The sequence below is a fragment of the Lutjanus erythropterus genome, chromosome 1 (assembly GCF_056507025.1).
Source record: "Lutjanus erythropterus isolate fLutEry1 chromosome 1, fLutEry1.hap2, whole genome shotgun sequence".
NCBI lineage: Eukaryota > Metazoa > Chordata > Actinopteri > Lutjaniformes > Lutjanidae > Lutjanus > Lutjanus erythropterus.
The window spans coordinates 12580642-12708547 of NC_139317.1; the positions used below are offsets into that span (position 1 = coordinate 12580642).

At 38.4% G+C, this 127906-nt stretch overlaps 8 protein-coding genes across 9 annotated transcripts; 5 read left to right on the top strand and 3 right to left on the bottom strand.

Annotated features, from left to right (window-relative positions):
* Positions 1 to 10199: 10199 nt before the first annotated feature.
* On the bottom strand, positions 10200 to 16286 carry tmem208 (transmembrane protein 208). The gene is made up of 6 exons (XM_084745360.1): positions 16086 to 16286; positions 14014 to 14109; positions 12846 to 12905; positions 12597 to 12733; positions 11053 to 11137; positions 10200 to 10929 (listed from the first exon to the last, which is right to left on the bottom strand). Exons 1-6 carry the CDS (start codon positions 16089 to 16091, stop codon positions 10792 to 10794), a joined length of 522 nt encoding a protein of 173 aa, XP_084601486.1. The 5' UTR covers positions 16092 to 16286; the 3' UTR covers positions 10200 to 10791.
* A 1385-nt stretch (positions 16287 to 17671) lies between these two features.
* Positions 17672 to 23466, top strand: slc39a1 (solute carrier family 39 member 1). Its single transcript, XM_084745491.1, has 4 exons — positions 17672 to 17963; positions 20054 to 20184; positions 20467 to 20781; positions 22980 to 23466. The coding sequence occupies exons 1-4, from the start codon at positions 17849 to 17851 to the stop codon at positions 23331 to 23333; spliced, it is 915 nt and encodes a 304-aa protein (XP_084601617.1). The 5' UTR covers positions 17672 to 17848; the 3' UTR covers positions 23334 to 23466.
* A 7458-nt stretch (positions 23467 to 30924) lies between these two features.
* LOC146332662 (retinaldehyde-binding protein 1-like) lies at positions 30925 to 38220 on the top strand. Its single transcript, XM_084745611.1, has 8 exons — positions 30925 to 31029; positions 32567 to 32607; positions 33573 to 33701; positions 34531 to 34735; positions 36542 to 36720; positions 36938 to 37096; positions 37194 to 37304; positions 37410 to 38220. Exons 2-8 carry the CDS (start codon positions 32599 to 32601, stop codon positions 37554 to 37556), a joined length of 939 nt encoding a protein of 312 aa, XP_084601737.1. The 5' UTR covers positions 30925 to 31029; positions 32567 to 32598; the 3' UTR covers positions 37557 to 38220.
* Positions 38221 to 43822: 5602 nt separating this feature from the next.
* On the bottom strand, positions 43823 to 69177 carry LOC146332663 (monoacylglycerol lipase ABHD2). The gene is made up of 12 exons (XM_084745734.1): positions 68971 to 69177; positions 66734 to 66812; positions 66157 to 66198; positions 63571 to 63786; positions 57634 to 57809; positions 55768 to 55935; positions 54987 to 55170; positions 52327 to 52419; positions 50964 to 51065; positions 50770 to 50839; positions 50581 to 50665; positions 43823 to 45010 (listed from the first exon to the last, which is right to left on the bottom strand). The coding sequence occupies exons 4-12, from the start codon at positions 63777 to 63779 to the stop codon at positions 44802 to 44804; spliced, it is 1296 nt and encodes a 431-aa protein (XP_084601860.1). The 5' UTR covers positions 63780 to 63786; positions 66157 to 66198; positions 66734 to 66812; positions 68971 to 69177; the 3' UTR covers positions 43823 to 44801.
* A 2470-nt stretch (positions 69178 to 71647) lies between these two features.
* Positions 71648 to 87893, top strand: LOC146332664 (lactadherin-like). Of its 2 annotated transcripts, none has more exons than XM_084745849.1 (10): positions 71648 to 71760; positions 78031 to 78156; positions 78253 to 78384; positions 82425 to 82538; positions 83273 to 83454; positions 83536 to 83691; positions 84734 to 84878; positions 85580 to 85782; positions 85866 to 86021; positions 87357 to 87893. In XM_084745849.1, the coding sequence occupies exons 1-10, from the start codon at positions 71691 to 71693 to the stop codon at positions 87498 to 87500; spliced, it is 1428 nt and encodes a 475-aa protein (XP_084601975.1). In that variant the 5' UTR covers positions 71648 to 71690; the 3' UTR covers positions 87501 to 87893. The 2 variants fall into 2 exon arrangements, with proteins under 2 accessions (XP_084601975.1, XP_084602055.1); XM_084745929.1 differs by having other exon boundaries at positions 85598 to 85782.
* A 4343-nt stretch (positions 87894 to 92236) lies between these two features.
* LOC146332665 (hyaluronan and proteoglycan link protein 3-like) lies at positions 92237 to 96703 on the top strand. The gene is made up of 6 exons (XM_084723753.1): positions 92237 to 92450; positions 93548 to 93740; positions 93853 to 94075; positions 94172 to 94317; positions 95054 to 95356; positions 96402 to 96703. Exons 2-6 carry the CDS (start codon positions 93605 to 93607, stop codon positions 96689 to 96691), a joined length of 1098 nt encoding a protein of 365 aa, XP_084579879.1. The 5' UTR covers positions 92237 to 92450; positions 93548 to 93604; the 3' UTR covers positions 96692 to 96703.
* A 2253-nt stretch (positions 96704 to 98956) lies between these two features.
* Positions 98957 to 102563, bottom strand: LOC146332666 (uncharacterized). The gene is made up of 4 exons (XM_084746047.1): positions 102429 to 102563; positions 101118 to 101292; positions 100795 to 101024; positions 98957 to 99273 (listed from the first exon to the last, which is right to left on the bottom strand). Exons 1-4 carry the CDS (start codon positions 102459 to 102461, stop codon positions 99001 to 99003), a joined length of 711 nt encoding a protein of 236 aa, XP_084602173.1. The 5' UTR covers positions 102462 to 102563; the 3' UTR covers positions 98957 to 99000.
* Positions 102564 to 109434: 6871 nt separating this feature from the next.
* Positions 109435 to 112434, top strand: mibp2 (muscle-specific beta 1 integrin binding protein 2). The gene is made up of 8 exons (XM_084746162.1): positions 109435 to 109710; positions 110762 to 110852; positions 111073 to 111121; positions 111320 to 111509; positions 111596 to 111667; positions 111764 to 111870; positions 111985 to 112079; positions 112165 to 112434. Exons 1-7 carry the CDS (start codon positions 109685 to 109687, stop codon positions 112068 to 112070), a joined length of 621 nt encoding a protein of 206 aa, XP_084602288.1. The 5' UTR covers positions 109435 to 109684; the 3' UTR covers positions 112071 to 112079; positions 112165 to 112434.
* The last annotated feature ends 15472 nt before the right edge of the window (positions 112435 to 127906 follow it).

Sequence of the window (127906 nt, forward strand, 5' to 3'; positions counted from 1 at the left end):
GATGGAGCCTGTCCCTCACTGATCCTGGTTCAGCCGGAGTCATGCGGACAGTGGCGCCACCGCTGCGACTAATGGCTGTGGTCATTCATGGAGGACCTTTTATTTATTTATTTTTTTTAAATGAAAGCACAAACAACCAAACAAAATAATGAATGGTGGGGGAGAGTTGACGTTGCTTGTTTTAGCTGTTATCACAACTGAGAATCAGTCACTGATACTGAGTGAGGTCAAGTGTCTCGGAAGAAGATGTGCTTCAAAGCTTAGTGGGTACATTACATCACTGCATCCTACGATTATTATAATCTGGTTGTGATGAATTGTTGTGTGCTTCTTTTTAAAGTATCTCAGAGGGAGAGAGTGTATATTAGCGAGATTACAGTAGAGAGAGGGCAGGAAATCCACAGCCAGATTCAAACAGGGATGTTGTGGTTCATGGTCGGCGCCTTAACTCAAGGCCACCAGGGTGCCACTGTTGTTTACTTCTTTTAAAGTAAACAAATACTCTGAAATACATTTGTAGGCACTGCAGCCAGAAATCATGGTTGTTACTGACCAAAATACTGTGTTTGTGGGGGAATTAAAAATGAGGAGGTTCTGACACAAAGTTGCAGCTCTCACTGAGGAATGTGTTATATGTTAAAGGGAGAGTTCAGACTTTTTAAAGTGGGGTTGTATGACGTACTTATTGATAGTTAGTGTCTTACCTATGGTAAATGGCAGGCAGCACATCCCCAATTTTACTGCTGTGGGCAGGTTCAGCAGTAAAACTTAATTTAGCCACTTAAAAAAAAGTCTGCCTAAGAAAAAAAAATAAAAAAACAACTTGATATTTAGGATATTTTCACTGCTTTACTTTACTGTCAGACAGCCTTTTCTGGTGGGAGAACGCTGTTAGATAAGCCAAATATCACTCTCTCCAAAACAACCAAACTCCATAGAAAAAATCAGTAATTTTACTTTGCAGAACATGGGAGTTGCTGGTCTACCGCCGCCTCGATCTGTTAGTTTGTTAATGCTATTGTGTGACTTCTGTGTCTTAAAAGTGGAGTTTGGATTTACTGAAGTCACACAATAACACAAACAAACTAACAGATGCAGTGCTAGACCAGCAAATTCTGCAGAGTAAAAATGCATTTTTTTTCAAAAAGAGTCTGGTCAAGCGAGAGAATGTTAATATATACATATATATATATACATATATATCATAACAGCAGTGTACCGTTGGAAAAGGCTTCCTGGCAGAAAGGCAAAGCGGTGAAAATATTTGGAATATACACTTAAACTGATACAGTTTTTTTTTAGGGGTGATTTGTTGCTGACCCTGTCCACAGCAGGACATTCCTTAACTTCCATGCTGGTACTCTGCTTTGCTTCTACCTATCAATAAGTATCTCATACAACCACACTTGAAATAATCCTTAAATATATCAAAAATGAGCTAAAATTAGGCTTTGTTTTAAATATAGAGAAACAACATGTTCAAAATAGAATGAAATAAACAAGACACTATGAAAGAACTAGTCATATTAATAAATGCAGACAGAATTTGTCTTAGCTTAAAAATATGAAATGTTTCTTCATCCAGCTTCTTTTCACAGTAAGGCAGAGTTTCTGGAATGTCACTTTTCTTTCAACACAGCATTTTTTTTGTTTTGAAATGTTTACAAATTTTGCTTATATTTCACAAAAACATTTTTCACTAATTGGCGTCTTATTTCATAATGCAGCCCACAGAGTCTTGGTCTGTCAAACAAAACAAACGGAGCCAGTTATGTGGTCGGCTCTGTCCTGTTTGTTTTAAGATTTGATTTGATTATACAACAATGTCTTAGTTAAATTATACATATTTTGTCTGTATTTAGTCACGTTATTATTTATTTCACAATGTCTTTATTATTTAATATCGAACACTTTGGGTCTCCATAGAAAACAAACTCTAAAACACCAAACTTTTGCTGATTACCATGCTGCAAAGTATCAGTCACCTTGTTTACACACAGTGTTCTCCAGGCCCTGAAGAACCGCTTCCCCAGTGGACACTCAGAGCCTTGAAGGTCTGAACTCTGTCTCCTCGAAGAGCGACGGCTCAGATTAAATGTGCTTCAGTTTAATGTACCACTTCTGACTGAGAGAGGAGATGATTAAAAATAAAATGTTGTTCTAAGAAATAAGTGAAAAGTAAATACACTCTTAGAAATGGGGGTTCCAAAAAGGGTTACTCCTGAAGGGCTGAGGTTCTACTTAGAACCCTTTTCATCCAAAGAACTCTTTTTGGAAGAAAGAATTCTTCAAGGATTGTTGTTCTAGATAAAACCATTGGAATATAAACAGGTTCTTGGTAGGACCTCAGGGATGGGTTCTAGAAAATAACCCTTATAATATCAAATGGTTCTCAGTAAACCCCCTAGGTGGGTTCTAGATAAAACCCATGGAAAACAAAAGGGTTCTTGTTAGCACCCCAGGAATGGAATATAGATAAAACCTATATCTAGATAAAACCCCTGGAATATAAAAGGGTTCTTAGCAGAACCCACTGGGTGGGAAAAGATTGTTGTTAAAACCTCGGGGATGGATTCTAGATAAAATCTTTAGAATATAAAGGGGTTCGTGTAGAGCCCTCTGGGTGGATTCTAGATAAAACACAGTGAGTATAAAAAGGTTCTTGGTAGAACCTCAGGGATGGGTTCTAGATAAAACCCTTGGAATATAACAGGGTTCTCAGTAGACTCCTCTAGCTGCGTTCTAGATAAAACTATTGGATTTTAAATTTACAATGGTTCTAGGTATAACCTTTAATGTTGTGTTCCAGGTATCACTCTCTGAAACGGTCCTAAGTGGAACCTTTATAAAATGAATAGAAGGATAGAAGGGTTCTCTGCAGATCCTCTCATTGTTGGTTTTGGGTGGAACCTTTTGCAGATGGCTCTAGCTAATACCACTTATGTTGGGTTCCAGCTGAACTCTGAGCGGGTTCCAGGTGAAACCTTTATAAAAATGTATTCAATGGGGACAAACTTAAGAACCCTTTATGGTTCTAGTTAGAACCTTTATTTGTAAGAGCGCAGCTAAAAGCAGGACTGAAGGTGAGACATACAGTTAGAACATGAGTGTACGGTTCATTGAAGACATTTGAGGTTCTGTAGTGTCACAAGACCACAGACTTAATGCTGGACACAGTGTGCGCAAGTTATTACAAACTCCGAGGGTGTAAGAATGTAACACATTCCTACGTGTACCGTGAATTATTTATGATCAATTTAGCTCCAGAGCAGAACATTCATCATGAAGTTGACATTTACGCCTGTCTTCTGATTTGTTAGTTTGTCCTCGAATCACCTCAGAAACATGTATCCACAAACGAGGCTCTTCACGATGATGTTTCTCCAAATCAAGAATAACGTGCAGCTAATTTTCACCGTCTCTGACAGTGGAGTGTTTCATCATGAGATGGCAGCTGCCTGGGGTTGCTTCAGCCAGCAGATTTAAATGTGCACAACGCAACTCTTATGCCTTCGAGTTCATGACCTTCCCAGTGAGGATTTGGCAGACAACAGTGAGTAACTCAATATAGACGAGCTAACAAGGCTGAACCAAGATTGATGACTTAAACAAACCTTGAGATCCTCAGGATGTTTCGGTCGTGATGTTCATGAGTCAAATCAAGAGGTTATCTTTGCTGCACTGATGCCTGGAGAAATGTCCATTTAATATCAGGTCAGCTGGCACTGCTTTTGTTTTAAAGGGACAGTTCAGCCAAAAATGAAAATTCAGTATATCTACTCACCCTCAGGCCACTGCTGGAGTTTTATGGGAAAACAGAGCTGCAGAATCTACCAAACAAAGTAAGTGAAGGGTGACCAGTTTTCAAATGTAAAAGCATAACTTTAGAAAAGAAATGCAAAGAAAAAAATAATCATAAAATGCCTCCATACTGCTTGTCTGACACAATCCGAGTCTCCTGAAGTGCCAACATGCTTTTGCATATCGTTACAACACACACACCCAGTTCAGACAGTGTGCATGTGAATGTGAATGTGACTCCAAGCTAAGGATCCACAGTGAAGAATCAGACTAAAAACATGGTATAAATAACTTTTTTTTTTGTCAGCTTGGCATGTTGGGGCTTTGGGAGACTTGGATTACACCAGACAAGCGATATGGAGGCATTTAATGTTTTTATTCATTTATTTTGTTGTTTTTTGACGTTCAAAAACTGGTCACCATTCACTTTAACTGTTTGGGAGATTCTGCAATACTGTTTTCCTGTGAAACTCCAGCAGTGTTTTGTGAACTAAAAAGACTAAACCCGACTTTCAGTCGGCATGACGGTGAGTAGATAATGACTGAATGTTCATTTTTGGATGAACTATCCCTTAAAGGTCTGCATCATTCTTTTTTTTTTTTTTAGATAACTGCCACACTGTAGACAGGAGACATGCAAACAAGGTATGACATGCAACAAAGGTAACTGATATTTAGCAATGCCAAAAAAAAAAAAGGTTGAGAAAACTCATAATTTCGAGGGAACTGCATTCACTACATTTTTGAATCAGCTCAGATTATTAAGTTTTAAAATAAACTAAAGTTTTGCTAACCTGTAACATCATATTAAGATCATTTTACCTTTTTAGATAAACTTGAATCTCTGACTTTTAGAAACCCAAGAAAATTTGAAATTTAAAAACTGTTCACACTAAGCTGTAAACCTGATTTATCATTATCTGAGTGCTCGACAAATTAAATGATTGCAATTGAAAATATCAAATTATTAGCCATTATTCACTTTTACTTCAATGACTTTACTAAAGAATTTTTTAAATTAATTTTTTGGGAGGTTTTCTAAAACGTCAGCGGTATCATAGATCCGTCTTCAGCCGGTGACAAACAGGAGCAGATGACAGGCTGGAAGGGAGTGAGACGTTCAGCAGAGGTGACAATCTCTGAGGAGGGTGGAGCGTTTATCACAACGTCTGATGCTTAAGATGCTTTAACACACACACACACACACACACACACACACACACACACACACACACACACGAGTCAAATGCAGCAGGAATTCTTGACAGCTTCCTTTTAAGGTGATGGTGGGAGCTGTGAACGCTGCCTGGCCGGTGTCGTCTTTAAACTAAAGGATGATGCTGCAAATAGTGATGCTTATTAACTATTAGCGGGAGAAAGATTATAGATGATAAATGAAAATTTGAAATAATTGCCCAAATGTCTTGTACTCACCACTCCTTCACTACAACCCAAACTGTGAGAAGTGTTTGGGTCAGTTGAGTTTGAGTCAAAACAAGGTGGAAACAGAGCAGAGATTATAAACTTGAAGCAGACTACACCCACAGCTCCACCAAACACTCTCAGAGAGCTCTGATTCTGTTTACACAGTGGAGGCTTAATGTTCAAGGGGACACACTCGGCATCGTATATAATTGCTTGTGATTCTCTCTCCTGACTTCAAAGACGGGGAGGGATGTAGTTCAAGGGTCAAAGGCTCGCCTGTTGCCAAAATGCCCAGCAATTTCCTGTTTTGTCTGGCTCTAGGAGTGTAAAGGGATCTAAAATGTGAAGGCCATGTTCTGCTGGAGCCAATGAGACAAAAGGCTTCACTCCAACTGATTCCTTCCACACTTTCGATCTCACTGTGAATCTTTTCTGTGCTTATAAGCTTTTATTTTTACTCTTACATAGTTAAACTGGGTTGCACCAACAAAGTTTCACTTAATATAAGTTCAATTCAGAGTTAGGCAAAAATAGGTTCAAAATGAGTAAATTAATCATTTAAAATTAATCTCAGTTTAGTAAATCCAAGTTTATTGATATAAACCAAAATTAAATGGAGTTTAATCAAAATGGAGAAGTATAAAAGAAAACTTTCCCCATATGTCTTAACAAATCATTTGCATTGTTTGCTAGCTAGCAAATAAAACCAGCATTGTAGTTTAAAAAAAAGAAGTTGTTACTCCTATATTGCTTGCAAACCAGCTAAAACATAAAAGGAGAAAATTATATTATTTGCTACTTGGCTAAAAAGTCAACAAAAGGTTGCATTATTTGCTAGCTGGTTAAAAAAAAAAGTTAATTTGTTTGCTAGCTAGCTGTAAGTTTAACTAAATGTTATATATTTACTAGCTAGCATAGAGTTAACAAAGGGTTACATTGTTTGCTGCTAGCTAAAAAGTTTTTTTTTTTTAATGTTTGACCTAAATTGTTTGCAAACCTGCTGAAAATTAAAAATAAAATAGTTATATTGTTTGCTACGTGGCTAAAAGGTTAACAAAAGGTTGCATTGTGTGTTAGCTAGCTTTAAAAAATAAGTTCGTTCATTTGCTAGCTAGCTAAAATGTTAACTAAATGTTGTATTATTTGTTAGTTAGCAGAAAAGTTAACAAGATGACATGTTTGCTACCTAGCTAAAAAAAAATTAAAAAGTTACATTATTTGCTTGTTAGCAAAAAAGTTAGTTAGCCTCATTAGCCTACTCATGATGGTTTGGAGTGAAAGAAAGAAGAGATGCACCATAAAACTCAATTGAGTTGAGTCTGTCAGAGTTTAAAGTTTTGGACCCAAACTGAGGTCTAAAGAGAGGTTAAATTGAATCTGTCTTAGTTTTAAGCTAGTTTTAAAGTTTGATGCAACATTTTAAAGTTTGAAAATGAGCCCTTGTTGGTACAGCCTTATAGGGTTTTTTTTTTTCAAGGTTATAGCATGTAAAGCTCCACACAAAGCCTGGAAAATGGAATGCAGCCTCAACCCCCTTATTTCATCTTGTCAGGATGAACCGTTTTTTACTGCCATGGTAAACAAGAACCTCTCTCTCTCCCACTCCTTTCTTTTCTCTCCATCTTAAATCAGCAGCCATGACAGGGACGTTCACATGCAGCACGGTATTTTAGGAGATACTTCTCTATTTTCTGTTGCACCGCAAAGTGAGAGCAGAGACAATTTAATGTTAGTGAGGAACAGGGAAAGTTTGAATTGTGAAAGAGCAAACGCGATCATGTGTCCCTTTTTCCTGTCAAAGTTGGGAATTTTCTGAGCAGACAATTGGTTCAGATAAACACACGTAAAATCCCCATTTCTGCACATCTTTTCTTCTGAAAACACACATGTGAGTTTTGAGGGGGTGGGGTAACGTGCAAGTGAGCGTTCCTAGTGCTAAATTACACTGCAGCATGGTCCCTCTCAAAGCCCACATCTGGGATTGGCCCTGACAACTGGATGCCGTGCTGCTCTAATTTTGGTTACTTTGTTTATAACCCTATAATAGAGACAGTATAGGACCACAGGGCTGGAATGAGGGAGGGCAGGACACAGGCAAAGTAAAAGCAGTCATTTTGAAAGAGCTTGCGGGGATTTTGACATTTTAGGAAAAGTATAAAATTAGGTTAAAAGAGAGCTGTTTGAATTCCTGTATGTATCACAGTAGATTAAAGCAAACGTTTGCCGTTTTGTTTCTTTTTAACAGGATTCACACCATCGTAGTGATTCCTCTTCAAACCTGCAGCCTGCAGGTTGTAGCCTGTTGGGTTGTGTAAGCATGGATGTAACAATAATGAGAAATCTGTAATTATATTGGGAGCAGATCTGGGCTTAGCCAGCCCACTCACTCTCTTTGGAGTCTGAGCATGAACATAATCACTGAGTACACTTTGTCAGCACTGGATAAGCAGTATAAAGTCACTTAGCAGTCTTGATAATAAACAACATTTCTCTCCCCTGAGGACAAGGCTCAACTCACCGGATGGAAACACAGATGTTGAATGTAGCTGTGGTTGACATTTCTTCAGTATTTGGGGATTAAACTGTCATCTAAACGCTGATTTGTCAGCTTTAGTCTTACATATCTAATCTCGAATATGTTTGCAGTTCGAGCCATTGAGGAGCAGGCAGGTGTTGATGTCTGAAGTTCTGCAGTCAGCAACTTAAATGTGACCTCCTACTTAATTAATTTGTCTACATATCATACTGTATTTACACCTGAAAAATATAAATTTGCCATCATTCAGGATGCTGCGCTGCTTTTACGTTCAGGGCAGATTTGAATAAATAAATTTAAATATTGAGCAGGAAATCCAAACAAATTCCCTTAAAGATATCACTTTTAAATTGATATTTTTTATTACTATTGTTTATTGTTGTTGCTATCAAATATTTTGCTGCTATTAGTTTGCCATCACTTGCCTTGTATATTATTTGTCATTTTTGCCTTTTTTGTGTTTAACTTTTTAATTGTGCAAACTAAAAAAAAACCTAACTACATCTCAGCATTTCATTAATTTCAATGGGAAAATTATATATTTATTTTTAGTTTAGATCAGTATTTTAGATAAAAACTTAAACAAAAAAGTCACAGTTTAAGTGCACAGCTGACATTCTCATCATGCGTTAGATAAGAGCACAGTTAAAACAGGCAAAGAGAGAATTGAACAATGGTGTCAGCAAGATAAAAAAAAAACACTTTATTTATCTACATAAGAAGCTTTTTGAGCATGTATGGTTGTTAAAAACAAACAGAAAACATAATGCAGAGAGACAGAGAGATGTATAAAAGTTACTGAACTATTAGGAAAACTCATCTCTGATGCAACATTCACAGGAAATAATCTGCTTAACATTCATTTAAATCGTTCGTTTTGCACAAACTTCCTGCAGTTTTTACGTTCACTATTTGGGTTAACTGTACAGTTTATCAGTTGCTCTGTATTATTGCTGTTATACATGTTAAATATCTATTCAACAAACCATATAGTCAGGTGTCATCAGTTAGATAGAAAACAGGACCCTTACATGAACAAAGTTTAAGTGGCTCTTTGAATCGAGTTTCATCATGAAAAGCTCTGAGCTTACAAACCTGTCATTACAATTAATCCTGCCTGCTCTTCATAAATTCATAATAAAGGCAACAACAGGAAAAACAGATGTCAGGAAGTTCTTTAATTCCCTTCAATCAATGCATCAACCAGCTCAAATCTCTGTTGAAAAATATATTCATTTCTATTCTGATAAGCGGGTAATATTTCCAAACCAAAGAGACGACCGACTGAACTTTTCATATGATTAGTTACACTTGAAGGTGGAAGAACAACAAAAGTTAGGTAAATTTTTGAAAGCAAAAACATAATTCAGACTAATTTACTGAGCAACAAAAAAAGAACTGGGTGTCTTTCCAAGAAATCATCTTAATGTTCCAACCAGTTCCAGTTGCTTTTAGAGGAAAATCCAGATACCTCATGGCCTTTTGAAGCACACTTAGCTTTGGCTGAACATTCCTGCTTTTCATTGAGAGCCTCTACGTGCACACCAGTATCCTGCCTACGATTGGGTTTTTGAAGTATCCGCGTTATGTTTTGTGTATGTAAACATCTTATTCCAGTTTCAGAATCGTGGTGTTGAGAAACCTGGACAGGACTCGGCTAAAAACAGGGTACTGTGGCATGTAAACACCTTTAAACACCTCGTGTCTGAACTGTCTCATAGCGGCTGAGATGGTTTGAACTCAAGACACACCTGAAGGAAGACGATCAGAGCCCTGGATACTGTTACCATCATGTACCAAGTTTTTCATGCTCCATGTAAACGCCACATCTTGAATATAATCAAAAACAGGATACTTTGGTTTGCAGTAGTGCAGAGGTGTGCTTTGTGTAACTGTACTGTCTAAAAGGCCGTCCACATTGTGAACTAGAACTATAAAAATATTCTAAAATTAATCCAAAATCAATGGAGAAGGATGGAGAAGTTGGGACCACAACTTTATAGATGAGCTGTGGATGGCACTTTTGTTAAAATAGCAGGGCTGCAGTGTGACTAAATTTATTAACTGAAGAGTAAAAAGGTTTTTATTTAATTGATTTTATTATTTTTCCTCTTTATCAAGTCCTTGGTACCCCTATAGGTTATGTTATTGACTGAGATGATTTGTTTATGTATGCCTGCAAACCTCTGGGAAAATAAAACAAAAATTTGGTCACAAAAAACAGAAAAAACAGGATACTAATGCACATCATCATCAGACACTCAAGGAGGAGGCAAAAAAATCCACATTCTTCTAATTACAATATAACCGCTTACAGTATGTTGGGAAATTACTTTTTTATGCTCAGCTGATTTGATTAGGGCACCAATGGCATGGAAAATAACTCAAAGGCACTTTTCTGTCATACTTTTTTAAAAATAATACTTCTTGAAACATGTGATGATCAACTCCACAAACTGGAAGAGGATTTTTATTGCAAAAAAGTTAACATTTGATTTATATCCGGTTTATTTTATAAGACTCGATAGCTTACAAACAACATATCTCGGCTCTGTAATGAAGGCTCACCGATAAAATATGTTACATTTCTGAAAAAAAAACAAAAAAGAAATTAAATAAAAGCAAAAGACATGCCGTGACAAAAGTGGCAATGACGGTATAAAGTCAGCCTGCTGTGGTTTTGACTCATTCTGTCATTTTGTCCCTGGGGAATTTTTGATGGAAATCTGCAGGGGGCAGTGTGATGGGTTTGTGCAATGGCAAAACTCTTAAATCTGCATGACGACAAATGAAATTTGGACTGTGACATTATCTAAATAGGGAAGATTTCATTTCATAATTTAGGAAGAAAATCTGATTACAGGAGAAAGCAGAAAGAAAACAAACATGGAAAACAAGATCCCACAGTATCAGACTTGGATCGAGTTTAACTTAATAACAAAATTTTCCCCCTAAATAACTTATGAGTTCCTCGCTATCTGTATATTAGATTCTGTGTATAAAAATACTGCTCCGTCTGCTCTGCAGCATCAGAATCTCTTCATCTGTCTGCGCTCTTGTCTTCTCTGCTTCTTCTCGTTCACTTCCTCTGGTGCCGACGGGCTCTCCGCCATAAACCAGGGACTCAGGAAGTTCACCCACAGCAGGTGGAGGGCGCGGGCCGGGGCCTGACACACACAGACACAGACACAGGAACAAGATCCAATTATGAGACAAGATGAAAACTAAAAAGAAAAAGAATCGGGTGGAAGAATAAGAGCTAACTCAGAGGATTTTTCAGGGAGACTCACCAGCAACCAGAGATACCAGAAGTACGAGGAGATGGTGCTGAGAACTTGTACTATGGCTGTGAGCAGGATGACGTCCTTCAGGTGCCTAAAACCACAACACAAGGAGAATAAATTATCACTGAAAAATCAAATTATGTGTCTCCGTGCACGCAGAGGAGGAGCTTTGTGCTCTTCAGTAAGGGTAGAGGTTTAATTTCATACTTTTATATAAATAAAAATAGAGCTCAAGAGTGACCGACCACTTTTTCAATGGCTCTGATTACGGAAGTGATTTTCCATTTCAGAAAATCTTTATATGCAGAGTTTTAAGCCCAGAACCAAACCAACCAAGAGATGATTCTTTAATTCAGAGGAGAAAAAAAATGGTGGAACAAAAGGCACCTACTCATCCTATCAACCATTGCAAATGATACAGCTTCTTCTTAAAATTAACTTTTGTCATTATTATAGTGTTTATACTGTTTTATTGTAATAGCACAATTCAGGTTAGCAAACTAGCCAGCCTGTTAACAGAATTACCCATTTGTGTGTGCAGTAATTGCTTCCATGGTAACAGCGAGCTCCACCAATCAGAGACTGTTACACTATAGGATTGTGGGTAGTGTAGTACTTCTCCATGACATCACATAAAAAATAAACAAATAAACAAATAAACATGTAAAACATGTTTTTCTGAAAACAAGTTTGATGTCGTACAGACGTGTGACTTCTACAGGAGCAACTACCATTGTTTCACAATCTTAGACCACGTGATGAGTCTATAATACAAAAAGACATTTACTCATTTGGTGAACATTTAACATAATTTGTTATTAATTTTAACTCCGTGCAAGTTTCCACCTGAATGGAAATTTCAAAGGAGAACATACAGGCTGTAGTGTTGTTGTTGGAGGAACCAGTATTTCAATTTAACATGTTTCCTCATTATCTGATGATATCATGGTCATTTAATGATTTTGTATATTTATGCACAGTAAATCTAGTGGATATTTCTCCCTTAAGTTGCATGTTTTTATTAGAATGTGAAGTCAGTCATCATCACCTCAAAACAAAGATATAAATTCATTATTATTAAATTATTTTCTCAGTGGAGGAGGCTGAGCAGTTTGGTCTGCAGAGCTTCCTGTTCCCAATATGCTCCATCAATTAGAGGGTTAGGACAGACAGAATGTAGCCTGATAGGTGAAACCCACAGTAACAAAAGTCCACCAAACACTCCCAGCACTCACAAGGAGAGCAAAGTCACACTTGAAGAGGATCATAATAAGACATCTACTGTATGCACAATGAAAATGCATTTCTCTTTCCCACTTTCCCAGCAGACCTTTTGCTTCTTGTGTTCAGCATCCAGAAATATCCTCACACTTATTTAGTTAAACCCCCTAAATAAAAGACAATGTATTTCCAAATTTATATGGTTTGTTGTTGCAGAACACATCAAAACTAATTCCAAATAGCTGTGGTTGATTTGGCAATAAATGACTGAATCTTGAAACTCTTCCCAGTATATGTGAATCCTATTTGATATTCTCGGGATTACTTACTCTGCCATTCCCTGCTCCATGTTTAAATCGATTCCTCCATCCAGGAGGCTTCCATCCTCAGCGAACACTGGCTTGGCCATGGCGGACATGGAGCGGTAACTCCCGACATACACTGCTTGTGCAAACAGCAGCAGCAGCTACAGGAGGAATACAAGGTTTAGGGCCGGGAAGGGAACAGCGGTGTTACAGGAAATTACATTAGATTTGTGGATATCAGGATTTTAAATAATCTTGAATAACTAGACTCACCCATGTCCAAATTGTGGACGAACTGTAGAAAATCATAAGATTTACAGCAGCATATATGGCCTGCGGAGGTAGAACAGTAATGATTAGACGATAAATTGATGACTATTTTGATAGTCAATCATTTCAGTCATTTTCAATAAAAAAAAAAAAAAAAGGTTAACATTGTCTGGTTCGCAGATGTGACAATTTGCTGATTCTTTGTCATATATGACAATAATACTGTGTTGCACCAACTAAGATTCATTTAATCTAAGAGTCTAAGTTCTAATCAGAGTTTAGCAAAACTAAATTTAAAATTTGTAACTCCAGATTTTAAATTAAGCAGAGCTCTGTTGCACAATTAAAAAATAATCTCAGTTTAGTAGATCCAAGTTTTGGTGATTTAAACTGAAATTAAATCAATTTGGACATGCTTGGTTACCCGAATTAAAATAAGAAATAAATTCAAATGATGTTGGTTTTGGTGCAACAGAATTAAATCTAATTTAGTAAGTTTAGAGTAAAAACTAAACTGAAGTTTAAAGAGATGTATAACATGATTATAAGACAGTTTAAAAGTTTGGTGCAACATAATTTAAAGGTAAACCATTTAATCAGGTTTAAAAATTAATACTTGTTGGTGCAACTCAGCCTAAATAGAAAATATTAAGGTTTTAGACTATAAGTCAGACAAAACAAGCAAATTAAACACCATGGCCTCTGCAAAATTACAAATGCCATTTTGTCACTGTTTTTTAACATTTCACTGACTAAACACTAAAATGATTAATTAAGAAAATATACAAAGGATTATCAATATTTCTGGTAATATTAGACATATTGAAGGTATCGCTGCAAACCAATAAGCAGGATTGCATGATGGATATTTTGGATTTCAGCATTAGTGTGATGAAGTATTTTAACTTTTCAGGAATATATTTCCCTGTAATTGACACACACAAATGAATTTCCAGATCATTAAGTTGTTAATAAATAAATTTATAAATCTGACAACTGAAAATAAATTATATTATGAAAGAGGATTTTATCTACAGTATATCAGCCTGAGGTTAGAAAAATTAATGAACAAGCCTTGAATGTAACAAGAATAAGTTTAATGAGCACAGACCACCTGTTCCATCTCACTGATGTTATTTCTTTTGACTGAAACAACACAAAATGTTCTTACATTCGCTCCTAGGATGACTCTTGTGTAGAACTTCAGAGTCGCCTCATTCTCCTCATAGATCTGCTTCTTTCCCTTTGTGCCGACTTTCCCTTTGGGCTGTTGGGAAAAACAAAGAGAGCTTAACTTTCCACACTGGAAATGTGCGGTGTGATGTTCATGACTAATGATTTCTGTTTGTCTCTTTCAGATGCTTTGCATTGGTATCTTGAGTTAGCAGAGAATGTACACTGTACATATTTTACAGCCCCCTGAGGACTGCGATTTGTGATTTTGGCCTGTATAAATAAAATCTGACTTAACTAGAACAGAGATAAAAGCAAATGTTTCTGTCATCTTATTTTAAAAATGGGAAATTACGCATACAGTACATGAAGTATGTGTTTGTAACTGTAGACCCTCCTTCTGTAAAAATCAGTTGAATACATATTTTTAGCACAATGAAGTTTACCAAAGATATATATAAACATATCTTTGGTATATAACTGTAAAAATAAAACTACTTTCAATTACTTTATTTCAACATCATTACCAAATTATCACTATTTGAGTACACATAGGTACTGAAAACACTGAGGTACAACAGAAATGACACTGAGTAAAGTGTAGGTGTATCTGATTTAGAGACAAGGGCAGGCTAATCCTAAATCAGGCAGCCCGAAGATGTAGTGTGTAGTGCTGTGGAATTGTGCGATGTTTTATGTCAAAAATGTCATGAGAGTACTATGAATACTACATTAAATATTTTCAGGTCTTCTCTCATGGCTCATGTTAGCTGCGTTAGCCTCACCCTCTGCACTTTCACTTTTCAGTGTCTTCCTCATGAGATGTCAAAACAATCCACATTGTAGATCACAAGAGTATCTGTACACTTGAGATAATAATACAGCTAAATAATTCACTATTACAAGGATTCATGGGTAGCCTTTTGTTCATGTTGTACAAGTTAAGTGTTTGGGGTTTTTTTAACAGAGCAATATGTAATAATTGTGTGTCCAAAAATACATACAACAGTCCAAATAGTGAGTTGGAGCCACAGGTAGTAAATAGGATGCAATCCTATTTAATATACACTTCAGGTTGAAGCAGTTTGTTTCCCCTCCTCCCTAGATGTCAAGACCAGCACCACTTTGTAATATGACAATAACAAGCTACGACAAGTCCTACACTGTAAGTTGATGAGCTGTTTATAACTGTCACTTGTCTGTCAATGTAAAACGAAGCCTGTTATCCTGAAAACAAAACCCCACTGCTCTGAAAATACACACTGTGGAGTTTGATTTCAGCGACTGTCTGCCCTACAGCCTGCCAGAGTCCACTGACATATTGGTCAATTTCATCATTACAGACATTACATCTACTCCTTTGACAAGATTATTAATTATTTCTTACAACTCATAAACAGACACGTAATCATTCAGCAAACATTCAACATTAATTTAAACTTATTTTACATGAAACGGGCAAAAATTAACACGTTATGGGCCAGAGTATTTCAATTTAGCATGTTTCATTAATCTCTGATGACATAAACTAGTCATTTTAGGATTTAGTACAGTAAATATATTATAGCTTTCTCCCTTAAAAGAATAGGTTGACTTGTTTTGTCCAGTAATTTGGTGGATTTATGCGAATGTATATTTTCATATGTTTTAATTGAAAGAAACCCTTATCACACAATAATTTGGATTGTAGTTAAACTAATAATTGGACTATGTGTATCTCAACACTGCATGTTTGCATTCCTTGCAAAGCTGTATTTACTTACTTACATTGTGTAAGATTTAATTAAGTTATTATGAAACCAGCTCATGAATAGAAATGTCAGTAAGATGACATGGGAGGCTGCATATATCTGAATAGATTCACACCTAAAGCCCTGGAGGTGAACACGCGTTTGATTACCATTTGATTACTTTTTCACTCAAATGGGATTCAGCTTAGTGAAATATTCTGTTTGGGGGAGAAACTGACTGAAATCAGATCTGTGTATTTATGCATGTAATGTAGATGTGAATGTAGAAGTGAATGAGTCAGTTGTTGCTGTCTCAGCTGCATGTGTGTGAGTCTCTCACCGCCATCAGCTCTCTTCTGAACCGGTGCAGTTGATCTCTTCCACTGCGTCTTCTTAGACATCGACCTGCGACCAGACACAGTCTAAAATACACACCATCAAAAAAGAAACGGTAAACAAGTCTCTCAGCGTTGTAATTTCTTGTAACACATCAGCATTTGGGATTTCTGGGGGTCAACATATCCGGCGCATGAAATTGTCGTCACCAACTCGGTCGTGTCTAGATGGGAACTCTAGATTCACGAAACTCTCGCGGGATTTGTGCGCGTTGTTTCTTCATTGTGCGCGCTGTACAAACGTATGATGTTTTATATTGTGACGAAGCTGTGAATAACATCTGGTTAGGTTTAGAAACAAAAACACTCACCCCTGTTAGGGCTAGAGAAAGATCAAGGTTTGGGCTAAGATATTAACTCTCGCGAGATTTTTGCGGGTCTGGGGTTCCCATCTAGACACATCCGTTATCCTCGTGTGGTGGCTAGAGCAGATCATGAAATTTGGTGCCGTGGTGCCATCTGTTGGGCATTTAAAAACAAAACAAAGTGACCCACTCAATTACTTTTTTAAAAGGGCCAGATTTGTAAAAAAAAAAAAAAAAAAAATGACAGAAAGAAAAAGTAAAGTAACAATGACCGAAACCAAAAGAAGTATAATTACTCAATAGATGATATGTATTCACTCATTTCCCCAAGAGCTATACTCCAATACAAGTACAAGGCTCTTTGAGTATTTCTATTCAGTGCCACTAAATTTAACAGCTGTAATTATTTTTCTGATTTTTTTGGATTTAACATAAAATCACATGATAAGCTTAAAAGTTCCGACACGGTGCTTTGAAAAACATTCATTTAAAATCTTCAAATAACAAACAGCCTGTTTTCATCCCTAACAGCCTGTTAATCAATGCTAATGCCTGTTTGAAACTGTTTGGCATTGATTAACTCACCTAAGATTTCAAGCAGCAAGAAAAATCTCTCAGAAAAATAGGGAAAAAGACAAAATGACAGTAATACAAGTAATAAATAAATCTAAAGAATAAAGAAGTAATGAAGAAATTTAAATTACATGACTTATAATGGTCTTTAATCAATAGGCTATATAGCACAGGTAACTCAGAGAGGGTGTTTCTTCTATTATTTTTATAAGGATTCAAAGATGAAGCTATTTTTCATTGCCACAAAGCTTAGAGCACAATTTTAAAGTTACTCTGCAAAAACTAAAAACTTGAGAAAACCCAACATGTCAAGGCTACTTCAATAGATTTTTGAGTTTTGAACCCAACTCAGACTTTTAAGTTTTGGAAACGAGATAAGATATTTTTCTTCTTTCAATAAAGTAGAATCTTTGAGCTTTTACAAACCCCAAAAATCTGTATTTAAGTGAAAGTGGATAATGGTTAATAATGTAATTATTTCGAGTGCAACCATTTAATTTTTTAAACACCCTAATGACAAATCAGGTTCAAAGCTCACGGTTAACTTTTTTGACAGTGCATTTGCATTTCCCTGTCAACAGCGCCTTAATCGCGTCTCTCCGCCCTGGTCAGTGTTGTCGAGCTACTATTTTTGACCCTCTCGGCCACCGTAGCCCGACCAGAGGCAGAATCACATTCCAAACAACAACATTAGGTGGCTGCTCACTGCAGTGAAACTCTTATCTTCGTAACGCTTAGCTTAGCAAGCTTCGGCTTGCTTTATAGCTAATCAGATGGTAGTACAGTAAAACAGTGAAGCTTATTCTTAAACTGACACTTAATGCAACAAAATGGACTATCTGCTCCAGGTGAAAATTGGCGCTCTGTTCGGTTTATTGTTCTTAACTCTTCTTTTTGGATTTATCCCTGCTCGAGTCAAATGGTTCAGAGACACAAACGGGACAGGTTGGTAAACATTAATATAACATAATCGGCTAATATATATAGCTGCTGTATGTATGTTCATTAATATTGTCTAGATCACAGTTAGAATAATCATGTTCCACAGAAGAGGGGGGTTATTAGCATTAAAGTTGCCTCCAGTCTCAGACAAATAATGACGGTTATGGCATTTTATTTGATTAAAGTACTTGTTGCTGTATTTTTTTGATGCCGAAATAAAAAAGGAAATTCGACGATTAATGCGCAGTTCACATTCATGTTCTACAATGCGTTACCATTTACATATAATTAAAACAAACTTAAATTGACAGAAATTTGAATGAAATTCGGCGTCACGTTCCCTCCTAACATTAGCGGAAGATGTCTTAACTCAATCACAGGTTTCAGCTGTAGATAGGGTCGCAAAATCAATGAACTGTTACTGTTTTTATCAGCTGTAACCTGGAAACCATTACCGAAGTAAAAACTGAGCAGTGGTGAAGAACAGGGTGGGTTTCAATCATTGATTATAAGTCAACAACCACCATTATGAGCAAAACTGATAATGCCTTAGGAAATGAATTAATGTTGAATTTTCCCAGAACATTTCCATGCGGTTTGTGGCGGTGTTACACTGATTCTTGCACCCCTGCATTGTTAGTGTGATTTATGGCATCCTTCATCTGTAATGTGTACGTTCATTACTTCCATCAGTAAACCCTCCTCTCACCCCTTGACTGGAGTCACCTGATAGGGATGAAGCCTGAGGCTCAGAGCCTTCTTAGCTCATGGTCACATTTGATTTTATGAGATATCAAGACAAACGAGACTATCTGGCTGGTGAACGTTGTCTTCTTTATATGGAAGTGAAAGTATCATGTCTCTCCATTAAACCCCTGTGTGTTTTTCCCCATCCTTGTTTGCTCTGCTGACTCATTTTAACTTCTGTGCTTTCATAATCACATGATGTGTCACATGATGTTCAACAATTAGTAGGGTAGGGTAGAATCGTAAATGCCCCAGAAGGGCAATTTGGCTCACTATAGCATAGCAAATAAATCATTCTAACGTTGGAAGGAGGCAGTGATTTCATTTGATGTGTCATGCGTGATATGTACCATCAATCCTTCACTTATAGACCAACTAAATAATGGTGTATTTATTTAACTAAGTCATAATAACAAGTAGGACTGCACAGTTAATCAAGATATAATTGAAACTGCAATTTGGCCAAATGCAAAATCCAAATTGCAAAGCTGCAATTTTTTCATGAAGGAAAAGTGTGTCATAAAACAGCTTTATAATGAAGGACTGCAGTGCTGCAGAGATGATCTGGACTGCAACCCTTGGTCTCCAGATTTGTTTGTTTTGCACAGACCCCAACAAATGTCACTTCATAGTGATTATAATTTTTTTTTCTGGGGAAAATAAAAATTGTGATGCAAAAATGATAATTCCCACATATCCAGAATCATATCATAATCCCAATATCTGTCAAAATAATTGCAATATGATTTTTTTTAACCAAATTCTGGCCTAATATGTAAAGTGTCACGATTTCAATTTGATTTGAAAATTAATCAAATGCAGTTCTCACAGAATTTATTTTTCTCTCAACTGCTCAACTGCTGCCTACTTGCAACATCCAGTGTGTGTCCAAAGAAAAAAACAGTACTTCAAAGATGACACAGTGTAGTTTACTGGTTGATATATCACACTTGATACAATATAGACCGTCTTTTGAAAGAAGAATTTGAAAATTTGAATGACAGTTGTCAGGACATAAAACCAGCCAATCCACCAAACCATCTCTTGATCTGTACAAACCAAGACTTGATATTTAATTGAATCAAATTGTGATATTGAATTATGGATTTGGAGAACTGTGACAGCCCTACTAATAAGTTCGAAAATCTACAAGTGCCCCGTTACATCACTTAGTGAATTATGATTGATAGATACTTTTTTCTGAGAAATGCACAAAATCAGAGTAACACATAACTTAAAATTGTGAAATATGCTTTGGTTTGTATAACTTTGTCTGCTGTAATTCTGCCACTGTGTGTGTAAGTTACTGTTGAGACATTAAAGATGTTTTATCTTTTCATTTGCAGAAACCCACCGCACAGTGCTGAGTCTGATCAGCTGTTTTGCTGGAGGGGTTTTCCTGGCAGCATGTCTGCTCGACATCATTCCAGATTACCTGTCAGACATCAGTGCCGAGCTGGATGCTCGGCAGGTGGAGGTACGACAAATATGGATGTGGTTAAACTCAGGGTCTGAATGAATCATCACATACACAGTGTTGTATACACACTTGGGCAGCAACTAATTGGTATTTTTATTGCAGCAGTCCAAACCCCCAAAATATTCTGTTTACAATGATATAAGGCACTATTTGATATAAAACGCACCAGATTCTCACATTTGATAGGCTGGAACTTTTCCTCTCTTTGATAACCCTGTTCCCTATTTCTCAACTGTGCCTGCCAACTCAATAATTTCTCTCTCTGTCTGTCTCAAACAGATCAGTTTCCCTCTTCCGGAGTTTATCATGGCTGCTGGCTTCTTCCTCGTCCTCATACTGGAGAGGATTGTCCTGAACTGTCGGGACACGGGAGGGGCTCATGAGGAGAGGACGCCCCTCATACCGGACAACAGGAATGGGCACGGACATGGGCACGGACATGGAACAAGTCCTGATCTGGAGAGCAGCGGCCACCACATTCATGTTGACTTTCAGGCTCACTCCCCCTTTCGTTCCTTCATGCTCTTCCTCTCCCTCTCGCTCCACTCGGTCTTTGAGGGTCTGGCTATCGGCCTGCAGACCACTGACTCAAAGGTAAGAAGACGGAAAATATTTCAGCTGATGCTAAAAGGTTTAAACCTGCTCAAAGTTCCGCAGTGTAAAGAAACAGATTCTATTTAAAGTCATCTCTCCGGTTCTTGTTCCTTTATTACAGGTCATGCACTTTGTAAACATGTGTCACATAAAGTGCTGCACAAATAAGGTTGGGATTGTATTCAAGGCACTCTGATATTCCCAGAAGAAAGCAGTTTCAGTTTATAGCTTCAGGACGCTTTGACAGGAAAGGAATCTCGCTGTCATGAGAGTGTGATCTGCGCCTGCTGGTCATAAGACAACCTAAACAGTCTCAGTATATAATCAGTGTCCCTCAGGCTTTTTCATGTATGTATCATTGTGTGTTGTTTGTGTGTTTTCAGCTGGAAATTTACTAAACTACTTAGAAAAATAGCCACTAGAGAGTTAATTAATAGATTGGAATTAGATAAATCCCTTTGCATTTTAAAGGGGACCTAAGTACATGAAAATATTTGTATCTACATAATTGAAACTTACAATTCAGCAAGCTGCCAAATAATTATAATATATGTTAGAACAAAAATAAAAACACATAAATAAGACATAAAATAATAGGCAAACATCATGCAGGTAAAATAAGTTCATTCTAAAACAGTGGAATTCATCAGAAATCATACTAATTATACAAAACCAAACCAAAATGTGTAGTACCATTCAACTATACTTCCTGGGAGCCTCCTTGCTGGTTGGAGATGTGTTACCGGTAACCGGTGCTAAAACAAGCTAATTTTAAAAAATATAAATATATAAACATAGAAAAGTGAAACCTTACTTACGTGTAAATTGAAGTGACGTGTGCCAGAGCTGCCTTACTTGCTCTCTTGTCTGTTGTTGTCACTACTGCATTGCATTGTGGGATATTTATGATGGTGTAGTGTCCAGTGCTTGCACACTGTAATATATTCGCAGAAATAATATTGCACTCTGTTGGTTTCATACGAAGGTTTCAGACATGCCAAAGAATCTCACACATTGTTTTAGTGTACTGAAGAGTGTGTTAGTGTAGAATTTTGGATGCAGCCTGAGATTTAAAAACAAGGTCCAAGTGTAAAATAGTGTGTGTGGATTAAATGCAGGACGAACATAAGTTTGGTTGACCTGAGTCTGCTGTTTGAGAGGTGAGTCAGCTTACTGAGCCGAGCTGCAGTGGTTGAGTTCGTGATGTTGAAGTGTTCTCAGAGTGTAGTTAGTGCGCACAGCGTCACTGCTGGATGTGGTTACAGGTGCAAAAGAGCACCGTGCGTTCAGACGAGTGACAAACTAGGAACTTCTGACCACAGCAGATCAGTGAAACACTACTTTTTAGTTTGGTGTCAATTCAAATACCCAGATATAAATCAACAACATCAGCCTGTGAAGTTCCACAGCACAAAGGGCTCCTTTTTGATGTTTTAATTAATTCTAAATTCAGTATTCACCCATATTAGTTAAGCAGGTACCCACTGGAAGTGGGCCATATGGAAATATCTAAGTCTAAGAATATGTTATTTTATATTTTGTCCTCATTACATGTTAGAATATTGTACATTTGTACGTTTGAAATTGAAAAAGCAAATTTAATGGCTGAAAAATCAATGCACTTTATTAATAAAGAACAGAGAAGTAGAGATCCACACACTAAAAGGCTCTTGTTTTAAGGATTCAGAGCAGTCTGAGGAAGAGCCTGGAGCTCGAAATGTCACACAAATACTCATTAATAAAGCTCATATAAAAACCTAAGTTTACTTTAAAGCAGACCTTTATGTTTTATGGTATTCTCCACAATGACCTGTTTAAGGGCAGAGCTAACATGGAGCAAACAGCAGGGGTGGAAGTAACAAATTACAACAACTCATGTTACTGTAATTAAGTCTTTTTTGGGGGGGGGGGGTACTTGTATTTTTCTGAATATTTTTCAAGACTATAAGTATGCATTACTAATCTACAATTTGAGTTAATATTCAGACCTTTCACCTACGTTTTTGTAGCTAATAAAGTTATCCAATCGCAAATGGGCCAGTGAGAAACCATTATTTTAGTGATGTAACAGTACTTCTACTAAACTAACTCTTCTCACCACAGTTTGGTAAAAATCTTCAATGGCTGACATTAAGTGAACATTATATAAAAGCTAATGAAAGAGCTAGAAATAACCATCAACTCTTTGTTTTCTCCAGGTATTAGAGATCTGCATCGCCATACTTGTCCACAAGAGCATCATCGTGTTCAGCCTGTCTGTGAAACTGGTCCAGAGCGCAGTGCATCCATTATGGGTGGCCGTTTACATCGGAGTGTTCGCCATAATGTCGCCAATAGGCATCGCCATCGGCATCAGCGTGATGGAGGCTCAGCTAGCAGCTGGAGCGCTAATCCAGGCCATCCTGGAGGGGCTCGCCGCGGGGACGTTTGTTTACATCACCTTCCTGGAAATCCTCCCACACGAACTCAACTCCCCCGGGAAGCAGCTCCTCAAGGTGCTCTTCATCGTGCTTGGCTTCAGCGTCATGGCAGCTCTCACGTTCCTGGGCTGAGACTGAGGCCAGGCGTCATTTCAGTTTGCAGGAGGTGACCTGGATGTTTTTTTTTTTTGTGCCAGCGACTTCAAATCTGAGAAAAAAAGAGGAAGTGGGTTCACTGCCGCACTGTTACATCTGACTGGAGATTTTAATGATTTTAATTTTAACGGAGCATGACAGCAGATGTTTTATTGCTTTCAATCTACTTTTAAAACATTTCATACAGGAGCAGACTGAATGATATGTGCACCTATCATTTCTTTTTAACAGGGTTTTAATGTAAAGAGGAAACACTGAGAGGATTACAGGGGAGAGAAGTGGCATATTATCACTGAGTCCCCTCATTTATCAATGCAAACAGCCACAGTCTCTAATCTTTGACACTATTGAGGAAATCACTGGAAACAAAGGGCTGCGTTATACCTGTGTGATAGCCTGTAATTTATTCCATCATGTCAGTATATCAGTACCTCCACATCTTTAATGTTTACATTTTATCTGAAATTAATTCAAATGGGAAGCTTCTTATCTCCAAAAAGCACAGTTTGTGCCTTCACTTTTCTTCACTACAGGTTCAGCTGGACGGTTGCTGGCCTTCACATGTTGTTTTTAACGTTTTTTCCACTGGCACGGGTTTATTTGGTAAATACTGCCATTTTATTTCAGTGCTTTTAGATGTAGTTTCCAGCATCAGGCTGCTTTCACTCCTCATTTCAATCAACGTTTCACACATTTGTCCGGTACACTAGTGTAAATGTAAACTGACTCCATGATGCCTTAAGAAGTTGTAAGCCAAAAAAAAAAAAAAAGAAAAAGAGAGAAAATGATGAGAAAATGTGTGGGATTTGTTTTTATTCTGTTTGCACTTTTTGTAATAAAGAATCAGTGATTATCTCTGCAATTTTCAACACACTATACAACAAATGAATTTTCTGTTTTATTCTCTTGCAGACATACTACATGGAGTTTTTAACCTGTTATGAAAGTCTTAAATTAAAACTGATGCCTCTAGATGACCTGCATGAGCAAATGAGGCCATCAAAGAGAAGACTGATTTAGATAATTTTATTTTTGATGTTATGTTTTGTGGTTATGGTGATTGCCCTCAGGGGCCTCTGAAATCAACACAGTATGAAAGTTCCCTTGTAGCCGCTTTGAACAAGCTGATCACTGTTACTTACATTATGTTGACCTTTGTCCTAGTTTAGTCCACTCTGTTTTGCCACTTTGTCCACTTTAACTAGACCAGACTGTTAGTCCAAATGATAGACAAAATGATCTTCTCTATGTAAAGTGCTTTATTTTTATTGTGAACAAATACAGACCAGCACAGAGAAAAGTGCAATATAAAGAGTTTAATTCTGCAAACTGATACCTGATAGCATTTTATGAGTGCATTGATTTATATTTGCATCAAGAAATCAGACTGAGTAGGACACTAGAGTACAGCAAACTGGGCCCATTAATTCTCTTTCAAAACTTTTTATTGTTAAACGTGTACAACAGAAATACGATACTTCTGTCGAGTGGATATCGTGCCTCATTTAACATGTTTTACAAGAAAAGACACAAGCAAAATAAGCAAACAAACAAAATAAAACACAGAAAAGAAATAAAGAAATACTTGCACAGTGTATCTTACTTTCTTCAGGCTGTCATTGAGGACATGTTGTTTCTCTGCAGGTGGAGGGCATCAGTGTTGTAACATGTTTGTTTGAACAAAGGAAACTGTGTGACAGGAGAGGCACTCTGTATGTTTTTAGAGTTTTCAGATGCACCCAGTGATAACAAAAGCAGATCCAGTCTTATATTAACCTTAAAAATCCTTGAAAAGAATGAAAACATTGCAACTCAGAATGCTTGTAATTTAGGATGTAATGCATAGCTATATTGTAAATCTGCGGCCAGATGGTAACATCTGTCACAAAATGGTGACATTTCTGGGAGGATGTCATGTTGTTTTACCTTTGAGTCATGCAACTGTTGCAAACTTTTAAACTGCATCAAACAGTGTTTGGCATTAAGGGAATAGATATTAACATATTTCACTCTTGTCCCAGAAGTCTTCTGCTATTTCTACACATAGTTCTTTTCTCCCAGTCCTTTTTTATACAGTCCATATTTACATGTTATATTGTATATGAATGCAATTGTTGGTACACTATTAAGTCTATCCTAAACTACAAAACGTAGGGCCAAAACTGTTTCATATTCTACAAATGTAAAGTTGCTTCAACAAAGAACTGAAAAGGAAGTGAAAAACAATAAATTTCTGTGCTGAAATCTGTGCTTTCAGTTAACTCACACTCTAAGTCTACTGACATGTTAAGTCCACGTGTGCCATTATAGTTATATACTGTTACTGTTCAGTCACAATTCCTGTTTTCAGTCAGTCATGTGATGGTCACATTGTTTCCTCAGCAGGAAGCTGAAAGCTGAGGGGTTGATCTTCTTTTACACAGTAAGCAGAAAAAAGTTTCGATAATGCCAAGTCAAATGTGGCATGTCTCATTTTTTGTGCAGATGTGTACATTATTGACCTTTTTTTTTCATTAAAGATCATATGATGAAGACGAATGAAAGTAGGATGATGAAACTGTTCCTCAAAAGGAAAGCAACAGCTTTCACTTCACTCAGTGTGCTTTTTGTCAGAATACCCACTGGTGCTCTGTAACATATAAAAAGTAATTTATGTGTAAGGTACTAAAACATCAACTGTCTTTTTGCAAGTTACATGTATTATTTTGTGCCTTATGATTATTCATCTTGCGAAAGATTTTGTTGTCTGTTGTGTAAACTTGATCAGAGTAAAGATTAAAATGAAATTTTCTGCCTGTTATTATTTGAAAAGGTTGAAGAACCAGTAGTACATGTAAGGTTAGTTTATAGAATAATAATAAATAAAGTACAGTCTAAATATTAAAGAATAGGGCCAGACATAAGGGGGGAAAAGAGAGGAAGAGGAAGGACTTTTTTTTTTATCTTGCATTTCGTGAGGAAAGTCAAAATGTCAAGAATAAAGTCAAACTTTCAAGTGCCAGGATTAAGAAAAAATAAATCAAAGGAGGAAGTTTTTTTTTTATTTTGCATTTTTAGAATGAAGACTTATAGTTGATGCATTTATACTGGTATGCCAGAAAAAGTACACTTTAGATTGATTCATCATGAATGGAAATATAGTTTTCTAAAACTCCAATAAAAGCTTAATTTAAAGACACTTTTCTGTCATGCAGTGCCTAATCTTAGGGCATAAAATGCAGTACGATGGTCCTTTGATTGCAGGTTGATGCTTTTGTGTTGGTTCCAGTGAGCCTGTTGTTAGCAGCACAACAGCACCATTAAGACCATATTTTACAGATTGAAGTTCTTGTTCCTCTTTTTAGAAATCCAAACAAAGTTTAAATTAGATGACAGTATTAACAGATACTGAGTGTTCTCTTATTCTTTTCCTTGTGGTCTGGTGCAGCAGATCACTGGTGCCACTAGGTGGGGTTGTTTATCATCTGATTGATAGCTTCTCCTACTGAGGACAGTATTTTAGGGACTGGAATAGTAGTTTTAGGAATATACTAAAGTGATGCATGTGTTAGATTACTTATAAGACCATTTCAGAAGGCACTTTAACTTTTAAAAGCCCCCTGGCCACCTCACTTCTTTTTTCTTTTTCACAGAGAAGATTTTGACACGTCACAGTAAGAGAAGCACAGGTGTAATTAATGAAAATGATGATGGTCAAACTGAATGCTGCCTCGCTGTCACACTGACGGCTAATTGGGTCACTTGAATCTAACAGAGCTTAATTAATGCTACAGGTAACAGCTGTGTTTTCCTCCACTGAGACGAGACAAAATATCTGCTGGGAGAAACTCCTGATTTTAAGTCTCTATCACTCCTTGTTGCCTTCAGTCTTGAAACAGTTTGTGAAAAACTCAGTAGCACTGGTGTAATAATTAAAGAATTTGTAGAACTTTTACTGTTTCAACCCCAAATGCTTTATGGATAAACCACATACTGCACTAATAAAGGGCTCTTCCCCCTCTAAAAACTTTAAAAACCAGTTTATCCACGTCTTTGACATGAGAGTTCACTCATATATTTTCAGTCCAGCTGCATCAATCAATGAGGAGAAACTCTCCCCTGTATTTATCACTACACCCCTGAATACCTTGCATGCAAACAGCAGAACAGTTTCATTCATGATGTGGAGGAAATTAAACTGTTTGCATCATTCATGCAGCCTTTTTTGCAGTGATGAAATGTAATGAAGTTGTACTCAGATTTGAGGTACTTATAGTTTGCTTTTTTTGGTGTGTTTCCATTTCATGCTACTTTTTTACTTCTCCTGCACTACATCTCAAAGGCAAATGTACCTTTTACTAGACTACATCAGTGTAACATGTTTAGTCAGTTACTTTTTGGATTGCAAGTTTAATACCCATCCTGTCGTTCAGAGATGCATAGTTCTCACAAAACAAGACTACAATACCAGTCTTATAGAATATGATGCATTGCTGTAGATGTAACCACCCAACAGTATATAATGTAGAGCCACCAGTCCCTGTTTGTTGGCTTGCAGGGTGACATAACTGTCAGGAATTCCTTTACATCAAAGAACCTTAAATACCAGAGAAGAAAACACTTGTATGGCCACGTCTGATGTGATACATGGAGACATTGTTAACCCCTGTTTGTCTCTGCGAGGGAATAGGAGGTTATTCATGAGCGTCCACTAATGAGAGGTGCTGATGGAGGAACAATAGCAGAGCACAGTTAAGTCTGCCAGTTCTGGATGACAGAGGCCTCAGTGTGTGGAGGAGGGAGAGCCAGCGGAGCATCGATGGACACTTCCTCCGTTCACCCACAGCTCATTAACCTCTTCTATCAGCTCAGTGATGGATGGCACTCTGCTGGATTCTCCGCTGTCAGGCGTGATGCAGAGTCTGTCCTAAACCTTCACAGGGTCTGCTTTTTCGTGCTGTGACGGCATGCTTTATTCTTGCACAGTGTCAACAAGGAAAAACATGCAAGCTGTGACTGATCATTTTAAAAGTTTGGTAACATTGTATTTGAGGTAGTGTGCATAAGGCTGTCATTACACTGATATAACCATGTCATGATACCTGTCGTGAGTTGACATTAAGTGTCATTCAGCCAATTAAGTCATCTGAACTGCTAAGTTCACCTCGTTTGAGATGTCTTTGTTATGACAACTTGACATGTTCAAACTTAAAGAAATTGTTTAGCTTTATGCCATTACATTACATGGGATTATGTAATCAGATTACATTCCTATGTGGTTGGTTTTGACACTGGCTGCCATGAGACCATTATAAGTGTGTTATGAACATTTTCCTTGACTTCAAGTAAAGTGGTACATCTTGGATTTGTCATAAAGATGCCATTAAATCTTATAAGGTCAGTTTGAGGACAGAGTACTGAGGTTGTTTATCTTACAGAGTTACCTGACAGATAGCAGTTAACTGGTTTGCTTGTTGCTAACATAGGTTAGCCACTGTTTGCTGTCATCTGTAGCTGGCATGGAGCTCGCCACCTAATTATCTGACTCAGGCCTTGAGGGCCAGCAGCCAAATCCAGCAAGAAAACCACCCTGGTATTTTCCTGTGATTCCCTGTCAAACTGTCCACAGCCTGTCTCAAAGTACTCAAAACTGCCTCTGTGGCAGTAGGTGTCTCCAAGACCACATTTTGCCACGATACACACACAGACTTTCATGATAAAATTTGACCTAATGTCTTAGAGTGGACGAGCGGATTATTGGCTCCATTTTAAATTATGACTGCCATCCTTTTCACTGTGTCCTTTCCAGCCTTCTTCCATCTGTATGAAGGTTCATAGTCCCAACGTGCAGAAATAGCATGCCTACACAGACAGATAAAATAACTTCAGCCTGAACCTGAATGACTGAAACTGGGACGCAGTGATTGACAATTTTCCAGGACCACATTTTGCCATGATGACACACAAAGACACACAAGGTGAAAACAATATTATCATTGTTGTAATATGGAGGCAAGATGGAAACAGATATATTATCAGCTGTTATGAATCTCCAAAAACTAAAAGCAAACATGATTTAATTTTCAATTTATATAATTCATTAGATGGTATTTGAGGAGGACATTGTCTGATGTTGTGCAATCATGGATAAGTAATCCATAATCTGGGTCCCAAAACAAGTGGTTCCCTCTGCTGAGGATTTCAAAGAATGTGTAATGTGAAGCTGGAAGTGTGAGTCCTTCACAGGTGGTCGAATCAAGCTCAAATCCCACCTTTCATGTCACATGTGCAGGGTTAACACCAGCCTCACACTGGAAACAACAGGAACACGAGAGACAGCAGTGAGAAAAATTCTCCAGTTCTGCAAAACATGATGTGATTTTTAAGAAGTAGATACCTGAAAAAACATAAAAAATCATCTTCTTATTGTTCTCTTTCTCTTTGAAACGTGGTAATGTTTGCTTTTGTTTCAAAATAAAATTAAGTGTGAAGAAAATGACCATCAGTCTAGAGTACGGTGGCCCAGAGGTCCAAAACACATGAACAAATCAGTTTCAGTTTTGTTCACATTTTCTAAAATGCTGATATGATTTCTATTTTATTAAATGGATAGTTAAGGGTTTCTGAAATGGGGTTATATGAGGTAGTGAGTGATAGTCAGTGTATTACCTACAGTAGATGGAGGATGCATGCTGGTAGTTTGGAAAAGCAGCAGGTGTAGGAAGCTCAGCGGTGTATTGCTATGGACAGGGTCAGCAGCAAACATCTTTTGACCACCAAAAAAAAATCTGTATGCTATATTTAGAATATTTTCACCTCTTTATCTTGCTGTCAGACCGTCTTTGTTGATGGGAAACCGTCCTCACATGAGCCACATATCATTCTTTCCAAACTGACCAGACTCCATTAAAAAAAAAACAGTGATTTAACCTCATAGAACATGGGAGCTGCTGATCTACCGCCGCCTCAATTTGTTAATTTGTTTGTGTTATTGTGTGACCTAAATGAATCCGAATTAACCCAAAGTGACACAATAACACAAACAAACTAGCAGATAGAGGCCGCGGCAGACCAGCAGCTCACGTGTTCTTTGAGGTAAAATTGCTGTTTTTGCCAATGGAGTCTGGTGCCTCTGGAGAGAGAGACATTTGACATTAAGTAACACGGGTTTCCTGTTGGAAAAAGCTGTCTGATGACAAGGTGAAGTAGTGAAAATATGTCGGAATCACTTAAACTGATACTGGTGGTTGAAATATGTTTTGCTGCTGACTCTGTCCACAGCAGCACAGTGCTTAGCTTTCTGAACAGGTACTCCTGCTGCTTCTGACCTCCATCTACTGTAGGTAACTGACACACTGACTATGCATAAGTACCTCATACAACCCCACTTCATATAATTTGAACTATCCCTTTAATGTGTTTCCTCCAGTGTTGTTGTGTTTTGCCCCTCAGGACCATCGTAGCACCAGGGTGACAGTCCTCCTCCTCTTCCTCCTCCTCCTCCTCCTCTTCCATCCCAGCTCCCTCTTCGCTCCACAGTTTGTATTGTGTAGATTAGCCCTCATTGTAATCCAGTGTGTCTTTTTAATCCTACTTTGAGTGACGTTTTCAGTAACTCCTCCCCTCCTGGTCCTCTCTCCTCCTGTTGTCTCCTCTGTCACTCTGTCTGCTCCTCTCATCCTGTCTGCTGAAGGTAAGTCTGCTCGACTCAGAATGACCCCTTGACATTTCATGATATAAATATGAATTGTGTGATGACTGAAAGTAGTAACCTGATGTGATAAGCAATGTGAATGACAGATAACCCTTGTTTACTGTAATGAATGAATGTGTCCATGCATTGGATATTCTGTTTATTGTACCGTTTGATGTTCTGAATTGACTTAACTTAAATTTACAGTAACAAGAGTACATTTCATATGCAATTAATCGTTCAGCCTAAATGCTAGAATAAGACACACTAATATATTTTTTACTGGACAGGAGCTGTAAAGCATGATTCTTGATTAAAGGACTTTGAATAATAATATCAACATCAGAATTTGGTTTTATACCAGGCTAAATTAACATTAATTGGCCAATTATACTTTAAATATGTCTTTTTAGAAGTTTTAGTCATATTTAAGAATGCTTAAAATACATTACTTGAGTAGCAAAACTGTACTTTCAGTGTACCCAGTCCAGTAAATGTCTATTTTTAAATAGCAGCTTGGTTTAGGTTTTGTCCCAGTTTGTGCCTGTCTTGTATTTTCGTGTCTGATTTGACAAAAAATAAATAGAAAATAATCCTGGAAAAAACAAAAATGGTTGTTCAAAAACACTTACCACTGTACTGAAGGTCTTTTCAAAATGCTCAAAGTCTCTTCGACCCACCTGGATGTAAAAACATTATATGTAATACTTTCTTTATGATCATCCAGATGATTCTGGAAACATCTTCAGAACAGTGTCGTTAAATGATCTTCTGGGTTTCTCAAAAAGACAAGACATTTATATGGGGCAAAATCTGATGCTTAAGTCTTTGGTTTAAATGTAATGGTAATGCATGTGCTGGGTTGGGTAGTAATGGATTACATGTAACTGGGATTACGTAATCAGATCACAAGGATTATTTGATTACATCTTTAAAATCTTGATTTTTTTTTTGTAGTAATCAATGCTTGGTTTCTTAGATAAGTGCTCCACTTTATGGTGGACCTGATGGTGGAAAAAAAATGAAACTGTTTTGAAATATTTAAAGAGGAAAAAAGAATATTTGGTGGAACTCAACAAATCAGATTAGGTTATTCTCTTGTAATCCCTTGGATTATGTTAGTGATTACAAAACTAGTCATGTAATTTGTATTCAGTAACTGATTACATTTCACCAACAACACACTCTAGTTTGATTAATTAATTCAATTTTATAGGAGGGTAGTGATCAGCAGATGCTGTTTAGTTACTGTATTGTGTGAAGCTCTTATGTGAGAGGGTGTCGGCTCCACTGATGAGTAAAGACACCACTCTTCATCTTTAATGTTTCACTGAGCCAAAATAAAACATTTTTCAAACAAGACAAGACGAGGCAACTTTAATTCTAAAGCACAGAGACAATTCAATGTGTTTTTGGTCATTTGAGTAGATTTTGCAGCAGAGCAGTAACTGGATTCATGCATGTCTGATCCTGAGTTCACACTGCAACAGTCTGACGTGCTCACGGTCTGTTTTTGCCAATTCTTCTTTCCTCACAGTGTTGGTGAAGCTGCTGTGAGACGCTGAAACCATGGCTGCTGTAAGTTTAAACCATTCAAGTGTCACCTTGTCTCTGTTTGTGGCGGGTTGTTGGCGTCTGGCCTCACTTCACTGGGTGGGACCTGGTCTGGAGGCTTGACTGTCGGCGCATGATGCTGTTATTGTGCCAGTAGATGCTGGCTCTGGGATGGACCCTTTTAAGCTGTTTTTAAGAAGTGGCTTTAGAGGTCCTCTCTGTAATCATGTGAAGCAGATTAACTGGCCGTTCACTGGCGTGCATCGTTTGGGGTCTGCTCCGGCTCAGATGGGTTGTGGTTTCTCAAAAGTCATTGTAATGAACTGCCATTGATGTATTCAAGCAGTAAAGCATTTATAATAGTAGCACTCTTGATTTGTTTCATAAACTAGCAGCTACTTTAATTAAATTAGTCTGTTAGTGTTTGGCAGTATACCCAAGAAAACAGAGGATAGATTGATGATTGAGTTCCTGCATGAGCCAGTATGATCTTTTCTGTTTTAAAAAGCTTTACCACATTCGTCTTCATTAGGGATCCACCTGAATCTGATGTGTGTATGTTAGTCAGGAAAGCACAATTAATACAATGAAAAGGTCCCATGTACCATGATTTAATGCAGCAAGATTATTACCTTCAACCAAAAGATGTTTTTATGTACTGGTATCTTCACTGAAGAGTTTCTATTTCCAATGCAAAACACAATATTTTTATGTATCAAACTTTTTTGGGGGGGGGGTTCTGATTTTTAATATCCCCCAGTTGAGGTGCAGGTCGTGGTGGGCTTCAGGTTTAGCTACAAAATAAATTGCAAATGAATATATGGCTATAAAATAAAACATTTTCCCAATTTAATGTGACTTCTGGTGTAAAACATGTCCACTTCTGGTCTTCTATCCAAATACAGTTACAGGGTCAGATGAGTTTGTTTGTTGAAAAGATACAGATACAGATAATGACATCTCTGTGTACCTCCTTCTTCTTTCTGCAGACTGGATCTTATCGTATGGTGTCAGAGGAGGAGCAGGCCATGAGGTCTAAGCTGGAGCATCTGACAGTGAAGGATCATGGGCCGGTGTTTGGACCGTGCCACAAACTGCCTGGTCACACTGTGCAGAAGGTAAAAAAAAAAAAACATAACAAATGAATGAGTTCAAATCAGCCTGTTGCATGAAACATCTTATGTTTCAAAAGGAAATCCTCACTATTGCGTCACTGTATGCAAGCAGTTTTATCAGCGCAACCCCCAGTGGATAAATCAAGAATATTTTATTGAAAAATTGGAATTAATGATTTTACACTAGTTAGTTAGTTAGCCTGTGTTAGCTAGCTTCTCCAACAACACAGAGAAAACAAAAAGAACAGGAGGATGAGAATTTTGTTTTCCTCAAAGAACATGGAAAGAACAAGCACATAATCCAAAGTAAATTTAACCCAGATATACCAAATATGTGGAAGATGTGGCAAGAAGTAAGCTAGTTAGCGAGCGAAGAAATCTGCTGTGAAACAAAGTGTAGATGAAGCCATGAAAAAATATTAAAATATTAGTGACAACAAGGAAGAAGATATACAAACATCAACAGGAGTCAACTAAAACTGCTGAGTTTCAATAAAACAGTACAGTTAACATAAATACACAAGATAAACTTACGTTACCATTTGGCTAGCTAGCTAGAAAGCTGGTGGTGCTAACATCAAATCTAACAAGTTGCTCATTAGTGTCCAGTGGGTTTTCTCTGCCCTGAAAAAATGTGTGTGTTTTAGTATCCCATCCTCCTCTTCTGAGCCATAAATTTAAGGGAAATTTCATGCCTACGTGGTTTAATGCAACTGGGCACAGAATGTTTCAGTCTAGTCCACATTGTTGCGTCCTGACATTTGTCTCATGTCAGTTCCACTGCTATAATTTTGCTTGCTTTCTGGTTTTCATGCTTTTCTTTTTCCTCCAGGCGAAGGATGAGCTGAACGAGACGGATGAGAGGCGGGCGTCGTCTCTGAAGGACCTGCGGACCATGATGAAGGAGAGGGCGGCGGAGGGAGACGACCTGGCCAAACTGGTGCTGGAGCGCTTCGGAGACAAACCGGACTCTCTGATGCTGCGCTTCCTCAGAGCTCGCAAGTTTGATGTTGTCAGAGCCCACGAGCTCATGAAGGGTCAGTAGCAGAAAAGACAATCTTTTATTTCATACATTATATCAATTTCATTTTTCTATTTCAAACTCAAATGTGATTTCCTTTTTGGCCTCCATATTCTCTGATTCAGTTTCTGCAGACATTTTGAAATAGTTTCAGTAATTGAGGGTGAGACCTCGTTTGTGCTCCTCGTTTGCATGAATCCTGCCCATCACAGAGACAGGGAGGCATGTGTTCATTAATTGGGGGCTTTTAGATGCTTCTGAACCTCCCCTGACAAAGACCTCCTTTGTGTCCAAATGGGGCAACAAGTTTACTTTACTTGTGAACCCACAGTGTTCTCCTGGGAACGCATTGTGTTGGTCTGAGAGAGGAGAGGAGATTAAAAAGCTGAGCAGTTTGACACTCCTGTGAGAAGATATAACATGCTTATGGCTTGCTTATTGTCTGTTTATGTGTGGTTAGAACTTGCCATGCTATTGCAACAACTGGATACGTATTTGTATTGTACAAATGCCATTTCTCTCACCACAAACCCCCCAGATTAATTAACAATTATCATATCATATCACTTATCTGACATTTAAGGCTGCCATCACCCCTAAACTTTTGTCTGATACTCTAAAGCTGCGTTTCACCAACATGGATTCACTTTAAATTATGTTGTGCCAAACTTTAACACCAGTTTAAGATAAAGAAAGATTACATTTAAATTTCTCATTAAAATGAAGTTTAGTTTTAACTCCATACGCAAATTTAATTTAATATTGTTGCACCAAAATGTTAAACTCCAATTTAAACTGTGATCCGGTATTAATTTTAAACTTGCATCTCAGAACATTAAACTTTTAAAATGCTTTTTTTTTTTTCAGATGGGTTGTATTAGTCCGCTGAGTATGCTAACTCAGCTAACAAACCTTTTAGCTAGCTAGCAAAGACACATTGTTTAACTTTTGAGTTAGTTGCAAACACTGCAGGGTTTTGTTAACTTTTTAGCTAGCTATCAAACAAAGTAATGTTTAATATTTGTTTATGAATACAGAGCAGTTGAAAGTTTATGTTTTTCCCACCTCTTTTGCACTTACCAGGTCCTGACAACATGCAACTTAATACATTTGATTTATTTATTTTAATTTGGGTAGCAAGCATCTTCATATTAATTAAATATATTAAAATATTTAATTTTGTCTCACATCAACTTGAATTTACTAAACAGGGATCAGTTTTTAATTGTGCATCAGAGCTCCGTCTAAATATTAGACATAAACTCGACCATATCTCAAACTGTAGCCTCAGTCTCTAACCATATCTCTTCCTCAAAAATAATCCAGAATTACACTGACAAAATGTACTTATTCAAGGCAAACAAATGTAGTTTTAGTTTCCTCTTCATCCTGCTCTTACTGTGAGAATATTGAGTCCTTACAAAGACTGAAGAAAACACACGTATTTATGAATGTGGAGGCAGACCTTGTTAGTGAGAGAGGGGGATGTGATGTGAACGTGAACTTGTTTTATGGGGTTAATTGCTGCTTTCGCGTAAAACACTGAACGCATGCAAAAGGGATTTCTCTCTCGCACACACTCTGGGTTAATTGGTGCCTCTGTATGAAGAGGCTTAGAGCAGCACTGTAGATACACTGAGACAGTGGTGTCATTGTGTTTGTCACATCAACAACCTGCACAGAACTCAAACTGTACACAAAGGCTCTGTGGACCATTAGAGAGTACAGCTGATCTTTCAGTTGTGCGTGTGTGTGTGTGTGTGTGTGTGTGTGTGTGTGTGTGTGTGTGTGTGTGTGTGTGTGCTCTGGGGGTCCTCTCTAGGTTATGTGCGCTTCAGGAAAGAATATCCTGAGCTGTTTGAGAACCTGACCCCTGAGGCCGTCCGCAGCACCATCGAGGCGGGTTACCCCGTGGTTCTGCCCAGCAGGGACAAGTACGGCCGGGTCGTTCTGCTCTTCAATATCGAGAACTGGGACCTGGAGGAGATCACTTTTGATGAGGTACAGATGTAAAGCAACAAAGTAAAAGCAACGTGCGTCAGCTTACACACAATGCATTCTTTTATATGTAGGCACTGTCAGCACTGTAGAAAACTCAGCTTTCTTGATCAATCTAACACACACTGAGGAATTACTTCAGCAGCTGAGTAAAGGTTCTTACTCTCTACTATAAATACTTCTGTGTGTGTGTGTGTGTGTGTGTGTGTGTGTGTGGCAGATTTTAAGAGCGTACTGTGTGATCCTGGAGAAGCTGCTCGAGAATGAAGAAACGCAGATTAATGGCTTTGTCCTGATCGAGAATTTTAAGGGCTTCACCATGCAGCACGCCTCAGGAATAAAGCCAGCTGAGCTCAAGAAGATGGTGGACATGCTGCAGGTCTGAACACTCAAAAAGACTAGATTGTCTTCATGTGAATCCTTAGAGCTGTTTTTTTTCTTTCTCCTAATCGTTTGCTGTTTGTGTTTTTGTGCAGGACTCTTTCCCTGCCCGTTTCAAGGCGGTCCACGTCACTCACCAGCCCTGGTACTTCACCACCACGTACAACGTGGTCAAACCCTTCATGAAGAGCAAGCTGCTGGAGAGGGTATGGACGTAGGACAACTGCCATCTACTCTTTAATCTAAATCTGACTGTTTTGTTCACTTTGCACCAGTCGTCTCCTCCTAATATCGCTCATAACTCTCCTCAGGTGTTTGTTCACGGTGATGAGTTGGACAACTACATCAAAGAATTCGACGCTGACATCCTGCCTGCAGATTTTGACGGGAAGGCGTCTGTCACTGACTGCCAGGCCATCGCCAACAAGCTTTTCGGCTCTGAAGACACTGCTCTCTGAGAGGACGGTCTTCTCATTTAAAACCCCAAGAGTTATAGTGTCCTTCACCCTAGATGCTTCTTTTGTGATCAGATCAGATATGTGGTCTGTTTTGAAGCTAGGTCGACATTTTTATTATTATTCAGGCAGTTCCTATATGAGCAAAAAAGAAGTATCTAGAGTTAGGAGCAGCCGGGGATGGTATGCAAATATATGGTGATATAAACAGGAAAGAAAAAGGATGTTTAGATATTACAGAGAGAATAATTGATGGTTAATGTTTATTATTTTGCAGCACTGACATTCCTTGATACTTTACGAGCAGAGGGAACATGAGGGGGTTGGTGATGACATGTAACTCACATCCAGAATGAGTCAGATTGAGCTTGGTTTGGAGTTTTTTTGCCTTTAAAATGAATCTCACAGCGCACACATCAGCCTTGTGCCTACAGTCCTGTCAGTTGAAAGAGAAGAAGAAGTATGACGAGGGAATGACGAGGGAAAACCGCCTGCATTCGATTCTTGTTTTAGGAGCCGGAGCCTCCTGATGCAGTGCCATGGAAACAGCTTCAGCCTTGTTTGAGCTGCGACACTCAGATGCCTGATGTACCACAAAGATCCAGTCTGCATTTTGCACTGGATTAAGACATTTTCAATTAAATAGATTGTTTTGTGTGTGTCTCAAGTTTTATATGGATTTTCATTTTTATTCATTCGTCTTCAAGATTACCAGTTAAACCTGACATTCTTCATAAAACCAAGTTTATTTTTAGCTAATTCTGTTTCATAAAGGATGTTTAAATGAGTCTGACCTAAGTTACCAGAACAGTGGTGGAAGAACAGAAAAAGATCCTTTACTTTAGTAAAAGCAGTAATAGACTGTAAAAAGTCTGTTTCATTAGTCTTTTTTTGTGGATTATATCAACTTGAAATTACATCACGTTCCCTTAACTTGCTATTTCTTTTCAAGTTAAAGTACGTCAGACATCCACGTCATTTCCAGATTTTTCCCCTGCAGCTGAGCTGCCATTTTCTCTTGGTGACTCACAAAGAGAGTAAATTCAGTGCAAGACAAAAAAATTTATTTTGAGATCAAACAATTTAAGATAGAAAATGGTTAAATTTTCTTAAGCTCACTGCCGGCTATCTGCAGCTAACTTTAGCAATTATATAGCTGATATCTAACAAACTGAAATGACACACTATGGTTGCTATTAAAAAAAAGAAAACTAGCTGGAAAACTGCAAGTTCGTTTAAGGCCTGCCTTAAATTTAGGTTGCATCAATGCAAACTGTTGATTTGAAAGCAATCAGATTATTAAGTACATCTGACTTAAATCAATTGTGTTCATATGACGACTTGATTTGAAAACACTTAATTAATTTGTGTTACCAATTGAATTATTTTATTGAAGTTGGTCCGACAGTTATCTATGATAGTGTACCACAGTGTAGAAATACTAGAAATATTAAATAGAAATACTTCTACAAGTAAAGGTCCTGCATTTAAACTTTTACCTCAGTACAAGTAAAAAAAAATTCTAGCATCAAAATGTACATAAAGATGTCCTCCAGACATGTTTTAACAAGCTCTTCTCTTGAAATTGTACCTCTGTACCACTGCTTCAAACTCCAGTGGTCCTGTCGCTGTAGTTGTTTGTGTCAACTCAGGCTTAACTGGAATTACAGTCAATCTGTCAGGCTGAAACAGTCTTTAATCCAAAGTTCCTCTTTCTATCTGCATCGTGAATGTGAGCCAGTTTACAGTTTATGTCAAATATATCACATAAAGCTAAGAAACAAGTTAAACCTATGAGTATAATGTCAAAGTGAGTAGCATTTTCAGCATTTCTTCCTCTTTAAATGTCACTGGCATGAATTAAAGACATAGACACTTAATTTAATAAAATGTTAGTGGGGAAAATGGCCATTTTGAAGGTATTTAAACCATACTGTCACTGTGTGGAGGCTTTTATGTCACTTGTCACCACCAGGGGGCTCAAGTGTATCATAAACTAAAGGGAACGTGGCCGACAATTTCCATCCTTGAAAATCACTGCCAGTGTTTGACATAATCTAAACATCATTCAGGCAACAGCTTTATCAGTCTGCAACTAATGATTATTTTCATTTTGAATTGGTCTGTTGATCGTTTTCTTGATTAATCAATCAGTTGTTTGGTTCATAAAGTATCAGAAACTGGTGAGAAATGTTGATCTTTGTTTCCCAAAATCCAAGATGATGTCCTCTCGTTTTGTCCAAAACCCAAAGCTACTCAGTTTACTATTATAGAGGACAAATGAAAGGAGAAAATATTCACATTTGTGAAGCTGAATCAGACATTTTGGACATTTTTTCTCAAAAAAATGTCTTGACAACTATTAATCTACCAATCACTGCAGCTCTGCACAGCTTCTTCTTCAACATTTGTGCTCAAGACTTTTTGTTTAAAAAATCTAACTGTCAAGTGAAGAGAAGAGGAAACCGTTTTTCATTTGAGAAAATAATTTATTTTGGAACACAATAACCATATTTCCTCACAGAATTAGATCACACACACCACTGGTTTTCTTCGCCACGTCCCTTAACCATCTCTCAGCATCAAAATGTTCGATAACACAAAATTAAAGCTGTATAATGATTACTGCAGGTTAACATACTGTGGGCTCTAGTGATCCACTTGTTTGGGCTGATAACATTTTAAATAAAAAAAAAGTCCTTTTTTAGAGGAACACAACACTAAGAAATGTTCATCCCAATCCAATTTACATTTAAATTCACTGGAGAGGTTTAGATTTAAATTCTTCAGTTTCCGAACACTTAAACAAGAGCCCACAACCTTGAGAAAATAAGATGGTTGAAGTACTGGGGTTAGGATAAATACAGCGGAGCACATTCTCATATCAACACAGTAAAACAACATTTCAGATCCCACACTCCATGAGAAAATCATCTTCATGTATATATGACATGTTTTGGTCTAATATACAGTACGTTGACACTATTTCCCTCCAGGTTGGTTATTGCCTTTATTTTTTTTTTCATACCTGTTCCCTCAAATATTTGAATATACACTATCTTATATATTTATTTATCTTTTTTTTATTGTTAAAGTGAATAAGTTTTGGTTTTTGTCAATCAGAGGTGGCGATATGACATCTCTCCGACACGCACGCTCTGATGCATTTGCACAAGTAAATAACAAGAATTCATATCAACAATACAAAATACAAAATAAAAATCAACAACAAAATAATCAACTAGAAAAAAATACATCCACATAATACATCCAAACCTGCATTTTTGTGCAAAGTTGGGGGAAGGAGGCAAAAATCTCAAAAAAGAACACAAATGGCTCTTTACTGCAGAAACTGGGTTTGTGCTGGTGTCGTCATTAATACTCATCTGATCTCCCTACGAGCCAGAATCAAACCAAACCACATCTGATTGTGTTGGAATGAGAGCTGTGGACAGAGTGAACCATGAACCATACTGGATTATCTCTCTGCAGGTGAATTAGAGCATGTTTACCATAAATGACTGGCAGTTGTAGTTTGGTCTTCCTGGCAACAGATGGCAGCAGTGATTTGTCGTTTGAACAATGCTGAATTAAAAAGTTAAAGAAAGAAGGTGGAGGCTCAAACAGACACGTCCACGCTATAATCAGGAATGCACCGATCCAAACATGACGCCACTGATTCACATTAAAATAAAGTTTCGTTTTCAGTGTCAGAAAATTTAGGGCAAAACTTCCTATGAATGCCATGTCTGTAACGCACTATAGGCACATTCAGAGGGCATTATAATGCATTAATAAGGCTTTATAAAGCTTTTAAAGAGTAATTACAATCATGCATGACAACTTATAACAAGGTTTACATACAAAAAAATGTTCAACTCTGATTGGTCAATTACAGCATTCTAAGGTCTGTTATTTCTTTATAACAGACCGTTGTAATGGATGCAGTTATTATCATAAAATGTAAAGGAGCAATAAAATCATTTTTAAACCAACAAGATAATTTTTAAGCAATAATGTACAGTGAGCAGGTCATTATTATGAAATAAACCCCTCCTGCTTTAACTTGTCGGGGTTCATTTCACGACAATGCTCACAGTGCATTATCCCTTACATTAACTTTGTTATAGGTTGTCATGCATGATTATAAACACTTGTAAAGACTTTATTAACCCTTTAACTGTAAATGCATTTTAATGTCACATGAATGCGCTTATTGTGCATCACAGATATGATCTTCAGAGAAAGTGTGACTGAATTTGGTGTTTCTGCTTTTCAGGGCTGCTGACCTGCTGCCACAGTCTCACTGAAAAAAATAGGGCACTGGTATGAGTACTGACTGAGTTGGACTGGTGAATCCCTATTTTTAATTTCAGCCCAGCCAGCATTGGTGAGATTAATACCTGGATATCATAGTATCTGCACAGAATAATCTCTGCAAAAGGAGGTTAAATTTAAGCCAATTACATCTCAAAATAAAAAAAAAACCATGGAACTCCCTGGACCGTGACTGTGACATTATCTTTGAGCCAAAGAACAACCGGTTTGAACTCAGTAGTGATCTGACTTACTATTACAGTATTACTCATTCAACAGAAAAACACTTTCCAGGGACAAGAATGAACATTCAGTTCCTCGTGTTTTGTATGCAGAGCCAAGAGGCATCTGAGTGAAATACTGTTTAGCATCAGAGGTTTCTCTCATAGTTTTAATATTCTGCACACGTCTCTGATTGACAGTATGCACTATTATACCTATTGTCCTGATATGACAAACTTCCTGCAACTCAAATGCTTATACATGCAAATACTATCAAACCAAAGACTGATAATACACAAACCTTGGCTTAAACAGCCTTGCAAGAAGCGCTGTTGTCAATCATCATCCATCTGTCTCATCACAGTGTTCAGTAGCAGGTTTCAGACTACAAATTACTTGGCTGGACTGGAGGAAGCTTCCTAAGCCCTTACAACAACAAGGTTAGCAACAAGTTCTCAATCAGATTCAGGTTTTAAAAAGTCCACAGGTCCCATTATTGCAGAATGATTTCATCAAGACACGTTTGACATGGATTCCAGCTGTTTTTAAGTCCACCCTGCTGTGCTGCAACAGCTTTAACGCTCAGCGCAGTCAAGAAAATAAGAAAAGCTTTTCAACGCAGTCTGTGAAACGAAAAAAATTCCCTTGCATTAAAGTCTGTCTCTTCTTTCTTGCATGCAGAGTTCTCCATCTAATTATACAACAGAACAATCACCAGTATTTTACAAACAGTCCACTGAAATAAACATTTGGTTTAGAGTTTGTATCCTCTGCCCTCCTACTCCTCACACCTCACAGCTCAGATTATAAAGACAAAATCTGAACTTTCCCTTTAAAAGCAGCACCAATCACTCTGCTGCATTTCCACAATCCGACACCACGGAATCATCTGCTGGGAAATGTCATGAGATGTTTGCACCAAATGAGGCGTTTTCGGGGTTTAGTGACAGGTCTGTGTCTGTGTGCAGTAAAAGAAGGACATCAGAGAGAGTCTTGGCTGGACCTGCAGCTGATCAAAGGCAGACGACAGAGTAAGAGGGCTCAAAGACACGGACAAAGGACAAACACCGGGAACACATGAGTCATCTAACTTTTCGTTATCATCCTCGCTCCCTCCAGTTCTTCCTCTCGGTGACAAGGAGAGCTAACTTTTGCTTCGACTAATGAGGAATAAATAAAAAGACTGTTTCATACAGGGTGTAAAGTGCATTGAATCAAAGTGATAGAATGCGACTGTGTGTGGGAATGTGCACGGATCCCGGCTGGGGTTGATGCCCGGTCATGTCTGGTAAGCACTATAATTTCAAGTGCCAAATGAAAGTGCCAGGATGACTTTATGAGCTGGAAATAAAGTGTAAAATCCCACCGTAATACTTAATTTTTTACTACTGTACATTTTTTACAAACAACAGAGCAATAGGTCACCCAAAAGAACGGACATTATAAGGGCCAGCAGATCATGAACGGAGGATCTGGATCACACCTACCAAACACAAAGATCTCATGCTCCGTCACAGGTCTTTAAAGGGACGGTTTGGATTATCTGAAGTGGGACTGTATGAGGTAATTGTCGACAGTCAGTGCAGATGGAGGTGAGCTCAGGTCCTGTTTGGAGAAGCACAGAGGAGCACCAGCACAGAAGCTTTTTACTGATTTTTTTAAATGGAGCACCCCAGTCAAAGTTTTTCACACAATTGACTGTTTTACAGCTACAACAACATTGTTTTTCTGTCAAGTTTGATTGAAGAGTGTTTTACGATGGCTTAACGGGGCAATTAAAGCTTGTCTTAGTTTAGTAAAAGGGAGAAACCTTTCTGTTTAATCTTTTGTTTATCGCCCAACCCTAGCTTACACTTTTTTTGGGGGGTGGTCCTGTTTTTTAGGTGGCTAAAACACATTTTGCTGCTGACCCTGTCCACAGCAGCTTATTGCTTAGCTTGCATGCTGGTACACTTCTCTGCTCGGGGCATGGTGACCTCCATCTACAGTAGCTAATACACCGACTACTGATTTGTGCCTCATACGATCCCACTTCAAATAATCCAATCTATCCGTTCAACTTTCGGTCGACACAGGCGCACTCAGGCATACACACTACATCAGTGAGTTACATACATACACACTACAAAGACGCTGTGTTGGTTAAGACAGCAGACTAGGCTATATGGCCTTGGCGGTGATAAGCAGTGAGCTTCTTATAGGTGCCTCAAACAGGCACCGACTGCAGCACAGTCATTGTTTACAGTAATAGGAGGCTTCTTGTGTGCTCTTGTTTTTCATTTTACTACTCTAAAGTGCTCACTTTCCTCTTAATGCCAGCTTGACTTTGTCTCTCGTCATATTTGGTCAACGCCTCCATTAAGCCAAGGATCATTGTTGTGTACACGTAGAGAAACAAATTGTTCCTGCTCTGATTTCAAAGTCCTCGCAAACGGAAAAGAGCACAAAGGCAGTTAGTTGTTTTTGTTCCTTCACATACTGTAAGGTGATGGTGATTACAAAGGAGAACTGTGGAGAAGGCGTGGAGTCGTGTGTGAGGACAGGGAGGTGTGGGTCAGGGAGCGGTGAGTAGCACCAGAGGAGAAGGCAGAGAAGAAGAGAGCAGTTTAAGGTTTAGTTCAGGTGTCTCCTCAGTGCTGGGACAAGGGGAGGGAGGTCGGGGAGGGGGAGAGGAGGTGAGAGGGGCAGAGGATGGAGTGAGAGGGAGGTTTAAGCTTTCTCCTCCGAGCAGGAGCTCTCACTCATGTGTGCGCTTTGGCAGGGCGGCTTCTGTTTCTCCCACTGGCACATGGCGTTGGCGTAGCCCACAATCACTTTGTCCATCCAGGTGAGGGGCTGGGGGAAGAGCACTGCGCCCTCGAAAAAGCCCAGGTGGCCTCCGTGTAGCGTCAGCGAGAAGATCACATTCGGCTTCTTTGCTGAAGGATGACAGAGCACACAGTGATAATTAATCTTCTGCACAGCGTGTACTCAGCAGTATCTGAAAACCAACAGTGGACACGTCCAAATATGGGCATGTCAGGGATTATTCTATGCGTCTCATAGATAGCGAGGGTGTGTTTGCATGGTCAGACAGATAACAGCATGACTCAACTTGTCATACTGTAATTATGTTTGAGTGGCAGCTACCACAGCTGAACAGGGGAGACGATCAATATGTTGCTAACCAGGAAAGGAGAACCCATCACTCAAGTTTTAATGGCCTAACACTGGTCATTTGTTTTAGGACTGATTTAAAAATTTCACTTTTTACATTTAAAGCCCTGCGTGGCCTGAATCCAGAATATATGTCTGAACTGCTGCCCCCCCCCATCCAAGACAGAAATCCACAGACTGTTCATTTTCTTCACTGTATTAAAGTTTCATTCCCTTTTCATTCCTTATACCTTCCTATATTTTGGCAAGTCCTATACAAAAAATGTTGTTGTTGTGGTGAAGATGCAGTTTCTCTAATGGTTAATTTAGGTTTTCCAATATGTGAACACGTAGAACAAGTTTGGCTTGACTGACAGGTCTCAGGGCTGTCACAGACCTGTTCATGTCTTTGTGTAGAAAACAAGTTCTATAAAGAAATGTTCTTCTTTATGTTTGCAGTGGAAGACCTTGACTGATATGGCCTGGCCTGAACCCCATCAAACTCTTGATAGGGTTCGCATCAGGTCAACTGAAACACCAGCTTATCAACCAACATCAGTGTTGCTCTTTTAGCTGAAGGGGAGGAGCCACCAAAACCCCAGCAACCAAAGACCAAAGTGTTGTGAAGTGTGAAGAGTGGAGGCCTGTTACAGCAGCACATTGAAGCTTTGCATTAAAATGTCTAATCCCTAGCAGCAGAATTTACATTTTGTGTGTTTAATGCTCATTGATTTGGGATGAGGTGTTCAAGGTTCAGGTGTCTACATACTGTTAGCCATGCAGTGTCATTATCAACAACTGACAAGACCGGACTGAGTCCTACACCTACACACCAGGTTTCAGAGCTCTCCTTAAGAGACCTGAGGGTGTTGACCGATCCTACATCTGTGTTTTTCTACGGTCTATAAATCAGGGTTTCTGCAGGTTTTAACAAGTTAAATTTAAGACCTTTTAAGACCTCTTTAAATACCATAATAAATGCAATTTCAGAACTACTTCATGTCCGCACTAGCAAAAATTACAAAGGATATGATTTTATATGTTTAATGTTCAACTACCACGTGTGAAGTCCAGAGCATGTCTGCTTTTAATGTTGGCATGAATTCAAAGGCTGTCAGGATCATTTATCAGAGTTACAGGAGTTAAAGTTGTTAGGGCAGAGCAAGTCGAGCCGGGGCAGGTTTTGTTTTGTAGGTGTTACAGTGCGATCATTAGTGCTGGGTTATCGTTTAAAAATTACAATACCAATACCAATATCAATACTCTTAAAGCGATACCAATACAAATAACAATAGAGTACTCTTTTCAATGCCTTTTTTACACAGTGCAGCTGTCCACCCTAAAGTTTTCTTCATTGGGTGCTTCATCATGGCCATACTTTTGAACTTTCGGAGACAAAACTGCACAAATAATCTTTTTTTGTAGATCTAGGTACAAAGAGGGTCAAATGCAGGTATTGTTTGACTGGAGAAGTTTCCACACTAATCAATTCTGGGTTATTTCAATTGATATAAACTATACTTAAAAGTGAGACTGAAAAATGCAAATCTATAAGGTGGTGTTAATTTCATAATCTAATCCATTTTTAAAACCTGTCAAAATCGTATTGAAGACGTTTTAATGCCTTAAAATCAGTGGATTGGATTTTGGACTTTTTAGGACCTCGCAGACACCCTGATCCATTCAGACTGAAATTACTGAAACGCTGAACTCAAAGTAGATAATCTCCACACTTCAGACAAATGATTAATCTCTTCTGATTGCTGTATGAATCTATACAGAGTGCCGCAGCTGTGGACACCCAGGCAGAGTGGTCTCTTGAAAAGGATTGGCCTGGATCTCTTCATTCTCCTGCTCTTATCTGGGTTAGTGGGTGAGCATGATGCGGTTGACTAGTGATTAAGATCCCACAGGGCTTTCACCACTGCGCTACTCATGACAGCTGCTGCGCTGCGTGGGGACAACTGAGTGCACAACCAAACCTGGAGCCACCGACTGACCGCACGCTGAGTGACAGGTGGAAACGGTCTGGAGAACGGCTCATACTTAAAGAAGATGTTCAGACACAGGGGAACAAATTATTGTTTCAAGATTTTCTTTGTTTCACTGTATAAGACCTGTAAGCACTATATAAGGGCAGGTGGTAATTTTCCAATTTTAGGTATCATACAAAGGCTTGGAGTCACTGAGAGGTCTCCACTAATTCTTAACAGATATACTGTCTTTCTTCTGGACAGTAGATGCAGCTGTCTTCTCCTTTCAGATAATCAAGGGAACAATTTGAACATAGTGTTGCTGTGACGGCTAAGGTCGGAGGAGTTTGTCTTGTCTCTGAACGGAGAAGACGTAACTGTTTTATCACTCACCCTTTGAGGAACGGGAAGAAAGGATGCTAAGCTGTGGACTCAAAACTTGCGTAGTCATAATTCCTGTGTTTGGATTTGCAGACCGATAAGCTAATTCTATGTGCCGTACATGTGTTGGGTCTGATCTTATCTGGGCATAGGTTCATCATGACCTTATCTGTGTATTCTCTCCTGGAGGACTGAAAGTCCAGAACTGAGGGGAACATCAGGACAAAACATGTACTGATTATTTCTTCATTCTCCTTAGCCAAGTATTATTAAACCAGTTTCAGCATGAGACATATTGGACTACTGTGTACTTTTGATGTGTGGGCAAAAGATAAAATCTACAACACCGTGCCGTGTGCAAATATTTTGGCATGTGTGTCCAAGAACTAGAGAGAAACCGCCCAGAAGAGGCTTCAGAACTTCACCAATAGTGAAATCGACATATTGTGATTGTGGAAATGTCGTGTCAGTAGAGTGACAAACAGCAACTGAAGGGAGTGAGTGAAGGAGTTAAAATAAGTCTTTTAAATAAAGTTACATGTGTTCAATTTTAATTTGTCTGATCAAATGGTTTGAGGCAAAAGAAAAGAATTTGAAAGCTTTTTGAGATTTTTTAACCAACTGATCAGAGCTTTAAAGGAAACACTTTGTTTCTTTTTACACTATTATTTTAAACATTTAACTAGGAGTTTTATTTATTAATGTATTTAGTTAAATTTTGTTTTTTCTTCCCTTTTTATTACATTATGTCAGTTTATGGGCTCCACAGATGTCTAAAAATTCCTTTTTCTGACTTCCAACAAAAACCAAAACAGTCTAAAACCCTTCAACTGTTGAATCCAAGATTAAATTTGTAAAGAAGGAAATAGATGTTAACAGACTTGTATAATATGATGCTTTTAACTATTTAATCAGGTCTAAATGATCTGTAAAAAAAAAAAAAAGCATTAATAAGCAATAAACTTTTATTTTTATGTAACTATAGACATTAAATAAAATATTAATTAATTCAATAATTATTAGAAAACCTGTTTGTAAACGGCTTCATAGAGACATTCAGCACATTAATGCAATAAAGAAACAATAACCTTTGAACAGAATAAATCAGTGTTAAATATTAAGTAAATGTAACACTATCACTTTCATATAACTGACTTAATAGTCTGCAGTAAACTCTTATCAAACATTTAATCTAGGTCAATTACAGCAGCAGCACAGCGAGTGTGTTTCTGTTCTCGTGGTAGTCGTTTGTCTGAGTCACTGTATCACACTGTAGGCCAAAGGTGCAGCTGATCCTCCTTTCAGTAAGTGTTTCTCTCAAGAGACTCATGTAGGATGGAGTCGCATGTACTTCCAGTCAGGACTCATCCACCCACACACTCTTGCATGAGGGATTTTCCTTTTCTAAAACAGTGGTCAGTAAGTTTAAATATAGCACAGGCTGAGGAGAAAGAAAGATAAACACAGAGCCGTGTGGAGACAAGACAAAGAGGAGATCTCCTCATCTTGTTTGTAAAATGAGGTCAAACACTCTGGATTCATTTCAGAATAAAATCTTTGATGTCGGGAATCTGTGAGGAAGTTAAACTCACTTCAAATAGACAGAGGGACACTCAGGTATCTGTGTGAGTGAGTGTTACAGCTTCTGTAAGACGTGGCTCAGACTGACTGACCTCTGTGCCACGCCCTGTCCTGTTCAGAGTGCAGAGCCAACTCATCAGGGGCCTTTTGAGACCGCAGACATGTTTTTCTGAAAACGAGATCTGGGGTGTCAACTGCAGTCTTTATTTAGACAGGACAAGCCTGTTCGTTGTATTAAAATGGATCAACTGTAAATATGTTCCACAATTTGTATGCAGGTATATCAACTGCTCGACAAACCCAAGTACACAGCTGCACTGTATTACAGACCATAATGTTTGAGTTACATTTGGAATTTATCTGCAGGATTAAATATTCAGAAATTGTTTATTTTCAGATTGTCAGTGCTTCTCAAAATCAGATTATTATTGTTTATTTTTTTATACATTATAATTATGAAACTATTCTTTGTTTAGAGTGTTTTTTTTAGTAATTCTCATCTGCAGCATTTTCTGCAGCTTTTGAGCATTTTGTCCATTTCTTTTGTACACTTTTTAGAAGTGGAAGTACATTCTGAGCTTCCCTTGACAAAAGTGGACTGAGTTTACTCTGAAAAAGAGCAGCATTTTCTTTTTGTGAAAATCAAACAAACGGTTAAACTGAAGCTCTGTTCACATGGAACTACTATTACCTCTGGATCTCTAAAAGGCTGTCTGTCTGTGATCTTAATTTCCACAGCAAATTACCTAAAATAAACTTAAACACAGAGGTCCTGTGACAATATTAGTCCTGTGCAAAGTAGTATCTCTGTGATTAATGTCTGTTTTCTGTTGTCAGACTGAGAAAAGTCTGAAATTTGATTGCAGCTCATAACATGTTATACAGCAGGCGTGCTGTGAGATAAACTATATTGATGTTTAAAATAAGTGATGACAGAGAAGGTTAGCTACATGTGTATTTATAGTTGTAACACACGCAGAAAGTAGACTAGCAACTTTAAACTATATTATTAATGTGGCTGCTGGAGAACAGACACTGCATCTGAAATGTTGATGTTACACACAGCCTTGACACCATATTCAAGAGATAATGGCAGTAAATTTGAGTAAAATGCAGATTTTTCTTCTCCTGTGTGAATGCACTACCAAACACAGGCTTATGGGGTTAATTTCTAAACTACAAGAGGTCCTCTGGTAATAATGGTCCTCTGCGAATAAAGCTTAAGATACATGTGTAGGTGTGTCCTTCAAGGTCATTAGTTTCACTCAGGATTTTTTTTTTATATCTGCAGCAGCTGCAGCATGACGACAACAAGCCCACTGCCTCACTCACTGTTTGTCTCTGTTGCTGAAATGAGGGTGGAGAGATGGTTTAGCACTGCTGCCGTTGCTGTTATGATGACGCATGCTGTTATTTACCTGCTAGTGTGCGAGGGATGGTGAGCAGTGAATCATGAACCAGAGGATCATCTGCAGAGTTCACTAGCAGCAGTGGCACCTTTACCTGCAAAATAAACAATAAAAATCCATACATTAAACAAATACACAAACCGACCAGAAGAGGAAACATAAAAGATGATGCAACGTGTATGCAAAAGCAGCTCTTACATTGTGAATATAATGCACACAACTCTCCTTCTCATAGTACTCTTTGAGAGAGCTGTGGCCGTGGAATTTCCTGTTGAAAAAGAGGAAGTATCAATAAATTATCACACTTAACAATCACATATATTTCATGTTATCATGACTGACAAATGAAAGAAAATTACTGCTGTGACTTTCACTTGTGTTCCTCCACATACCTCATGATGTTATCGTCGATCTGCATGAGGGACGTCGCTGTGTACAGCCGACTGAGATCTGCATCTATCGTTTTAACTGAGCTCCCCCCAAACAGACTTTGCCTGTAACATGTGGAAAAACACACGCATACAAACATTACTCATAAAACATGTTGAAATCAATGACTGTGTGCAGTGTGCAGTAAATAACTCAACAACTCGTGCAATGAAGTAAGGGACTGTATAAAATCATTGAGGTGGAGAGGAGGGCTGAACAGTATGTTTAAATTTTTCAAAAATCCAAGATCCTCCACAGTGTTTTTAATATTTTAGTTGGACCGTTGACTCAGAAAAAAATGCAATATCTTCCGACCAATACTTCCATATAATATAAACAGTATTGGTACAATGTGATTCACCCTGAATACCTAAAAAAAGAGGGAAAGCAAAAATAATGTAAGATGTTTAGATGAGTCTTGTACAGGTCTAGTTTTGCAAATCTGCACCTGTAATTATCTCCAAGTTAAATCTGGACATGCCTGAACCCGTATAAGTCATGTGATCCAACCCATGATTAAACACACATACACAGTCACTCACTTGTCACTTGTCGTTCGCTTTTATTCTCGGCAACGTATCTGCCAACTGAACCTGTGCTCCTGCAGCTGTCGATGTGGTTCCTCAGTGACAATGTTCCTAGCTTGTGGCTATAAAAAGCTAATATTTTTGGCACTTTTAACAATTAGCAAACCCACCGACCATGTTATTCTCACAGTCTCTGAACACATCAAATTTCTCCCAAACACTCGGATCAGTGGATCAGTGATGTCCCATTATTTGGCCACATGTGGGATCAGAGGTTGTATTACAAAACAATTATTTTAATTTCTGATTTCTCCAAGAAAGAAAACATGTTACTGCTCTCACCCACTGCCCAACCACACCTTTGAATTCCTATAAACACAACTTTTTTGTGAGTTACCTGGCAGGTCTTTTCATTATTCTGACATTTGATCCTTTAACAAAAATTGTATTTTTATGCAACAATTTTCATACAGTCCCTTACTTTTAAGCCCTTACTAAAACCTAAACCATCTTACTATTAATACTTACAGTGGAATAAAAGTAAGTTTTGCAAAGCGCTTTACCCCCACAGACTGTGATCTGCCTCTTCAGTCCAATTTAATCTCAAAATGACTGTGATGTTATGACTGTGAGGTTTAGGGAACATTTAGAGACAAACCATGTTGTCTGATATATTGATGTGAAGATGGAGTACTGTACTGGCAAACACCAGATAATAGCTATGTAAAAAAAAAAAAAAAAAAAACATGGACAGAAATGAAGAAAACTACACAGAAATGTGCAGAACCAGCAGTGATACCTGTGTGAGAGGATGATTTTCTTCATGTTGTCGGCCATGAGAAAGTTATAGAAGCGTCTGAACTGGTCCCACTGTAGGAATGTTTCCTGGGCCCTGAGAGATAAAGACAAACACACAGGAAGTGAGCTTTGTCCAGCCCGTCTACATTCCAAACAACACACTAAATGTCCTCCGTAATCCACTGGACAAAGAGTCACGCTGCTGGACAGAGTAGCAACGGTGTCAGGCATTAGTATGCAGCTCAGTGACAGAGACAGGCTAAAACAACACAACAACTAACAATATTTAACAAACGACCGACCACTGGATGTTTTTCACTTTCCTTCTGGCATTTCGTTACCAACTGAGGTCAAATACAACTATAAAATAATCCAATGTGGGATTTATTGATCGCACATTATTTGTGTAAAAGAGGGATCCACAGCTCTCAAGGAAGGCTGACAGAAGGGCCAGCTTAGGTCTGGACTCTGAATTGAAAGAAGAACCAATTAAGAGAGAGAGAAAACTGCAAATCCAATTTCACAGTCTCTTCCACACACCCATCCCTACTGACTGCTTCCAAACTTTAACAAACCCAGCTTGGCATGTCTGCCAAGAGATGCTGGCTGCATTTAAAACACAGAAGGTGTGGCTCAGTCAACATGAACACAGGGTGCAGACTCTGCTCCAACACCCACATGCTGCACTCGTGGTTTAGAAACACCAGCATAATACATTTGTTTGTCCTGCGTATTACACAAATGTGACTCTGTGTGCACAAAGTGTTTATTCTGGACATGTTGTCAGACAGACAGTTCAGTTCATTGCAATATACAGGCAAAGGGATTTAGGCAAATAAACATAATATAGACTGAACAGCCTGAACACACACACACACCATCCATCCACACTACAAAGTTGAAACAAACAGAGGGGAAAAAAATGACAGGATAAATCTATGCAGAGTGGTAAATAGGACCAATATTTACAACCTGCCTGTCTCGTAGGTTGAGGTTTACAAAAGCTCAAAAATCTTCAAAATAACAACTTAAGCCAAAAAAGCAATATCAATTAAGATTCTCTCCACTCAATATACAGGGATTCCCAACAACAAACAACACAATATGACAAAAAAAGGAGAAAAAATAAACTGGTGTGTGTCAGGATTTCATCACATGCAGCATTCAAGGCTGTCTCCCATATCACTTTTTTTCTGTTCTATTTTGCGCAGCTGCTTCGGAGGGAACATTAACTAGCTAACAGCGGCCTAAAATGTCTCACCTTGATAATACTGACTGTATCTGAGCAAGGTTTGTTACTACAGAGGTGTTTTCACATTCGTCTGCTGAAGGGGGCGATATCTATGCACTTCCCTAAAATCTGATATTCAAATGTGCCCCTGATAAGCTACATTTAGTATGTAGAAATACAGAAGTCAACTGCTGTAATTCAGGCAAAGAAATCTGAAACCACCAGCACAGGGCGGACTTGTTAGTACAAGAGCAGGAGTTAGCTTGTAACTGGCAGCCACTGACAGTAACAAGCCAACACAAACAAAATACAAATTATAGCAGAGTATTTTTACATACTTTAATATGTGTCTGGAAGGCAAACTTTAAGGGGGATAATTCGCATTATTTGATGTGATACCCATAGTCATCCATAGTCAGTGTAATGCCTACAACAGATCAGCGATCAGCATGCCCACAGTTTGGAGAAGCAGAGAGGAGTACCAGAAGGGAAGCTATGCACTGAGCATCAGTTTCAGTGTACACTTTATTTACAATATTTTCACCCCCATGCATTGCCGTCAGATCAAATATCGCTTTCTTGAAACCAACCAAACTCCATATGGGAAATTAGTCATTTTACAGAACAAGGGAGTTGCTGGTTTACTCCTGTCACAGTCTGTTAGTTAGTTTGTGTTATTGTGTGACTTCTGTGTTTTTAAAATACTGATTCAAGTCTCACAATAACACAAACAAACTAAAAAGTCAAGGCAGCGGTAGACCAGCAATTCCTGTATTCTGCTGGATAAAATTACTGATTTTGCCTATGGAGTTTGGTTGGTTTGAGAAAGCGATATTTGGCTTACATAACAGCTGTCTTCCATCAGAAAATGCTGTCTGATGGCAAAGTAAACCAATGGAAATCATGTACACTTAAACTGATATTGAATTTTCAGGTGAATCTTTTTTTAAAATGGCTAAAATACATTTTACTGTTAATCCTGTCTGCAGCAGTACATTGCTTTCTTTCCTACACTGGAACTCTTCTCTGCGTCTCCAAACTGGGGGTGTGCCAACTGCCATGTACTTTACCCAATACAATGACTATAGAAAAGTACATCATACAACCCCCCCCCCCTTCAACTAGCCCGAATTATCCCTTTAAGATTAAAATAGTAAACAGAATAGCTGGACGATTAAACAACTGACACAAGACGCTTGTTAGACCTGTGACAAAACGTGTGATTATGTTATGCAACCAGTAATTTTCTGGCATTATGCTGAGCTTCGTTTATATTTAGAAATGTGTGCAGAGTTATAAAGGGGCTTTGATGACACAACGCATTTTAATTAAGAGCAGAGAGGACAACAACCACGGTCATCACGACCCCGGCCTCGGATAAGTGGAAGAAAATGCACAAATGTATGTACGGGTGGAGGAAATCAACCCACCTGAGAGCGCTGTACCCCTGACAGACGCTGACACAGCACAGCACTCGCTCCTGGTTCAGCCTGTTCTCACCCAGGAACTTACACACGATGTTTCCGCCCAGACTGAAGCCCACCACGATGAGCTGGGTCTGAGGATACGTCCGCTTTATGTAGCTGACCATGGACGCAAACTCCCATGTGCATCCTGTATGGGAAACAGTATAGTTACAAATCAATACCTAACACCTATGTAGGATGGAGCTTTCGTCTCTGCTCAGCAGTTCAAGCTGAAGGTGCCTTTAGCTCAGGGTATTAAATGTGTGTCTCTATATCAGACCTTTAAAATAATCTCAGGTCTGAAACCTTTTATTATCTTAAACTCTGGGAGCTTTAATAGCTCATATTGCCTTTTAGCTTTGACCTTGAAATGATTTTGTATTAAGATTTGTCTGAATGAAGGAAAACGATGATATTAAAATGCCTTTAACTGAACTGGATTACATCAAAATGAAGTTAATGTGCCACCAACAGATATAATTTTTAAAAGCCGCTCAGCTGTGCTCTGTGAGAATTGCTTCTGGCCAGAGCTTCTCAAGCCTCAATTGCACCAGACAATTGGATAAGAGGAGCAGACTGAGACAAAAATTATGATGCAGAATCACTAATCATCACAACACCAGAACAAATCCTTTTTCATTCTAAAAACTGGGTTATCATTTCTAAATATTCTGAATATGAAAAGTGATTCTGGGTCGACAGTTTCCTCTCTCGGTAGTAAAGTAAAACTGCTCCTTGGTCTCACCATAGGTAAACATGCGTGGAGAGGTGAGCTCGATGTTGGGAAGAGCTCCCAGGTGGTTCAGCACAGCACAGCGGTAACCATCCTTCTGGGCGTAATCGACAAAGGTTCGAATGTAGTGCTTCTCACTATGGTTACCAATGCCAGGGCATATCACCATGGTGATGTCATCTGGTGAAAGAGACAGATGGGTCAGGGAGACGTTTACCAGCGAGAGATAAGTCAGCACAGATAAGATAAGAGCGTGTCACTCTCCTAAACAGCACGTCAGTATACTAAAAAGGAGCAAACACGGCCAAGCAATGCAGCCAAAACAAAGGATTAGACTGTTTGTCTGTTAAATAAAGCTTTAGGAAAAATTAGAAACAGTAACATTACTTTTTTGGGAATCAAATGTCATGCGAGTCTAAAGCCTTCCAGTCGGATCACGACAACAAAGTCGAGGTGACAGGGTCAGGGCTCAGCCGAGGCATTCAATCCTTCTTTAAGATGGTTCTCACACAACTGTGTCACAAACGTGTTATTTAAAGAACAATCACTTAAACGGATAGTTTCGATTTTCAAAGTGGGGTTATATGAGGAATTTATCCATAGTCAGTTTATTACCTAGAACAACTACTTCAGTGTTTTAAAGATTTAGTCACACAGTAACACAAACCAAGTCATAAATTGAGGCAGAGGTAAAAAAGGAGTTTGGTTGCTTTGAAAAGTGATATTTGGCTTATTGAACTGTGGTTAATCATCAAGAACAGGCTGTCAGATGGCAAAGTAAACCAGTGAACTTATTCCAAATACAGCATACCCTTAAACTGATACTGGCTACATCTTGTGGGCATAATTGGGGCTGCACAATTGACAAAAATATTTGCGATATCGCCAAGTGCAATATCCAAATCACAGAAGCTGCAATTTTTTTGATAAATGAAAAATCTGTGACAAAATGGCATTTTAGTGAAGTACTGTACCACCGCAGAGATGCGCCGACCTACAAATCTTATTCTTTAGATGAAAAACAACATGTTTGTTTGGCAAAGACTTCAACAAATGTCACATCATCATGATTTTAATAGCTTTTTTTTAAGTGAAAATGGAAATTATCATGCAAAATCATGCTGACAGCCAACTACTGCAGGTAATACAATGACTATTCATACATACCTCATTAAACCCACTTCAGAAAATCCAAACTATCCCTTTAGGAGTGACTCATTTGTATTATCATAGCTGAACTGGAAGACCATATGAAAATATTCAAAGCTAGAAATAATAACGCCAGGAAATTTGCTTTATCAGTCTGTTTTGCATATATCCATGGAAGTTTATCTATAGAGTCCAAGTTCAAACACTTTTATAATCTGTACAGTATGTGAAACCCTCTGTGCGTGACCCTCGAATTGATAAGTAGAAACTATCAGGAACAAGTAAATGAAAGAAACCTCAGGAAGATCAGCAGAGGAGGGATCCCTCTTCAAGCAGCTGAACAGACTAGACAAAAGTAGCAGCAATAGAATTACAATATAAACAAACAGAATTACAAGAACTACAAAATAAATGAGATTTCAATATTTGGCATGGCAGTAACGAGCCAATAAGGATCAGTAGGAAGTAGTGTTGGAGAGGTGCTGATCATGAAAAACCAGCAGTGAAGAAGCAGAGAAGAGGAGAGCTGCACACTTACAGCTACAATGCAAAAAAAATATTTTAATAATTTGCCGAAGTTTTGACAACAACCTGAAGAAGACATACTTGTAATTTTAACTGTCAAAAATATCTTTTTTGCATTGTGCAAAACAGGAACAACCGACAAAAACAAAATATTATTTTGTTTTGTTTTGTTTTTAAAAAGTAGATCATGACTAAATAGTTCACCTCCTGTTCGATGGTCCCCCATTGGCTCAAAGAGGTCAAAGGTCGCAGTGGCCCCGTCCTGCATGGGTAAATACTTCCTGACTCCACTGGGGTGAGGTGAGCTCACCCGACCAAGTTTACCGTACAGTGCCGTCTGGAGGTGACCGCTCTTACCCCACAGTAAGGGAGGAATGTACCTGGAAAACACAATATTAGACGCTGGTATTAAATTTGAGCTAGAAATATGAGCTTCTCCTACTAACGCTCTCGATATGAGCACAAGGTCAGTTCCCAGAAATAACAACAGCATAGTGTTATCCTGAGCAGACACATTTGCATTGGTGGTTTATGACATTCTGCCACATAGTTCGCACACTAAGTCACATTTCTGTTGCAGCTTTTGAAAGATTGCTTCATGCTTCAATTTGACATGACTGTTTAACACATGTTAGTCTGTTGCTATGTTTTTTTTGTAAGTTATGCTGAGCATGTGTGCTTGAATTCTTGTGACACCTCTGTAGGAGTTAGCTGTAGGAGTTGAAGCTTTGGATTACGTAATGCTCCTTTGAAATATTGTGCCTTGTGTTGTGCATTATCATGAATCACCATCTTATTTCCACACGGAGACAAAAAGAATAACCTGACAGGAAAAACCCTTCTAGCTGCTGTTTTTACAGCTGCAACATCAATGCAGTATTATAATAATGGATCATAATAAGAGCTATTGGGATAACAGCCAAAACAACTATTTGTCTGCTTTTCATGTCATGTTGAAGTCATAAAAAGGTGATAAATTAATATTTAGTTCTTAAGAAACTGACATTCAATATGTATGAGTTTTTGCAGCTGAAGTGGCATTTTAGGAACACTTTAGTTCAGAGGTTCAGTTAAAGGGACAGAAAATAGACACATAGACATATGATGACATATTATTCTTCTTAACTGTAGTGGTATTTATTAGGGATGTCATAATTTCAATATTAAATGAAAAAACCAATCACCCCCTTGCAGCATCCGGCACAAGTCCATGAAAAACATCACACTTAGTACCATACTAAATGCCAGTTGTCAGGGTATTAAACCGATGATCTGTTAATCTTTACAAATCAAGAGTCAATAGCCATCAGCACTAAATAAAAGGTTTAAATCGAAAAATAGAAACAAGTCATGACTTTAAAATTGAAAGTTAAATTGAATCATGGATTTGGACAATAATGACACACTTAGTATAGAGAGGGGATTTTTTTTATTAGGCCAATGTGGCCAATATCAGATTCCAGTATGAACCGGTCACGGTCCTGAACTGACCCTCATGTTCAAAAGAACAATAACAAAGACGACACACACAGCATGCTGTTGTACAAAAGTAAACATGGAGGCCACGAAAGTCAGCATTTACGGCTTCATTTATAAGCTGATGTGGAGTGTGAGCCACATTTTGAACAAGCCACATAACGGAAGAGAACGAGGGCTACATACTTAATTATGGCTTTTTGTGAAGTATGGATGATATGGCTTATAAATAATATCTCAATGTTTTTAGGCTATTCCACGATATAGGATATAAATCTTGATATACACAATTTACATAAAATAATGTACCTTAAACCCTCACATTGTGCAAATATAAGGTAAGATAAAATAATCTTATAGAATTTGATGCATTGCCGTAGATTTAACTACCCAACAGCAGGGCTGAGCAATATGGACAAAGTCAATGAGTCATGAGTGTCTATAGAGTGAACATGGCCGTAGTTTACATACCATCCTTGGTTTATCTTTCTGCAGTAACAATCTAAGTTTAACCATAGATTGATGATTTACAAGGTATTTTGGCAGTTCCTTCCTTCTATTCTCAACAATGGTTGTATTTGTACATTCAAATAAAATATTCCTACCCGAGCATTTGTCTTTACATAAATTACAAAACCTTTTATTCCTTTTCAGAGCTTTGTATTTTCCTGTTACCTTTGGATTTCTGCTTGGAAACTCGCAGGTTATAAATAGCCTTTTCAAATTTAAAGTCCTCTTTTAATTCACAAGATAGAGCACATTTAGGCTGAGCAACATGTTGATTTTATATCAGTATTGTGAAATGACGTAAGTGTTGTCTTTTGCTGGTTTTAAAGGCTGCATTAAAGTAAAGTGATCTAATTTAATGAACTCAACAGTCTGTTGTTCAATTATTTGCTTTCACCCACTCAGTCATTATATCCACATTTGTGGTTATTATTTATTAACAATCTCAATGTCTCAATATTTTGTGAAAACATGCACCAATAGTTGCAATACCAATATTGAGGAATCGCCAAGCCCATATTCTGAAAGCTCATCCTATGTTTGCACTATTTGAGAATTTACTGTATGTTATTTTAGAGAAAATGTGTATAGCAAGATATATATTGCATATCACGGAATGACCTGAAAAATATAGATATTATTTACAAGCTATACCACCAACTCCCGCTCTGATCCATCCGAAAGTATGTTCACTTAAAGACAAACCAAATTCCATCCAGAAACACAAGCTTTTAACAGTTCAGGTCTGACTTGTTCACAGTGTTTGAAAATGAGACATTGGCAAATATTTGAGTGCCTCTTTCTCACTGTCCTTCAATTATGTAACAACCTAGCTGGATTTTTTTCTAGTTAGACTTGCTGACAGTGACATGAAGAGTGGGCCATCTTGGGAGGCGAGGAGATGAGATAAACAAGAGCAGCGTGACCGTAAACTCAAGAACAGATACAACATGCGCGCCAGTTGTGTGTACAGTACATAGACCGCAACACTGACAGTAAGTGGCTGCAGAAAGCCAAGGGTTCAATTACATCAACACAGTTACACAAGCCCTCCACCACCCTTGTGTTGTCTCATCCATTACGGTGGCTTCAACAATTACTGCACCTACTAAGTACAGTCTTACATAAGAGGGCTGTCAATCAAAATGCAGACCACTTCCATTTGGTGATAATGTAATCACCTCCAGCACGCACGGGAAGGCAGGGCTGTTGAGGCTTAACCACACTTTTCCAGAAGGTACTGTTCAGAGTTAATCTATGACTAGAGGAAGAGGATAACCTCATTGTTGTTGTAATGTGGATGGAGGATAAGCACACTGCCAGGTTAGTCCGGTTCATCAAGGGGAACCAACCCTAACTTCAGGCGCATACAGCCTTTATGTTTGTTGGTATTTTTCCACTAAATTCGCAAAAAAAAAAAAAAAAAACAACTAATAGGCCCAGGAGGAGTTTTACTACTTTAAGAAAGACAAGCTTTTTGTGTTCCTTTAACTGATAATAAGGGACAAAAACTGACTTTGGGCAAGTAAATTTATGACACACTGGCCTGACAGGGTTAGGGTTAGGGTTAGGCAAGTGAAAAAACAAAAAAAACATAAAAGTTGAACCCTGATATATAGTATGGAAAAGGTAAAATCAATGGTGACAAAAAGTTGCTTGAAAACAGATAGACTCTTAATTAAGTAAAGGCAATTGCTTGACATATTATATAAACATGAATAAAATATTAGATGGATTACATACATACACACTATGATCAGCAACATCTTTGTTGGTTATAATGTATTATTTATGTTTTATTTATGTAATTACTGTATTCTGTGTATGAGTGAAGGCTAACAAAAAACAAAAATGTAAAAGATTTATGTCACAATATTTAAACAACTGGAAATGTATCAATAATATGCACTGATGCAAGTAAGTATTTAAAACATTTAAATGTGTGTGATTAAAACCTTTACTTGTTGTCGAGTCTCTGTTCTTATCTCTCATTGACAGGGGTTGGACCCTTTGTTTGAATATGAATCACAGACTCTGCCTTTTAGTGTGCTAAATGTGACCTTCTCACACTGTGTGAGTGTGCGTGCTGCTGTCTTTCAAAGCTATTAGGTAACCGGAACAAAGGAAACGGATGTGTCAGTGTGGCGTGATGAAGCAAAGATCTAAAGTCCCGATCAAAGTTCAGAAGTAGAATCTCAGGCTTTTGATAATAACAAGCTAGGAAAACAGCAAAAACTGCTGTTAAATTATCTAAGACTAACAATTTGCTAAAAGGACTGCTGGTGTCTCATATACCCAAAAGGTAGATATCACGTACAGCACTGAACTTGAATTGATCAAGTTTCCTTTCTCGTAACTGTATTTTGCTCTTTTGCTATCATAAGACTATTTCACTATAGCTACATTTACATGGACGCTTATGTTATGCTAGTAATTGGAATAATAAACCAATCAGAGTAAAAACGCCTCATGTAACCACCTCAATCAGGGGAGACTGGTCCCATCAGAAGGTATTTTTCAATCAGGTTGAGAGAGATGTCCATTTAATCCATTTAATAGAAAAATATTAGCACCAAATACCCATGTAAACACTTAATCTAACAGTTTCCCTCTGGTTGGGGGCTACATTAGGTGAGAACAGAGGAAGGGGCACAATGAGTTGTAAAAGTCTTTTTGCACTCTCCTTGTGTCTTTTTTTGGGGGGATTCTTCACTTTGAAGGACGGATATATAACAATTGCATGTCCAAAAACGAGTCCTGCAGTCCAAATATAAAGTTGTTTATGACTGTCAGTTGCGTGTAATGTGAAGTTAAACCTGTTATCCTGAAAACAAAAGCCCACTGCTCTCAAAATACACACTCTGGAGATGGAGTTGAGTGACTTCCTGTCTTTTACCAAAAATTGTTTTCTGACTATGTTTCTGTTTAGCCTGGTATTGTGCCGTACACTATTGGCTGATGCTTTGACATATTTACTTGACACATCATTGTTGCTGGTGGATCTCTGTGTTTTTTGTCAAAGTGAACAAATAAATGGAAATTAAATTCCTCTGATAAATAAAGAAAAATCACGCTAACACCAAGATCAGCTAACACTAAGATACACTTCAAGAAAAACTCATTTGTTCTGTTTGTTGTCCTCTATGTTAGCCAAAACCCCGGCATGCCTGTTCCCAAACACAGCCAAACAAAAATGCTGTTGACTCTGGTAACCTCACAACATCCCTCCTACAGTACACTGTCCGCTGTGTAATTGATCTCTGTTATGCAACACCGCAGGATGTCATGATGAAGTGACAAACGTGACTTCTAAACAACAGCGAGGAATCACGCAAAGGACGCCAGCACTGAAATCAACAACCCAACAGGTTCCAGGACTTCAGTTATCTCAGTTCAACTACAAACCGAGCATTTCTGTGAGCAAAATAAGGCTGTTCAGGAGGGAATGATAACAAGGCAGACACAAATGTAAACACCAGTGTGGCCTTACGATTCACTGACATTGCAGCTGAAAGGCAAAGGGCTCAGTAACAATCGGTTATATAAGCAGACATTCTTGTTGGAGATCCACCCTGCAGAGCTGAAAGTTACTCTGGTGTATTACAACACCAGCAGACCACCACAGGACACGGACGGTGACGCTCATTCAGGAAAAACAATCACGCTCACTTTGTTTAAAGATTTCCCACAACCTACAGAACATCAGAGCCCAGCTGCTGACCTAGTTTAGCCTCCACAGGGAATACCTGCCACCAGCTGCCCTGTGCCAACAGCCACTGGTTTGCATCAGTTATTAAAAAACCACATGGAAGATTCAAATGTTGGTAGACATCAGAGCTGCCTTGAGGGGGAGACATGCAGGATCATATATGCAAATGTCCTTGCCCTGCAGTGAAGGAGTCTATATTTGTAATGCAAGAGTGACAAACCCAGTCTACCTTTGGGATAACCTCAAAAAAAACACAGCCTGGTGTTTAATTCATGCCAGAGCCGACGTGTAAGCCAGACATCTCTGGTACAGACACACTTGAGGAACACTGATGACAGCTGGGACCACCGCCACGCAAACCTGCCTTCACTGCAGAGCCCCAGATGGCTGCCGAACATTTCCATGGTAATGCCTTTAGCGAGTGATAAGACACGGAGCTGAGAACTCACTCTTTGGTCAGCTGAGGACAGGACTTGAGGAGGAAGCGGTTGAGGGGCGTGTCCTGGTAAGTGAGGTCCGGCGGCGCGGTGGGGCTCTTGAGGTTCAGGCAGCGGACGATGATGTAGAGCACCGTGGCCACCGCCGCCAGCTTCATGCCGTCGAACATCGCCGGCAGCTCTGGAGAGATGGTGTGCACGTCTGAATCGTGGGTGTTCATGATTATTCTGGAAAACAAAAGAGTGGAGCACACTTCGCTTCAGCACTTTCCCTTGTGAAACTAAAATTTTGGTAACAACCATCATTAATAAATAGTGAATTAATAGTTATTTCAAATTAGTTATTTTACTTAATAACAATAAAATTATAGTAAATAATGTTGGTAATGCTGCAATTTAGGGCTGACCCCAGTTCGGTTATAAAATCATTACACTACAGTGTTCTGTAAGATCGACAAAACATATCTACAGGTCTCTCACTGTAGCGACCCTTTTCATAATGTTGTCTAGGGCTGCAACTAATGATCATTTTCATTGTCAATTATTTTCTCAATTGATCAGTTAATTAATCCTGCCACAATCTCCTCAGTTGAAAAACAGGTCCAAACATGTGAAGCATGTACATACATCTGTACACGTCACGTTTGGACATATTTTTCATGTCTTTCCTGTAACGATTAAATTCATTGTCTGCTGATCATTTTCTCCATTAATCAATTACTTGTTTGATCCATAAAATGGTGAAAAATATTGATCAGTGTTTCCCAAAGTCAAAGATGACATCCTCAAATGTTTTGTTTGGCCCACAATTCAAAGATATTCAGTTTACTTTCAGAGAACAGTAAAGAAACTAGAAAATATTCACATTTAGAATCTAAAATCAGACATTTTTGTCTTAAAATATTACTCACACCAATTAAACACTTATCAAAGTAATTGGTGATTAATTTAAAAGTCAATTAGTAATTGTTTCATCGATTAATCATTGCAGCTTTAATGTTGTCAGACACTCAGAATAGAACAACAATCTGAGCCTGTCATTAACAAAAACAAGCACGAACACAAAAGCAAGCGTGACCTGCCCTGCACACTCGGCTGGTGCACCCTGGTGAAGTGGCTGACAGTGCGTCACCTGCACTCCGTTTCTATCACCATTCTCCACCTTCATCAAGTTAGTTTTGTGGTTGGTGGTGATTCTGAGACTTGGTTCGTAAAGTTTACAGCCTGGCATGCTGTTGCATTGCTCTCTGTGCAATGATGCAGCTAAAACCAAGAGCTGAAACTTGTTTACCAGCCACTTCTCTCATCAGTTAACCACCAGCACATATTGTCATCACATGTTGTCACAGGTTTTTTTTTTTTTAATAAGTGGACCAGCTAAAAATATACTTAGAATTCCCCTTAATTCCTCATTGAAAATGTTGTCCCTGTACATTTTTGTACGCCTCTATCTGTTTTATCCTCTTATTGTGGTACACACTGACTGACAAAGGAAAAAAAACGACTGCTAAACTGGAAGAATCTCAGTTAACTGAAGGGTCTCCAACTTATGATTCAAATCTTCAGCTTTCATGGGTTGGGCCGTTTATAATCTATGTTAATTTATCATTAGTTTGTATGATGTAAAATAAAAATTAGATTTTGAATCATAGCCAATGGGAGACAATAACAATTACATTCTGATTATATTTATAAACATTTTTTTTGCTTCACGCATAACAAAAAGTTTGTGAACAGTGAAATAACTATTAACTCAGGTTAAGTTACAGCTATAATATGTAAAATTTCCATGTTTAAATGTCTTAAAACAATAGACATATCATCCCAAATGTTTCCACCAATGTTCAGATGCAGTAAAAGCACTAATTTGTTAAAGGTGACATTTCCTGCTAGCTATTGCGAGCTAGTTGCTTGTTTTTTCAGCTCAGGGGAAAACACAGGATACCTCAGATACAGCAGAGTGAGGAAGTGAGCCGGCGCACTTGACTAAACATAACATGAATAAAACTTTAATATTTCCTCATCCATGAACATGATTTCTGCCTGAGTCACGTTAGATAGATTTTCATCAGTTACGGTGGTCGTTTAAACATGAAGATGACAGCTCCCATGATTCCACACCACTTCACGATGTCATCAAACCATGTCTAAATATTACTGTTTTAATGGGATTGTATTTTGTATCATAGATGATAGGATAAGATAACAATTACATTCCGATTACACTGGTTAACATTATTAATAAGGATGGGTATGGGTAGTGTTAAGTTTGATACTGATACTGCTTATCAAGACAATACTTATCGATACTCTTATTGACACCACTCGCCATAATTTGGAGCAAAAAATAACAGCCCGTAAATACCCATCAATAATCATTAATTATCAGTTCATTATTTATTAACTAAATATATTAACAAGTTCAAAGCCATGTGAAATCAAAATGCAATTTTAAAACAAACTTGTATTTGTTCACAAAAAGCACCCATGACTTGCACCAGTAAATAAACTTATCTTCTTGAGTTCTTGGTTGAGTGTGGATAAATCAGAGGTGGGATAAAGCACAGAGATAGAAATATCTGACAATGTCTGACTGACCTAAATAGTCCGCTTGGTGCCCAAGGCGCTGCAGCAACAGATCTGTGGGAATAAGAGTGACAGCGACTCAGTCAGACAAAGCACAGTCCGTTATTTAATACACTCACCTTAATTACATTAGAGCTCACAAAGTGCCCATAGGAAGCCTTGCTACAGAAAAGACAGAGACTGACTTGACTTTAAATAGATCATCAGGTTCAGCAGGAACACTGTGATTCTGGATGCAATGCACCAATACAGCTATAACATAACACAAAAGGTACATATGTTCAAAGCTTTATACCAAGTTGTCTGAGCTGTGAAATTAAAGAAAGAAAATGGGAACAGGAAGTGTACAGAGGACAGAAAGGCCACTGCGTCCTCTGTTCTAACAAAAAGGGGAAGTGATGGTACAGGATTTCACAAAAATAGATGACAGTGTTTTCATTTATATGATCAAGTAGCCCCATAAAACATAATGTGTTGCAACTGAGTGTTGCTACCACTGCTACCACAAGATGATGAAACATTACACCAAGAACTAAATACAAAGCTGTAATAATGAGTATTTTTTTTTTTTTAAAAACCTTTTACTTACATTTTGTGTTCAAGCTAGCCTCCAATAACGATTTGTTCCAAAGGTGTGTTAATGTGAGTTCACAGTGATGTGGTCAAACCTAAAGGCACAGAAAATACATTGACACCTTGATTATTGTGAATTATAAGAACTGTTTTCCTTTTTTCCTTAAACTGTGTTGAAAGTCTCCTGTAAATGCCTCAACGCCACATCAGCGTCCTTATGATTCCTGTTCAGTGTCTCTTTATTCCAGTGTCTTGCCACAAACTGACTTTACATGAGACATACCAATAAGTGATGAAATGATTAGTCAATTAATGGATTTTGATATTAGACTAATTGTTAGTTGAGGCATACTTGGTTGCCTCAGTTCAGGTTATTCTAATTTTAATAATTTGATTTATATTTGGCTGGTGGTCAGAGGTAATTAGAGACAAATCATGAATCACTAACACATTCAGTCCACTTTAATGTGCTACTGCTCAACACCAGTGTTTCTGACGTCTAACAAGCTCAATAGATATCAGAGGCAGGTGTATCTATCTGCCCCTATGTTCCTGTTCCTATAAAGAAAAAAACACTGTTTTATTCTATTGTCACTTTAAATGTAAGATTATTGTATTTTATAAGAAACAGATTTATACAAACATCAGGTTGAAATTACATCGGTGAAATGTAAATAAGTACATTTAGTTAAGGATTGTCCTGAAATACAAATCAGAGCTACTTTTACTTTAACAGACACTTTCCTTTTCATGCCACTTGATACTTCTACTCCACTCCACATTTCAAAGTTTTTGTACTTTGTACTTTTCATTTCACTGTAATTATTTGGCAGCTTCGGGTACTAGTTACTTTAAAAATTAAGATTTTTTCATACAAAACAAAAACAGGGTTTATGAAATACGATGTTTTATTATAAAGCACAAATACAACTGAAATGATTAACCTATTAATCAATTATTGACAGGAAATTAAACTTTTTGAACTGGTTTAAGCTTCACAAATGTGAAGTATTTGCTCCTTTCTTTTGTAATTATTGTAATTAAATTTTTTAACAATTTTAAATCTTGCTATGATTGGTTGAATAACACAAGCATGGTGAAGGTCACTCTAGGTTACTCTGGGCTCCGTTTAATTATAATATATTTCACACTATTTCCAGAATTCTTACAAATTACGCACTCAATCAAATAATGGAGAAAATAATCAGCAGATTATTATAAAAATAGTTAAATGTGAGCTCCACCTCAACTTACTGCAACACTAAAATCCTGCTTTTACATGAATGTATGAGTCATAATAGTGTAATGTTAAAATATATAACAGTATAACAGTCAAAGGGAGCATTGTTCTGCATGGAGTACTTTTACAAATTAAAATATATTTGCCTGATTATAGTTACAAACTTTGACTTGGGTAAAATTTTCAAAGCAGGACTTTGACTTGTAAAAAAGCATTGTTATAGTGTTTTTTTTTTTACGAGACTGATGTGAATACTTCCTCAACCGCTGCAAACATTACCTGTAAACGCAACTCAGACCTAAAATTACCCCCAACTGCATAAAATTAGCTTCATTAAATAACCCAGATCCGTACAGCTGATACCAGTCTCGCCCACTGCACACAAACACCGTGAGTATACTGTATCTGACAGTTGTGTCAAGCTAATGCCAAGATAAAACGTGTTTATTAAAAGCCAGCCAGACTGTCTCGGTTAACAAACGGTCCAGTTTGGCTTCAGAACAGCTGCTAATGTTAGCTCTTCTTTCTCTGTCACGACTCACAACAAGACGGGCAGGACTTTTAACAGCCACAAGGGCACAAATACTGACGTTAGTTACCGTTAGCCAGCTTACATAGCGAGAAAACGGTTATAAATAGACACATTCCTGAACGAAAACAAAGGATGTTAACTGGTGCATCTGTGCTGTGTTGGTGTATGAGCAGACCGGGCCGCATCTTCGTTTGTTCGCCCCACTGGTCCAGAAAATGAAAACCATGTCGCCTTTTGGATGAGCCTGCTGACCACCCTGAATATTTTTTTGCGCAGTAACTGCACAGTGAGGCAACATTCAGACCCCTATTAAACACGCTTTCTTCTTAAACTTAGTATCTTAAACCTGTTATTAGGAGACAGATTGTAAACAGTCTTTAATTACGCGTATTTCTGCCTTTAATTATCGATCTAATGAGGCAGCATCATCTGAGCACGGATACCAAACAGCACACAACGCCAGCATCTTCAGCTTACTTACCTCGGCTGGGGGGAAAAATGAATTAACTCCTCGCTGTTTAAAAGCGACCGGCCTTATTTATGTTCGTATCATTTCGCTAGTTTGTTTACTTGTTTTGCGTCCCTCTAAACCATGGCTGCCTGATGGGTCTGACACCCTCTGATTCACAGAGCTGAAGCTAACCCTCTCTAGTAGCAGAAGCAGCAGCAGCAGCTCCGACATCTCCGATTCCACTTCCTAGAAGAATCTGGAATTTTACATACAGGCTCTATCATTGGTCAAAACGGCCGATGACGTCGACTCGTTACCCATTTTCCACGCCCCTTATCTGTAAAATATTACAATGAGCCATTTCCACACTGCATGTTCTTTAAAAATAATGATTATTGTTGTTGTTGTATGAGTATTTTTTGCCGTAGTGTGTCTTGGTATGTTTCGTTTCCATATTTCCTTTTTTACGACAGCGTTCTCGAGAAAAATGTTGCACCTATTATTATAACTCGCACGCTTTTTATGACAAAATAATTGCAACCAAATCCTTTTAAAATATTTTTACAGCATTTCCTCAGTGAATAGATTAGTATTTAAGTGTACATTGGACCTACAGTCGACAAGACTCTTCCTGAACGTGACAGGAACGTGAGCAGAAAAACAGTTACATAACTTTTAAACTACTGGAATGTGTAACCTGAGTGTGTACTTTACTGGCTATCACATATTTTTTGTGTTTAACATAAGATACATACAATGTTTAATTTCCAATCGCGCATTCAACTCAAGAATATACACTATGAGGCAGTACATGTGCAGTATAGTTACTTACTGTACGGTACGTTGCTGTTAATTAGATAATTGATTAATCACAGATTTAAAGTAACAAGTGAGTCTTAAGTTAATCAGTAAAGTGTTCTTTCGACAAACTCAAATACTGTGAAATATCCACCAGTCTTTGTTGCAGTTAGAGGAATGTCCACCTGATGGCGACAGAGTTTAGATGATTCATGCGTGATGCTCTTCGCACCATTCAGTTCGTATATACTAAAGTTTAATTATGCTTAAAAGCCCTCTCAAAATAGAGCTATGTTGAGTAAAGCCCACATCGCAATTTTATGATTACAGCGTGGATAGTGACAGATCATGACTTTTAATAAATTTCGAATTATTTATAAAAACTAACGATAAAAATAATGACAAAACAGAAAAGACTTGTTGAAAGTTACTGATTCTGCTGATACGTAGCCAATACAGTAGTTTACTGTGTCTATGTCTTCATAAACCCTGCTGTCTAAATAAATAAATAAATAAAAGTAAAATGCATCTAGTTGGAAACGTCTGTAGGTCCATTTTAATACAACAACGGATGGGACAATTACGTTTGGTGTTAATACTCCTGACAGTTCCCTTGACCAAAGGAAATAGTGGCCTCAACTGGCTGTTCTGCACTTTGCTTGCTCTGTTTCTAAATACTTGGCAGGGCACAAATTCAGAGTTTTCCCACGGGGATTAATTCAAAGTACAAATTGTTCAATCAGTCCAATTTTCACACTTCTCTTCAAAATGTGATGTTGTGAGAGGAACACCCCGAACCTCCAGACCTCACGAATAAATTTCACTTTTTTTAAACGTGTATTTAAATGTCACACTAAGATACGCATATTTTCATTTTCACTTGGGATGGCTGTGTAAAATAGCCCATTAATAATCCTTGAAACTAATAATCCAAAACCCGCCCACACTGTTAACCTGGGCGCAGTGGTGCCTTCAAATGCTCATCATAAAATACGTTATGTAACAGAGGTGGGACCAAGTCATTGTAGTCACAAGTAAATCTGAAGTCTTGGCACACAAGTCCCATGCAAAGAAGTCTCGAGTCAAGTCGCAAGTCACGTCCCAAGTAAAGACAGGCAAGTCCCAAATCAGGTCCCAAGTCCTAAACTTTGAGTGTCGACTTCTAGACAAGTCATAAAGTGCTCTTAAATCAATGTAATACCATCTTAACAACATAACTAAGACTTATGGTTCTATCAAAGTTTCAAGTTGTTGCATCCCGTTTCTTGTCTCATTGTCCTTCTTTATTTCTCCTTTTCTTTCTTCTCTGAAATAATCTTTTTTTTAATGGAGCTCAGTAATGTAACATTAATTTTTCGTGACTCTTGAATCTTGATTGAAATGAATTGGTCCAAGTCCGAGTCAAGGTGCAAGTCCTTTTTTATTTTTTGAAGTGGAGTCTAAAGTCATCAAATTGAAATGTTGAAGAGACAGCATTAAGTGCATGTGGTCAGTAGCTGGTGTTTCATTAGTTCATGATTAATATTATAATAACATTTAGGCTTTACATCAAATAAAATAGTTAAGCACAAAAACAAAAATGTCATCTTGCTTTAATTTAATTTTCAGCTTGTTTCAAGTTGTTAGAATGAGCAAACATGTGGATCACCACGAAATGAAGCAGTATAATAAGGTATCAGCCATTAGTATGCAAAGAAACGTTCCTCCTTTGTTTGTTTACTGCCATGGCTCCGAGCTCTCCGCCCCTACAGCGTCACAAATCGTTAACTCGGGTATTATCGAAGAAAAATCCCGGTGGCTCCCGGACAAATCACTTCGTCGTTCCTTCACGCTCCAGTCTGAATTCCGATATTTCCGACAGCACCTTAAGGCAGCACTAGTTGGAAGTTTAGCGGCATCGCGTCGCCCAGAAGAAAAGATCTACGGAACAAACAAACTGAGGATAAACAAATATGAAACGACATGTAACAACAGCGACTTTAACTACATTTACTCTCCTACTTTACCTGTGTTCAGTCAGAGGTAAGTCCTGTCTTAAACCAGCGGCACGTAAGTTATCAAATCTGATTAACCGCATTCACAGAACTTCTCAACTCCTGTTGTTTGTTTGTTTATATTTGTGTGGTATCTCATAGGTTTCTACCTCTGACACCAAACTTCATTCACTTTTTCACTAAACTCCAGAAGGAGACTTTGGCACTGAACTGTGCCACCTAGCCTTATTTTCCATTTTCCTTTGACTGACTCATGAAGATCCAGTTTGTTTTTTTCTTATCCTGTGTGTCTCTTGGGCGGTGATGGGAAAAATCTTCAGGCTTTAATGAATGACAAAAAAAAGAGATATGCAACAGGTTTGGTCATTTAAATGAAAATAGGCTACATGTCTTTACTCACAGTGTTAGAAAGTAACGAAGTACATTTACTCAAGTACTGTACCCAAGTGACATATTTGAACTTTTTTGAGTGTTACATTTTATGCTACTTTATTCTCATACTCCACTATATTTCATAATTAAATATTGTGCTTTTAACTCCACTAAATTTATTTTACACTGCTAGTTACGAGTTACATTATAATTAAAGAAACATATGATATAAGCATATGATACTAGGTAGATTAGTAGTATAGTACTGGATCATAATACTGATAGTACTGATCCAGGTTAGTACTGGATCATAAGCATATAGAATATGATTATGAATATGTAGAATTGGTGAAAACACACATATTGAACAATTAATAATGGAGAAAAATAGAAACTAATCTTAAATTTGATCTATGATATATATAGAGAATATTATTACATTTGATCTATTTTATAATATATATAATTTATATTTTATATCTATTTTGTGTAAAATTATTGATTTGGGGGGTAAGTAACCATATGATAAGCATGAAATATTAATTTTAAAAAGATTTAAGTAGTTTAGGAAAGATTTTATTGTTCCTTCAGAGTCTATGATCAAAACTGTGCCCACAGCAACAGTCTGTTCTTCATAGCAACAGTGTGCTATAAAGAAATAACACACCTTCGAATGGTATAATCGACCAATCAGAATCGAGCATTTAACAAAGCAGTGTAATAATTTCCAATAATGATCTGCTCACTGTTCATTATCCCTCATATATTATATATTTTCTGTTTTCAATGGTGAGGTATGTGTGTTTAAACCAATAGGATTGCTACTCAATTTTGTTGTGTGCAGTTACAATAAGGAGGAGACTTTTTTCTTTTCTTCATCTAAAAATAGCTCCACATTTACAAACTACAACATAAAAATGCATTTGAATTTATTTGCTAGTATTAAAAACAGAATAATCTGTTTTGAATGATATAACAATGTGGACAGAGTCATTCTGCATAATGAGTACTTTTACTTTTCATACTTTAAGCACATTTTGCTGATAATATCTGGGCAAAATTCTGAATTCATGATGCTTATTTGAGTATTTTTAGACTACAGTATTTATACTTTTACTCAAGTAAAAGTTAGTAGTTCCTCCAGCACTGGTGATCAGCCACTAGGGTTGCCATTTGCTAAATGTCTTTAGCTTTACAGCTGCTTTAAAATAATCATTACAATATTTTCATTTGGCAGTCTTTATCTTTTCACATTACCAAATTACAGTCAACATTCAGGGCGCAGTCATGAAATAATGCCTTTTTCTTGAGAACAGTCAATATGTAATTTGTACGTCCCTCATCCCAGGATGCAGCTTATCATTGTCAGGTAGAATCAGTGATTAAATGTGAGACTACCCTGTTATTATATGTGAGACTCTGTCATTACAAAGCTCTGTTTAAATCAGAGAGGCAGGTTTGTAAAATAATTGTTACCAGCACCACTGAGCAGTTTGTGTGTATGTTTTCAATAGTCACATTTTAATATATTAGTGTCCCCATGGGAACCTTTCTGGTTACGCTGAGAGGTGGTGCAGATGGAGAGGAAAATAACACCATATGTGCTCCTGTCTGGAGTCAACATGAACCAGCTGTCCACCTCACCTACCTGGAAATGTGTTGCCAACCAGGAGGAGACCTTTTAAGTCAAATTTGAGGACACTCAAGGCTTTTAGTGTCTTTTACTCTACATGGCTGCCGTTCCTTTGCTGCAGTAATGTTTGTGTACATTCAGCGGCCCGCAGCCTCGCCCGTTACCCACCTGTTCTGTCGGTCAGGTGTGCTGCGTGTCCTGAGCCTCTTGTGAGCCGCTGCACCGTCATGTTGTGTAACTGCTCATTCCTGAAAGAGCTGCATGCATCTGTGCAACCTGGCTAATCCTGCAAGCTCTTAATCCTGCACATACACACGTTCTGTTGTCAGTGTTGGCTGCATGAAAATGAGGTGTTTGTTTGAACTTTGTTTACACCTTTACGCCACTGAGATATATAGAGAGTAATACTGACCAGGTGTATTCAACTGGTGGCCCGTGGGCTCAATCTGGCCATTTAATCATTTAAAATATGAACAAAGCACATCATTATGATTTTATTGAAATAACCTGCTAACATTTTAAGTTTATGGGTCTTTAATTGTTTATTAGAAAGTCATAATTTTTATCAATAGGCTAATTTTCCCAGTCATTGGTTATGTCTGTTGTTGAGCACAGGGACACTTATTATTTAAAAAGTTTTAACTCAGGCTGTTTAAGCAGAGGGAATTTAGGATGAAACTAAATAAAAAAGAACCTGAATGCAACATTGTTTATTAAAACAACAAGCTACTTCTGATCTAGGATTACAAAGGTGTTTTTTTTCTGTACTTTTGTACATAATGCTTCTTTTCCAGTTGTGAAAACCAATTGAGTGGAGACAAAAATAAAAAGGTCAGTTGTTTTACACATTTAAATTCCTGACTTTACAGGTCAGACAAAGGAAATGTAAATGTCCAGCCAGGGGGGACTTACCATTAGATAAAGGTTGGCAGTTGCCTTAGGCCTCTAGCTACCGAGGGCCCCATAAAATGTCTCAGAAAAGAGAGTTCTCGCTAATTAATAACATCTTTCTCAAAATCCATACACTCAGAATGCTTAATTCATGACTCTCAGGGCCTCCGCACCAGCTATTCAGTGATCTTCCTGCGCATCTGCAGAAATGATTCAGGAAGACAGTAACTTGTGTAAACAAACAGCTCAAATGTGGTGTACAGACTGTTGAAAAAAGAAGCAGAACTGCCCCAACTGTGCTAAAAAAGGGAAGGAGAGGGAGAATATTAAAAGACAGTACCCGCAGCCTCTTCACCCTGTTGTCATCTGGTAAGAGATACAGGAGTATCCAATGATGTACCACCAGAGTACAGAGCAGCTTCCTTCCTGTGAAGTTCCCTAATTCATCCTCTGCACTCCACCATAAATAAATGTTTATTTTTATGGCATTATATTTATTCGAGGATTGAAGAGGGAGATAAAGGGGTGTTGACCCCTGCATGCAGCTCTTTGACACTTCAATAGACCAATTTTAGACCAAGTATTATAATTCAGTATCTATGCAACAGGAAATAATAACTGTTATCAAAGCTTGTTTTCATGTTTAAATGTAGAGCTGAATAGACAAATAAAATACCTCAAATACTTTAAATTATTACCACTTTTTCAGTGCAACTGTTTCCATATTAAACGCTATTGTGTCCACTTTGATTAAACCACATAAAACTTTATCATAATCCACACTGTGTTCGGTATAAATTGTCCCCTCTGATCAATTGCTTTGCCAAAATGGCAGAGCTCAGTTTTGTTCTCATGTTGAAACATGCCACTTCATTAGCAAAGCCAGTCCACCCAGTTTTCACAGGTTTGACAACAACTGTCAGATATGTTTTTCTGGCACGGAACAGTTAGAGTATAGTGACAAAATCTGCAAAATAATCATGTTCACATATCAATATCACATTTCTATGTCAAGCTGCAACGATTAGTCAGCTATTCAATTAATCGCAAACTATTTTGATAATCGTTTTGGGTGATTTTTAAAGAAAATATGTCAAAATTACCAGATTTCTGCTTCTCAAATGTGAATATTTTCAGGTTTGTTTTGTCCTTTAGGCCTGCAGTAAACTTAATATATTTGGGTTGTGGATAAAACAAGACATTTGAGGACATGACCTTGTGCTTTGAAAGAGTGTGACCAACATTTTTCACCATTTTCCGACATTTTATGGACCAAACAACTGATTAATTAATTGAGAAAATGATTGGCAGATTAATCATTAATGTTGCAGCTGTATTTCTTTGCCCAATTAATATATTGATACACTTTCCAAAGTGCCAACATATTGCAGTAGTTCCACCTGAGGCTGCTCAGAGGTTGAATGGTGACTCTGACGTGGCATCTGATGACTCAACACGCCTGGTTAAAAAAAAAAAAAAAAAAGGAAGAAACAAAAAAAAAACTTCAAAGATTATGAGGTTAAGGTTTTGTCATTTTGACAGCTTTAACACACTGTGACTCATAAATTGGTGCCTGCCGCTCCCACTGGACGTCTCTGCCATTATATCCCTCATCCAGCCAGGATCTGTGACTCAGCACTTTGGGCCTCACAGCTGAATCTGCAGCACCAGTGTTGTTACAAACGCTCAGGCCAGACCAGGCCAGACCAGGCCAGACGCTCCAGCAACAAAGAGAAGCCACAGTAGAGATTCTTCTTTTTCGCCTCCCAGAACAGACTCTGATGTCTGTTAAAACTTCCACAAATTAATCTCAAACCCAGCATGTTATTTTATTCATTTATTCATGAATAATGAACCCTTGGATGCTGTTAAAACTTCGATATCAAGGGCATTCAACCAATTTTACACATCACATTCCTTTTTCTTGCCACTAAGAGTGCATTTTTCTGGCTTGGGCTAGAAGACTTTTTAGCTGAAAGCTTATAAACTAGAGTTTGAAAGAGGGAGTTTCCTAACAAAATATGCTATTGAACTGAATTATGGGGAATGTAGGATCCTGTGTTTTGGATTCTTGACCCACAGTGTATTTGAAACTTGCAAGTCTCCCACATATTATGGAAGTGCAATGCTAAATTGCTGGAATTTTTTGTGATGAATTGTTGTCACTTGATCTCTGTTCAGCCCCAGTCTACCTTATTTAATTCTTTTTAAAGGGATGGTTTACTTATTTTGAAGTGGGGTACTAATCCATAGTCAGTGTATTCCTTACAATAGATGGTAGTTGGCACGCCTCCAGTTTGGAGCAGCAGTATTTTAGCCACCTAAAAAAGCTCACCCCCAAAAAAATCAATATCAGTTTTAAGTGTAAGCTGTGTTTCAAATATTTTCACATCTTTACCTGGCTGCCAGACAGCCTTTTCCGATGGGAAACCACTGTTATACAAGTCAGATATCACTGTCTCTAAACCAACCAAACTTCACAGGAGAAATCAGTAATTTTACTTTGCAGAACACAGCACAGGCCTGTCTTCTGCTGCCACAATTTGTTAGTTTGTTTGTCTTACTGCGTGACTTTGGTGTTTTAAAGGGTTAGTTCAGACTCACTGAAGGCACACAATAACAGAAACAAACCATCAGATTGAAGCAGCACAGTCAAAGAACTCCTGTGCTCTGCGAGGTAAAATTGCTGATTTCTCCAATGGAGTCTGGTTGAGGGAGAGTGAGTGATATTTGGGTTATTATAACCACAGTTTCCTGTTGGAAAATGCTGTCTGACAGCAAGGTAAAGTGGTGAAAATATTCTAAATAAAGCGTACACTTAAACTGATATCGATTTTTTTTAGATAGGCCTTTTTTAAGTGGCTAAAATACCTTTTGTTGCTGACCCTGTCCACAGCAGTTCATTGCTTAGCTTCTTACTCTGGTACTCCTGCTGCTTCTCCAAAGCGGGTGCATGCCAACTGCCATCTATTGTAGTAAAAATACTAATTTTAGCATCTCATACAACCCCACATCAAAAAAATCTGATTTAAATCGAATTAATTTCCCAGAATGAGAGGGAGCTTGTTCTCTCTGCTGTGGTTTAACCTTGCAGGTTGAGAGAGCAACGGTGATATAACAACATCAAGAGGCCGAGAGTTTCTCCATTGAAGAAACAGCAAAGGATTACACACAACAACATGAGTTGCAGCTGCACTGCGGTCTGACTTATTGTAGTTAGAGGCAGTGGAGAAATAAGTATCTCCGGTATCCATGGCAACAAGAGAAATACGTCACCCTTCTACAACAAAATGGGTCATTTTTGAACCGCATTGGCAACAGCTTTTCCTTGACTTGTTGAAAGGTCACAGGATGTATTTTTAAAACGCGCTGAAGTGATTTTGTCTCATCTCATTTCCTCAGGTGACTACTGTGAGGTGAATGTCTGCCATAATGGAGCGACATGTGTGACAGGTGTAGGGGAGGACCCATTCATATGTATCTGTGCAGACGGCTTCGGTGGAGACACCTGCAACCTGACAGAGACAGGTACAGCAGAGAGGGACATGAGTGGAGGAACTTGCGTGGTTAAATCACACACACGTACACGCATAAACTGATCTCTTGGCTTCTTCCCTCTGTCAGGACCCTGCAGCCCTAACCCCTGTAGGAACGATGGGTCATGTGAGATCATCGCTCCGACCAGACGAGGAGATGTTTTCAATGAGTACATCTGCAGGTGCCAGCCGGGCTTCGAGGGAGCGCACTGCCAGATCAGTAGGTTACCTTTGGATGTGATTAATGAGTCTGAGCTGCTTGTCTTGACCTGTACACCTGTGCAACTGCTACACGTCAACATTAACCTTAAAAATCTTTGAATTGTACTCTTATGACTTGCTAGTCTGTGCAAGATATTTTGCTATTTATTCAAAGGCAGTGTTGGAGGGAATATATTTCAAAGTTACAGTAATATATTACTTCAGCAGTAACAAAGGAATTTAACTCATTGCTAGTGGGATTTTATTAATATTTTTACATTTATTACATCAGGTAACACGTTACAAACTGGTCCGTCCAGCACCATAGGCATGATGGGAATGTTGATATATTTATTGAGTGTCTTTTTTATTGGACATGAACCTTTTGTTTACACTTGCAATCTCAAAAAAGAAAGCAGAAATATTTGCATCAGATAACAGTTACAGCCATCAGATCTTGACACTTGTTGGACAGGAATGACTGAAATGTCTTTTTATCACAAGTGTTGCAATATAGGGGCCCCGGCGAGGATACAGCTATGGAATAACATTACATTCTTCCATTTTATAATGCAGGAATTTGGGAGAAAGTAACTCAAAAGTAGTGTATCGCAATACTCAACACAGATAGTAATATTGTACTTTCCATGAAGGCACACAGGGGATGCAATCATGCGCAACAAAACAAAAGGTTAAATGCTAATTTAACATGTCAGAAATAAACTCCCTTTCATGGATAGCGCTGCTCTCCCAGGTGTGCCAATATGCTTATTTATAAACTTCACTGCTTAATAGAAAATAGCTTAATCCCAACTCGCAGTAGTACAATGTGCCGTCTACATAAAAATAAATCAGCTACAGTATATGTCTACTTGTCTGAGTGAGCAGCCTGCCTTCATGACAGATTTCTGTGTTCTTTCTCTGCTTTTCTGTGAACATCTGAAAGGCCGGTAGAACCAGGATCATCACATAGCCTTGACACAGTGTCATCTCTGTTGTCACACGAGCGCAAGTGCTGACGTGAAGGATCTATCATTCAGAAGAGATTTTATGGCATAGATAAAAATCAGAACATCTAGTTATAAAAATACTGACTGATTGTAATGCAGCAAAAAAAGAAGGTCAGCAAATGGGATAAAGTAATGTCAAATTTTGTCAGAACAAGCCTGTAACAAGCAGTGAAGTACACACCGCAATGTGCTCCGCTTTCAGCAGATTTCTCTGTACGTGTGAACACATGAGGTTTTTCCATCCTGTCACAGCATCGAGCGGTGAAAGAGCCGCGCAGTCCGCTCAGCAGTTTCATGAAAGGATCTCATTCAGTGGCTTCTGCGGTCATTCTGTTTGGCTAATTAGTGAAAGACCACTCCAAGTCTCTTAGCATGCAGACTCCCTCCACACGGCTTCAACACTGCATCTGTTTGTGCTTAAGCTCGACCAAATCAGATGAAGAATTTAATAATAGTGAATTCCATCATATCCTCTTAAAATAATGACCAAGTTGACCTGGAATTTATTGCAAAAGTTTGGAGTTATTAGCGTCAGAAAAGGAAGGAAAGAGTGTGAATGTCATCATGAAAATTCTTTCAACTATGACTGACACGCATAAACTTTGTGTGCAGGACAGCTGAGAGCAGATTTATTACTGTATATAATTATAGTTTGAAAATATACCTTTAGCTGTCAGGACTTTGACTCATGCTGTTACCGAGGGGGCATTTTTTATGAATGAGCAGCTCAGCCCGAAGCCCACAGCCTGACCACCAATTGTAGTGTTTGTGCAGTCTGGTCGTCTACTCCCAAACGTTTTCTAATTTTGATTCAGACAGACGTCACAGGCTGGATGTTGTCGAGGTGCTGGAATGAGGTGGAACCTGCCCCATATATCATGTGCAGTGAAGGCACAGACGTGTATTCAGAGTTATGATTGTAGTTAAATGGTGTTTCAGATGTTAATGAGGTGAAGTGACTTTGTAAATGTGCAATAGTTGCATTTTACCTGCAAGTAACATTAGAAAAACTGGAAAAAATAGCAAGTTAGAATGACAAAAACATGTGAAAAATAATCCCGGAGCAAATCAGCGAGGCTATTTCCTCCTTCTCTCGGTAGGATCACCTGTTTCTCAGTGTTGTTGTGCGGGTGTTGTCACAGACATGCAGGCATTTGTTTCTAAGATGTTAGCAATCCTCTTAGTGTTAACAGGAACAAGAATTAAACAGACCCATGTGGCATTACGTCAACCTGTCATCTGCTTTAGTTCTGAAAGTCTGGGAGAGTTATTTATGGTTAGTTAGACTGGTAAAATAATAAGGCTGGTCGAATGTTACGAGTTATATTTGTATTTGAGTTATATTCCATTTTGATTTGTATTTTTCTACTAATGTCTAGTTCTACTTCTTCTTTTATTTTCCCCTGGGACGACTAAGACTTTCACTAAGAAGTTCTGATTTTTTGAGAGTGGGTTTCAAATACATGTCATGATTACATAAAGTCAGGTACATGGTTAATAAAATAATAATTATATTATTTTGTGGGTAGTTAAACACATACTAGAAATACAAGGAGTATAATGAGTATATAATGTCAGTAGAAAACAAATTTTATGCAGATAAAGCAGATTTGAGTATTTCTAACAACTTCTGTATAGGATGTATTTGTTTTAATTAATAGTTTTTATTGAGAGTATTTTATAATCAATGTTTTTACACCATAGATCTTTCTGATCATTGCTGTTATATAGATTTTGAAAATATGTAAGTACAAACTCTGGAAAAACAAGACTGTACAAAGTGAAAAAAAAAGGGTGAGGAGATTTTGGCGGCAGACCATCTTACATTATTTAGTCTGTTTACACCAAAAAAAGTCTCAGTGAATAGGTTAGAGTCAGGGAAACTTCATAAACATACATTAAGATCCAGTGAAACCCAACAATTCCCAGACAGAACTACTGTTTTTGACCAGACCATAATGTATATATACAAAGACTATGATTACCAAGGAGTCAGTATAAAAGTCCTCGAGTAACACAGCACTGCTGCTTTTTACCTGAATCACTTATTTTGCTGTATTTATGTTCTATAATCCTGTTCTATTTTACTTTATTTTATTTAACTTTATCTTTTATTTTATTATTATCAGTATTTTTTTTGTTTCTATAATTTTTATTGAATTTATTTGTTTGTCCGTTTGTCCTTTGCACTACCCTGTATGAAAGATGCTATGAAAATGAAGCTGAATTGATTTGATTGATTATTAATTGATTGAATTACTCAAGGATGCAAGAATTCAACTGCATATAGAAAAAATTATTGACAGACACTAAGGTCTGTTATGTGGTCGGCGTATTGTTTTGTTTGAATACTGCTTGAATTAACATTGCTCACACCACTTCGTTTAGCATCCCTAAATTACATAAATGACAAGAGTAAAATGTGCAGCCGTCCATTGATCTCGCTGCTCTAAATAATCCGTGTGGATGTGCTGTGTGAGTCTGGCACCTTGTGGAGAGTACAGAGCATTACATGAACTGTTCAAATGGGATTCAGTTAGCGAGCACAGACTTGCTTCGTTGCCATGGTTACTGTGGAGGAGGCTTTTATCTGTGAAACAGGATCTGTAGCAGAAAGAGGCAGGAAAACATCAGATGTGACATTTATTGATTAACTTCACTATCAGCTGGAATACAACATGTACTATAAACGGCTGGGTTTGTACATCTGCTCTTAAATCTCGCAGCACAAAATCGACAGAATTGACCTTTCACCCCTAACGTGCTGTGCCCTTTAAACCGTGTCTCTTCAGAGTTGCCCTCGGGGGCATTTCTGTCATCATCTTATTGAATTTAGGAGAAACTGCTGTAAGCTGCAGAAACAGTGAGGCTATTGTGGCCCTCCACCTGCCTCCATCCCCCCACTCTGTTTTCTCTCTGAGCCGTTTGAGAGCAGGTGTGCACCGCATCTCTAACATCCTGTGTGTTATTGTCGTGCGTCACAGGATCATTCCTGACTTTATTTTGAGGAGTTGACCATAATGCAGCGTGTTGTTGTTGTCTTTTTCAGATGTGAATGACTGTGCCAACCAGCCCTGTAAGAATGGAGGGATGTGTCGAGATCTTGATGGAGACTACACCTGCCAGTGTCCCTCGCCGTATGTTGGAAAGCAGTGCCAGCTACGTACGTTCACCAACTACCGTTTCATTTCATCTCAAACACGTTTTTCAGATCTGCATAACCTCATGCCACTTGGTGCATAAATTTAATAATTACAATTGGAAAGAGCAGCGTAATATGGTGAACAAGTGTTTTACTGGTGCATTACTCAAGTGTATACAGAACAGTGTTAGGACCAGGCATAAGGAAAAAATGAGGGGAGAAAGATTTTTTATTTTGCATATCAATTTTTTTGCATAAAATACCATTTTGACTTAAATCTCTAAATGTTTTTTCAACTTTAGTCAACAAAATGGCAACTTAATTCTCAACATTTGGACTTTGTTCTTCACATTTTGAACAAGATTTTGACTCCTTTTCCCCAACATTTCGGCTTTAATGCACAACATTTTAACTTCTTTACTCCACATTTCAACTTGACTCTCAACATTCTGACTTTATTCTCGACATTTTGATTTCATTCTTCCTCATTTGATATTTTCCCTCATGCCTGGTTCTAATACTCTTCTGTAAGTGTAAGCGAAATTATACAAAAAATGCCTAATGTTATTTTTTAGTGCTACAATTAAACTTGGAACATCGGTTTCCAGTTGACTCTTCATAAAAAAATTTGCATTGTCATCCATGCGATTTAAACTGTTGATAAATAAATTACATTTAGCAACACAAAATAAATACAGTAGTAAATATAATTACCTGCATCCACATTTAATGATATTTTAATGGCTATATCCCAGGTTGCATTTCTCTGCTGGGGATGGAGGGAGGATCAATCGTGGAGTCCCAGATCTCAGCGTCCTCTGTGCACTACGGCATTCTGGGTCTGCAGCGTTGGGGCCCGGAGCTGGCTCGACTCAACAACCAAGGCATCGTCAACGCCTGGACGTCAGCCGCCCACGACAGGAACCCCTGGATCGAGGTGAGACACGTGAACACTTCAAAATCACGAGGCTGATCAGCGAGATCTGTGACCAACACACAAACCTCTTTTTAACAACAGATCAATATGCAGAAGACGATGCGTCTGACAGGCATCATCACTCAGGGCGCCAGTCGCATGGGCACAGCTGAGTACATCAAGGCCTTCAAGATAGCGAGCAGCTTCGATGGAAACTCTTATACGAATTACAGAGTGGATGGACAGCGGAGGGACAAGGTTAGTGTCAAATACATGTAGAGGTTCAGGGCTCACAGTACCAGCAGCTTTTAGACATGCATCTTTTCCATAAAGTGGTGGTAGTGAAGATACTGGATGGAAACCTCCAGACATCAGGCACATGAACGTCCCTGGGCTAATGAGTTAAAATCCGAATTATATCTGAACAAATTTCATTCATTTTCTAGAACAGGCTACTTTGTGATATTAAGGACATTACTGTTAAGTTCTGACAAGGCCTGGACCCCGGATGCAGAGACAGAGGCAGAAGAAGTGTTCAAAAAGTTTATTTTCCAATACGGGACCAAAAAGACAACAAAAGGCGAGGGCAGGTGCAGGCAGTGGTCGGCAGGCTGGCGTAGCAGGTGAGGCAGGAGGAAGCCGAGCAGGCGATAGCTCTGGAAGGCAAGAGTGGCACGAATGGCGGGAAGGTTCGCTGGTGCTGGACAAAAAAACACAGGCGAGTTAAATCCACGAAGAAACACAAGAAATCCACGAGTCCAAAAGAGAAGCGCTGTCACTACTCTACCAACTGATACGGAATAGCCCGGCGCAGGAGTGGCGTCTTGACCAGGCTTATATTGCAGGTGAAATGAGTAGACAAGCGCCAGGTGTGTCTCGTTGAGCCGAGCCAGCCAATCACTGCCACCGCTGCACACACACACTGCCCTGGAGAGAAAAAGGAGGGGGGAAAGGGAGACAGGGAGAAAACACAAAACATACCCAAACAAACCAACAAATCCTACAACCATGACAATTACAAGCAAAATGTTTTTTATGTATGGATAAAAATGGTCAGTTGAATTCTGGTAGAATCTAAAATTACTAACTTATAAAGAATAGGTGTAGTGCAGAACCTTATGTGACGTATAATTTAAACGAAAGACCGCTGAACAGTTACGTTGAGGAACATTACCATAAGCCTTAAGAGACAGGCAGGTTTAAAGATGCTCCAGAATGAAAAGAAATGTAGTGAGGGTCATAATCTGAGAGTCTCTTTCCTTTGCTTACTTGGCTAATTTCTCATGTCTGTGTGCTGCAGGTGTTTGTGGGAAACACAGACAACGACAGCACAAAGACCAACATGTTTGACCCTCCTATCGTGGCCCAGTACATCCGTATCATCCCCGTGGTCTGCCGCAGGGCCTGCACGCTGCGCATGGAGCTGGTGGGCTGTGAACTCAATGGTAAACACACACAAAACAGTTTGATATGCTTAGCAAGTTGGCAGATAATAAAGGTGGATAGAAGAACGAATTTGATATGCAGCCATAACCTCTGTGAACTTTGTGTGCATAATAAACCCTGAAGCGGGGAAAAGTCTCTTTTGTTTAACTTCCCCTCGGTCTTGTTTTACTGTGTTGGGTTCGTCCTGCTGTGGTTACTCTGGAAAGCATAATGACAGTCAGAGAGTTTATTTCAACGACATAACATGGCCTCCATCCAGCCGTGGTTACATAGAGAATGTATATATACAGTACCCTGTGGGTAGACCTCACTATACAGCAATAAAAGCCCAAATTCCAGGCTCACACTGAGACAGAAACAGACATGTTTTTTCCACCTCCACCCTTTTGTCCTAAGTCTTCTGTGAACATAAGAGCTAAAACATTTTACAGAGAAACATGGTGAATTTATACACACTGCATATGTAGCTCTGTGCACTTTGTTGCCTGCGTTCTTCTTCTCTGCACTCCTCTTTCTGTTCCTCTTGGTCATTGGTGGGTGAACAATTGACTTTAATCAATCACATTCTTCTGAATATTGCTAATTTTCTTCAAATGGATGAAGGGTGAAGTTAATTTTTTCTTCTCTTTGGGTGTTTCTCTTTCTCTCGCTTTGGTTTTCCCTCCCTCCCTCCGTCCTTCCATCTGCTTTGGATTCACAGTTTATTCAAACACGGCAGGTTGCTCAGAGCCTCTGGGAATGAAGTCTCGCCTCATCTCAGACGGGCAGCTCACAGCCTCCAGCTCCTTCCGCACGTGGGGCATCGATACCTTCACGTGGCACCCTCAGTTCGCCCGACTGGATAAGCAGGGGAAGACCAACGCCTGGTCTCCCGCCTACAACAACCGCTCAGAGTGGATCCAGGTGAGGGAAACCTCAGTGGCGAAATGTCGTTTGAGGCCAGCCGATGTTGCAGAGTATAACTGTCGTCTTTGTTCCTTCACCAGGTCGATCTAGAGAAGACAAAGCGCCTCACAGGAATCATCACTCAGGGGGCCAAAGACTTCGGGGTGGTGCAGTTTGTGTCGGTGTTTAAAGTTGCTTACAGTAACGATGGCGAGTCATGGAGTACGGTGAAGGAGGAGAACGGCAGCAATGATAAGGTCAGATATCCCTAAATACAGTACATGTTTTAGTAAATGAGTCTCTTTTCGATATTGAGTTTTTGGTAAAACTTCCTTTCTCAGCACTTTCTATGAAGCCTATGTCTACAGTGCATTATGATGCATTACAAACATACTTCTAATATGTTATAATGTGCATATAGCATTGTATAATTATAGTTATAAGCACTCACAAATATTTGTAATACTTTAAAATAATCATGACACATTATACAGCATTGTAAAATTGCTGGTCAGTCATGGACACTTTTACATCTCATAGCTGTAGTAATGCATTATAACCATTTTATAATGCTTCATGATTACTGTTATGATCAAATATAATGTGATTATAATTTACTCTCAGCGGTCATGATTGTAGTTATACTTTGCTATAAGCACAGTATACCGTATGCATTATAAGTATATTCAGACATCATAATATGTCATGATTGTTATTATAAAGCATTATGGATATTTATGAGTGCTTATAACTATAATTATACATTGGTAGAAGCACAGTATAGCACATTATATGTATGTTCATATCACATTACAGACATGGGCATCATAATGTGCTATGCTTATTGTTATAACAATGCTTATGCATGCTTATAACTGGAATTATACATTGCTTTAAGGACAGACATGGAAGTTTTTTCTTTTCTCTCGTTTTTGCACAAACCTTTTTTCAGTAATACACAAAGCCTAAAGTTTGTAAAAAAGAAGTGCATAAAGTCAGAGTGATGTCAGCTTCCCCTTCTGTCTCTCTTCCTCTTCATGATGAGATTTATTTTTGTTTCTTGCTGGAGGAGTAGAAGAAGGCCTGTTTTCCTCATCACAGCCTCTTTCTCTGCGATGATCCAATAAAACTGTAAAACAAGCTTTGATGTTTTAACTGAACACAGAGTTTGTCGTCTCATGAGATAACGGTGCAGCCCGGGGCTGCGAGGAAGTTAGGATCTGGGTCATAAGGTTGTCAGAGGGCAGCACAGCTCCGCTTGATAAACAACCTCTGATGACATTTAGTGGATGTATTTACCAAATTTATTGTTGTCACTGTGCAGCTTGATTTTGCTTTATGTACAGTTTATGGAAGCCAAGAACGGCTGTACTTTTTAAAAAAAATTTTAATGCCATTATCTCAAGATCATGAGTGAATTATTTTGTTATCTTGTTATCAAAGCTTGTTTTCTTATGAGAATGGGTTAAATTATATTGAAAATTAAAAAAAAAATAGTTGCAAATACAGCCGTACTTGGCTTCCATATACATTAACTTTTGCTCAACAATTAATTATTTTATTTTAACAGCAACCTTTATATTTATCTGCAGCTTTTCCAGGGCAACATTGACAACAACACCCATAAGAAGAATCTATTCGAGCCTCCGTTCTACGCCCGATATGTCCGAGTCCTCCCCTGGGAGTGGCACGAGCGCATCACTCTACGTATGGAGCTGCTGGGCTGCGATGACTAAACAAACTCTTCAGCCGCCGTCTAACAGTGCTCCGTCCTCATCCGGTCGCTCCATCTCGACAAACCACAGCAGAGGAGCGGATCTCGGGCAGAATCACCCGACCTGTTCTCCGTTTGTTTCTCTGGATAAAGATCCTGTCGGCTGCTGGGACTGTAACACTTGTAGCACTTTCTAACTAGTGACTTTTTCTATGTTTACGTTCATAGAGTTGTTTGACATGACTCACAAACTACGACTTTTAATAGCTTTGGATATAAACAACGATTTGCATAGATTTGCTGTTAGTCCATATTATCTTGCTCCTTCAAAGAATTCAAATTGATTTAAGTCTCTCTGAACTCTCACTCTTAAAAATAAGGGTTCCAAAAGGATTTGTCTCGACGGGCTGAGGTTCTACCCTTTACCCTTACCCTCTTGGCTTCTGAAGAACCCTTATTTGAAGAAAGGGTTTTTCAAGGGTTCTTTGTAAAACTTTGTAAGAACCCTTTTCATACACAGAACCCTTTTTAGATGTAAGAATTCTTCAAGGATTGTTAAAATCCTTAAAGAACTCTTTCATCAAGAGTTTGCCAAGGGTTCTTTGTAACATAATATAAAAGACTATGAGTGTATTCTAGATAAAACCTCAGAATATAAAAGGTTTCAGTAGAACCCCCTGGGTTGGTTCTAGATAAAACCCTTTGAATATAAAAAGGTTCTTGGTAGAACATCTTGGTGGGTTTTCGATAAAACCCTTGGAATATTAAAACAGATTAAAACAATTCTCAACAGAGCCCTCTTGTGGGTTCTCGATGAAACCATTTGAATATAAAAAGATTCTCAGTAGAACCCCCTGAGTGGGTTCTTGCTAGCATCCCTTGAAGGTGGGCAGGTTCTGGATAGAACACTCAGAGTGTTCTGGGTGGAACCATTAGACCATAGAGGGCTTCTCTGTAGAATCTCTCACCTCGCCTAGATGGTTCTAGGCATAACCCTTCATGTTGGGTTCTAGGCAGAACCAGCAGCACACCGCTTTGTCAGTCTCATGATGGAACGACAAACTGTTGACAAAAAGTTAACATGGGACGTGTGTCTTATTTACACATTGGAACCTTAATAAAAGGTCCTGTGGGGACAAGCTGAAGAACCCTCTATGGTTCTAGTTAGCACCTTTATTTCTAAGAGTGTGTTGTCTTGATAATAGTGCTCTTCGCCTCCGGTTGTACTTAAAGCTAAATTGCCAGTTTTAAACTTTTTTCTGTCCGTCCTCTGCAGTCACACAACAGTTAACAGTTAACTGCTGTGTCCTGTGGTTTTAACAGCCTGCAGAGGACAGAGGACAAACCTCCTCACCAGCGAACTCATCGTATCTCACTCCGCACGTCATCCAGCTGTTTAGTTACTCGAGCACGGGCCTGTGCAATATAGAGAATATTTTGGCATTTCCAACGATCCCGGAAGAGATACTATGTCCAAGAGTAGAAAATTAATGTTAAATCTGAACTGCAGCACACCGCTCTGTCAATCAGGTGATGGAATGACAAACTGAAGTTTTTCATGTGACGTGTGTTTTATTTACACATTTTAGCAGGTTTTTCCGCTTCAGTCTTACATATAACTTCATTGTAATTTAATGCTTTTTACAACAAATGTGAAATATGTGTAGAAAATAAACATTGTTTTACATTCTTTTTTTTTTTTTTTTTTTATTCATTGTCGATCTTGAACTGAGATCATTTATTAAATGTTACAATAAATCTTTTGAGTGTGTTTCTTTTCAATCAAGAAACACAAAACACATCTTTGTCGTGCTGTATGAGCTGTTATAAATGAATGTCACCAGTTACATAACTGCAGGTCATATACAGGCTCGTTTGGTCAGACAATGTCCATGTCAGAGGAGGTGTTGATGGCTGATTTCTGCATGAACAGACTGGTCTGTGAGGCCACATACAGGGGACACGAAGGGAGCAGCACAAAACGCCAATTTTCTCACTCAACTTTAAATTTTATTGGAAACAGCTTGTGCACAAAATGTATTAATGTGTAATAAGCACCACAAATAACTGAGCTGGTTCAACTTATAAACACAAGATAACTGAACCTAGGTTGAATAATTAGTTTTACTTCTTCTATGAGTTTTGTAAAAAAAAAAATAATAATAATAAGTTAACTGAACTCTGAGCTCTGTGATTCGGCACACTTTTTTTAATGACTTTTATGCCTAAATGTTTTAATGACTGGAGGCATTATGTTTTCAGATCATCCCATTTTTATCAAAGCAATATCTCAAGAACACCTTGAGGAAATTTCTTCAAACGCTCTGCACAAATGTTCTCATTGACTGAGATGAATTGATTAGATTTTGGTGGTCAAAGGTCAAGGTCACTGTGACCTCATGTCCATCTCCTTACGTGTTGTGCATGAACACGCTTGAACGTGCTCATATTTTTGGTGAACTCTGAACTAAAAGAACCAGGTTGCAGTTAATGAACATGACGGTGAGCATCATTTACTCCTGAGAGAGATAACAGGACTCACATCATCAGCTGTCTTAGAATATCAAAATAGTGATTTCAAAATGTTATTTCAAAATATTGACTATATATCTCTACATAATGAGAAACATTCTCAAAATTGCTTGCACACCAAGTCATTATTTTAAGATAGTAAGTCATTATTTTCAGAGTTTTTGTCATTATTTGGAGATACTAACTCAATATTGTAAGATAGGGGAGCCTGGGGCCAATTATAACATTGTTTTTAAAGTTTCCCTCATAACTGACAGACTACTTGAAATACACAAGTCATTTTTTAGTATGGGAAACCTATATGTGCACTAATTGAAAATACAGTTGATATATTTTCACCAAGCAGGATAAGACTGATTAAACATGAAAAATTGCCTAAATTAAGAGTAGTAAGTATTATTTGGTCAATTGGCTCTAAATGTTTGTTATGGATTTGTCAGACTGGCTACAGTGGCTAGGCTAACCTTAGCTCTGTGAGCTATCACCACATTCTTCTTATTATTATTATCATTGTTATTATCATCATCATTATTATTATTATTATGCACTGAAGTGACAGTCAGAGTGGCGCCTGCCATTAGGAAATGACATGTAGACATCGGCGTATGTCATTGAACAAGTAGCATACTGCTCTACAGATGAGACATATGCCGCTGAAGCAGTCATGGAATAACATCAACCACTTTTCACTCTTGGCGTCATTAGAAAAAAGGGGCGGGACTTCGGAAAGATCAGTTGTGGTTTACAGTGAAGGAGAGGAACATGTTTATGAAAAACCAACACCACTTTTAGGGGACATCTCTGCATCGTTCAGATGCTGAAGTAATCCAAAAAATAGACCTCTTTTTGTAGCATATCACTGTCCTCAGCTAGCATGAAAGGAAGGTGCAGTAGGACTTTGTATTTAACTTGAAACTCCCCGATAAAACAGAATAGTTCGACAAAAAAGCTGCTGTCATTGCTGCACAAACTGTCCCAGCTGCACAAAGGTGTTGTGAGTCTCCTCCATGTTGGATTGCTGGGCTTTGGCCTGCTGTTTACAGGAGTAATTACACCCTGTTAGCCCCTCATCTCCCTGCTAAGCTCACAGTCCTGGTATGTTTGGCCCCTGGCAACAGCTTTCATCTCATATGAAATGAATGTGCCGATGGAGGACGGAGCATCTCCAACACATCTGTCCACACGGTGTGTCCATGTAATACCTACTGTATGTGGATGTGTATGTTTTCCACATCATAGCAGGGTTTCCTATAAAAGATCACAGTGCTTCCAGGAAAACACAGCTGCCAGCTGGAGTCTGCGTGGAGACCCTCTGCAGCAAACATCTGCTTTCAGGGCGTTTAGGAGGGATGCAAACCTCTTCTCAAAAGATACTCATCAATAAACAGCTGCATAACACCAGTTTGTTGGTCCTTCTGTAATAAAACAAAATGTGATTCTGTGACTGATGTTTGTGGGAACACGACCAAAACAACCCATCTGTGTTTTAAGACAGTAATTTACCCAGTGTACCTAAACTGTTGCAGCATAAACTTGTATCACTTTTGATAAAAAATTTTTTAAAAAAAATCATAAATATACTTCATATTACTAAAGTAGACTTTAAGCACTCAATACCTATTGAAGCCCATTTCCAACAACATGAAAAAGAAACAATCCTACAATGAGAAGCTTTTTCATAATAATGACTTACTATCTAACTGTTCATTATTATTATTATTATTATTATTATTATTATTATTATTATTATTATTATTATTATTATTATTATTATGCAGTAATTCATACATTCATATTGTGAGATATTAACTCATTATTTTGAGAAACTAACTTATTTATTCATCACACTGGTGGAAATGTGCTTTCATACTATAATGTATGATATTTGGTAAGAAAAAAAATGAATGCAATAAATTACACCATGGTGAATTTGAGATCCAGATGGATAATAAGTCTTTCAGTAAAATAATTTGGCTTTTAAATCTTTGCATTTTTGGTAGTTTTACAGGCAATGCAAAAATTAAAACTGAAATATAATCCAGTTGTACAAATCTACACCAGACTGTTAAAGATTGCACAAAAACAAGCAATTATTGGTCATTTTTGATTTGCATACTTGAACTATACATGTGCAGTATTGATGAATGAAAGTGGGGGCTTCTGCTCCATATCTGGCACCCCTGTCCTCCCTCCACTCACTGTCTCAGGTGAGTTTAAACACCATCAGTCTGAACTGTGGTTGCAGTTGAAGCAGCAGAGCAGCTCTGTGCTTCTCGAAGTTTGGCTACATTATCATTATTAACAGACTACAGCTGCACCTGTTTTATCATCGACAAAGACCAGAGGTGACTTCTGATTTGTTCCCAACAGACTTCTTCATCTTTTTCTTTTGCATCAAAGTTTTTCTCTGGAGGAGAGCAGAATATCAAGGTGTTTTACGGTAAGTGAACAATATAAAAAAAAAAACATTAGCAACTTTTCGTGCGTCAAATATGGTCTGTACTCTTTAAAACACGAATCACCGTATCATGTAAATATGTAAATATGCTTCAGTAAATCGCGTTTTTAATGTATCAGCCCGTTTCCATGTTTTTTCTCACCTGGAGTACAGGTGTGTTACGTTTTTACATGGAGTCAACACTTTTTCACAGATGTTGATCCTGATGTTGCAAATGTCGATGCTGGCTGCACACGGGTAAAAAAACAACAAAAAAACAACAACAACGTGTTAAATAAAATAATTATTACCTACCTGTTATTTAAAAAAAAAATAGCTGAAAATTATGCCTGTGATGCAAATAATCAAAGATTATATATCTTTTAAATCAGTAATTTGAAGTTTTACTTGCTGTGCGGCAATGCAGAAACAATATTTTACTGTATTTTAAAGAGCACAAAAGTTGTCGATGCTGTATTTTCATAGAAAATAGAGACAGGTATAAACGTGGTGTCGTGCTTCCCTCTACTGGCGCTGTCCTGTCACCACATCAGGTTTGTGTCCATTGAAAACTTCTGAAAATACTGTTAAAACGCAGTCAAACAAAGGTTATTATTCCACGCTTCTCAGAGGTGGGCAGTATTTAAATAACATGTATTTATAATACATATTTAATCAGTTCTGAGTATTTTATTTTTGTTTTTTGTTTGCCAGAAATAATGAGATGTAATCTACAAAGAAAAAATCCTAAAGAGTTTGTGCTTAAGTTAAAATACTGTATTTAAATGTCATTTTATTCTCCAATAAGACACATTTTTATTCCCATATTTAAATAGTAGAGAAAAAACTACAGTTAGGTACTAAAGTTAGCTTACTCACAGACTTTGGCAAATATACTGACTAGCTAGGAACCACCCAGCATGCACCCCTAAATTCACAGGGTCCTACTACAAGATATTCTGAGGATACTAAATGGCGAAATGTTCTCATGACAGTATTTTATTTTGATATGTGTGATTAGCAAATATTTGTAATAAGATACATATTTGATGCATTTGTACCTTTAGGGAGAAACAAGCTGATCAGATGTCTCTCCACAGGCTTCAGGACTATACAGAGAACATCCAGGATCAGGATCAGGATCAGGATTTGTCCAGATGATGAAGTTTTGCCTCCAGACTCTGCTGTTGTTCGGGGTTGAGCTGGTTCTCTCAAGCTGGGCCCTGACTGCCCCCACAGGCCCAAAGAAGTTCTTCTACCATGAGTTCCTGAATGGAAATGGCAACAAAGAAAGTATAATAACATATATGTTAAATTTAGGTCAAGACTATCTCATATTTTCAGTACAAATAGGTGCAACATGTGTTCTGTTAGTCCATATTTTCAGTGCCTGTTTTTGCTAAAGTTCATTTCAGTGGTGTGAAGCTCCACGTGGAGTCTGCTCAGCCGTCAGTGTTTGCAGTCAGAGGGGGTAACGCCACCGTGCCGTGCAGGTTCTGGTACGAGCCTGAGCTGAGCTCGCCAAGGGAGGCCCGGGTCAAGTGGTCCTGGCTGCCTGCTGCCGGGGGACAGGAGACAGACGTGCTGGTGGCTGTTGGCTCCCAAAGTCGAAGTTTTGGGGAGTTCAGGTGGTTGAAAGGACAAACAATGAATTCGCGATGATTCTTTTCTATTATTAGCAGCTGTATGAGCCTGTCTGTGTACGTCTGTCACTTGTTGGTCAGGGGTCGTGTGCGGCTCAGACAGGATTTTCCAGGAGACGCTGCTCTTGTGATGACTGAACTCCACCTGAATGATACAGGCAGATATCGGTGTGAGGTGGTGGACGGACTGGAGGACAAGAGCTCTTCAGTTAATCTGGAGTTACGGGGTACAGTATGTCCACATACACTGTAGAAACCATGACTTCCACTCTCAGAGCCTACATTTAAAGACACATTTCATCCCCAAATCAGAAATGCATATCTTTCCTCTTACCTGTAGCGCTGTTTATCCATCTAGATCGTTTTGTTGTAAGCTGCAGAGTTTTGGAGACGTCTGCCTTCTCTCAAATGTATGTAATCTGATGCTCAAAGCACCAAAAAATATATTTAAAAACACTCAAGAGTCTTTCCAGAAATCATGACCTGGTTACTCAAGATAATCCACAGACGTTGTTGTGAGCAGTTTCCCGTAGGAACTATTTTCTTTCTACTGAACATCAACCGTATCACCACACACAAGGAAGTGTAACCTTGTGTAACCTCTCGTCCGTGAGTAGATGCACGCTTCCTTCAGTGCAGTGAGATGGTCATGATTTCTGGAAAGAGATACAGGTGTTGAGCTTTTCAAAGCTGAGTAGCATGCAGTTTCATTTTTCAAAGAAACCATGCAATGATTAAAATTAAAAATGATTTCAACCAAAACTATAATGAAATATTGTCTGCTGCAGCTTTACTGATTCTTCTGTAGCAGGTGTAGGTGTAGAAACCATGACGTAGATGATGTAGACGACTGTTTCACCTGAGTGGAAGAGAACCTTAATTATTATCATTGCTGACACCTGTCTGTTTTGTGTGAAAATGGTTGCTGTGCGAAAGGTCTAATTACTTCCTCCACCCACCCAGGGGTGGTGTTTCCCTACCAGCACCCTCGTGGTCATTACCACCTGAGCTTCCTGGGAGCCCGGCAGGCCTGTGAGCAGCAGGACTCCACACTGGCCACCTTCACACAGCTCTTCCAGTCCTGGAAGGAGGGTCTGAACTGGTGCAACGCGGGCTGGCTGGCCGACGGGACGGTCCAGTACCCCATCACCCGACCCAGAGAGCCCTGTGGGGGGCACGGCCTCGCTCCCGGCGTCCGGAGCTACGGCAGACGGCACCTGCACCTTCATCGCTACGATGCCTTCTGCTTCTCCTCTTCACTCCGAGGTGAGGAAGTGTGAGGTGGTGTGAGAGCGGCAGTGTTACAGGTTCAATATCTGGTTCTAAAAAGCACAGCAGATGTTTGACTTGTCAGAGCACAAGCGCAGCTGTTACTGGTGACATTAATGATGGCTGTTAATGTTACTATGTACTCCTGTGCTTTTCCTGCTGTGACATGTCAAAATGTCCTCCCTCTGGTCAGCAAATACAAACTCTTGCTAAAGCTGAAATAACTACATTGTTTGTGGCGCTGTTGGCTCACAGAACATCTGATGAAAAGCCTCCGTACTGTAATCAAAGTCTTGCCCTGACATGCCTAGGTGACTTGAAAAACATAATTTCCACCATGTTTTTAGGCTAAATCTTCACTGTAGAGTCACATTCACACACCGTCTGAACTGTGTGTGTGTCAGTGAACGGCATGTTGGGGCTTTAGGAGACTTTGACTACACCAGATGAGCAGTATGGAGGAATTTTATGGTTTTTGTTCAGTGTTTTTTTTCTGTTTGAAAACTGGTTGCCATTCACCTACATTGTTTGGGAGATTCTGCTGTCTTTTTTGTGCACATTTATGACTATACGCTGAAGGACCTCTGTGATTCTGAACTTTTGAATATCTTTAATTTTGTGACTCCACACCGACAGACATAATAATTGAGTGACTGAGTGACCTCTTCTAGTTCAGTCTGCACTAACCTTCGCTCAACAGTGAACAATTATATTGCTTATATATTTTATACACATCACAAGGGCTCTAAACATATATTCTCCATGTTTTCTTTAATTTAGTGCTTTTAGACTGATTTTTTCTGTGAAGCTTCTCCAGAAAATGTCTGATTAATTAATAACAAAATAACAGGTTCCCGTATTTTTCATTTAAATATTTTCTCTTTATGTGTACGACAGTCTAGAAACAACATCAGAAATTTAAGCAAGTCTTTGGAAGAATGACGTCCAGTGTTGGAAGTTTGAAACATGAAAATGTGGAATAACCTGGTTCAACCTGTGGAGAGTTTATATAAACCTCATAATAACTGTGTTTCCTCCAAAGGTAAAATCTTCTATCTTCAGCCGTCTCACAAGATGAACCTGACAGAGGCTCAGCAGGCGTGTCAGGAGCACGGAGCAGAGATCGCCAAAGTCGGACAGCTCTACGCCGCCTGGAAGTTCTCAGACCTGGACCACTGTGACGCCGGCTGGCTGGCTGATGGAAGCGTTCGGTATCCCATCACCAGACCACGAAGAAACTGTGGTCCCTCTGAGCCCGGGGTGCGCAGCTTTGGCTTTCCACCTCCTCAGCACGAACATGGAGTCTACTGCTACAAGTCAGATGACGAATGACTGTCGATAATATCATAGATCTTTTTTCACAGCAACCAGTCAGGGTACCAATATTACAAATTTTGGCTCATGGAAAGGCTGCTGTGAAAAAAGGTCTACTAATATTTTTTTCTTTTGAGTTACTGGATCATTTTACATCTTCATGTCTCTAAAAATTATTTGAACATGGAGAAAAAAAATCCCTCTTTGATTAAAATGGCTGTTGACAGTGTTGATGGGTCACAACTAGACATTTCTTTATTTTTGAAGATTTGTCACTTTTTGGGGACGTTTTTAACTGTTGCATTGGGTTACAGTGAGGCTACACATAGGAGATGAGTTTGATATACAACAAAGTCCCCTGAACATAAATCAGACCAGGGATGCTGCATTGATCTGTCAGTGTTGCCGCCACATTGGCCCTACAAAGACTGGCCTGTAGACAAATATATAAACAGGAGTTTTTCTAGAAAAAAAGTGTTATAACAATTTAATTTCAATGAGTCATGTTATATTCAAGGATCTATGATCTACAAGGAGCTGGAAAAATATTTTCTTCTAACTTAGTCCATGCAGATCAGACACTTTAATATAAAAACGACCAGGTGAAATTGGTTGAGAAATGTAGACATTATAGTGCTTTTTATCCAGAAAAAACAGTTTCCCTGTTTACTTGTGTTTACAGGACAGTCTTGAGCTGACCAATATGGCAGTGACACTGACATGTACATATATACTGTATGTCTATGACCATGGCGCCCTAACATTACTTCATTTAATGGAGTTAAATTGTTTTTATACTATGATTTCTGCATTTAATTGTGTTTTTCTATAAATACATTCTCTGATTTTTTTCTTGTACAAGAGCATTTACTTTATGAAAATGTTGTCGCACCATTTATGATACAAGCTACTGAACCTTACATTTGTCTTTAAGCGTGTGATTCTATCAGCTGATGAAGAGTATGATGCAGTGCAAAGCTCAGAAGAAGCTACTAAGCACCTACTACTCAGATGATTTTCACATTAAGGCAGATGTTGTGTGATGCATGGTTACGTTATTGAAGATGCAACTTATTTTTGTATAACACATGCCTTTCCTAACTACTAAAATACTTGTACAAAAGCTTCCTGTCTCCATCTGTCCATACAGAAATTGTTCACCCACGTACACACAACTTAAACAACAACGCATCCATCAATTAAGTTCAACAGAATCAGCATGAATGTCAGATAAAAAGCATCGAGGATAAATGTCACAGAGAAAAATCTGGATATAGAACTGAAAATACAAAACATGGCTGGATGCCAGTCGAAACATGATCTTTATTTGAGCTGAAAAACTGACTCCACATCAGTAATGTGACAGCTGTGAGAACATCTGTCTGAGGTAGGCTGAGCAGTTTTTACTGCAGAAATCTTTGGTCATTCTTAATCACACAGTACATCTCTCTCTTAGTGTCAAAACATATAGGTCTCAATATAAAGTCACTTTGTTCAGCAGGTATTTGTTTTTTACATTTTCATTTTGAACTATTTTGTTCATGACTACTCTAATAATCTTTATACAAACCAGTGAACCATAAAACATAAAAGGAAACTCTCATTGTGTTCGTTGGAGCAGTAAACTGAGAATAGAAAAACTGTCAGTAAGCAGCATTCTGGACTTATGAATATTCATAAGATTGTTGTTTGTGAGTTCTTAAGTTCAGTTCAACCTTCTCATCCTGTTGTTTCTTGTTGCAGCAAAATACACTTAAAGAAACTTCTGACATTTATGTAATCTAAATAAAGCAGAAGCCTGTTTTACAAGGCACTTTGAGAATGCTGTATCAAATACTGGAGCACAAATGACACAAATTGTGGGTAGATTTGTGAGTCCTAGTGGGTTTTTGCATGCTACCGTATGGGTCAAAGTGGGGATGTTAATGATTAACCTTTAATTCCCAATAAGAATTTAACTGATTAAAAAGGCATTAATCGATAATTAACAGATAAGTAACGTGGCCTTAAACTTATAAAGAAAAAAAGAAAGAGAAAAAAACATGCATTTTGTATTTTCAATCAGAAAAGAACAAGATGTGCAACCCTAGTCACAGGCATGACATTTGTTTTGATCAATGAAAGATTTCAAAATTAACGAGAGAAAGTGACGTCATGTTGTTAATGTTGTAAACAACATGACGTGACAACAGTACAAAAATATTTCATTATTTACAGACTTCTGTGTTAAGATACTTGCAGTCTGTTTCTTACAATTCTATTGATAATACATGAAAAAAAAAAAAACGGTATAGAAAAAAAGTTTGTGTGTGTGTTTAAACATTTTCTTACTGAAACTCAGCTTCAAAGAGGAGTCTCTCGATTTTCATCCGGACGTCTGCCTTTTTCTGAGGGTTCAACTTTTTAAACACTTTGACGAGGCTCATGAAGTAGTATTCGTCACAGTCTTGTGGTTTTTCGATTTCTGTCTGAACGGTTCGGTGACATTTGGAATTGTTCAGCTCTGAACTCTGTACCGAGTGGCTGCTGCTCGCTCCGCAGCTGTTCTCATCATCTGAATCCATGATGATGGTTGTGTCTTCACAGTCACTGTCGCTCTCCTGTGAGGACAACAAAATAAAATCTGTGAGGCTCAATGACAGGCCTTATTACAAAACCAATCAAACTGATAGATGAGACTTCCAAAGCTGGCTAAATCTGAAAAAGGATCTTTTTCAAAGTCATCTGTCCACATTAACATTCAAACATCTTTAAAACATTTGCAATAAAACACGGCTATTCTAAAATGTTTGCAGTGCAGTTATGGCAAGTTTATTTAATCATGTGCAAAGCGTTCTACAATAAGACCCCCTCCTTCTAAACAGATGCTCCTGATACCTGCACATACAGGATGTTTGATCAGAAATGCCCTGATCTTAAGACTTAACCTTTTATTGCAACAAATGACGATAGAGTTGTGCTTGGCGCTGAAGGCTCCACTCTGAGATGCTCCCTGAATAAACCCCCCATGAGTATACAAGAGTCTAGATATAAATACCATTTAACCTTTTAGCCATGTTAAGACTCTGAACAAGAAAGGTAGAGGCTGGGGTGGTGGAGGCAGCAGCGAGCTTTGCAGCATTGCTGTAGCAGTGATCAGTGAGGCGGGAGTCATATAAATGGACCGTCTTATTGTGAGAATGGGCTGTGATTGGTGTGTGACTGATTCTCAGCTGGCTGTCAGCTGATAACAACTGGAGAACATGACTTCTGTGTCCTGCATGAACTAACATGACGCATCTTTTTGATCAGTTACACCCTATCACACACAACCTATGATTCCACACACGCACCTGGAGAACAGCAGAGTTACATCATCTAAAAATGCTGCAGGCATAATTTATTCCAAGCCATCATCACAAGATCCTAATCACAAAATGTGACTTTCTGTAGCACAAGCACTCGCTGGTTGTAGATTCAATAAATGTATCGGTTAAGGGTAAACTTCTGGCTGCCTTGTCTAAAAAAAATGTTGAAAGTAAAAACTGACACAGAAAATGTCGAGAACGCTCTCTCCATTCATGAAGAAGAAAACAAGGAGCTAAATTCAAATTTAACTCATGAAATTCACATAGCTGTAATCAGCCAGTTATATAGTTAAAATTAATTTACGAATTTTCAGGTAAATCTAAGAATAATTTACATTTTAGTAAAGAATATTTTTGTAAATAAACTTAAATGTATTTGGGAACATATGTATCAGGGGGGCTGTCTGATGTTTCCACACCAGAACCAATAATCATGTTTATAGCTATTAGGTTTGCTATCAGAGATCACATTATTGCAACATGATAAAGTAAGTATTTGTTTAAGTAAGTAAGTAAGTATTATTATAGTCTATCAGAATACTCTGTGTTGCACTAGACTGTTTTTATTATTTGTGTATTTAATTTTGTTGTAATTTGAGCTAGAGGAGAGCTATAATTCACATCCACAAGATGAAGATGAAAGAACAGCTACTTTTTCTTTGTGTGACACAATATCAAATGCAACATGATAAATTCAAATGTTTAAGAGACAATACACATCTGCCATGACGAACAGCTTATTTAAAAGTGCCTTATTCATGATCGCAGTCTTACTATGTCACTTTCTCCAGGGGTCAGCGATGGAGCGATCAATCCAGTTTGGAATCTTTCTGACACTTCTGTCCGTAGTTGGGATATATTTTCGGCTCTCTGCTGTTGGGACTGGCAGCACAGTTGAAGGTGCTTGATGAAATCTATTCTCCTTATCAGTGTGGCTGTGCAGTACAAACAATGGTAATGTGGGCATTTTCTGCACTGCAGTCCGCATCTGTAGACCGTGTGCTCTGAAATATGAACAACACGTTTAATTATTAATAAATTAGTTATGAGTCATTTTGCTGACACTGTTAATTAATTACAACATGTAAAAACATTACCTCCAACGTATATCGCTCTCCTTATATGATTGTCCAAATGAAGCAAAGTTCTAGAGTACTTTGAAGGTTTGTAAAAAGCTGGTGAACAAAATGGACAATGATATCGCCTCGGAGTGCAGCAGCTGCATTTTTGCAGAGGAGGAATGACACATCCCTTCTGGATAGTTATATGAACCTGGAATTGATAATAAAGTTATTAGTGATAAAACTTTGGCATCTGCACTTGTGAACAACTTACTGAGATTAGTTAAAGAGCGTCTTGTTGTCTGTTATGATTGTGAGTGAAATGCAGCTCATTTAAAGTGTGAGTTACTGGAAACAGGTAGATTCAATATTGATCGTAATGAATGCACATTTTGTAAAACAGAAATAGAAACAAATAAACATCTGATGTTCTCTTGTAATACATGTAATTTACATTGGGATGATTTTCACAATTGGGTATTAACCAATAATTTGATTTTCAAGTCCTGACTTATAGTAATATTATAAGATTTGGTTTCATACTGGAGGACAGAAAAATTTAGTTTTTCTCTTTGAAAATAAGTTGATAATACTCGCCAGATGTTTTCTACACAAATTTAAAACATCCCACCTTTCAATACTTAAGACAGTTGTATCTTTATTTAGATTAATAGAAACTGCTTAGATCTGGGAAAGCCATATTTCAGTTGTGTCATTATTTGCACTCCAGACAGGATAAGAAATAGATTTAACTTTGTATTATATAATATTTTATTCCTTGGTTCGCTTACTTTCTATCATTTTTGTTTTGTATTTGTTAATATTTCATTATGATTGTATTTGCTCAGTCTTAAACTGTGCTTTCCTTACTTAACATGACTAATGCAAAGAAACATCAACACAACAATATACTGGTAAGTTTTTTTGTTTGCACCTTCAGTCTGAGTTAGATTTAACGCTATATATAAGCCTTTAGTGGTGGCTAGCCTTGCTAACTGTTTACAGCGGTTACTGCTGACCTGATGTGATTTTTCTGTCGTCGAAAAAATGTTTTCCCTCAAACACTTTTTTCAGATTGAAGTTATTAACTTAAGATCTCCTGAATGACTGATCAATGCTTTGGAGTAAAGTTAAGAATTAACACCAGCAAATACACATTATAATGATCAGCGCTCGTTAGCTAGCTAAGATAGCTAACCAGGTTAGTTAGACAATTAGCTAACGGTAATAACTTTGCAAGTCAACTTCTGTGAGGTATTTAGTCAACTACATGGCTGAAAAGAGGATAACACGAGCGTCAGTTGGTTATAAAGAGTATAATCGTTGTTCGTTCATGTATTTTCTTACATTTAACTGCTCATCACTGTCCATCGTCTCCATTTATACCATGAATTTTCTTTTGTTTTTATTCAGGTTTTTGTTTCTTCTTCTTCTTTTTCCTCCTCCTTCTTCTTCTACGTTTTACTCATTAGCGGTTAGCGAGCTTAAAGGAGCATTGGCGCCGCCTGCCGAAGAAGGAAAATAAATCGTTTCGACTACTTTTTGTCAAATAGCTCAATCTCACAGGTGCTTTATTCTATTTTTCCAATTTTTTTATGACGTGGTTAGTCAGTTTGTTCCAAATGGCTTCGTTTTATCGTTTTCTGTGTCTGTTTTGATTAGTTTTTTTTTTTATATCAGCAGGTTCCCAATCAAAAACCATCTGATTACGCCGATTTAATAAATGGAACTACTTATTGATTTAGTTCATATTTGACACAATATGAATATAAACCGTGACTTTCCTAAAATAACAAGTATGTATGTTTTTTTTCCAGATTATATTAATCACATAAAACGACACTATCATTTTGATTTGATGGTTATTTCTTACATCAGTGTTTCCCAATCCTGGTCCTCAGGTCCCACTGTCCTGCATGTTTTAGATGTTTCTCTGCTCCAACACACCTGATTCAAATGATCAGGTTGTTATCAGGCTTCTGCAGAGGCTTGATGACGAGCTGATCATGTCTTACATCATTCCTTCCAATCTACAGGACACAAATACTGAAAACCATCTAATAAAAAGTATGTGCATTAAATGAAAAATTTCCAACACAATTATGTCTTTTATGTTCTTATGCACCTTTAAACTGCATTATACTAAAAAATGATCTCCTATCCAGTGAAATAAAATAAAAATGTGTTGTATTTTACAGGTTTGTTGCTCTCCTCAAAATCATTCCCTTGACAGCTGACCTCTAACTAGTTTCTGCAGAGCTGGTTCATCTCATCTGTCCAGCTTCTGAGGATATTGCCTTTCCAAAATTAGCTGCCAAAAACATGTCCAACTGCATTTCTGCAACTTTTCAGTAACAAAATTCCCGCACTTTAACACAAGCAGATTTGGCTACATTCAGCGCGTTACTGTCATTCTTTTGAAGGGATAGTGAAATCCAAGCACTATTCTTATCAGCCTGGTAATTCTCTTGGAAATATTGCACATGAGTAAACTGACTTAAATTAGGCCCCATTTTAACATTAAAAAAAATAAGAAGATCATCATCAGAACATGAGAAAAAAGCAGTTACACTTGCAAATGCATGCAGTACCATCAATATTTTGTCTTAACACTTCAGAAAGTCATAGAAAAACACAGAGGATCACATTGTTGTCACATACGGGGAGTAATTCAGTCACTTCCTGGGATGCTTACGTTTGAGCTGTTTCTTAGAATCTTTCTTTACCGTCATTGCATTCTCATGCTGTCTTTTGTTAATGCGTGTGTGAAAAAACAATCTGTCTTTTGCGTTTATCTGGACGGGGCTTAAGCAAGAGAGCTTTATTATTTAATTTCTTTACTTTTGCCACCAGTAGCATCTTAAACTCATCTCAACTCAACTCATCTCAACTTTATCTCAACTTTATCAGCACTTTTCATACAATTATGGCCTCAAGTGCTTCACATCGCTAAATTAAAACAACACAGACAGGAAACAAGAAGAAACAAACAAACAAAAAAGAATAATAATGAAAAAAAAAATAAATAAAGATTTTGCATGAATAAAATGTTACCAATAAAATGTCATTAGCAAGTAAATAAGTCAGTAGAGTGATAAAATAATGTATAAAAGCCAGGTTAGAAAGGCAGGTCTTTGCAATCAAGCGTGCATCTTTTTTTTGCAGAGTAAAAGATATTAAACTGAATATATTGCATGAAACAAACCGCGTGAGGGAACATGTGTGTCTCTCTGTCCTGACAGAAACAGAAGTTTAGTCACAGCCAGCAGATGGCAGTCAGATGTTTGGATGTTTTCAGTCAACAATGAGAACAGAACAAAATGTGCAGAGACTACTGGACTGTATCAACTCTCTCAGTCATGTTACAAATACACAACTTTAGAGAAGCTACTAGAAAGGTTATCCGTGATTATCCTGATGTAACCTGATACATCACACGGTCAAATTAGGTAGTCAAATTTTTGGTTTTCTGACTCCGCTGTGAACAAACACCAGTCATGCATAAAATGTGGTAATTCTGGAGATACGACCAGACTAAATGTGAAGAATGCAGGCTGACACTAATGTGACTTCTGAAAATCTGAGGTGAAATGTGAAGACTGGAGACTGAAGGAAAAAAAAAAAAAGTCAGTGAGGAACACAGTGTACAGTCACTGCAGTATGTCCACAGTCCCTGCAGGACCTCTCAGGTCTATGAGACATTCATATGTGGAGTGGGACAGTGTAATATTTGCTATGCGGCTGATTCAGCACTTCAGCTCTTATTAGGTTCACGTCAGGAAACAAAGTGAAAAAATCTTCACTTATGAAACCAGTCATGGCTGAATTCCAGTACTGTAAACTTCAGTTCACAGGGATATTTCAGGGGGCACAACCTTTTCCCTGACTTTATTGTTAAGATGCAAAATGTCCCAAGATCCCTTAAAAGGATAGCTTGCTTATTTAGATTTGTGATATTTATCCATAATCAGTGTATTACCTGCAGTAGATGGCTGTTGACATGCCCCCTGCTGTGGACAGGGTCGGCAAAAACGTGTTCTAGCCACTTTAAAAAAGGTCTACCTGAATAAATCAATATCGGATTAAGTGTACACTAAATTTTGAATATTTTCACCGCTTTTTCCTCAACATCAGGCAGTCTTTTCCAACAGGAAAGCGCCGTCGTTTAAGCCGAATATCGCTCTCTCCAAACCAACCAAACTCCATTTGCAAAATCAGTATTTTTACCTCACAGAACACAGGAGTCGCTAATCTACCACTGACTTGATCAGCTGGTTTGTTTGGGTTGTTTGTGTGGCTTCTGTGTTTGAAAAGGTCTGTTTTGATCCACCAAAGTCGCACAATGACACAAACTAGCTAACAGATCGAGGCAGTGGTAAACCAGCAACTCACATGCTTTGGAAGGTAACATGATTGTTTCTGCCAAAAGAGTCTGGTTGAGCAAGAGAGAGAGATTTTTGGCTTATACTGTGAGAGACATACATTATTATTAATACACACATTAAAAGTTAGGAATGAATTTTTTAATGTACTGTGTACTGTACTTTGTATGCACTAATTTCCTGAAGCAGAGACAAACTCTATAGTGAAAAGAGTCTGTCAAACCAGAACTCAGTTTTCGGTGTTCTCACAGTTGTTTCATGGTGGGAATTATTAACAGTGTGCCACAGCAAAGGCCCTGATGGATTGATGCCTTTTTCCCCTCCCACCTGGGAACTTTGCCTCTGGTTGGTTAGTGCTTGTTGCCTCTGTTGGTTACTTTGGTTGTAGGGGCTATTTTGCATGGTTATGAATGTTGGTGTGCCTTGAGATTTTGGCTTTGCCTTTGGCGTGCCTTGGCAGAGAAAGTTTGAAAATGGCTTATATAACGGGAATTTCCCGTTGGGAAAGGCTGTGTGATGGCAAGGTAAAGCAGTGAAAATATTCTGAATATAGTGTATATTTGAACTGACGCTGATTTTGCTGCTTACAGTGTTCACAGTACATTGTTTAGAGTCCATGCTGGTATCTTCTCTGCTTCTCCATACTGGGGGCGAGTCGACTGCCATCTACTGTAGGTAAAACACCGACTATGGATAAGAACCTCATACAGCCCCACTTCAAAGAACCTGAACTATTCCTTTAAATGATCGACTTCCTGCTCAGAGTGTCATTCTGTCCACCGTGTTCAGATTACAAAAATATTAATAATTAAGGAACTTATTTAAAAAGTATTTTTACGTCACAGAAAATAAAACCATGTTAACAGTGATTTATATTAAAATCCTTAATTTTTTTTTTTTTTTCACTGGAATCAACTGGCAGTCCAAATACAAACCTTACTGGGGCCAACTTAAGACCATGGGCCCCACTTTGAGCAGCCCTGGACTATTTAGATTTGTAAATTACACATAATGGTCATATAGAGAGACTAAACAGCTGCAGTAGCAGTCAGGAAGCGTCATGTGTGAAAGCTATAATACAAGTATACACATTCAGGAGGATGTCCAATCAAATCCACAGTAATAAAATTTGTTGAAAAGGAAGCAGATGCACGCTCAGACCTTCACACCCTCGACTGAAAGCACGTGACACAAAAATCCAAAACACTAATAAAGACATTCATTAAACTCACAGAAAGTTAAACCAGCTGTTTAACCTGGAAAAAGAAAAGAGCAGACAGCGCCATTATATAAACACTTTTTTTTTTTTTTTTTGCAAAACTGAAACAAAATAAAAGCCTGCAATAAAATTGGATCAAATAACAGACAATTACACAAATTATGTTTCGGTCTGGTTAGGTTTAGACCATATAAAGCACTTTTAGCTCCATCTTGCATGAAAAATGTTATTCAGTGTCTTATTATTACTTGAAAAAAACAAACAAAAATGTTAATTTTTACACTCTGGGTTAAATTAGTCATTTTATTCTGACATATTAGAGCCAATTTTAGAATGTGTCATGCATGTATTTCCATTTTACGCCATTAAATACTTATTCATGCCATCTTACGTCATCATTTTGTACTCATACTTCACCATCCCTGACTGATTCACAACCAACCCAGCAGCACATAAATAATAAAAACGAGCTCCATCTTTAACAGCTGCTACATTAAAGTAATGCACATTAATGCATAAATTTTATTCTGAAATGAACCATAATGAGCACTTTTACTTGTAATACTTAAAGTTAAGTTTAATGCTGATTCTTTTGTGCTTTGTTAAATAAGATTTTGAATGCAGGACTTTTAGTTTCTACACATTGGTACTGCTGCTTATAAGTAAAGGATTTGAGTTATTTCTTTTGCCACTATTTTACTTGATATAACAGTGGATTTTGTCTTTCATCAGTTACACAACTACCGAACACCACCACATCAGAATTGCCTTTTGATATTCTAGATATTTAACTACCCAGACATTGTTAAGCTACTAAAACTGCTTTGCCAAGTAACTGAAATATTGCATGAGGATATGGTGCAATAAAATCGAATCTGATCGTCCAAATCTCAATCGAATCAGAGGATATTACTTCATGTGACTTTGTGAGGAGGTGTAAGTGTAAAGACGACATTACACGCTTAAATCACGGGAGTGAGCACGGGTGGGGATTCCTAGCAGAGGTTTTCAAAGGTCTTCTTCAACAAATTTGGTAATGGCATGAAAAACATGATTAGGCCTCCATGTTACACTTTCCAAGAATCTCTCAGCCATATTTTAAAGGTGAAGGTATTGTCATGACATCACATGGAAGTCAAATGAGAAGGCAACAGCTGATATCAACTGTATAACTAGACATGGAGAAGGTTTTTTTTTTATTATTTTAGTTTGACCCAGTTGAAACATTATATTTAATTTAATCCATAAATATAAAGGTTTTTGTGCAGTCCGTGGTTCAAGAAATTCAAGAAAATCTCAGTTTCAGGCTCCAAATTGGCAGAACAAAGCTGAGTCAAACTATGAATAGAAATCTTACAAGCCGAACTGAATTCCACGCTTGGCGACTTCCTCTTCATAGTTGAGGTTCTCGAGGGTGTAAACCCAAACTCAAGCAATATTTTGGTGTAACCTCAGGAAACTGTGTCATGGAATTGGTTGGAGTTTCTAAACAAAACAGAGCGAGGTCAGCAGCTACAGGCTGGTGAAATAGACACCACAGCAATGTGTGTGTGCGTGCTGAAATATGTTGCCCTTTGTTTATTGTGCGTCGATGATTCAGACACTACATGAACTCTTTTTTTGTGGCATGTACTGACACCTTATCTCGTATATTGCAGGTATGCTGATAACACTGCTGAGCGAAAATTAATAAGGTGGAAAAATCTGACAGGTTAGCGGCACAATGCCCACAATGCAAAGGTGGCCCATATAGTAAAGATGTGTCTTTTCACGTCCCAGCAGTAAAGAGGCCATGTCTTCATACAGATTAGATAAGTTACTGACACGCTACCGACAATGACCTGCAAAAATCTAATCTCTGTTTTTGCAACTTTCTCTGTTTTACTATTTTGTGTGAATTGTTTGTTTACTTTTTCACAGTGTTTTCCATCTTTATATACAATATTTTATCTTGTGAGAATAAAGGTTTATTCTAGTAAGTGATGAGGAAAATTCAAATAAAAGTGGCACCAACACTAAAGGACTCAAAGTAAAGATCTTTTGCTGCAGAATGTGTTCAATTTGGAAAAAAACATGAGTTTTGCGTATTATTAATAATTAATGATTAATCGATTCTTTGCATTTTCAGCTACCAGTTAAGGAAAATACACAAAATCTGAAACCCTATTTGGAGCTAATTTTTATGGTTTATACTATAACAATGGATCATACTTTTTTACATCAGTCACACAAAGGACAAAATAAATAAATAAATAAAATAACTGAAAATAATAAATGCGGAAAATATTTATTATTAAAAATAGAAATAAAAAATAATATATTTGTCAAAATACATTTAAGAAACATTTAAATTTACTTTATTTTTATGTTTTTGCATTTTATATTTATTTATTTATACATTTGTTTGCTCATGTTTAGATGTATGCTTATGTAATTTTTTGTCCCTCATAATTTGGCAAAGTGTCTTTGTCAGTCACATAAATGTCGAGTAAGAAGTACTATACTTAAGACCAAAAATAGTTGAGTGCAACTATAGTAAAGCATAAATTAGAGTAAAGTACATGAAGTACTCTATTTTTCCATTTCTAGCGTTAAAAATTAAAATTACATCATGGGTTATGGTTAGGTTAGGAGAGGGCGGGGTGAGCCGAGGCAGGAAGTGGGCTGGAGCTGCGGTAACACTCGCTCCTGATTAGCTGTTATGGGTTCTCCGAGGTGTTTAAATAGCCAATCAGGGCCCTCTCTCCAGTATGTGTAGAAGCTGCATTGATCTGACGGTTCTCTCTCGGTGGAAGACCGCGTCCGAGTGACAGCCCGTCTCTGCTCTCTTACCTTACTCACTTAATTCAAGTGCCATGGAGGAATCAAGTAGTTGACGTTTCCTGCTGCAACCTTCTCTTTTTAAGCTTTCTTCCCGTCTGATCATTGCGATCCCGAACCGGTTTATTGACGTTTTGACGAATTCTCAGCGGCTTTTTGACGAACTTTAACCATCCGAAAACATGAAGTACATCATTGGCATCGGCGGGTGAGTACAGCAGGATGAATGGGCCCGTGTCTACAGTGGAACCTCATTCTTGCGGAACTTCTCGCGAGAATTGTACACGTTGTTTATTAACGGTGCATGTTGTACTAACTAATTAATTCTTTATCGTAATAGTGCTGTAGTTATGATCTGCTGCCTTTCAGAGACAAAAACATAATGCACAGATTAAAGGGAAAAAACATAAATTGGTTGAAATTAGTAACTCTCGCGAGATCGACTGCTTGTTTGGGGTTTCCTATCCGGACACAGTCGATGAATGACTGGGAGCTAAGCTAGCCGGCTAACCGTACTGCTAGGCCGTAAAAGCCCGGCACACGTGGGGAGGGCGGTCATGACATCCGCAAAATTGTCGCTTCCTTTTTGTTGTAACTTGCTGTTTAAACTACGAATTAACCATATATGTCGGTGTTCATTTCACAGTTTCTGTTAACACGTTGAATCCTCTCTGCTAATCAATAAACAGAGCTAAAGCTAACGGTTACAAGAATGTAATAAGAGACAAGTAAGCCCGCCATATGCCCAATTGACCCACCCTTCCATCGGTATAACGTGGTTATCTATGGCATAAATCAATTAAATGTGTATATTATGAGTTGTTATGTAAATACCTCATCTTAAGGTACCTGAAAATGTCTTCTAGCTGGTTTGTTTTGTTTTTAAATCGGCGTTAACTAATGCTAATATGCGAAATTGTCTTGGACAGTTACACGTGTATAACAATAGGAGCGCTGGAAAATGTTGAATGTTCAACACAACTGTCAAATGGATGGTTCAGTCAGGATTTAAAAAAATAAATAAATAAATTCTGTCCGCCACCAAATGTCTAGTGAATGTCACACTCAGTAGACTACCATAGGGTTTTTTTGATTGGTGAATGAAGCAAATTTACCAGCTGCGTGCATATTTTACCAAGTGACTCCTGATAATTTTGGTTCCTGGTTCCAGCCACTGTATTTCATGTGATGGTCTAATCATTAATATGTGGGTTGCATCATCCACCATTCATTCCCATTTATTGCTTTGTTCCATTCAGCGTAACCAACGGAGGCAAAACCACCCTCACCAACAGACTGATCAAGAACCTGCCCAACTGTTGTGTGGTACATCAGGATGACTTCTTCAAGGTGAGTCACATACATGCACACCCCCCTATGAATTTTGGATATTAACAAAAGGGATTGCTCTGAATAACACAAGGTGGTGGGGTGTTTAACACTTTGCTGCCTGTGTTACTGCTGTAGATACAGTTTGATCTAGTAGTGTGTAAAAACGCTATCTGAGCCTTCCATATAGTAGCGCACTAGTGGAATGTACCTGGGTACATCTTATCAATGTATGTTTCAGCCCCAAGATCAGATTGAAGTTGGTGAAGATGGCTTTAAGCAGTACGATGGTAAGCCTGGGTTTTTATGAAAGGGTTTGTTTGTGTGTGTATGTGTGCATTTGTGTGCGTGTTGTGTGTTTGCTGCTGCTTCAACGTTGTGTTTCATTTGTAATCTGCATGCAGTATAGACAAACTTGAATACTAAACATTTTTCTTACTTGTTCTTTGCAATTTTTCTACACGCTTTTCTCTTTCTTTGCTCTTCAGTCATTACTGCTCTGGACATGGACGCCATGATGAGTACGATCTACGCATGGTTGGAGAACCCAGTGAAGTTTGAGAAGTCTCATGGCGTTAATAACACCCTGGATACCGAGATCATCGAAAAGTCCGAACACAAGGAGGATGAGGAGACTCACATCCTTATTGTGGAGGGCTTCCTGCTTTACACCTACGGGTAAGAACAATGTGTGCTTATCACATTTTTGTTAGTGTTGTTCTCATAGTAAAAAATGGGAAGTTAATTTTTCTCTGCTCCTGCAGACCTTTGATCGACGTGCTGAATCAACGTTACTTTATTTCCATCCCATATGAAGAATGCAAAAAGAGGAGGTGGTAAGTGTTCAGACACTTTACGTAACTGGTGTTTATGGTTTGCTCTGTTGTTTAATTATTATTGTATGTAATTGGTGTTATGTGTTTTTTCTGCAGCTCTAGGAATTACACGGTGCCAGACCCCCCCGGCCTCTTTGATGGCCACGTCTGGCCCATGTACCTGAAACACAAGAAGATCATGGAGTCATCAAGAGTTGATGTCTGTAAGTCTGAGTGAATGTTTTTAATTGCTACGTATTTTGCATGGAACTAAATTATTTATTTGAATGAGATAAAAAAGTTTCTCCTGTTGATTAAATGTGTGTGTGCTATTACAGTGCAGCTAGATGGAACCAAGTCAAAGGAGCAGCTCTTCAACTTTGTCTACGGCGACATCCTGAACAACATCCAGAAGTCTCTTTAACCAACAAAGGTAAACAAAGAATCTCACTATCCTCTTACAGAATGTTTCTATTCAAATGTAAGTTTCTGATAATTTTTTTTTCTCTTTATTACAGGTCATTATGATCGGCTAAAAGGAGCATATACTCAGCCTGCAAGCAGAAGACCGCCTTGCCTTAAAGTTTCTACCTGGCAGCTCATCTAGCTGACTGCTATGATTTTAAGGATATGTAAATGTTTAACTTGACGGCATCAAATGCTGGCATGATTTTTATATCGACCATATTTATTGCTTTGTTACAGCGTACACTCCAAAGAGAGTTGATGGATGTGTTCAGAGGATGGTTGCACCAGTTGCATTATGTCAATAAATGACCTCCTGCCAATTCTGTGCTCTTGTGATTATTTTAAGGAGACTACGCCCACCCAACTTGCATATTTCCCTCTTGTGGGACTAATAAAGGTCTTACCTTACACAACACACTAAAAAATGTAACATTAAGAATTAAGATTCTTTGCAGGTGTGAAATCTGTGTAACTTGTAAGTTTTCAATACATAATACAGTCCCCTCAGCACTTACAGCCCTGTGCAGCTGCTAAAGTTGGGTACAGTGTGCAGACGGCTTTCACTATCTTGCTCCCACGCAACAGTTGTTGTGAGTGATAAGTGGAGTCACGAGGTTAAACCTCGTGACCTCAGGTTTAGAACACAACCCTTATCTAAATTCAGACACACAGTCTATTTCCCTGGAAGCATTTCCTTCAAAATAAACAATTTGAGGTCTTTCAACTTTGTTTTACAGCAATAGCTTTGTAGAGCAATACAGGTCAGGGGCCTCGTTTATAAAATTAACTTAAAGATCCATTTTTATCTTAAGTATGAGCAGAAAACCACATAACTGATTACTTGTATAACCTCGCTTTGACGCGATGCTCTTATCTCTCACTGTAGACATGATATAAGTGATTTTTCTGCTGGTTATGTAGGGAGACTGCAGTTTGAGTAGAATATGTCCTCAAGCTCGCGGTGACATTTGCATGAATTTCATGAATAATTTGGTAGCAATAATGTATTTGACTTCATTTATTAAACTAATTCATCCACCAAATAATACTTTAATTTCAGTAATGCTTTTCTCTTTTGGTTCACGGCTATAAGGGGAAATTGCTGATTGTAAAGCAGTTTCAAGTTACAGGATTAACATACCACAGGTGAATAAATTACAAATGGGCTTCTTAGAACCTGGGTGAGCATTGCTTTTTATGCTCAGTATTTTTTATGAATGAAATGTAAGGACACTATCAGAAATTATAAATTGTAGGAAAATGTGTCATGACATTGGATCAAGGTATTATTTGCTTGTGATTAACTTTTTTTTAATGTAAATATTACACAGCTATTGTCTTCATTGCTTTGACTTGGTGTCAACAAAGAAGCTGAGCCAGAATTTCTGGCCATAAAGGTAGCATCGCTGCATGCAAGCAGACCATCACTTGGAGAAAGTGGAAAAAATAAGGCTGACAACCCCATTTCACTCCAACACCATTATTTTTTTGAGGGAATGACTTGAGAACAGTGGTTTAATCCTAAATGCAAAGACATTTATTTTAAAAGGGTTTGTTTACCCCAGTTGCAATAAATACAGTTTTGTTAGATTCTCCATAAAGCTGTGGTTTCCTTTCAGGCTGCAAACACTATTTAATGTGTTATTACTCCAGCCAGGCACACATATAATATGTATTTGTGTATTCCTGTGGTTTTATGTGTATAAGCACCCAATATGTGGTTAATATAATATACATTTTCATCCCTGCCTTGAAGGCACAGAAAGTTTTTGACTGAAATAACTTTGCAGGTAGCGCCAGTATGCAATGAGTCATAATAATGCATTAGGCGCATGCATTCATGTCATGCATGTGTGCCAGCCAAACATTTATTGTCCTGTAATGGAACAATTGTGGCTGATGAAATCTAAATTCATCGTCTGCAGAAGTCTGGAGCTGTCTGAGTCATGGGTGTGTCAGGCCCCTCCGAGGCAGTGAAATCGGTTTCACACTGTTCTTTCTTCACTCGGCTGCAAAAGCACACGTTATGTAATGTTACTACAGGCACGTATGGAAGTAGGTCAGAGCTGTATGTACAAGTTGGAAGAAAAGCTCTTGGCCCACATATGGGAAGTGGTTTCTTTCCCTTTGTTCTTCCACATGAGGGTTCTGGGTCCAAATACATTGTAGTTACCATTTAAAAGATAAGTTTCAATATGTTATGCACTTCTTATAGTAAAAAAAATCCAACTGTACTGTATTTTCATATAGATATTCCACTCACCTGACACCTGACTAAAGCAAACTGCATGATATTTTTAGACATTTTTTCCGTTAATAGTCAGCGTTTTTACCACTGCTGAATGTGTCACAGCCCTCAAGTGTTGATATTACACTGCATGCAGAACAAAGAGAGCATGTGTTGTATTATTCACAGCACACAAAGCGTCTCTTATGGTTTTCTCTGTTTCCAGACAGACTGCATGATTGACACATCTGTGCACATGGGCAGACAGTGAACATCTGTCTTAAAAAACATGTTTTTTTTTTCAATGCATTTTGAGTCATTTACTTACAGTTTATGATTGAGGTTTTTCATTGTTATAGTTATGCATTTTGATGCCCTCAGATGGCTTCTACACCCATTTCTCCTCTGATACATTACAGCATAACCTGCCACACGTGTCCTCAAATCCATAAATGCTCACATCTGGCTGAACTTCGACTTCTTCTGGTTAGGATTGTTGTGGTTATGATTGTTCAGCCTGAGGCTTCATACATACGCATATTTATTCATCAGCTCTAAAACACACGATTTATGTTATGTAAACTCCAGAATATTCTTTTCTTGCTCCCACTCAAGCTTAAGTTAGATTTTACTTCAGTTAAATCTTGTTGTGTGGATTCAGTTTAAACGGTTCCCACCACCAGTACATTCAAAAGTTTTAGTGGGAGAGAAGAATAGAGAGAAAGAAAGATAGTGAGTGGGAGATCCGATTACAATCTCATTCATCTTGGGAATTTCCTGCAGCCTGCTTTAGTATCAAGCAGGACAAACACCAAAATACTTAACTGTATCTGTTTACAATGGAATTCCTTAGCTTGGACCAAACTTTTCAAGGCAGAAAGTTTTACTTTGTGTTCATTTTCCCAAACAGAGACACCAGTTCTTCAGCATTCTCTATGGCTCAAAACCAGCTGTTCTGTGTGCTGACGTCCTCAAACAGCTCAACATTTTAACAGTCACTAACAGTATGCTTAACTTTAATGCAAAAAATCATTTTGAGATGGTGTTATTTCCTCAAAGGGGAGCTAACTCATTTTAAAACGTGTGTTACTTCACAGCGAGTGCGAGCCAGTCTCGTCCAGTTATGTAACCTTGAATGCTGCTGGCAGGGCCTCGCTTGAAAAAAAAAGGGGGAAGACCGCCGTTCCAGATCTGCACCGAGGCATGGCTGCATACGTTTTACTGCCCCCTACTTCTGTTATACTGAACTTCCTCTTTTTTTGTGAATATATTTTATTGATTTGCAAAGTTTTCATCCCACGAGAGTAGAAAATACAAAACGTGCACATTTGACTTTGATTCCCTGACAGACCTCCCAAACACAAAGAAGCCTCTGTTCATCAAGTATGATGACATACTGAAATTCACAAACCCATCCCTACCACTCTACCCAGCCTCGCACCCATAAGATTAGAGGTTACACAATACATTCATGTTAAGAGGAAGAGACTGCTATAAGATAATAAGGGAGGGTCAGGCTGCTCACTACTGTAACACTGGCATTTACAGGTTCCACCACCTTACTCCTTGTCAAGGGGTTTCTGTAGACAGTCATAGAAATCCACAAAGGGCCTCCATATCTTAGTTAAGATTTGAGAGGCCCCTTAGAGAGCACATTTATTTTTTCTACATTTGTTTCTACAAAACCTGTTTTCAAAAAAAGTTGGGACAGAGTGTAAAATGGAAACAAAAACAGAATGCAATGATTTGCAAATCCTTTTTACTTCTATTCAGTTGAAAACAGTACAAAGATAAGATATTTAAGTATAAACTTTATTTGTCAACATGGTCTCAATCTGAATTTGATGCCTGCAACACTTTATAAAAAAGTTGGGACAGGGTCAACAAAGGACTGGAAAAGTTGTGGAATGTTTACACAATTTGTCGCTGCATTTAAAAATGCACTTGACCATGCAAAGATAAAGCTGCATATCAACAACATCCAGAAAGGCCGCAGACTTCTCTGGGCCCACGCTCATCTGAGATGGACTGATGTGAAGTGAGCCATTACACTGTAAAGTACCCACGTTTTAGGGACGTCTCTGCTTATTTCAGCAGGACAATGCCAAAACACATTCTTCATGAGTTACAATACAATAGGCTTCGTAGTAAAAGAGTTCAGGGACTGGACTGACCTGCCTGCAGTCCACATGTGCTGTTGATTGAAAATGTGTGGTGCATTATGAGGCATAAAATACAACAACAGACACCCCTGACTGATGACAGACAGAAGTCATGTACCAAGCAAAAATGGGAGATAATTTCACATCCAGAACTTCACACCTACACTTACTGACTGTAAATTTACAAAACGCAATTAAGTTAATTGGTTTGAACATTAAATATCTTATCTTTATACTGTATTCCATTGAATATAGGTTCAATATGATGTGCAAATTATTGCATTCTGTTTTTATTTATGTTTTACAGCATCCTGACTTTTGGAGGAGAAGGGGCAGAATGGAGGAGCATGTTGCTTCTATTTTAAGGGAATCAAACTTCTTGCAAGAAGTGTAGTGAAGGCTGTAATACTGAACTGACTGTGGCTTTTCTTACCACACACAGCAATGTGATGGGCTGGTCAGAGACAGCTTGACATGTTAAAGATAAATGCAAGAGGCAAAAATAATTTCTTTTTTTCAGTTAAGTTGGTTTCAGTCTGCAGAAACTAGGTTACTATAAACTCATTGTCCTCTGATACTATATTTCATGGACGGTCAGCACCGTGACCTTGTCTTTTGACACTTTGACCGCTTCTGGATCACAATAAACCCAAAAGTATGACCACTAAACTCAAACAAAAGCCACTAAATATGCACAAAAACTCACACAAATACACACCTCATGTTGGTTCTATCCAGGATGAGCCCCTGTTTGTGACGCCCCACCTGTAGGTGGACCTTTTGGGGCGAAAAGCATTCCACCACTACTGGTGGTGAACAAAACTTAACTACAAAAAGACTAATTTAAATAACTAAATCAATGGGACATATTAACATAAAGTACAAATAACAAAGATAGAATCAAGATGATACTAAATTGAGACAGGCAGAACGGTGGTGCCTGGTTTGCGCTGTTGCCTCACAGCAAGAAGGTTCTGAGTTTGAATCCCCCAGCTGACTCTGTGGCTGAGGAGTTTACCCCACCTCTCGCCCAGTGTCAGCTGGGATAGACTCCTGCACCCCCGCAACCCATAACGATAAACGGTTACTGACAATGGATGGATGGACTAAATCGAGATGAAATAAATCAAGATTAACAAAGGCAGGTGCACCACAGGCTCCAGATCTTAAAGGTTTGAGATGACCTTTTGAGTGTGCATTTAATATTTTCTCATTTTGAAAAATACTCAATCATTTTAATCAGTTGTCTTTGACCCAATGAGAGAAAGACAGAGGAGCATGTTCCTTGCATTGTAAATGGTTCCAACATCTCACAAGGAGTGTAGCGAAGGCTGTAAAATGTAACTTTCTGTGGCTTTTCTCGCTACATAGCAACATGACGGGCTTGATAAACGCAAGAGGCCAAAACAATATTGTTTCAGTAAAGTAGGTCCTAGCTTGCAGAAACTAGGTTAACGTAAACTCATTGTCCTCACATACGATATTTCATGGATGGGCAGCATCGTGACATCGCCTTCTGACACCCGTGCTGCCTCTGGACGACAACAAACCCTGCAGTTTTCTAAACCACACCAACCACCACACACAGGGTTATGAGGGTTGCAGTACTGGCTCTTACTGGATCTTGTTTGTGTGTGTGAGCAAGTGTGTCTGCCTGCCTGCCTTTCTGTCTGCATGGGTTTAAGTGCTGCGCCCGTCTATTGCTATGTGTCTCTTTACACACCTCTCCACAGAGCATCCAAACAGCAGAGGAAGCAACAGTCTGCTGTGGTCGCCACAAATAGAGCATATAAACAACACTATAAATCCTGCCTTCGGGCCTCTAACTCCATACAGTTAAGGTTTGGATTATCACATCACCACCTCACACAGGTCAGACGGGACACGGCCGTGCAACCACTAACCATCCTGGCTGCAGAGGTGACTGTGGCTGCCTGTCTGAAAACAATTTCTTTGTCTCGCATGCGTCCTTTAACATCCTTCTCCCTGTTTTCCTCTGTAACCCAACCAAAGAAAACAACAAGTACGGGGCACATTCATTTAATCAAATCATCCTTTCCTTCCACCGCAACTACGCTGCTCTTCAAAGCCTCCTCCTCAGCCTACGACTTGTTTCTATATTTACAGCTTTTACTACAGTCTAAGAGGAGCCCATGAAACCAGCCATTCGTGCCATAAAACCTTTTGTGACGACCGAGGCCGTTGTAAGGGCTTGTTTTGAGAATGTGATCCTCTAAAGCCGACGTGAGCTGAGCAGGGTTAATGCCACACCTGTGAGGCCGATGTGAAGACAGCTTTTCACCTACTGTGGTTGACTCGCTCCGTCTGTGTTTACGTTGAGTGGAGCTGGCCTTGGGAGAAATTACACCACAGTGCAGACACAACAAGACGCTCTGTAACCCATACATGGCATCAGACACTTAAATTGTACTCATTTCACTGCTGCTGCTGCTGCAACACGTAGGTGGTGGAAGAAACATTTAGATCCTTTACTCAAAAATATGTTTTTCTTTGTGTTCCTACAGTTAGATGTTTGAGCTTTACTGTGTAGAATGATGTATGTGCAAAGCTTTACACCAGAGGTTTGTTTTCATCTGATTCATCTGCTGAAAGTGAAGGATTCTCACTGAAAATTAAAGCTCAGATATGCAGTTTGTTTTTGGCGTCACTGGGCTAAAGTTCATTATAATTTTTCAGCATATTTTCAAGCGTTCTGAGAGAAAAACTCCTCTTTAGAGAAACTTTAGGAAACCCGGCACGTGTCAGGAGACTTTGGCCGATCACAGATCATTTCGGTGAGTTGGCATTTCAATTGTCTGTTTTACAAATGCAGATGCTTGCGTGTGTCCCTTCAGAAAGTGAAAGCCTGATTCAACAGTGGAAACTCCTGCAGAAAATCCTGCAGCCTGTGATAAATTTCCAACTCAAGTCTCCTCTGCCTACAGCGGCGTATAGTACGAAACACATGTGAACACGTTCCGGCTCATTATGTTTGTGCTATGGCGCTCATATTGACGAGTGGCAAAAATGCATGATGACAAACAGTGAGGAATAACTTTCGAGGAGGGACAGTGGTGTGTGTGTGTGTGGTGTACGAGCCTCCCATCCTGCTGTTCGATGGCGCCGTAGCCGCCTGAAGCCTGGAGCGCTCTGTCCTGGAGCTGTGAAGCGCTGGAGGGCCGTCTTTGAGAAGGTGAATCGCAGTGAGAGGGGCCGGGGTCTTGGAGAGCAGAGAGAGAGGTGTCACAGGGAAACCTGACTGCTGGTAGAGCTTGTGGGTTTGGTGGGAGGGGCTTAGTGGAGTGATTCAGGCGGGAAAGAGAGAAGCGGCATGGTTTTACATTGTATATGTTCACTTATTGCCTACTGGAGCTTTAAGGGCCTACGAGCATCATCTGTTATGTCACAACTATGCACATGTACACTGAGAATGGCCTTTAAAGAGGGGTAAGAGACATCTTGCACCCAGTTGGAAAACATTATAACTGTTAAGTATAAGTTTGCATATACACAGATTTTTGGAATTTTTAATGAGGTAGAAGGAATAGATGTATTTATAAGGATTTTAATGTGGGAATTATACTTTTTCTGTGGAAAAAAAAACATATCAGACGCATATTATTTGTAAATATGTCACCACCAAGCTCCAGACTCACTGTGTCAGCTGGTTTGTAGCTGATTTAACTGAAAATGTCTTTGGGAATATGCACCACTAAAGTATAACATTAACTGACATGATAAGGGCTTAAAGGAGGGTCCTACTTTTCCTACTTTTTACATTTCGTCCTTGGTGACGGGGCCATATGTTAAAATCAGATGTCAAGGCCTTAAAATAACTTTGTACATTGACTGAATTCTGTCATTTTACCCTATTACATTTGAGTGAAACATTATATTTCTTATTCTGCTTCATTTATTGAGCTGTAGTTGTTGTCAATAGTTATTTTCCATATTAAGATTCGACATAAAAACATATGAAAAGGTTTCCAACCTTTTTGGCTTGAGATTCCTTAAACACACACACACACACACACACACACACACACACACACACACACACACACACACACACACACACACACACACACACACAAACACTGAGCTAAACAAAACCCAGTGTGGGTAAATATAGCACTGACACAATACTTGGTTGACTTGACGCATTAATGTGGTGTTTTGACTCAGTGTTGGTATTATTTTTAAATTACTGTTGGGTTACCAGATCAAAAAACCCTCGGCTGGGTGGTTGTCTACCCAATAATACCCGCTAAAATCTGAGGAGGAGAGTAATGAGGTACATATACTTTGCTTAAGTAGAGTTGTCAGGCACATTCTGTACTTATCTGTACTTTATTTGAGTATTTATTTTTCTGACAACTTTTTACTTTTACTCCGTACATGTTAACACAAATATCTGTACTTTCTACTCTTGACATTAGGTTTGTTACACAGGCTCGTTACTTTTGTTTTAACGCATCTGATTATTGATGGATTTTATTTTGCATCACTGCATGCTGCCTTCAAGACCATCGAGACCTTCAGAGCATATCACACATGGCAGATGAAAAACAACTTAAAAGACAAACAAGATGAAACAGATAAGAAAGGCAGAGTCTGCTGCGGAGAAAAGGTGAGGGTTAGTTAGTTTTGCACAGAAACAGCTGGTAGAAATGTCCTTCCAAGGGCGGCTTTTTACTTTTTTCTGAGTACATTTCAGAGCCTGTACTTTTACACTTTCACTTCCGTCATTGCTGTACTTCTGTTTGAGTAAAGAATGTACTTCTGTAACCTGTGCAACCCTAACTCCTCACTGTGTCAATTTTAATCCAGTGTGTGTTTTTTTTTCATAATAAGAAATATCTCATTGGGATTGTCACATTTCAGATATCTCTGTCACTGGAGGGGGCCTGACCCATAGGTTGGGAACCACGTAAGTAAAAACACTTAACTTTATACAGTATGTAGTACTTATAGTACAAGATACAACAATGATAGTATACATTGAACAAGTATATTGACCGATGACGCTTCAAGTAAATAATTCTGAACTTTACCAAAGTGAATTTTTTAATCCATGACTTTAACTTGTAGTGAAGTTTACATTGTTGCATTTGTACTTTTACTTGCATATTCCTTAATTAATTTGGTTGAATCAAATTACCACACAGCCAAAACCCAGTCCAAGTCCAGGCACAGAAAAACTGTACACAATGTACAGAAAGTTGGAGGATTGTGGTCAATAGGGGCCCAGTTTTTGCCCCGTGGCCCCCAGCAGGTTAATGCAGCCATGTCAAAGTGAAGCTATTCTAACTACTTTAGGTATTGTTCTTTTCAGGTTGTGTAATTATATGACAGTGCATGACACTTTATAAGATGATGATACGTTTTGTGTATGAAATCTCTCTCTGCAATGCAACTGCTAAGTATAGCTGCTAGATAATGTTGCGGGGTGAGAAATACCATAAACTAAAAACACTGTAAACACCCAGTAAAAATATCTCAGAACTTTTCTTGGGTAGTTAGGTCCCATCAACGTATAACATCTAAATGCATTTGAAATTTAAAATTACTGTTTTGCAAAGATGTGGTGGTTACATAGTAAACTGTACCATCTGTTGAGTCACACAGACCTAATTACTAATGTTCTCCATGCCCACTTATCCAGACGTGCGTATGTAGAGTTATATAAGACCTGGTTGAGAGGGGAAAGTAAACCTCACTCACTGTCACTCTGGTCAAAAACACCACTAAGAGATATGTTTTCCAGAACCTTCACTCCAGCTCTTCCCATGGTACACAGCGTGCATGAATACTACCACACCAACCAAATGGTGAGACCTGAGGGAAATAATAACATGATGCAACCATCCTGAGTGTGGGCTCGAGGACCATATCCTGTTATGGTGGGTCTGGGAGCGGCCTGGTGTTGCCAGTCTGAAACCGACCACAGCCTCCCACTCCTCACCCGTCTGAATCACTGTTTACTTAGACAGGAAGGCCGTCCGCTATACAACATCATCATCATCTGCTGCTGCTGCTCCATGTCTGTGACTCGCTTGCGGCTTTGGCAAAGGGGGGTTTGTGTTTTCCCCGACGGCCAAGTTTCTAAAAGCAGACACAAGCTAAAACCAAAACGCTTGGAGGAGCAGGGCCCAGCCTCGGAAACCGCTGCTTCTCCGAGCCGTCTACCTCTGAAAACTCTTAACACCCCCTCCTCCTGGAAAAACAGAGACCCATTCAAACAAAGTAGGAAATAATTAAGAGCAGGTCCTGATTCACTTATTCAAATATGACTATGCCAAAAGGAAAACAACGTCAGTGTCTGCTGGAGTAAGAGAAATGCTGAAGTGAATAAATAAAGGTTAATATAAGGAAAACTGAACGTGACTGAAAGTTCATGAAAAAGCAACTAAGTGAACATTTTTCAGTCAGACTTTAAGATGTTATATTAACATGTAGATCACTGGTTGTTGGCCAGATTCTATGTTCAGCCACGACATTAAAACCACCTGTGTAATATTGTGTAAGTCCCCCCTCCTGTTGCCAAAACAGCCCTGACCCCATCGAGGCACTGGACTCCACAAGACCTCTGATAGTGTCCTGTGGTATCTGGCACCAAGACCTTAGCAGCAGATCCTTTAAGTCCTGTAAGTTGCGAGGTGCGGCCTCTGTGGATCAGACTTGTTGTTGCAGCACATCCCACAGACGCTTGATCAGATTGAGATCCGGGGAATTTGGAGGCCAACACGTTGTCAACACCAGAACACCTTCTTCCATTGCTCCAGTTTTGACACTCACATACCCACTGTAGGTGCTTTCAGTGGTAGAAAGGGGTCAGCACGGGGCTCGGCGATATGTCTTATAAATAATATCTCAATATTTTTAGGCTGTTCCATGATATACATCAGGCAATACGTCATCCAGCTGAGTCAGCAGGGCCACACCCAATAAACCTATAAATCCATCACTTTCTCTGGTTTCCCTCCTGGAAAGGAAAGGATCCCAAAGGAGAGCAGTGAGAATGTCTGAGCATTTAGAGAACTGTATTTGTTTAATTGCTACTACTAATGGAGAGATAACATTAGCTTGACTGTGGGGCTGCTGGAGTTCAGTCATAACGTTACAGTGCAGAAGCATCAGACTGTCATCTCTGACTAAATCTCAGCCTAGCTTAGATTTAACAGTTGTCTGTTAACAAGTTTTGTTATTTACAGACAACATTAAGCCAAACAATACCTGATAATTCTGTATTAGCCGTGTCTGGTCACTGTGTCGGTTCATTGATCCACTTGGCCCGGGCAAGACTGAAGGAGCGTGATGGCTGACAGATTAACCTTAATTTATTAAGATATAGCGAACACGCCAGTTCAGGCAAGATCACAGAATAATTCTTAGACATACGAACTTGTCAAAACTATAATTCAAAAACACCTAAATTTACATTGTTGTCTATGGGATCTTCTGTTTTCTGCCGCTTTTTTCTATCGATATAAATCTTGTTAGGTATCGGCTGATACTATCCACTGCATATCGGGAATATGCCACAAGACTAGCTGTTTTGGAGATGCTCTGACCCAGTCATCCAGTCATCACAATTTTGCCCTTGACAAAGTCACTCGGGTCCTTACACCTGCCCATTTGCCCCGTTTCCAACAAGTCAACTTGATTAGCAAACTGTTCACTTGCTGCCTAATCGATCACACCCATACCCCACTATGTGATGAGATGATTGATGTCACTTCACCCGCCAGTGGTTTTAATGTTGGCTGATCGGTTCACTGTTTTGTATTTATTCCCTGTGGTTGGAGACTCAAAGGCCATCCAGGGCCCGAAACAAAACTTTATCTTTACACAAATTTAAATCACCTAAAATCACCAAAATACAGCAATGAAACAGGATCTGCACATTTCTGGTACATAAAATGTATAAAAGGTACCATATTTATTGAAAAAATCTGATAATTCATGATGGTTTAATATTGCAGCTGAAAGATTTGTTTTTGTTGATTTCTGTCTCCAGTGAGCCCCTGTCAAACTTTTATACAAGACAAACCCAAGAAGAACTTTTTTTCCCTTTTTTGGCCATAACACCACACTGACCCAGTTTCAGAAAAATGAAGAAAACTAACAGCAATTAGTGTTGCAAAAGGTATTCATATATGGAGCCACTGTGTTTAGAGATACTCAGAAAAAATGTCAAACAAAACCCAAAGTCAAGGTACTGCAAACTATATTCAAAATGTGGTTTCTGCTGCCCTGCCTCACCTTCATCAGTGTGGAATCAGGTTGCCCCTCTTCCAGAGTCTGGACCCCTCCACGGCCACACTGTGGTGCAGTTTCCGCTCTGAGAGGGAATGGGCGGGGGTGGACCAAGCCATGTTGGTTTTGACTGAGTTTCCTGCTGTAGTAGTGAGTATAAAATTAGAGTTTTATGTGAATTGGACGGGGGTGGGACAGACACATGCTTGTGTTGGGGTAGAGAGGAATGTAACCTACTTTTCTGTCAACAAACCCCTGTTTTGTACGGCTGGTACGTGACAATGGCGTGTAAAATGTGCGGGACAAGAGGGGATGTTTGTTGAAAACATCTGTCTAGTGTTCAACAATTCAGTGGCAAATTAAGGTTTATGGTGGAGAAAGAAACAACTAGGACAAGGGTCAGTAAACCAACATCAGTCCTGGTGCTTCAGTCTGCCACCTTGTTAATTGCTCTTCACCTGACATCTAATGTGATCAGGTAATCTATCCCTGATTATTAGATGGATGCAATGAAAAAACAGTAGAAAACCGGGACAGTTTACATCCTACATGTTCAATTGCGTATGTGATGCAAAGGTGAACTCAATAGATGTCCCTTTATTGTAGGTGTGCTTATCAGTAACTTCAGCTGGTGCAGAAATGTCTAATTGAGCTGCAGGAACACGGCCCTGCAGGCAACACATTTGCTCATCGTGGATCTGATGAAATGAATCCTGGTCTCTGCTGACACCTGGTGGACTTAGATTCTGCATACAGCTCATAGAATCAAATCATTGTGCTCATGGGCCTGAAAAAACAGAAGCTTACACCATGTTATTAAATATGAACACGTGACTATCCTACACACACACATACACACACACACACACACACCTGAGAGCCCAAAGCCTGTGTCAGATGACTTTAAAATGTAGTCAGTTGCTCAATACAAATCACATTGCAATGTTGGAAGGAAATAACGTAATGCACTGGATTGCAAAAAAAATCCAATCTAATCTTTATTTATTAGAATTATTTCATAACCTAACATTAGAAGTATTGCACCTTATGCAAAAAAAGGAGGCGGCCACAAAAATTTGAGTTAGAATGCAAAAGCAGCACTTACTAAAAATGTTCAGCTTCTACATGACTATCCTGCACACGCATGCATGCACGCACGCACACACACACACACACAGACACACACACACACACACCTGAGAGCCCAAAGCCTGTGTCAGATGACTTTAAAATGTAGTCAGTTGCTCAATACAAATCACATTGCAATGTTGGAAGGAAATAACGTAATGCACTGGATTGCAAAAAATCCAATCTAATCTTTATTTATTAGAATTATTTCATAACCTAACATTAGAAGTATTGCACCTTATGCAAAAAAAAGAGGCGGCCACAAAAATTTGAGTTAGAATGCAAAAGCAGCACTTACTAAAAATGTTCAGCTTCTATTTTAAATATCAATAAAATGAATAAAAACTTTATTATCCCTATTAATAAATAAAAATGTAATCAAGAAATCCTTGACATTGTAGCTACAATTACACATTTTCAATTGTAATCAGAGCTGATTATATTTGTAATCTGATGACATAAACTTGATTACATGTAGTCTGTTACTACTCAGCCAGGGTTCAAAGATAATGTTTATTTTTTTCATTTGCCAGTCAAGTGGGTGGGTCAGAAATCTAATTGCCCAAAGTCAATTTTTACTAGCCCCAGTTCAAATTGTTTTATTTATTAACGGTTAACAACAAAGACTAAAGGTCATGTTTAATTGCAGGCTATGAGACTTTTTAATTTATCCTCAGCACTCCTCCACCATGCAAAATACTTTGTTTATTCACCCAATCTGCTGTATATAATATTAATAATCAATGACTGTGGAGAATAAAATATAGTGGCAAACAGCATGAAATGAGAGCAAGGAAGAAGTTCTCAGTGACGTCAGCAAACAAGCAATCAAAAATATGTCAAATATAGCTCAGAGCTCCCACAAAGCATCAGAAATACCACCCAAACTTTATGCAATATAGATTTTTTGTGGGGGTTGCGAACACCCACCTGCTTATTCTGGAAGGTCGTGACTCAAAAACTGTTGAGAACCACTGCCATAGTGCACAACTGAGATGTTTTACCAAATACAGAAAAAAATTAATTATACAAATCACTTTGCTACAAACCAGTTTGTGTTGCTTTTATTATTAACTGTACAAACAGTGGAGATCCAGGCATAAGTAGTGCATAGAAGCCTCTTGAAAGGTCTGTTAAACAGATTTACAGATGCAGTGTCTGATGGGGGCAAAGTTTGGTTCACATATTATCATCCATTCTCATATCATCCCCAGAAATACAGTCAGTTTAGTTTAGTGCAGACCTATTTGATTTTAAACAACCTTTTTTTTATAACATTCAACACTAACAGGACATAAAGCCCAGCAACAACAACAACATATAAACACTTTTTCTTTAACAGAAGACAGCAAACGCATTGATTCTCCTCCTACTCATTGTCTGACGGCTGCGAAATGTCTTTGAGTAATTTGTTCCAGTCTTAGAGAAGTGCTCCAGTTTGTGTGAGTCATCAGAGGATGATAGTGGGAAGTACCAGCATTGGATGATTCAGTCCATGTCTTTGGTTTGTGGTCATCTTGGCAATGTCAGACATAAAGGATCAGAGGGGTTTTTTTTTTGCAAGTTTTAGCCCAAGAATCACAAATACTCTATATTAAGTGAACCATTTTCCAAAGCATTTGAGTGGATTTTTCTTAGTTTGTGGACAGCCACTTTTTTACTTTCTCTCAATAAAGACTATTTGAGACTTGAAAATGTAAAAATTCTAGCTTGTTCTTGTTTGTTTCCTAGTTCAGTTGTAAAGATGGTGAGCGTTAGGGCTGGATATCAGTACTCAATACCTTTACGGTATCAACTGAAATAACTCTGTACCAAGTAGTATCGAAACTTCTCCAGTCAGACAATACCTGCATTCAATACTTTTGGTATCCAGATCTAGAAAAAAAAAATGACTGTATGATTTTGCTTGCAACCAATCACTGCAAGCGATCCTCATAAAGAAGAACCTTCAAAAAAAAGGTATCAAATGAAGTACTCCACTGGTATTGGTATCACTTTAAGGGTACTGATAACATA

Coding starts and splice junctions, on each gene's coding strand:
- LOC146332665 (XM_084723753.1), top strand. CDS start 93,605: ATGATGAAGTTTTGCCTCCAGACTCTGCTGTTGTTCGGGGTTGAGCTG. Junction 94,318..95,053: donor AGTTAATCTGGAGTTACGGG/GTACAGTATGTC, acceptor CCACCCACCCAG/GGGTGGTGTTTCCCTACCAG. Junction 95,357..96,401: donor CTTCTCCTCTTCACTCCGAG/GTGAGGAAGTGT, acceptor TTTCCTCCAAAG/GTAAAATCTTCTATCTTCAG.
- LOC146332664 (XM_084745849.1), top strand. CDS start 71,691: ATGAAACGACATGTAACAACAGCGACTTTAACTACATTTACTCTCCTA. Junction 83,692..84,733: donor ATGGACAGCGGAGGGACAAG/GTTAGTGTCAAA, acceptor TGTGTGCTGCAG/GTGTTTGTGGGAAACACAGA. Junction 85,783..85,865: donor ACCGCTCAGAGTGGATCCAG/GTGAGGGAAACC, acceptor TTCCTTCACCAG/GTCGATCTAGAGAAGACAAA.
- tmem208 (XM_084745360.1), bottom strand. Junction 12,734..12,845: donor CGTCCACAATTTGGACATGG/GTGAGTCTAGTT, acceptor TTCCTCCTGTAG/CTGCTGCTGCTGTTTGCACA. Junction 11,138..12,596: donor ATGGAGCAGGGAATGGCAGA/GTAAGTAATCCC, acceptor TTGTGGTTTTAG/GCACCTGAAGGACGTCATCC.
- LOC146332666 (XM_084746047.1), bottom strand. CDS start 102,461: ATGGAGACGATGGACAGTGATGAGCAGTTAAAT. Junction 101,025..101,117: donor GAGAGCGATATACGTTGGAG/GTAATGTTTTTA, acceptor TTCATATTTCAG/AGCACACGGTCTACAGATGC. Junction 99,274..100,794: donor CCCCTGGAGAAAGTGACATA/GTAAGACTGCGA, acceptor TTGTCCTCACAG/GAGAGCGACAGTGACTGTGA.
- LOC146332662 (XM_084745611.1), top strand. Junction 33,702..34,530: donor CTGGTCACACTGTGCAGAAG/GTAAAAAAAAAA, acceptor TTTTTCCTCCAG/GCGAAGGATGAGCTGAACGA. Junction 34,736..36,541: donor AGCCCACGAGCTCATGAAGG/GTCAGTAGCAGA, acceptor GGTCCTCTCTAG/GTTATGTGCGCTTCAGGAAA.
- slc39a1 (XM_084745491.1), top strand. CDS start 17,849: ATGGACTATCTGCTCCAGGTGAAAATTGGCGCTCTGTTCGGTTTATTG. Junction 17,964..20,053: donor CAGAGACACAAACGGGACAG/GTTGGTAAACAT, acceptor TTTCATTTGCAG/AAACCCACCGCACAGTGCTG. Junction 20,782..22,979: donor TGCAGACCACTGACTCAAAG/GTAAGAAGACGG, acceptor TGTTTTCTCCAG/GTATTAGAGATCTGCATCGC.
- LOC146332663 (XM_084745734.1), bottom strand. CDS start 63,779: ATGAACACCCACGATTCAGACGTGCACACCATCTCTCCAGAGCTGCCG. Junction 57,810..63,570: donor TGTCCTCAGCTGACCAAAGA/GTGAGTTCTCAG, acceptor TGTGTTTTCCAG/GTACATTCCTCCCTTACTGT. Junction 51,066..52,326: donor AAAATCATCCTCTCACACAG/GTATCACTGCTG, acceptor CACATGTTACAG/GCAAAGTCTGTTTGGGGGGA.
- mibp2 (XM_084746162.1), top strand. CDS start 109,685: ATGAAGTACATCATTGGCATCGGCGG. Junction 111,510..111,595: donor TTCCTGCTTTACACCTACGG/GTAAGAACAATG, acceptor CTGCTCCTGCAG/ACCTTTGATCGACGTGCTGA. Junction 111,871..111,984: donor GTCATCAAGAGTTGATGTCT/GTAAGTCTGAGT, acceptor GTGCTATTACAG/TGCAGCTAGATGGAACCAAG.